A 108,198-nucleotide genomic window follows, 5' to 3' on the forward strand; every position below is an offset into this window, starting at 1 on the left:
TTGGTTGACTTTTAAATCATTGTCCTAATATATTGAATTTATAGCCCAACAATGTTAGGACACATATCACTTTAAAAGTGTGACTAGGTCTTGTTGATGATGCGAGGCTGCTTACGGTAATAACTTCCCCCTAACTTTCTGGAACAGTCTCAATATCTGGGCATTTTTTTAACGGAGACAGTTTGTTAAGTGTGTAATTAAATGTGATTGGAATGTATAGCTTTTATATACTTAAAAAAAAAAAATAATAAGGAGGGGTGGGGGTAGAATGTCCTTTCTCAGACCATGGGCCCTGATTTGGGATTCAGAAAACCTGATCCCTGTAACAGTAGAACACTACATCCTCAGGTTCAGCAGCTTTGCTGGTGGATTCAAGAGGCTGAGGCTCGGGTGGAGAGTGTGAAAATACTTTGAAAAGACCTTTCACTATCCAGATGCAAGCATTTATCATCATCATCATATCATCATTATTAGCAATAATAAGTGCATCAGGGGGAGCTTTTCAAATGCAAATCTAATCACATTGTGCCTTTCATCCAAGGCCTCCCACTGCTGTTAGGACAGAAGCCAGAGCATACCCCAGGCCTCCAGGCCCTTCATGGCATTTTTGTAGGAAGAATGGCAGGGCCTGGCTCTTGCCCACCTCATACCGGCTCCCTCTCATTCCCTGTGCCCCATGCAGGCCTTCTCTCAGCTTGAATTTGCGGCACTCCTCCCAGCCCCAGGACCTTTGCACACTCCTGATGTCTGGAATATTTGTCCCTCCCTAGCTCACTTGGTTAGCCCTCTCTTTTTGTCCCAATATCATACATCCTCAAGGAAGCTTTCTCTACCTTTCCTGACTGGGTAAATCCTTCCCTTCCACATCCTCACAGAATCATGTTCAGCCATCCATCTATTTATTAATTCATAGTTATTGAGTGTCTACTATGTGCCAGACAGTATTCTGGAGGTGAGGAATATAATGGTGAACAAAGAAGTCCCAAGGGAGCTTCCACTCTAACAGAAGAAGAGGCAATAAGCAAACAAACACATACACACCTACTAGAACATCAGGCAGTGGTAAGTGCTGTGAGGAAGAGAAGGCTGGGTAAGGATTAGTGTGGTGGCAGGAGCAGAGGTAATCACTTCAGATAAGGGCAGTGGAGAAGATGACACTTCCTGAACAGATGACACTTAAAATGAGGCTTCAGTGAAATGAGGGAACAAACCACGAAGAGGTGAATGGAAAGACGAGTTCAGACAAAAGGAACAGCAAGGACAAAAGTCCTGGGGCAGGAATGAACTTAGTAAGTCCAAAGAGCAGCAGAAAGCCAATGTGGCTAGAATTGAGAGAGCAAATTGGGAAGGTACTACATGAGGCTGGAGGACATTTAGACAAGTCTTTTGGGGAGTTTTGCTACAACAAGGAGCAGGGAAACACATGAGCATTCTGGAGGGTGTTTCTGTTTGGGTTTTTACTCTGTTTTAAGATGGGAAGCATTGCAATATAGTTGTGCGCAAAAAGGAATGTTCCAGTAGGAAGGATGGCATTGGCGATTCACAAGAGAGAGATCACTGCAACCAGTCCTCCAATAAATGAGGAAGAATGGGGTCCAGGGTCCAGGTGGAGAGCTTGGCGCTCCACATGCACGGGGACAATTTGTAATCTGCGACAGGAGAGGGCACAGCACATACATATTGATGCTGGAGGCTGGTCAGTTTAGTGGTGGATAATGAGCATTCTGATGGCCTCTGTTTTCTCAGTGAATAGGAAGATGAGATCATCAGCTGAGAACTAGGCAGGAGAAGGGCACTGAGGCTGGAGAAAAGAGGAGAAGGTACAAATAGCCATCTTGGAGGGTGGCAGACTGACTGGGGACGGTCGTAGGATCGCTGGGCAGTGCTGAGGCAGTCCACTTGTTTGAGGACTTCAATGTAAAACAAGACCTGTCTGTGCAGTTGCTACTGTTTTCTCCAGCCATGTTCCTGTGACCAGGGGCAAGTACCAAAGAGGTGCTCCACAGGGTTTAACCAGGGTTGGGGTTTGGGTAGGTGGACACAGGGAGCATGGACGTTATGGAACAATCACAATACTAGGCCATAGAGTCCAGGTTGGGTGAGGAGGAAAGGAGGACCTATGTGGTGAAGGACAGGAAAATATGGTAGAGGGCCAGGGGATTGAAGACCTCAATAGGTGGGAGAATCGTTGGAACGGTAGTCCTAGGATCACTGAGCTGGGAAGATCCATGGTGATGATCTGAATGGGATGGTTGGAATGGAAACTTTAGAGGTTCTGTACTTGCGGCAAGGTCTGTGTGCGGAGGAGGAGAGGATGATGGTATTGAAGCATCAAGAAACAAGAGGCAGGGTAACAGATGGTCATCTACATGGGTCTTAGAGTCACCACAGACAATGGCAAGAGTGGAGGTACAGAGAAAGTCAGTGAGCCCGGTGGTCAAATTACCAATGAACACATGAGCAGGAGGTAGGTAGAGAGCACAAGAGATGGTCTGATGACAGGTGCTTGCATTTTTTGTGTTTATATGATTCTTTTATTAATGTTGATTTACGCACTACCCTGTACACACCACTAAGGGTAGGGACCACGTCTGCTTGCGTTCACCACATTATCACATTGAGCTCCTAGCTCAATGCCTAGCACAGAACAGGTACTTAATAAAAACTTGTTGAACAAATGAATGAATGAACAAATACTAGTCTCTAGAATTGAAGGGGAGAGGGTGAGAGGCATTGATCCAATAATTTGCTCCTTTCTCTTCCCATTAAAGTCCTCAGCATAGTGCTTATTTTCAGAAATTTCAGTCAATGGTCACTCAACTGACATTCATGAAATACCTGTTAAGTGCCAGGTGCCGTGCTGCATGCTTCAAAGAGAATTAAGACATGGGTGCAGCTCTCAGAAATCTCAAAGTATATCCAGGTGAATTCATGAATAAATCACGTTAATACAAGGTGAATAGAGCAATGATAGAGAGAGGTATGAGCAAAATGCTCCAGGGACACAGAAGCTGACTGCCTTGGGGGGAGAAGGGAAGGCTGTGGGTACAGATAATATCTGGAGAATGAACATGGTCAGCTACCAACACAAGTGGATATTAGGTGAAGGACCAGCCTGTCCACAGGTATCAAGGATGAGAAAAGCTTAGCAAACAGAAGTCTGATGAAGACTAGCAGATAAGCTAAAATGTCATCCGGCCCTGATATTTAAGGTCAGCTGGTTGCAACCAGCATGCTAACTAATTCAGTGGAGAAAGAATAGTATTTTTTTTAATTTTTAAAAATGTACTTATTGGGGCGCCTGGGTGGCTCAGTTGGTTGAGCGGCCGACTTTGGCTCAGGTCATGATCTCGCAGTCGGGGAGTTCGGGCCCCGCGTCGGGCTCTGTGCTGACAGCTCAGAGCCTGGAGCCTGTTTTGGATTCTGTGTCTCCCTCTCTCTGACCCTTCCCCGTTCATGCTCTGTCTCTCTCTGTCTCAAAAATAAATAAATGTTAAAACAAATTAAAAAAAAATGTACTTATTTGTTTTTGAGAGAGTGAGCAAGAGCACGCATAAGCATGTGCACGCAAGAGCAAGGGAGGGGCCGAGAGAGAGAGAGAGAGAGAGAGAGAGAGAGAGAGAGAGAATCCCAAGCAGGCTCTACAGGGCTCGATCTCCCGAGAAAGAATAGTCTTTTTAACAAGTGGTGCAGGGACAACCAGACATCCACATGGAAATGAATGAAGTTAGACTCCCACCTCACACCACATACGAAAAGGAAATTCAACATGGATCAAAGACCTGAATGCAAGCATTAAAACAAAAACTCTTAGAAGAAAACCCAGGTGCAGGGCGCCTGGGTGTCTCAGTCAGTTAAGTGTCTCAGTCAGTTAAGTGTCTGACTCTTGGTTTTGGCTCAGGTCATGATCTTGTGTTTAGGGGCATTGAGCCCCGTGTTGGGCTCCGAGCTGACAGCATGGAGCCTGCTTGGGATTCTCTTTCTCTCTGCCCATCCCTTGCTCTCTCTCCACCCCCCCCACCTCAAAATAAATAAATAAACTTAAAAAAAAAAAGAAGAAAACCTAGGTGCACATCTTCATCATCTTGGATCAGGCAATGGTTTGTTTATTAGCTGTGACACCAAAAAGCACAAAAGAAAAGATAGATAGATTGAACTTCAAGTTTAAACTTTTGTGTTTTGGGGCACCTGGGTGGCTCAGCCGGGTAAGCATCCGACTTCGGCTTAGGTCATGATGTCGCAGTTTGTGAGTTTGAGCCCTGCTTTGGGCTCTATGCTGACGGGCCTGGAGCCTGCTTCAGATTCTATGTTTCCCTCTCTCTTGGTCCCCCCACTCACGCTCTCTCTCTCAAAAATAAATAAACATTAAAAAAAACTTTTAAACTTTTGTGTTTTAAAGGAGACCATCAGACGAAAAAGACAACCCACAGAATGGGAGAAAATATTTGCAAATTATGTATCTGATAAGAGACTGGAATATACAAAGATCGGTTACAACTCAACAGTGAAAAGACAAACAACCTTATATTTTAAAATGGGCAAAAGACTTAAATAGATATTTCCCCAAAGAAATGACCAATTAAAGTACACGAAAAATTTCATATCACTACTCATTACGGAAAGACAAATCAAAACCACAATGAGATGCCACTTTATGCCCACTAAAATGGCTACAATAACAAAGACAGACATTATCAAGTGTCGGTGGGGATGTGGAGAAATTGAAACCCTCATACAGTGCTGGTAGGAATGTAAAATAGGGTAGCTGCTTTGAAAACAGTCCCTCAAAAAGTTAAACATAGACCTACCACATGACCCATCAATTCCACTCCTATATATATATACCCAAGAGAACTGAAAACATAATCACACAAATACCTGTACATGAATGTTCACAGCAGCAAGAATTACAATAGCCAAAAAGTGAGAATAACTAAAATGCCCATCAATTGATAAATGAATAAACAAAATGTGGTATGTCCATACAATGGAATGTTATTTGGCAATTAAGAGGAATGAAGTATTGATAAGGGCTAAAACACAGATGAACTCTGAAGCATTATGCTAAATGAAAGAACCAGATGCAAAAGACCACATCCTGTATGCTTCTATTTGTACAAAATATCCAGAATAGGCAAATTAATAGAAACCCAAAGTAGATTAATGATGGGAAAAGGGGGGAATGGGGAGTGACTGCTAATTGGTACAGGCTTTCTTTTGGGGTTGATAAAAATGTTCTGGAATTAGGTCGTACAACTTAGTGAATATACTAAAAACCACTGAGGTGTACAAATTAAAAGGTGAATTTTATGGTATGCGAATTATAGCTCAATTTTTTTTAAATGTCATCCAGGGTCCCTGTGGCAATTAGGCCATAGTAAGGTATGTGGGTTAAATCCTGCAAGCAATGGGGTGTGTGTGTGTGTGTGTGTGTGTGTGTGTGTGTGTGTGTCTACTCTTCTTCCACTGTAGTTGGAAAAGCAGGAAGGTGAAATCAACAAAAAATTCCCTACAGTGCTATCACCACGGGGCAATCAGTATGAATGGTTTGCTGTATTTCCTTATACTCTCATTTGTGGTTGTAGTGAGATCATGTTTTATGTACAATTTGATATGCTGCTCTTTTTTTCAGTTACCATAAACTTATTCTAAGCATTATTTAAAAGTAAATGTTCTTACCTAATTATAATAGTTATTTATGGTAGAAACTTTGGAAAATATAGAAAATTATAAAAAAAGAAAATTAAAGTCATCCATAATCCCACCAGTTAGAAATAATCATTACAGACATTTTAGTGTATTTTATTTTGTCTTTTTTCTATGAGTAAATGTCATTTTTAATAGCTGTATAATAGGCCATCCAGTATCATAGATTACTTTTATTGTAATATAGTTAGGCTCTTTCCAGTTTCTCTCCATATAAATAATGATGTAATAAATATCTTTGTTCATGAAGCTTTTTCATAGATGGGGTTATTTCCTCAGCTTCTCAGAAGTAGAATTACTAGTCAAAGACTGAATATGTTTAAGCTTTTATGATGTATCCTTAAATTGCATTCTAAAATGATTCGACAAATTGCATTTCTATTAGCAATAAATGAGATTGCCGGTTTCACAGCATCCTCATCAGCATTGAGGATTATACTTTTTAAAATTCTCCTTTTTAAAAAATTTTTTCATTCTAATAGAGGTTTCATAAGAAAGACAGCAGCATGCTCAGGTTTGTATTTTAGATAATAGAGCAGTTGGGCACAAAAGAGGTGGGTGAGTGCTGGTGTGGCAGCCAATTAGGGAAATGCTGTATTAGTTGCACTAGCAAAGGAAAGAAATGACACTGTCAGGCAGTGAGGATGGACTTAAAGACATTTAAGATTAGAAGGACAGTTCTTTTTAATTTTTTTTAAACATTTATTTTTGAGAGAGAGCGAGAGAGAGAGAGAGAGAGAGAGAGAGAGAGAGAGCATGAACGGGGGAGGGGCAGAGAGAGAGGGAGACACAGAACCTGAAGCAGGCTCCAGGCTCTGAGCTGTCAGCACAGAGCCCAACGTGGGGCTCGAACTCATGGACCGTGAGATCATGACCTGAGCCGAAGTCGGACGCCCAACCGACTGAGCCACCCAGGCGCCCCAAGACATTTCTAAGAAAGGATAGGTTGGATGTGTGCCAGATCCAAAAGTGGCAGGAAGGAAGGAAGAGGTGTCAAGTTTGACTCCAAAATGTCTACCTTTGGAGGTAGAGTGGAGGGTGATAGCTGTAGCTGAGGCAGGGAAAAGGGGAAGGAGGAGCAGATTTAGAAGGAAAAGGAAGCTTTCTGACTGCAGCATGTTATTTTGGGTGACTTCCAGAGTTACAGGTGGATATCAACATACCCATTAACAACATGAGTCTGAAGCTCGGAAGAAAGGACAGCACTGGGGTTAGTAAAAGTTTGGGAACTGTCCGCATGTAAATGGTAATGAATGAGATCAATGAGGGAATGCCAGGGAATACCTACATTTCTAAGACAGAAAGAGGAATGAGTGAAGGAGGAAGGGTTACTTAGGAAGCAGAAGGGGAACCCACAGACACTGGTGCAAAATGCCAGGGGAGGGAGAGGTTCAAGGAGAGAGAACCGTCAACAGTGTCAGATGCGCCCAATCCTACAAGAGTCACAAATCACAGAGGAAGGCCAAAGAGGGGGCCTGGAGAGTGGGCAGTTGGGGGGTGGAGGTGTCAGGAAGGTGTGAGAGAGGACAGTAGACTCACTGGGAAGTCATTCTCCTTAAGTTTTTCTCTCTCCTTTCATCAGGGCAGGAGCTGGTCAGTGATTCCACTCTTTCCTGCCCACCAGAGTGGATTTGTAGTACAAATGGAAGCTGAGAAAGAGGGTGGGAGACAGGGCTCTGAGTCCTGGCTCTTAATCCCGGACATCTGATCCAGGCTTGACCCGTGATCTCTTTACCCATAACACGAAGGGATTGGTGAGTAAAAGAGTGCCTGAAGCTGGCCTTGGTTCAGTGCAGGTCTGCAGTGAAATGAGAAAAATAAAGCCAACATAGTATGTTTTCATGAAGGAAGTTAACTTCATGAAGTGTAAAAGTCTGTCCTTTATTCTAAGATTATGTCTTTCCTACCTTTTATAGTAAGCTGTCGTTTCTTTTGTGAAATGATGGTAGATGGTAGCTGGGTTTTTCTCCTGGATGTTTCTTTCCCATGTCTTCATTTAGCAAGTAAGAAGTTGGTAACTCTCTGTTGGCCCACCAAATCAGTTTGGTGATGTTACTGACTTATGAATTGGAAAAGTGTAGGAATTAGTGGCCTAGATTATTTATTTATTTATTTAATTGAGAGCAGAGAGGGGCAGAGAGAGGGAAAGAGAGAGAGAATCCCATGCAGGCTCTGCACGGTCAGCACAGAGCCAAATGTGGGGCTCAAACTCACAAACTGTGAGGTCATGACCTGAGCTAAAATCTAGAGTCAGGTACTTAACCAACTGAGCCAGCCAGGTACCCCCTAGATATTTTTTAAGGCTCTCATCTATAAAACCCTGAAATCCTAGCCCTCTGGAGATAGTCCTAAGAAGGAAAATATAATGGTACAATGTAGGGTGGAGCTAGCTACCACTAATGTAACCCCACCTTCCAGTAAAAGGGCTTTGAGTCTGGGCCTTGGCCCTGAGATGCTGTGTTTCTGGTCCCTCTTTATCCTGCAGTCTTCGTGTGCTCTGCAAGTCTGGTAACCCAGAGCCCCAGCCATAGTCACTGCTACTCCTTCCCCAGCAGCCAGGTTCTCCTGGTGTTTTATCCCAGCTCAGAGCCAGGCTCCTGCACAAAGATGTTCAGTAAGTAGTTGTTGAATAAGTGAAAAAATGAGTTCCTATTTTATCTATGAAGAAATTATTACTTTTTTTCTTTTTTTTAACATTTATTTATTTTTTGATAGAGAGAGAGTACGAGCAGGGGAGGGGCAGAGAGAGAGGGAGACACAGAATCCGAAGCAGACTGCAGGCTCTGAACTGACAGCACAGAGTCCGACACGGGGCTCAAACTCACGGACCCTGAGATCATGACCTGAGCTGAAGTTGGATGCTTAACCGACTGAGCCACCCAGGCGCCCCATATGTCTTTTTTTCTTTAAGGAGGCTCCATGCCCAGCATGGGGCTTGAATTCATGACCCACATAACTATGAGAGTCATGTGCTCTCATAGATTAATGGAACAGAATAGAGAATACAGAAATGGACCCACAAACATATGGCCAGCTAATCTTTGACAAAGCAAGAAAGAATACCCAATGGAAAAAACAGTCTCTTCAAATGGTGCTGGGAAAACTGGACAGCGACATGCAGAAGAATGAACCTGGATCACTTTCTTACACCATACACAAAAATAAACTCAAAATGTATGAAAGACCTAAATATAAGACAGGAAACAATCAAAATCCTAGAGGAGAAAACAGGCAACCACCTCTTTGACCTCAGCTGCAGCAACTTCTTACTTGACATGTCCCCAGAGGCAAGGGAACAAAAGCAAAACTGAACTATTGGGACCTCACCAAGATAAAAAGCTTCTGCACAGCAAAGGAAACAATCAACAGAACTAAAAGGCAACTGATGGAATGGGAGAAGATATTTGCAAATGACATATCAGATAATGGGTTAGTATCCAAAATCTATAAAGAACGTATCAAACTCAACACCCAAAAAACAAATAATCCAGTAAAGAAATGGGCAAAAGGCATGAACAGACACTTCTCCAAAGAAGACATCCAGATGGCTAACAGACACATGAAAAAATGCTCAACATCACTCATCATCAGGGAAATACAAATCAAAACCACAAGGAGATACCACCTCACACCTGTCAGGATGCTAAAATTAACAACTCTGGCAACAACAGATGTTGGCAAGGATGCAGAGAAAGGGGAACCCTTTTTGCACTGCTGGTGGGAATGCAAGCTGGTGCAGCCACTCTGGAAAACAGTATGGAGTTTCCTCAAAAAATTAAAAATAGAACTACCCTATGACCCAGAAATTGCACTACTAGGTATTTACTCAAAGGATACAGGAGTGCTGATTCAAAGGGGCACATGCACCCCAATGTTTATAGCAGCACTATCGACAATAGTCCAAGTATGGAAAGAGCCCATATGCCCCTCAAGTGATGAATGGATAAAAAAGATGAGGTATATATACACAGTGGAGTAGTACTCAGCAGTCAAAAAGAATGAAATCTTGCCATTTGCAACAATGTGGATGGAACTAGAGTGTATTATGCTAAGTGAAATAAGTCAATCAGAGAAAGACAAATATCATATGATTTCACTCATATGTGGAATTTAAGATGCAAAACAGATGAACATAGGGAAGGGAAGCAAAGATAATATAAAAAACAGAGAGAGAGACAAACCATAAGAGACTCTTAAATATAAAGAATAAACTGAGGGTTGCTGTTGGGGTGTTGGGTGGGGGGATGGGCTAAGAGGGAGTGATGGGCGTTAAGGAAGACACTTGTTGGAATGAGCACTGGATGTTATATATAAATGATGAATCAATAAATTCTATTCCTGAAATCACTATTACACTGTATGTTAACTAACTTGGATTGAAATTTTAAAGAGAGAGAGAGAGCGAGCGAGTCATGTGCTCTACTGATTGAGCCAGCCAGCAGCCCCTATCCATGAAGAAGCTAACTTATCCCCTTCCTTAATCTCCCCAAAGACAGGGATGTGTACCCCCAGTGTCTAACAGCTGTCTTGTGGGTGCACAGGGAATATTTGAGATGAGTTTTTTTCTAACACCAAGTGGCTAACATGCGGCAGAAACTAAATTTGAACCCAAATCTTTTAACCCCAGTCCACTGCTCTCTCTTCCCCACCATTGCCACATGGTAGACATCCATCACCAGCAGGGGTGAGGTCTGTGAGCAAGACGACCTCTCCAGACCTCCTCACATCAAACTCAGGGAGAAGGGTAAGCCTGAGCCAGGTCTTAACCTCGAGTGGAGATTTTATTCTGTTTCACACGGGCTGATGAAGGTGGGGTGCATACAAGAGTTGCAAAGCTTCAAAACTTCACTTTTATCTTTCTCAAAGTAACGACTGCTCTCAGTTTAAGGAGTTAAATTTTGCTAAATACACCTTTAATGAAAATCAGCTCCTCTTCACTCCAGAGGCCACCGTGATCACTAATTTGCGTATTTTTTCTGGTGTTTACCTTCATAACTCTAAAGGACAAACTTAGATGCTATGTCTCCATCTGTCGAGTTCCCCATCAACTATTGGCCAGCCTGATGAAGGAGGAGTTTGCTTTTCTAAAGCAGTACCTGTTCCCCTCTTATGCTCAAGGTGGTTATAATTCCTGCTTACGTGAACACTTAATGTTGACCTTATTATGATTATATCATTTTTCCTCACTTGAGCTAGTGTACCAAGATATGCTTCTCTTCTTGGACAACTTTTTGTTTACCCCAAAGTTAATAATTACCTCTTTTTTTTTTTCACTTGCTTAGTATTCTGGATACCAAGCAATTATTTTTCTCAGGCCTTCTAACAGCACTTTGACATTTCCTCAAACCAAGCAATTCAGATCATCTCTACTCATTCCGTTTTTTCTCACAGACCTCCCTAACTGCTTTTTCCTTCCACTGTACTGGTTGTTTCCATTGACCAGCACCTCGAATCCTAGAAGCTTCCTTCGCCACTCTCCTGATTTAGACCCTCTGAATCCCATGTCACCTTCTAGCTTGGTTTATTCCAAGAAAAATAATGCTGCGTTATCTAAAAATGTCTTTACCTCCCTTCAACTTTTCATTGATAATTGAACTGAATACAGAATTACAGGTTGGGATCATTTCCCCTCAGGATTTTGATAGCTTGCTCTATTTTCTTCCAGCTTCTGATGTTTTTATTGAGCATTATGAGGCCATTCTGATTGCTGATCCTTTGTAAAAACAAAAACAAAAACAAAAACAAAACAAGAAACCTACCTTGTGTCTTGAGAAGTTTTTAGGATTTTTTTTTCTTCATCTCTAGGGTTCTAAAATTTCACAGCGATATGCCTCAGTGGGGTCTTTTTCTGTCATCGTGCTTGGCACCCAATGGACCCTGTCAAACTAGAAATTCATAACCTTCAGTTCTGGGGAAAATTTTCCTATTACTTATTTTAATAATGTTCTCCCTTCCATTCTTCTGTTCTCTCTGATATTAGGCAGAGTGAAGGGTAGAGAGTAGTGGAAGGTTCTGTCCAGGGGAAGTCTCTCTGATGAAGTGACATTTGAGCAGAAATCTGAATGAGCATTGCCTCATTTACCTAAAGAAAATTCCTGACATCTTCCTTGTCAGGAAGCTTTGTTCACATGCCTGGTGATCTTTGGCTGAGGATCTACACTGAGAGGGAGGCACTACAGGCTGATGGAGGGCTCTGTGTGTGACTTGGGGCTTGTCAACTGGTGGAGTTCACTGTTAGGTGCTCTGGTGGCACACTAGCTTTTTCACGGGGCAGCTCCTTCCTCTGGGATTGCTTAGTTTTTCCAGAGAAGAATCTTCCAGTCTCCTGCCTGGAGGTGGTGAGAGAGGGAAGAGGTGGGGGTAGGGGGTGGAGCGAAGGGGATGTCACCGTTGATTCACCCATTCCTACCGAATTCAATTCATCATTAAGTTTCACCCTCACTCCTCCTTCTGTGACTCCCTGAAATGCCTGGGCCTTTCTGGGATTCTGTTAGGCCAGCTTTTTGACTTCTTATGGGCATTTTTCCCTGCAGCGTTTGAGTACCTGCTCCTACCATCCTTTCTCTTGTCCACTGATGTCTCTTTGCCCATTCTCCTTGTCCGTTTAAATGGGATTTTAGGGGCGCCTGGGTGGCGCAGTCGGTTAAGCGTCCGACTTCAGCCAGGTCACGATCTCGCGGTCCGTGAGTTCGAGCCCCGCGTCGGGCTCTGGGCTGATGGCTCAGAGCCTGGAGCCTGTTTCCGATTCTGTGTCTCCCTCTCTCTCTCTGCCCCTCCCCCGTTCATGCTCTGTCTCTCTCTGTCCCAAAAATAAATAAACATTGGAAAAAAAAATAAAGAAAAAAAAAATAAATGGGATTTTAAGAGAAATTGCAAGTAAACATGTATTCAACCCAGTGTGTTTAACCAGAGCATAAGATACCCTGTGAAACAAATTCTTGCAAACTGATAAGGCTAAGAATTCTTCTTCTTCTTCTTCTTTTTTTAAGGAAAAGAAAACCCTTGCAGAGTTTCCCTCCTGTAGTGAGAGCGCTGTACTTGACAATCATAGAATTTTATGGGTGAAGTGACCTCAGACATTATGTACTCTCACCACCTCATTTTACAGATGCAGAAAACGAAACTCAGACAGCATAAGTAACTCACCCAAAGTCACAGACTAGAGGAATCTAAGGAGTCCCTCTATTTTCCACTTGTAATCCTACGCCATTCCCACTACCGCTCAACCTTCCCAGAAAAGCCCCTCAGGCAGTAGAAAGATTTTCCTCTTGATGGGGCTTCCAAAGCAAATGCCTTTTTGCTCTCTGGGCCAATCTGACCCTGATCGGTCCCATCTGGAGAAGAACCATGACAATGAACGAGACATTGTTTCTTAGCAAGACCGGGAGTGCTCCTGGCATATTAAACTGAGATCGTTTCTTAAAGGACAGAGGCAGGATAACAAATCCACCTTAAAATAAACCTCAAGTCAAATTACCAATTAACACCTAAATGTATTTAAGCAGAAATAAGTTTAATCGTCTAATTAATTTTTCACCAATTAAGTCCATTTTTACATGTTGCATTTTACACTGCCTTGGCAATGAAAGTAATTGGATTCCTTTATAACCACTTTCCACTTCCTGGTTTGCTAAGTAGTTCAATGCTATTGTCTGTCTACAGAAAATATAAATCCCCCCAAACTGGCCACATTGCAACTTCAGGAAGTTCATAAAGTACTCCTTTTGGGAGTAGCTGCAAAGATGACAAGATATGATATCATGGAGTGGAAAAGGTGCCTGTGGTAGGCAGCCTCCAACGTGGCCCCTGGGGTTCCCTGCCTCCTGGCGCCCACACTCTTGTGCACGCCCCTGCCCTGGAGTGTAGGCTGGCCTGGTGACTCACTCTTAAGGAGTAGAACGTGGCAGAACTGATGGCATGTTACTACGGAGATGAGGTTATGACTTCCAACTTAGTTGTTGCCCCTCCCCACCCTCGCCCCTCCCCCTCCCTTGACCTTTCTTTTTCTTTCCCAGGTCTAACCCTAACTGTGTCCTGAGCAACCCCACAGAAAGGCCCACTTGCCAAGGAGCCAAAGCCACTGGCCAAAAGCCCCTTGAGTGAGCTTGGAGATGGCACCTCCTACCCTGGAGACTGCAGTCCCTGGCAGGGGCCTGAGAGCAACCTCCTGAGAAACTCTGAGCCAGACCACCGAGCTAAGCCATTCACAGACTCCCACCTCTACCAGCTTTGGGCGATAATACATATTTACTGTTCTAAGCTGCTACATGTGGGGATAATTTATTATACAGCAACAGTGGAGGAGACCTAGGTATGGGTTCTGACTTTCAACTTCTTTGCAAAGCCATCTTGTATGTGTCCCTTCACTTCTCTTGATTATGCCTGTCACCTCTTCTGTAAAATGGGGGTAAAGACCACACCTACCCCACAGAGTTGCTGAGGGGTTCGAGGAAAAGAAAACTAATTTTAATATTATTTTAAGTTTTTTTCAACGTTTATTTATTTTTGAGAGACAGAGAGAAGCAGAGAGTGAGCAGGGGTGGGGCACAGAGAGAGGGAGACACGGATTCTGAAGCAGGCTCCAGGCTCTGAGCTGTCAGCACAGAGCCTGACCCGAACCCACAATCCATGAGATCATGACCTGAGGCGAAGTCAGAAGCTTAACCAACCAGGCCACCCTGGCACCCCAAGGAAACTAATTTTAAAATGATCATGAGATAGTAGAATTTTTATCTACACTATCTCATTTAATGTCTTTCTTAAGTGTGTTTGTTTGTTTTATAAACAGCACACAAAAAATAAAATCTTCGGTCTGGTCTATCTATCTCTCTATCTATCAGGTTGAAAGACAGATGGGGCGCCTGGGTGGCGCAGTCAGTTGAGCGTCCGACTTCAGCCAGGTCACAATCTCGCGGTCCGTGAGTTCGAGCCCCGCGTCGGGCTCTGGGCTGATGGCTCAGAGCCTGGAGCCTGTTTCCGATTCTGTGTCTCCCTCTCTCTCTGCCCCTCCCCCATTCATGCTCTGTCTCTCTCTGTCCCAAAAATAAATAAATGTTGAAAAAAAAAATTAAAAAAAAAAAAGATAGAGAAGAACATTCAAAAGTATCATTTAATGTCTTTCAAATGGGAAAAAAAACACATGTGAAGCATATCCAGTAAATTGGAAAACCATACTCATATCATTAGAGCCAATTCGTTTTATGATTTATTAAAACACTGTTTAACCAAACATCGAGCTTGGATCAACCTTAAATAAACCATATGCCTTTTAGAACTGATGGGTTTTAATTAGTTTTTTAATTAGCATGTGAGAAGTTTGTAAACCTGTTAGTTTTGCTATCTAAATCAGAAGAATAAACTTTATAAGATTCTCACAAGAGGAGCTCTTCAGGGCCAAGGTTAAGGCCCATGGACCCCCTCAAATGAATATGGCCCAAGCATAACTCTCTTCCACAACCCCCCCCCCCCACCCCGGGCCAGCCCTCATTACTGACCCCAAACTCTTCCTGCTGTCCAACCTGGAAACCGAGTCACCTACCCAGAATCCTCCCCTTCCACTCCTCACCCCACATCGTATCACTTCAGAAACATTTCTTCCTCTCCACTCCTGTGCTGCCATTTTAGTTCATATTCATCTCTTCCACAGTGAATCATCAATGCAATTAATATTGTAATTCTAATAGTATACATGAAATATATTACATATAACTATAATATCATAATAAATATTAACAAATCCCATTTATTGACAGTGCACTATGTCTCACAAGTTCAACTCGAGCTGATGATGAGACTTACAGGCCCCCTGTAAGCAGAGCTAACAGGTTGCTTCATTCAGCTCCGCAACAGCTATGCGAGATGGAAGGTTAAGAATAGGCTGCCTTAGTCTAAATCTCAGCTTTTCCACTTACTCTGTGCCTTTGAACAAGTTACTTAACTTCTCTGTGCTTCAATTTTCTCACCTGGAAAACAAGGATAAATAATAGCACTTACCCCATAAGGATTAAGAATATTTTAAATGCATAGCACAGTGCCTGGCAGTCAGCAAATGTTAGCTATTATTATTTTGGGTCCATATCATGTTTTCTCCAACACCTGTATCTCTCTAGGACAAACTATCCTTTCCAGAACAGTCTGATTGTTCTTCTAAGGAGCCATTTGACCATGTCAGTCCCTTAGCATGGAACGTCAGGAACATAGGCCTTAGCATGGTCCAGCTGTCTAGCTCACCTCCTTGGCCCTCAGCTTCCACTTTTCCCCACCCCCTTCCCCTTGCTCATTCCCCACTTAATGTCTCACCATTCCTAAAACATGCCCCTCTGAACTTAACTTTGTGTCTCCCCGCCAAGATAAATGAGGTACAGTGAAGAGATAGGCTCACTCAAGGGGTGGCAAAGGACAGCACCCAAGATGGCGGCTGGATGCTCCCACCTCTCTTTCAAACTCTGTAAGGATTAGAGACCGAAGAGCACTGGGACTTAAGTCCTTCTATGTGGCAGGGATAGCGCAGGCCTTAAAATAGCTGGGATGTTTGCTACCAAGAAAAGTCACATGAAAAGAAAACGAAGTAGGCCTTTTCCTACCTTCCCTGGGAGCACAGAACTGCCTCGGCTACCATCAGGAAAAAGAGAAGAGGAAGAAAGAAAGAGCTTGGACTTTAAAGTGAGCCCACGTCTGTATCCTGGCTCTCCCTCTGGAAACAAACACGTACCCTCACTTTCTTTGGCTGGGAAATAAGAATGATAATGGTTCCTTTGCAAAGTTGATGTGAGGATTCCACGAGAAAACGTATGTAAAAGTACCCAGTACATCACGCGGGCTCTAAATTAAAGGCTACCTTCCCATTTTCTCCTGAACTGTTGTCTGTGCCTATAAAGGTCTCCCTGTTCACCCCACCCTGGTGGGTGCCTGGTGAACTCCTACCCAATCCACAAGTCCCAGGCTCAATGCCATCCTTCCAGAGAAGTCATCCTCCCTGGTCTTCTCAGGCAGAGTTCATGACTCCCGCCACCGTCTCCCCCTGAACTGGGGACTCCTCCAGAGCACGAATCACTGCTCAAACTCCTTTGGACCCTTAGCCTGGCATCATTCAAAAATAAATGTCTGTGGGGCAGTGTTCCATGATTTCCTTATGAAAATAAAGACTTCTTAGATGCTTTAAAATATTTTCTTTACAGTATTCTTTGTAATAGAGAAAATTTGGAAGCAATATACATGTCTAATAATTAGAGGTTATGTAAATTGTGGTTAATCCTCAAAATGTGGTTTGCTGCCATTAAAATCATCTTACAGAAATGTACTGTTGACATTAAAAAAAATGTTCTCAATATACATTGTGAGGGAAAGAAGCAGGTTTCAAAACAGTACTATGTACAGAATGATCCCATTTTGTGACAAAAATATAAATGTTTATGTATGCATAAAAAAGGTCTGGAAGGACCCAGTGGTTGTCTCTGGGTGGGTGGAATTTGCATGTTTCTTTTCCTTCCTTATGCTTATATGTATTTTGTGATTTTTCTATAATGAGCATAAATTACTTTTGTAGTAAGAAAAAAATTTTTTAACTACCAAAATTGTTTTTCTGATTGTAATGCATTTTCATTGTAGAAAATTTGGAAAGTCTGAAAACTATAAAAAAGAAAAGATAATTACGCATGTTGTTCTACCAAGAGAGTCTATTAACATTCTAGTATATTTCTTTCTAGTGTTTTTTTGTTAATGTACGTATGAATTTTTTAAACTACTTGAGATCAAACTGATCTATAGTTTAATGCCCTGAAATTTTTTATTATTACTATGGATATTTTCAAAAATTATTACAAATTCTAAATACTAGATGTCTGGCAAAGGGCTAGAGAAATCAGCTATCCTAGGAGGGAAACAACTAAAAAGAGGGTTAATGGCCTCCCAAGTACAGCATAAGCATTTTAAAGACTTCCCTAGGCCCTAGAGAGGCCTTACATTGTTTAAAACACTTTAACATATTCCATAAGAACAATTTTAACTACAAAATTTTTGAAGGGGCCTTTTATAACTTTTGCTATTGAATCTGGCTAAACGTACTCATTTAATTACAACTGGTGAACAACTCACTTAATTTATAATTGGCTATAATTTCTCAGTAACTATTGTACATATTTGGGAACTCTTGCAAAGTGAGAAAAATCCAACCTCCAAATTGTTTCCAAACATAAAGAAACAGTAAATTTCAACAATCAATGATGTTAACACGCTGTTACATTTAGTAGGTTTTTAATTAAACATTTCTTGATTTTACAGTTTCCTTTTCACATTTTGGAGCCAATAACTTTTTTTGGATTTCAAACTTTTTCCTAGGCCCTGAAAAAGTACCTAGGCCTTGAGTTCTGTGTCTCTCCTGCCTCGCTGAGGAAAATGCCCTGGCTGAGTCCCCTCGGCCAGTGGGCAGTCATGACAGACAGATGTTAGAAACTGTCAGCAAGGACGGGAGCCACTGCAAAGACCAGCAGCAGGAAAGGTCAATTTATCCACCAGAGTTGTTTTTTCTGTGCCAACCTCCAGATAGAAAGTAGGAAATTTTGGACAAGGGATTCCTACACAAATAGATTTTTGCTTCTCAAGTACAGAAAGTAAACTGGGGAAGGAGAAGAGAAGGAGGGTGAGGCAGAAAAGGAAGAATGAGGGAGGGAGGGAGGGAGGGAGGAAGAAAGGAAGGCTACCATTCATTAGTTGTTTATTATTACTCCGTGCTGAGCTAAGTGATTTACATATTTCATTCAATACTCATGACAATCCTATGAGATGGAGACTATTCTCACTCTCATTTTACGGTAAGGTTCCTAAGGCTGAGCCTGGCTAACTCATTGCCCCAAGGTCACACAGCTAGAAAGTGCTGGCCCAAGACTGTCCGACCCCAAAACCTGTGTATTAGCCCCTATACCATATGGCCTCTCCAAACGCACCTGCCCTATCCGGCCCTCCTACTTCCAGAAGAACAGAATTTAAAGCTGGAAAAACCCCATGAGGCCAGCTCACCCTTCTTGTCTCTACTTTTGTCATAGCACTGCTCCCAAGGAAAATCTTGCTCCCTGTCGGCATGCCGCTGAGCCAGGCACTCCCGTGGCCCAGGGGCACTGTGCCTGGCCTAGAAAATGTGCTCAGGAGATGTTGGCTGAATTAATAAATTAAATAAATCTCTCATTTTGTTGAGAAGGAAGACCAGAGAAGGAAATCTGAGGGACCACACAGTCCAGGTAAAACCCACTCACGGTGACTCAGCAAGGCAGTGGTGGCCGACTCTGGATGAGAATCCCAACCCGTGCTTTCTGCACTATTTAACTGAAATTTACACAGGACTTTCCTCTTTCTTTTATGCCACGTCCTTCTTACAACAACCATGTGTCACGTGTGTCGTATGTGATCAAATCTAAGACCATCCATAGGACACGCTATTATTTTATGTTACAATAAGAGAGAAAAAAATGGAACAACACTGTCAAGCATCTTGAGAGACACCCATCAACCAAAAGATGTATGCCTACCATGTGAAAAATGTGTGATGTTATCCACGTTTTAGAGATGTGGAACGGAGGCTCAGAGGAACAAAGTGGCAAGTCTTGGTCACAAAGCTATTAAGGGCCAGACATCCGTGATCCAAACCAGTCCAGGGCTCTCTCTACAATTGTCCCTCAAGGCACTATGATTTGATGACTGGGTTTTGGGGGGCGGGAGGGTGGAAAAGCTATTTAAATGAGCATCTTCATTCAACTGGTGACATAGCTCCTTCCCACTAGATTATAAGCATGACACCTGACAGCTGTTTTCCCAGCACCTAGCACTGTGGCTAGCACAGAGCAAGCCCTCAAAACATATTGGGGCACCAGGGTGGCCCAGTCGGTTAAACGTCTGACTCTCGACTTCCGTTCAGGTCATGATTTCATGGTTTCGTGGGTTCAAGCCCTGCGTCATGTTCTGTGCACTGACCTCGCCATGCAGAGCCTGCCTAGGTTTCTCCCTCTCTCTCTCTCTCTCTCTCTCTCTGCCCCTCCCCTACTCACGCTCTCTCTCAAAATAAATACATAAACTTGAAAATATACATATCTAAGACATGGAAAGGGTTCACACTATGAGGCACACCAGAAGTGCAGAAAACATGGGCCTAAGTTAGAAGTCCACTACCTTGGGGCAGTCCTATGCTGCTGATATCCCAGGCAAGGGGAAATGCAAGTGCAGAATGGTGGTGGGGTGGGGCAGGAGCCCAGGACTTCCGATGGGTCCTGACACAGACAGACCTGGTCAGAATCCCAGCTTTGCCAGCTACTAGCTGTGGGACCTTGGGTAAGTTACTGACTCTCACTCAGTCTCTTTTTCCTTGTTGGTAAAATAGGAAAAACGCAGTTCCGCCAATCTCTTGAGATGGTGTGAGAATTCAACAAGAAAACAAAAGTAAAAAGCTTAGCATGGTGCCTGGCACATGGCAAACAATCCATCACAGCTAAAGCCAGGTAAAGGAAGAAATATTGGTCTTATGCCATCTTGAACAGAATCACACCAGCTGGAGGGCGGGGGATTTCATAATTGGGAACCCTCAGCCTCAGACTGGCCATAGAAACAGACAGTCCTGCAGGAAAAGACCTCCCACCCACTTTTTCAAGATCAAATACACAAAATAAGAAATGAGAATTGAGAAATCACCATAGACACTAAATGAACTAAAAAAATCCTAAGCACTCACCTGGGTGAACCTAAAGGAAAAATTGTTAAACCCTGCATAGAATAGACGATTTTCTAGGAAAATAGAAAATATTACAGCTAATTCCAGAGAACTTTTAAAGATACAGGAAAGAAAGAAAGAAAGAAAGAAAGAAAGAAAGAAAGAAAGAAAGAAAACCTGAAACCTATTAAATACCGCAGAAGACATTGAGAATGTTTTCAAAGAGCTATACCCCAAAAAAGTGTCAGGTCCAGATGGTTTCATGGGTGAATTCTACCTGCTATTTAAATTGTTCCAGAGCAAAGAGAAAGCAGGAAAACTTCCAAATTCTTTTTATGAAGCCAACATAACAGTGCATGAAACCTGACAAAAAGGACACAATGAAAGAAAAGAAAGATGTTGGAAAGCTGCCTCTGCAAATCTGTAAACACGGCAAACATCTCCCTAAGAGTCAGGAGCAAAAGAAAGGTTTCCACTAACACCATCATTATTTAACATTGTTCTGGAAGTACTGGCCTGTGCAATTATACAACAGGGGAAAAAAAAAACCCAAGAAGTATAAAAACAGGAAAGAACAAAGTAAAATTATCATTATTTTTAGATGATATGGCTGTAAATCTAGAAAATGCAAGATAACTCACTCAAGAATTATCAATAAAATTATTTCATATCAATACAATAAGATAAACTGATTATATGATAAACAAAAGTGAGTAGCTTTTTTTTTAAGTTTATTTATTTTTGAGAGAGAGAGAGAGAGAAAGCGCACACAAGCTGGGGAAGGACAGAGAGAGAGAGAATTCCAAGCAGGCTGTATACGCTGCCAGCAAAGAGCCTGATGTGGGGCTTGAACTCCCTAACAGTGAGATCACAACCTGAGCAGAAATCAAGAGTCTGACACTTAACTGACTGAGCCACCCGGGCACCCTGTGAGTAGCTTTCTTATATGCAATCATCAACTAATTAAAAAATACAAAAAGAGGGGTGACTTTGGCTCAGGTCACGATATCACAGTTCCTGAGTTCAAGCCCCACATCAGGCTCTCTGCTGTGAGCAAGGATGCAATCATCAACTAATTAAAAAATAAAAAAGAGCCTGTGACTTTGGCTCAGGTCACGATATCACAGTTCCTGAGTTCAAGCCCTGCATCGGGCTCTCTGCTGTGAGCAAGGAGCCCACTTTGGATCCTCTGTCCCCCTCTTTCTCTCTGTGCCCCTCCCCAGCTTGTGCTCTCTCTCTCTGTCTCTCTCTCTAATAAATAAATATTTAATTAATTAATTAATTAATTAAATAAAACGAGATTCCATTCACATGGGCCACAACAAAAACACAACTATTACAAATGTGCTAAATCTATAAGAAAGCTTTAGAATACTAGACTTAATCGTCTGAATAAATGTAAACATATATCCTGCTTTGGAATAGGAAGATGGGCTATTGTAAAGATGTCGGTTCTCACAAGTCATTATATTTACAGTGATTCCAATGTTTAAAATACACAAAAAAGAATTGCTTTTGGAATAAGATGGGCCGATTCTAAAGTTCACGTGGAAACATAAACATGCAAGAACAGCCTGAGCAGCCTGGGGAGTGTGGGGGGGAGGGCAGTGAGGGTAGACTCTGTTACCAGATACTAAAACGTAACATAGTTTCTTAGATACGACACGGAAACCACAAAGAAAAGGAAAAAAGAGATAAATTTGACTTCATCAGAATTAAAGACATTAAAAAACCCACAAAGTTCAGAAAGTTTGTGTTTCACCGGACACCATTAAAAAAGTGAAAAACATAGGAGCACCTGGGTGGCTCAGCCGGTTAAGCATCCAACTCTTGGTTTCAGCTCAGATCATGATCTCACTGTTCGTGCGTCTGAGCACTGAGCTGGGCTCTGTACTGACAGCACAGAGCCTGCATGGATTCTCTGTCTCCCTCTTTCCCTGCCCCTCTCCTGCTCAGGCACTCTCAAAAAAATAAATAATTAAATAATTTTAAAACTTTAAAAAAGTGAAAATACAGCTCAGAGAATGGGAGACAATATTTACAAATCATATATCTCATAAGGGACTACTATCCAGGACATATAAAGAGCTCTTACGACTGCAAAAAAACAAAAAAAAAAAAAAGGATAAATAATCTAATTTTAAATGGGCAAAGAATTTGAATGGACATTTATCTAAACAAGATATACAAATGGCTAATAAGCACAGGAAAAGATGCCCTACATCATTAGTCATCAGGGAAATGAAAATCAAAACCACAATCAGATACCAGTTTATACCCACGAGGACGGCTCTAATCAAAAAGGTAAACGTTAACAAGGTGAGGATGTGCCAAAATTGGAATCCACATACACTGCTGTTAGGAAAGAATGTAAAATGCCACAGCCACTGTGGAAAACAGTCTGACAGCTCTTCAAAAAGGTCAACATAGAGCTATCATATGACCCAGGAACTCCACTGCTACGTATACGTACTCAAGAGAACTGAAAACATACGTCTACGCAAAAATCTGAACACAAATGTTTGTGCCAGCATTATTCATAATAGCCAATAATCTGAACACAAATGTTTATGCCAGCATTATTCATAATAGCCAAAAAATGGAAACAATCCAAATGTACGTCAATAGATGAATGGATAAATAAAATGTGGTATTAGACACACAATGGAATACTATACAGCAATACAAAGGAAAGAAATACTAAACAAAAAAAAAGAAAGAAAGAATGACACATGCTACAACATGGATGAACCCTGAGAATCATGCTAAGAAAGAAGCCAGCCATAAAATGCCACAAACCGTATGATTCTATTGATGTGACATGTCTAAAATAGTCAAATCCATCAAAACCAAAAGTCGATTAGCGATTGCCCGGAGCTGGGGGCAGGAAAGGGTGGAGAATGACTGCTAACAGATACAGGGTTTCTCTATGGGGTGATGAAAATGTTGTGGAATTAGATAGCAGTGATGGTTACACAACTCTGAAGCTAGCAAAAAACTGAATTCACTAAAAGGGTGAATTTTATCACATGTGAATTATGTCGCAATAAAGCTGTTGTTTTAAAAACCATGCTGTAAGGGGCACCTGGGTGGCTCAGTTGGTTAAGCATCTGACTTCGGCTCAGGTCATGATCTCACGGTTCGTGCGTTCGAGCCCCACATTGGGCTCTGTGCTGACAGCTCAGAGCCTGGAGCCTGCTTCAGATTCTGTGTCTTCCTCTCTCTCTCTGCCCCTTCCCTATCTCTGTCTCTCTCTCTCTCTCTCTCTCTCTCTCTCTCTCTCTCTCAAAAATAAACATTAAAAATTTTTTTTAATAAAATAAAAAACACAATGTAAAACTTTGGTAAGCAAAACAGCTCAAAAGACCAGAATAAACACAATTACTCACTAGAATTTAGTATATAATCAAGGTGGCACTTCCAAAAAGAGGAAAGATGGATTATCTGGAAAATGATACTGGACCAACATTCCTGGAGAGGTTAACAATGGGCGGAGAGCAGCATTTGGAACCCCACCTTGATCCTTGCACCTAAATATATCCTGATGTATCAAAGACTTAAACGTCAAAAGGAAATCCATAAAAACATAAGTAGGGGTGCCTGGGTGACTCAGTCGGTTAAGTGTCCAACTTCGGCTCAGGTTATGATCTCACTGCTCGTTAGTTCAAGCCCTGCATCGCGCTCTGTGCTGACAGCTCAGAGCCTGGAGCCTGCTTCAGCTTCTGTCTCCATCTCTCTGCCCCTCCCCTGCTCATGCGCTCTCTCTCTCTCTCTCTCTCTCAAATATAAAATAAAACATAAAAATTTTTAAAAATAAATAAACATTAGAAGTAAACTGAGGATTTCTTTTTTAATCTCAGAGTAGGAAAGGTAAGACACAAACACAAAGGCCCTTAAGAAAGAAAAGGTGTACATTGACTTAAACAAGTTCTAAATTTCTACATGGAAAAAAAAAAACCAAAAGACAAAACAATAAGCTGGACATAATATTTGTAAAAATATAACGCGTTTCCAATTTTCCTTTTTATATAAAAAATTTGTTTGTATCACTAAAAAAAAACAACCCAATAGAAAAACAAACATGAACAGACCATTTCCAGAAATAAAAGGGTAAATACGAAAAGATGTCAAATTTCACTCTTAATTAAAGGAATGTACATTAAAACAACTAGATGCCATTTTTCATCTATCAGATTAGCCAAGGTGAAAAAGGTTTCTAAAATACTGTATGTTCAAAGATGTGTAAAAAGTGGTGCAATTGAAAATTTATAACCATACAAAAATCTGCACACAGGGGAGCCTGGGTGGCTCAGACCGTTAAGCATCCGACTCTTGATTCTGGCTGAGGTCATAGTCTCATGGTCCGTGAGTTTGAGCCCTGTGTCAGGCTCTGGGCTGACAGTGTGTAGCCTGCTTAGGATTCTCTCTCTCTCCCTCTCTCTGTCCCTCCCGTCCCCCTCACAAAATAGCAAAATAAACTTAAAAAAATCTGCACATAGATGTTTACAGTTGACCCTTGGACAATACAGGTTTGAACTGCGTGGGTCCACTTAGATGTGGATTTTTTAAATATAAATATAGTACAGTACTGTAAGTGTATTTTCTCTTCCATATGATTTTCTTTTTTTCTTTTTTTTTTTAAAGACTTTAGTTTTAAGTAATTTCCACACCCAGTGTGGGGCTCTAACTCACAACCCCCAGATCAAAAGTCACATGCTCCACCGACCATGCTAGCCAGGTGCCCCCACATGATTTTCTTTTTATTTTTTCTTTATTTAAAAATCTTTTTAATTTTTTTAATTTATTTTTGAAAGAGGGAAAGAGACACAGAGACAGAGCATGAGTGTGGGAGGGTCAGAGAGAAACACAGAATCTGAAGCAGGCTCCAGGCTCCAAGCTGTCAGCACAGAGCCCGACGCAGGGCTCAAACTCACGGACCTGAGCTGAAGTCAGATGCTCAACCGACTGAGCCACCCAGGTGCCCCCATATCATTTTCTTAATAACATTTTCTTTTCTCTAGCTTACTTTACTGTAAAAATACACATATCATACATACACAAAATATGTGTTAATCTGACTATGTTATCGGTAAGATCAATGGCAGGCTATTAGTAGTTAAATTTTGAGGGAGTCAAAAGTTATACTCAGATTTTCAGCTGTGCAGGGATCTGCTCCCCTAACCCCTGCATTCTTCAAGTATAGCAACTTTATTCATAATTGCCAAATCTCAGAAGCAACCAAGATGTCTTTCAATAAGTGAATGGATAAACAACCTGTGGTATATCCATACAATGGAATATTATTTAGCAATAAAAAGAAATGAACCATCAAGTCACAAAAAAGACACGAAGGAATCTTAAACACATATTGCTAGGTGAGGGAAGCCCACCTGAAAAGGATTATGATTCCAATTATATGACATCCTAGAAAAGGCAAAACTATGGAGACAGTCAAAATATCACTGTTTGCTAGGGGTTGAGGGCAAAAGAGAGGGAAGGACGACCAGATGGAGCACAGAGGGTTTTTAGGTCAGTGAAACTACTTTGTATGATACTACAGTGTGGATACCTGTATTATACATTTATCCAAACCCATAGAATGTAGGACAGAGTGAACCCTAATGTAAAGTATGGACTTTGTGTGATAATAAGTATCAGCATTGGTTCAGCAATTATAACAAATACGCCACATTAATACAGCATGTAAATAAGAGGGGAAACTATGGGAGAGGGAGGGAGGGATGTGGGAACTCATTACTTTCCCGTCCATTTTTTCTGTAAACCTAAAACTTCTCTAAAAAAAAAAGCTACTAATTTTTTTTTTAACTTGTACAAATACATTGGTGGTAGGTATGTAAGTTGGTACAATCCCTTTGGAATGAAATTTGACAATACTTTCCAAAAAATTTTAGAACACATGTCCTTTTACACAGACAGTCCACTTCTCAGACTTTATCTCGCACACATACTCACAGGTAGGAAATGACATTTATACAAGACATTCATCTGTTCTGTTTGTACTGGCAAAAGACAGGAAATAGCCTTGTGGCAGACAGACTAACGGCCCCCCAAAATTCCATATTCCAATCCCCAGAACCTGTGAATACTCATGGCAAAGGGAATTAAAGTTACAGATGGAATTAGGATTGCTAAACAGCTGACCTTAAAATAGGGAGATTACCTGAGTTAGCTCAATATCATAATAAGGGTCCTCAGAAACAAAGGAGCGTAGCAGAAAAGGAGAGTGAGAATCGGGTGATTTGAGAAAAAAACTCAACCTACGGTTGCTAGCTTTGAACATGGAGGAAGGAGACACAAGTCAAGGGATACAAGTGGTCTCTAGAAGCTAGAAAGAGCAAGGAAACTGATGCTTCCCTAAAGTCTCCAGAGGGAAGGTAATCCTACCAACACCTTGAACTTAGCCCAGCAAGAACCATTTCAGGCTTCTGATCTACAGAACTGGAAGATAATAGAGTTCTGTTGTTTTAAGCCACCGAATTTGTGGTGATTTGTTACAGCAGCAGGAGGAAACTAATACAGACCGAAACGTCTGTCTGCAGAGAACTAGCTAAATAAATGCAGTGTAATACTGTGCAGGCTTAAAAGAAAGGGGCCTCAGGGGCACCTGGCTGGCCCAGTCGGTGGAGCATGCGACTCTTGATCTCGGGGTTGTGAGTTTGAGCCCCATGTAGGGTATAGAGATTCCTTAAAAACAAAACCTGTAAAAAAAGAAAAAAGACAGGTGCCTCTTTACATACTCATATGGAATTCATTTCAAGGAACATTGTTTAGTGGGGAATAAAATGCAAAGTACACGAAGAGTGTAGAGAGCATGTTATCTGTGTCAAAAGGAGGCACAGTTTCAAATCCACATAGATCTTCATACGTGCACAGGCTACCTCTGGAAAGATACACCAGAATCTGGTAACATTATTGAATATTTATTGCCACCACGGGAGGGGAAATGGGTGACAAGAAGTCCCAAAGGCAGAGATGCTCATTTTTTTTTAAATTTTTTTAACGTTTTATTTTTATTTTTGAGACAGAGAGAGACAGAGCATGAACGGGGGAGGGGCAGAGAGAGGGGGAGACACAGAATGGAAGCAGGCTCCAGGCTCTGAGCCATCAGCCCAGAGCCTGACACGGGGCTCGAACTCACGGACCGCGAGATCATGACCTGGCTGAAGTCGGACGCTTAACCGACTGCGCCCCCCAGGCGCCCCCCATGCTTTTTCTTTCTTGATCTTCCCACCAATTCCGACAGCTTGGTGTTTGTGGGTGCGGTCATCAGTTCCTACCCACGGGTGAGGCGCTGAGGCTCCGAGAGGTTTAGTGGCCAAGTCGCACAGCGGGTAAGTTTTGCAGCTGGATTTTAAAGCCCGGTGTTCTGGTTCCAGGGCTCTCTCTTCAAACCATTGCAACGTGTCGCTGCCGGTTCCCACAGCCGCGTAACCCCCAGATGCTACCACACGGGGTTGTCAGACAGGGATCTCAGCCCTCTCCGGGACTTCAGGTCCCTCTCCCAGACCTCAGGGTTGAGGAGAAGGTCGGGCTCCACAGGGGCCCTGCCTACACTGCCTTCTGGATTCAGCCCACCTTCTTCTGTTACAGCCCTCAGCAAAGTTCCTTTGGGGCCTTCTGGGGAGAGGCCGCCGCCAGCGGTCACTGTGGCTCTAATTGTTCTCTCTGGTGAGCTCACGTTGCAGTCGGCCCAGTGCAGACACCTGCTTTCCTCAGGCAGAGATGAAACCCTAGAGATGACGGGCCTCGGCGGAGTATGACATCTTGATCAAATAAGGCTGCCCTGAGATTTCTCGTTCCTTCAAGCTTGGGGCCGGAGATGGAGGGGGGGGTCCCCCCCACCCTCCCCATCTGTCGGCAGCTTACAACTTCAGGCACACAAATCCACCTTCCCGGGCCTCACTTTCTGGTAAAATAGAGATCATATTCCTGTGTTGCACGGGCAGATGTTGCTGGGTCATTTACCTCTTGGGAGCACTATTTAAATATAGCCAAACTGCCTTTCATGTTGAGGATCTCAAAGCATTTTTAAATGAGTAATTAATGAAGTTCAACGTCCAGAAAAAGCAAGAATTATTGTCTTCATTTTATAAATAGATCAAAGGTCACACAATCAATGGCAGATGTAGGAAACAGATGTAAGAATTCTCCTTTTGTCCCTGACTGCAGCCACTAAATCCCACCCCTGGTATCATTGACAGACCTCCTTTCTGCTCTCTGACTTCTGGCCAAAGACGTGAAATTGGCCTTTATATGTTTCCACTTAAAGGTTTGAATTCTATGTATGGTTCATATGCCTTTGATATGTCTGGAATTTATAAAAGAGAAGGAGAAGAATGATATTTGATGCTTTTCAGAGATCATGTTGGGACTGAGCCTTATATAATGGGTCAAATGCCAATAAAGGAAAAAAAAAAAACGCTCACCAGATCTTCAGGAAGTTCACTTTTATTCTCTCTCTGAAAGAATTCTGTCTGTTAAAATTAAACAGAGTGTATCTTTATTCGCCCAAATGATTGTTGTGGGAACAACGGACGTCACCACTTATTGAGCACCAACTGTATGCTAAGTGTTGTTCTTCTTACCGGCATACATTATACCATGGGATTTTCACAAACACCTGAGGAAGTTTTTATTAATCATTCATTTTATAGATAATATATAACTGGGCTTGGAGATAAAAGGTTGAAGAAAAAGGAAAGACAAAGCTCAAATCAAATTAATTAAGCAAAAATGACAGGGTATATACTCTGTGCCAGAGGTGTTGGGTTCTGATAGATACAAAGATGGAGATATGAAGATGAAGAAAATAGCGCCAGATTCCTGCTCTCAAGGAATTTATAGCCTCGTGAATGGTTGAGGGTGAGGGCTGAGCAGAAGCACATAAAAAGACAAATGATGTCAATGCAATTCAGTCCAGAAGTATTTATTGAGTTGCTGCTATGTCTTAAACACTGCACTAGTCACAGGGGATAGTCCCTCTTCTCATGGAGCTTATAGTCTAGTGGGAAAGTCAGACATTAATCAAATAATCACACAGGTTTAAACTGTACTTGAGTGGAGTAGAAGACACCAGATGGACGACAACCTGACAAAGGATTAGTATCCAGAACATATAAAGAGTTCCCACACGTAATAAGAGATAATGCAATAGAAGCATTGCCAAACCAAGGGCAATTTTTAAAAGATGAATGGCAAATGAACAATAAACAAAGGAAAGTATGCTTCGTCTCTCTTGTAAACAGGGAGTTGCAAATTAAAACACTGAAATACCATTTTATACCCATCAGCTTGGCAAAATTTTTAAAGTGTGACATTACCAAGTGTTGTTGAGGATGCCAAGCACGGGAACTCCAAGTTACATATTGCTATCAAAGTGTAAATTGGTACAACCACTTTGAAAAACCGTTCAGCCACGCTGAGTAAAGCTGCCGATTCACGTGACCCAAGTCCAGCAATTTCACACACAAGTATCTACCCAATGGCTCCCTTTCACACAAGGGGATAGGTATAACAAACATTCATTGTAGCATTGTTTCTAACAACATGAAAGCGACAATAAACTAAACGTCCTTCAGAAAAAGATGGGTGAATAAAGTGCGGTGAACTCATACTATAGGACCCTGACGAGCAGTGAAAATGTATGATCTAGAACTCCATGAATCAATGTGAATGCATTTCGAAATCATAAGCTGAGTGAAAAAAGCAAGTTGCACAATGATATGGTCAGTATAATGCCACTTCTCCAAAGTTTGCAAACATGCCAGACAATTCTATAAAGTGTTTATAGGCACAAACATATATAGTAAAAATACAAAAGCATGTATAGGAATATGACACATCCCAGTGCAGGAGAGTGGTTACCTTAGGAGAGAGACAGACATGGGTTCAGAGGGCTCTATATTGAAAGATGTTTTATGTTCTTAAAAAAAAAAAAAAAAAGATTTGAAGAAATCGTGGCAAACGTTAAGCTTTGGCAAAGGCTGGAGGGGCATGGGATGGGTGTGGAATAAATAGGTGTTCATGATATTACTCTCTGTAGTTTTTTATGTGCTTTGATCTATCAGAGAATTGAATTGGAGGTGGGGTTGGGGGAGGGGTCTCAACGGACGTGATGCTTACTTAGGATGACAGCCCAAAACTGAATAGGTGAGGAAGGGCAGAAAGGTGTACCAGGCAGAGAAAACAAGCTGTGCAAAGACCCTGGGGTGGGAGGGTGAGCACAGAGACTGGGAACTGAGACCCCCAGTTCTGTGGCCAGAGCAGAGGGGAAAGGGGGCTGGAGTTGGGGGGGGGGGGTTGTTGCACAGACCATGCAGAGCCTCATAGGATATCTTGAAGATCAGGTTTTTACCCTATGAGGAAAGCAGCAAGGATGGAAAGCACTGGGGCCCAGAGAGACTTCTCTTAGCTAGATAGCAGAACAGGGAAAGCATTCATGTCAGAGATGACTCATATCTTGAGTTGTGGAGAATGAGTAAGAGGAAGCCAATTGGAGAAAGAGGAGGAGGGAGTGAGGTGCAAATTCCCTGAAGAGGGCCCAACAGCAATAAAAAGACCCCGAGGACCTTCCACAGCATGGTCCCGCCTAGGTCATACACTCAGGACTAGCTCCAGAGGTGTTAGGAAATGGCCATGAACACAGAAGGCTTGAGGTCCCAGGCTGGGCAGCCTCAAGCCAAGAGAGGCATGGCCAGACATGGGTGTAGGTGGCTTGCTCTAACAGTGTGTGAAGGATGGATCTGAAGGAGGCTGGGGTGCAGACAAGGAGATCTTTGAGAGAAATATGCTAATAGCCTAAACCAGGATGGCTGGAACTAGAAAGCCATCCATCCTGGAAGAAGTGAGGGGTGCCCGAAGAAGTATTTAGGAGGGAAGGCGAGACATCTAGGACGATGGCTGGGTGGCCACCGCCAACATGGACAATAATAGGGGCAAGTGCGTGCAGGGCACACCAAGTGGAACTGTCCTATGAGCAGCAGAATGGGTGCGCCAAGGGCTCCCGCCAGCCGGGAGCAGGAGGCGCCTCCTGCGGGCGTTTACTGACCACTCACAGCCAATGAGTTGGTCCAGAAGGAGGGCAGAGGAAGACGAAAGTGAGCAGGTCTCGGGTGGGGGGGAGGGGGGGACGACAAGGAATAGGACTGGGGCGGGCTGGGGGAAGAGAAGAGGGGGAGGGGGGAGGACCGCGCAGACGCTGAGCGGCCGCCGGGAGACCAGCCCCGCGCGGGCTGGGCGGGCCCGGAGTTGGCCTCGCCGGCCTCCCCGCGGGGTGCAGGCGGAGCCCGAGAGCGCAAGGCGCGGGCGCGCGGGCGGGGGGGACAAGCGACCAGAGCCGCGGACTTCCCACAGCTCCTAGGGCTGCCTCGGCCGCAGCGGTCGAGGACAGCAGGGCACCGCGCGGCCCCGGACGTCTCCTGCACCCCGGCCACCCCCGGCATCCCAGGCTCCCCGCGTGCCCAGGCCGCGCCTCCCCGCGCCGCGCCTCCCCACCGCCGGGACCTGGCGACGTCACTGCGGCTCTGACGCGCGCTAATGGAGGCACGGGCGGAGGCGGCTTGGCGCGGGTGTCCCCCGGGGAGGTCCCGGTCCTTGCAGCCCGCGGTCGCGTCCTTGGCCCTCCTCCAGGGGAACCTCGATTTTCCAATCTCAGGAAGGCCGGCTGTCCTTCGGCTACTGATAAGGACGCGAGCTCATGGTAAAAGATTTTAACAATGCCCGGAAAGAAATAGCCGGACCCAAGAAAGAGACTAATAATAGCAGCCCGCTAGAGTTCTGCTCTTGTGCTCAGCGCTCTTAAGAACAGTAAAAACGACAACAACCATAAGAGCCACCATTTATTGAGCGCTTACTCTGTGCCAGGCACTGTGTTAAGCGCTTTGCAGGCAACAACCCTCGGAGGTAAGTACCGTTATTATCCCTATTTTAAGGAAACTGGGGCACAGAGAGGTTAAGTAATTTGCCCCAGGCACACAGCTAGCTGATGTCAGTGCCAAAATTCCAACCCAGGCTGTCTGATCCCATGTAATCCTCATGTCAACCCATAAGGTCGGGATCAATCTCTCCATCTTAAAGATGAGGAAATTAAGGCACATGGAAATTTAAGTACCTTGCCCAAGGTCACCTAGCTGGAAAATGGATGCGGCAGAAAGCGAACCCAGGGCTCCTCTCTGTTCGCAGAACCCGCGGTCTTGGCCATAGGCGATGCCACTTCCAAACCACCTCCGACAGCCCAGCAGGCTTTGGCCCCGGGTCCCAAGAGGCGCAGCCTCTGCGGGGTATGGGTGGGTTCCCGCGGCCTCCGATCCCCGGGTGAATCGGATGTTTCGGAGCATCGTCTCTGCTCAGCCCGCAGGCGTCAGTTAGGGACGCGTCTCCCGGAATCCGGTCGGGACCTGGCCGCGCGGTCCTCAGAAGGGATGGAGCGGGGGCGGAGGCAGCGGGAGGGATCCCTGGTCCCACCTGCAGAGCGGCGGGGCTGGCGGCTTGCTCTGTGCGGCCGGCAGAGGGCGCTGTCGCACGCGCCTCGGGTCCCACGGTCACCAGACCCCGAGGCCCGCAGCCTCCGCCTGCAGATGCCTGGACTCGGAACGCCCCAAGTGGGAACCCCTTCTTCCTGGCGTCTGGCACCCCTCTGACCCCTCATCTCAGCCCTCTTTTCCTGACTAATCCCCGTTTTCTGTGGTCCTGCCATCCCACCATGGGTTTTCAAGTCTTCCCCAGTCCCTGCGCCATTGATTTAGTTACCTCTCCCTGAAAGGCAAGAACACTGATCCCATTCCATTAAAAACCTCAGGTGTTTGCAAGTCATACTCGGCTTTGTCTCCCCTTCTCCTGGCCCCTTTGGTGAGGTAAAATGGAGATAAACCATCTCGGAATAGATAACTAATTTTCTTCTCCGGAACAGGAGGAGGGGCTTGGTTAAGGAAGGAGCAGATTGATGAAAGGATCTATATTTTTTAATAGCTACAGTGTCTTGAGAGCTTGTTTTGTGCTGAGCCCTTCCTGTGTCTTGACTCCTCAATCCTCACTACAGCCCAGAGGAGTGCATCATTATTCTTTTGATAAAAGAGGCCACAACGGCAATGCTGGGAATCCACTAGGAGGATCTAACTTTATTATTAAAAAAAAAAAAAAAAATTTTTTTTTTGTTTTACTTAAGTAGGCTCCATGCCAGTGTGGGGCTTGAACTCACAACCTTGACATCAAGAGGTACATGTTCTACCGACTGAGCCAGCCAGGCACCCCCAGGAAGACATAACTATAAAGCCATGTTCCCATCAGCTGATCCAACTGAACAGAAGAGGTAAGATGCAAACCAAGCAACAGCAAACCAAAATCTGCTCCAAGAGTGCTTAGCAATACTACACACAGGTGAATTAGGGGCTTCGATTGCTTTGTGACCCCAGTTTGGGACTCAAGTGTCTAAAAAAAGAAAAAAAACAAAAGCTAAAAGTGCAGGCAGAGGAGAACAGGAATGAGGGTTTTCACTTTTGCTTGGAAAAGCATCCTGAGAGGCCCACTCACTTTCTATGACTGGGCTCTGAGGAAATAAAGGTGGTTCTAGGAAAATCTGAAAAATATGAGAGGAAAAAAAATGCCTTCTGTGGTTTTTACTTTAACCAAGACTCATATGGCTATTTGTGTTTTATTTTTAAATTAATGTGGCTCTCCCCACCCTTTAAATTGGCACATAAATCACAAAAACAGAAGGAAGGCCAGCTACACACTTCAAACTTGGTGGGTTTCTCAGGAAGGAGGTACATGACTTGAAGGGGAAATGAGGATTAAATGAGGTGCTTTAAACATTTGAAAGACAGACTTTCCACAAGGAACTTAGATCATAAGCCCTTAGAACGGGAGCTTTGTCTGGGTTTGGGCTCGGTATAGTGCCTAGAATCGGTGAGTGCCCATGAAATGTGGAAAACGAATCACACTTTTGGCTTATGTCTGCATCATCTAACCATCTGGGCCACCACTTTGCTTATGGTTTTAGAGTGTGGCTTCTAAGGGATTTTCCTGTCCCCTGGATCTTAGTCACACACCTTCCCCCAGACTCCTTACTTTCCCAGAAGTTTGCTCTGGGAATTCAGTCAAGGTGAGGCAATTGTTATTGATGATGATGTCACTAGGCTTGGTTAAACAGAATGACTGCTCAGCTCTGGAATCACCAGCTTGGTTTCCCTGCTTTTCCAAACAGGGAAACCAAGGCAGAAGGGACCTCAGGAGACTGTCACTTCACAGTTCTGATTCTCTTGCCCTACTATCTTTGAACTAGAAGGATTCCCCCATGCCCAACACAAACAAGCCCTGGACATCCCAGGCTGCCTGTTGCAAAATTCTTGGACTTCTTTGACCTTATCTCTCTCTGCTGCTTCCCTCATTTTTTCTGTGCATTCATTCTACAAACATGCATTGAGAACCCACTATATGTAAGTGCTACTGGTACAGCAGAGAACCCAACATGAGCTCATGAGCTCACTTTCTCCACTTCCCACCTGGCTCCTGACCTCATGGCTACAACTTCCATGCCTGGAGAGGCCCCACAATAGTAAATGACTTGCTTCTCCAAGTGGGACAACTGCTCAGACATATCTGACATTCTGGTAGCTCCTGGCAGCTCCAGGAGACCACACCCTGTGACCTCAGGATACCACCTTGGTGACATCTATTTGGCAGAAGGTCTGGGTCCCGACATATACCCTCAGAGGCAGAGCCTGGAAAGGCTCCAGCTCTACCACTTGCCCATACCTCTTCCCTCATTGTCATGCCTTCAGTTCGTATGATCATTGTTGACAACCTTAATAGCTTGGGCCATATTTATGAAGCATCTATTACAATGAAAAAATCCTATAGTCCCATAATACCCCACTGTTCAAAGGAAAAGCTTGGCTTAAACAAACCACAGTGACTGTCTGGCAAGTGGTGGATATGTTGGATAATGCTACGAGTCTTTCAGGTCATTTTGTTATTGAATCTTGGGATTGAGTGATTCATAATAATGAGGGGAAAGAAGAACACTAGCCTTGTTTCAGCTTTCCAGATTATTCAAATGGAATCGATTTTCAATGTCAACATCATAGTTATGACAATGCTTAAGGTGCATTGTTGGCTTTTGTCTTTTTGGAACATCCATTAATTAATACTCAATGACTTGGTTGTCACCCATTCCAAAAAAATTTTTTTAAAGGAGAGAGAGAGTTTGAACTGTAGGATTCTGGTTATGTCCCTGGAAGTCCCTGTAGAGAGTAGATTCCAAATTATATTCATTCTTTTTGAATATCCCAGCCCTCAAGACTGTCCCATCCCTGCTAGCTACAGCATCATTTTCCCTCCCCTGGAGGAAGGCAGAGGCCCAGAGACCAGAAGAATGAAGGAGAGTAGTGAGGAAAACTTTTCCCTTACCTGAGTTGCAGAGCCACTTGAATCTAGAGAACTGTTACATTTGTGCTGTGTCTGTATGAGTTCGTGGTTGTGCATTCTCTGGCTGATTCCAAAATCTCCATAACATGGGGGCCTGAGATACTCTAAAAAGAAGGCCTGTCTGGGAAGGACGTGTGTCCACCTACCAAGAAGTTCTTGGTGGTCAGTGTCTGCATATCCAGCGGCTCGGGTGAAGAGATTTGGAACCACTGAGCATTCCTGCTGGGATCTTTCCAAGCCCTTTTGGGAACCGGCAACAGCGCCTGTCTGGGGAAATTAGTTTTGCGCTTTCACAGAGTGAGAAATTCCTCAGGGGCATTCTTGTACTTGGGAAGAGAAATCAAACCCAGCTCATTCCTTTAGGGCCCATGCCATTAATAAAGCAGACCGAGTCCAATTCACTTGGTCCAGCCTGGGGCGGTGGGGTGGGGGCAGAAGCGGCGGAGTTCAGAGAATTTCACCTGTGGCTAAGGCCCTCCCCGGACTGGCGCAAGCTTGAGGTTTCAGGGGATTGTGTTACCAGCGTGTAAACACCGTGAGTGACAGCCAACGCTCCCATTCGACCACAGAGGATCTCAAACCCTTCCTATCTTCCTAGAAACCCTGGCGGCCGGGCGGCTGCTTGCCGTCTGATGCAACAGTTTGCAACGCTCGCTTCTGGGAGCGGAGCCTGCCGCGGGGCGCTGGGCGCCCTGCCGACGCGCATGCGCGGACTGCGGCCCCGCCGGGCCGGGCTGGGGAGAAGCTTTTCACCAGATGTGCGGGGGGGGGGATTCGGCGCGGGCAGGGGCGGGGCGCGGGCGGGCTGGGAGGCCTTTGGCAGCTCGCGCCGGTGATCTGAGTTTAATTAAACTTCTCCCGAGGCATTGGCTGACTGATTGACCCAGTGATCCAAAAAAAATCAGAGAGGCCCGAATCGCCCTAAACGCGACGGGAGAGAGAAGTTGGGGAGTTGGCTTTCGGTTTCCAGAGTTGGGCCTTTGGATTGTGCCTTCCTTTCCCCAAACCCCCCAAGCCACAGTTAATCCGGGTTACAGGATCTCGTTAGGGCGTCCGGCCTCGCTTGTCTGTGCCCTCCTACCAATTTCTCAAAAAGGGAAGAACAGTGGTTACAGAGGGGGAAAGAGGTAACGTTCTTGTGATAACGTCTTGATCGATATCTTCCCTGCCTCATTTCTCCACCCAAGTGCCTTAAAAGGTTTTATTAGCAGAAGGCATCATGGATTATTTTCCCATTTTTTCAGCCATTCAGGTATTGCCTGCATGGTTTTCTTTCATACCCGCGTTCCATCTACATTATATATCTTAATTGACTTATTTTATTAACTTTCCTTATTCTCTAAATTAGCTTTAAATCGATTTCCCTTTTTCACATAGCCTTGCCCTAAGCAATAACATTAGCGAGATCACACCTTTGATGTGTTAGTCATCTATTTTAATACACTTGAAAGTAAATTCATAACTATTCAAATAAAAAGAGATATGTATGTTAGCTTAAAGTTTCTTGCCTACTGTATTTGGAGGAAAACTCCAGAGGTGATAATAATAACTAACATAGGTTGAGTGATTGCCAATGTCTCAGGCACTTTATTCTAAAGTCCTTATGACACCTTAGAAGGTGAGTTGGTTTACATTTTACAAAGGCAAAGTGTGAGGCACAGAGAGGTTAAATAACTTGCCTAATATCACAGAGCCCAGATGCAAACTCCGCTAGTCTCACTCTAGAGCCTGTACTGCTGGCCTATCCAAAAAAGCTAAGTTACTGCTGGAGATCACCCAGGTGGCTAGTATAGTCTGGATTTGAACCTAAGTCAGTCTGACTCCAGAACTGAGCTTTTAACTACTGTGTGGAACTCTTTCCTATTTTCCCAGATCTCACCTCATACAGCCTTTTAAAATCTGTCTGCCTCCTTTGGAATTCAAAAGGTGCGTCCAAGTTTTTTCTTTCCTCACCCCTTACATCTCCTCCCTTCCCCCCCACCACCCCCGCCCCACTCCCAGGGTGGGACAGAGGTTCTTTCTACCGTTTCCTTCTCTTCTCTGAATGAAAACAACCCGTAAATCTCTGATATCCATGAGAATCTCTACTTTAAAGGTCCTAGCCACTCTTCTCCACTGACCACGGAACTTAGAAATTCCACCTACCCGCATCATGAAACTACATCTCCCAGACTGCTATTCTCACGTGGAAAGAGAACAAAAATCCTATGTCAAACCATGTGGCTCCTATTTTGGGGTTGGAAAATCTGGTCACTAGCTTGGATAAAGATTGGTATGCCCATAGACTAATTCTTCTGGCCCCAGGCAGACATGAATTTCCCAGGCTTCAGTGATTGGGGGTGGGGGCAAGTTATTTCAGAAACAAAACCTTCAATTAGAGGCATAAATGAAGACTTGGCATAAGACTTCTAAAAGATGGCTGACCCCTGTCCAGGAGGTATATTTTCTTTCTGCAACAGCCCTTACCACCACCACCCCTTCCCTCTCTTCACTTCCTCTTCCTTCCCCTCCTTCCAGATTCTTCTTCTAATTGTACCACTCCCTTGTCCCCCCCGCCACTCCCACCCCTATGCCCACACCCACTCTTTAACTGTTTAGTATAAAATCCAGCCCACCAGACTGAGGTTTTCTTCGACCCAAATGTTATTTTCAGAAGGAGCCATTGAGGTTGGGGTGTAATTGTAGCGTTGGGCCTCTGCAAGCCAAGCTGAAAATAATCAGTGAGGCAGATGGGGTGGGAAGAGAGTGTGGTGGCCGCTTCCACCAAAGAGCAAGAGAAACCCAATGGAGTGAGTCAGAGAGGGGCGAGTGCCAGGCTGGTCTGCTGGGCTTATGGCCGGGAGGGAGTTCAGTTAAGGGGAAACTGCCCAAGGTTTTTGGGGCCTTTGACTGAGGCCTGATCCAAGGTGGTTCCTGGCTGTACATCACAAGTCCATATTTCTTATGACAGCCGCTAAGCTTCTCTTGCTCTCATTCAGTTGGGCCATAGCAACCAGCAGGCCAAATGGGAACTTAACCATCCAGTTGGCTCACCAGTCCCTAGAGCAGGATTTCTCAGCGTCAGCACTGTTGGCATGTTGGGCTGCATAAGTCTTAATTGTGGGGGGCTTTCTTGTAACATTGTAGAATGTTTAGTAAGATCCCTGGCCTCTACCCTCTAGATGCCAGCAATGCGCGCACGTGAGCACGCGCGCGCGCACGCACACACACACACACACACACACACACACACAGTCGTGACTACCAAAAATGTCTCTAGACATGCCAAATGTCCTTGGGAGACAAAAAAGTGCCCCTGGTTGAGAACCACTGGTCTAGAGTGATCCAGGTCTATGAAAGGATCACATCACCTATCCCCCATGGTAGCCTCATTGCCTTGCATCTGAATGGACCCTGATAAAAACTGTTGGCCAACTCCTCTTTCCAATGACAACTGTTGAATACTTCAAGCCCAGCATGAGTGTCTACCGTGTGCCAGGCACTATATGAGGTGTTGAGAATAAAGTGACAAACAAGGCAGACATGGCCCCTGTCCTCATGGAAATGACAGGCTGAGTCAGGGAAGACAGAAATTAAACAACCCTGAGTGAGAGGCACATAGAGAGAAGAAATGGGGTACTATAAGAAAATCAAAGAGGGTTTTTCACCTAGGTCAGGGGGTCAAGAAGGACTCTTGGAGGGAATGAGGAATTAGCCAGTTGGCGATGAGAGCGAGGGAATGTTTGGCGAAATAGGGACAGAGTATCCAGAAGCCCTGAGTTAAGAGAGAAATGTCGTGTATTCAAGGAACCCAAAGAAGCCTGTCATAGACCAGGCTTCGGACAGTGTGATGGACCAGTCATTCTCCCACCCCCAAACTTGCTTTTCTTATACTCCTTCTCCAGATTTCTAGCACAAGCGTATAAACTTAGGGTCAAATCTAACCCCGCCTTGTTCTCGCTCAACCCCCTCACTCACCCAGCTACCAAGTTCTGTGAGCTCTACCACCAGAATCTCTGCAAACCAGCTCCTTGTCTCCATTCCCAGCACCACAACGCTGATGCAGGCCCTCTCCATTACTCAGCTGGATTTGTGAAATAGCTTCCTAACTAGTCATCCTCAAGTCTCTACCTCGGGGAAAGAGACAAAGACCATGTTTCTGCTGGGTTAAAACACTCTGTGTGGCTTCCAGAGGCCTCTCAGACAGGCTGCTTCCTCCTCGTGACTTCCAGGTACTCCTTATGCACTGTCCCCAGTGGACCTCCCAGCCCACCCCCAATTCTCTAGCCACTCTCCAAACCACCAGCCACACCCCATGAGCCCCCACAGCTCTGTGATTCTGCTGTTCTCTTTGTCTGAAATGTCCTTCCCCAACCAAAATCATTTGGGGAATTCCCACCTATCCTTTGAGACCTAGACAAAATGAACTCATTACACTCTCCTATCCCTTCTTAGAAGCCTTCTCTTAATTCTTCCCTCTGTTTTCATTGAGATCTATATATAGCTGCTAGTTTACCATTTGTCATGTTGACCCGTAGTTATCTGTTTAAAGACGTCCCTGCCCCCCAGAGACAGAGGGCCTCAAAGGCAGGTCACGTAGTGTTCACTACTGGTTGATTACCCAACACCCATTCTCTCCCTTCCTAAAAGAGGCCAAAGAAATGCAAGGCACAGTGTATTATTTAGGGTACAGGCTATGCTGCTATAACCAACAGACCCAGAGTACAGTGGCTTAAGAAAGCCCATGTGCCTCAGTGGAAGCTGAGCCCATGCCCAGCTCCATTGGGATAGGCCTAACATCCTTTCTAAGAATTGGTTCCAAAACTTGGGTCTAAACTAATTTGTGTGCAGTAGAGGCTTTTCTGCTTTCCCCTATGTCAACAGTCCCCTTCTTTAATAACAGAACTCCTGATTCTTGGCCAAGCCGATGGCTGCCTTGTAAGAACTACATTTCCCAGCTTCCCTTGTAGTTTGATGCAGCCTTGAGTCTAAGTTCTCACTAACAGACTGTGAGCAGAAATGATCCTACCACTTCTAAACTGTGCTCTCAAAAGGATTGCGCTTGTGCTTTATTCCCTGGCCCTTCCCACCCCTTTCCCCTGACTAGGAGATGATAAAAATTGAAGCAGTGTCCTTGGACCTAGAGAGGGAAACCACATTTGGAGGATGATGGAACCCTTCTATCAGTCTTGGATGACTTTTCTCTGAACTCTTATATGATATGAAAGAGACATAAATTTCTCTTTTGCTTACACTTCTGTATTTGGAGTCTCCTTGTTACAGCAACTTTTCCTTTGCTCTACAAAATACACAGTGCCTGGCTTCCCTAGGCCTTAGGGACTGGTTCAAGACTGGGCTTGTGGTCTATTTAGGGCCAGTGAGATGTGAGATATAAGGCAAGGTTTGATTGGGGACGGGGGGGGGGGGGGTGGTTCTGGAAAGCGGTCTCTTGTTTTTATGAGGGAGCATCATGGACCAACCTCTCTCTCTCTTCCTCTGGACATTGCTGGGCCTAGAACTATGGCAGTCCTCTTGCTACCAGCCTAAAAATGGGGCTACACATGAAGGGAGAGCTGAGAGAATAGCAGGAAAATGGAGCCAGGGTTTCTGGACCAAACAACTCTGAACCCACTATCTTAGTTGGCTCGGGTTGCCATAACAAAATATCATAGACTTCCAGGCTTGAGCAACAGAAATTTATTTTCTCACAGTTCTGGAGGCTGGAAGTCCAAGGTCACAGTGCCATCAGGGGTGGTTTCTGGTGAGGCCTGTCTTTCTGGCTTGTAGACAGCCACCTTCTTGCTGTGTCCTCACATGAGCTCTCTCTGTGTTTGCAAGGAGAAAGTGAGTGCTGGTGTCTCTTCCTCTTCTTATAAGGACACCAGTCCTATTTGGATTAGGGCTCCACCCATATGACCTTATTTAGCTTTTATTACCCTCCCAAAGACCCTATCGGCAAATACAGTCACACTGAGGGTTAAGCCTTCAACGTATGGAATTTGGGGGATGGGGGCACAATTCAGTCCATAACACCCACCTTACCTCTGGGTTTCCAGTTATGTGAGCCAACAAATGTCCTTGTGTCTAAGCCAGCTTGGGTTGGCTTTCTGTCACATCTTACCTTACAGCCTTGTACTGCTCTTCCTATCTTTGCCGGGCCTCGTACGGAAGTCAATAAAGACTTGTGGAACGAATGCCCAGTCGTTATTTTTCTCTCTTACCCGTAATGACTACCTCACAGACAAGCTGTAAGCATTTCTCTTTCTCTGCCCCAGCCTAAACATCTAGAGTAGTCACATGGACTCTTCTCAGACCCCACCCCCTCCCCTTAACTAACCATCTATCCAAGGAGCTGAGGGTTCAGCTATAAAATGAGAGGGTTGAATTAGATACATCTAGCACATTTTCCAGCTCTGGCTCTGCCTGGGGCTTTCTCTGAAGGAGTCATTCTGTGCTCAGACTGAAGACCCATCTAACGCTAACCATGTACAGTCTACTTAGAGCTCCCCCTGGGCTCCTGCCTCAAATCCCTGTAGTTCCACAGGAGGCCCCTTCCAGCACTAACGGTCTAGGGTTCGGTTTGATGTCTTTTCAAGCTCTGAAGGCCCAAGATACTATATTACTATGCTAAGCACAAGACATTTTTGATTGGCTGCTAGACCTCCTGACCCAAACACAAAAGATAAAGGCCTTGGGAGGGTCTGGACTGTCACAGTGTCATCCTTCCAGATGAGACCCGAGAAACTGGCAGGCAGCAGGGAGGGGGCCTTGCAATGTTCGGACATTCAGCAGGTCCTGCAGCAAGGACACTCAAGTTCCTGTGCCCATTAGTGTAGCCATTAGTGCTGCCCAAAATGGAGTGCAGGCCAGTTCCAGGCAAAACATTTCCTCCTTCCAGCCATGAGAGCTCCATGGGACTGGGGAAAGAGCTGCCTCATTACCCAGCCCCCTGCAATGTGGGAGAATTAATCTCAAGGAAAGTGACCAGTAATGGGCCCTGGCAGCCAGGATCTTGAGGACCAAGAGGTTCTTCCTCCCCAGTCTTCAGTGACTCCAAGCTTTCCTTCCCGTGCTTTTTGAAGTTGCCTTTATAGGACACTCACTAAGAGCTGTGCGTTATGCTCAGCACTCTACTGGGATTAGGTCATTTAATCTTCACAGCAGCTCTGCGGGTAGGTATCGGGTAGGTATTGTTGCCACTCCCATGTCGTAGATAAGCACACTGAGGCTTAGACAGGTGAAATTGCTTGCTTGGAGTTAGTAAGCCACAGAGCTGGATCTGACCTCTGGTTCTTAACCAGAGAGTTTGGTGGGAGACCTTCGGGATTTGGCAGCATCTTCTCTGGTCTTCTGACTCGGGCAGGCATGGGGGAAGGGCATGGGGGAAGACCCCAGCCCTGTGAGGTCAGTGCTGATGGGGAAGAAGGACCAGAGAGAAACGCAGTCGCTGGAGTGAAGGGCAAGGCTGGCAACGACCACCAGGCAGGCCCAATCAAATATAAGGAGGGTGGCCAGCTCCACTGGACCCAACCAGTAGTGAGCAGAGGTCCTCTTCCTAACGGGGAGGATAGTCATCAGCATCAGGAGTCTGCCCACCTGCTAGCCAGCAGGAGCCCTGCAGCGGGTTGGGGTTGGCCACAGGAGCAGGACGTCACCTTAGAGAGGTCTGTATCCTGCTCACTTGTTTTTTGTTTGTTGTCACTTCTGTTGCTTATCTTTCTCTGTTCTCCCCAACATCTCAGAAGGCGAATGAGATACCCCAGACTCCCTTGCCAACTGGCTTCTGACTAGGTTTACCCAATGAAAGGTGCTGGAGGAAGATGCGGGGCGGGAAGAAGAGAGAAGCCTGTTTCTCCTGCCCCCAGCTTCAGGCAACATCTCCCACCACGGCCCCCTCCTTGGCTCCAGCTTCCGGTCGACAGCCCCAGCCCTGGGATCTCTACCAACCCCTCATCCCTGCGGTTCTCCAGCATCAGGGGCTGTGGCAGCTCCCCACTGCCGCTAATTACTTTGCATCCTCACTCCCACAGGCCCTTGCAGCATTTCCAACCATTCCTGCTACTGAACATGGACGGTTCTGTCTCCTGACGAGACCTTGCCTGGTCTGGGCCGGGAGACGGTCAGGGTCTCACCTCCTACCCCAGCTGTGGATGGGGCCGTCTCACTGGGCAGAACAGCAGTGTCTTGGCCTGTTTGGACCATTATAACAAAATACCACAGACTGTATGGCCCATAAACAGAAATTTATTTCTCACAGGTCTGGAGGCCAGATGTCCAAGATCAGGGTGCCAGTATGTCAGGTTCTGGTGAAAGCCCTCTTTTGGGTCGCAGACTGCCAACTTCTTGCCCTGTCCACACATGGTGTAAGGGCCAGGGAACTCCATGGGGTCTCTTTCATAAGGGCACTGATCCCATTCATAGGGCTCCACCCTCATGACCTAAGCTCCTCCCAAAGGCCCCGCCTCCTAACCCCATCACACGGGCATTAGGATTTCTTTTTTTCAATGTTTTTTTTTTATTTATTTTTGGGACAGAGAGAGACAGAGCATGAACGGGGGAGGGGCAGAGAGAGAGGGGGACACAGAATCGGAAACAGGCTCCAGGCTCCGAGCCATCAGCCCAGAGCCTGACGCGGGGCTCGAACTCACGGACCGCGAGATCGTGACCTGGCTGAAGTCGGACGCTTAACCGACTGCGCCACCCAGGCGCCCCTGGGATTTCAACACTGAATCTGTAGCAGGCAAGAAACTCCCGAGCATGAGGCAGAGTAGAAGTCTATCGTGCAGCCAGGCCACCAGGGTGCCCCTTGGGTGCCAGGTTAGTTGGCAGGATCCCCCATGGGTCCCAGACCAGGAGCCCTGGCGATGGGTACGTCTTCCCGCCCAGCAGGATCCATTCTGCCACTCAGGTCTTCCCAGTCTCAACACAGTCTCAGGACCACTTCCTCCCTGATGACCAAGCCACTTAATATTTCTGGATTTCAGTGTCCTCGTCTGCATTGTGGGGAAAACATAGTACCCCTTCCCACGGTTGCGGTGCCAGTGAAATAACACCCAATGCCGTGCCTGGCACAGGGCCAGTGGTCAGTAACTGGGAGCAGCACTCATCATTGTTGTTAATAACAGCCTGGGCGGCACTAGAAGATTTGGTGACCCATCTGTGAGGATCTTTGCAGAGCAGGAGCAGAAGAGATGAGGTCTTGCCCAGCGTGGGGCAGTAAAACCTGGCAGCAGCAGGATCTGGGTAGTGCATCACGGGGCCACCTGCCGTTCTCCCCACCCAAAGGACTGGCACCTATTTCTCAGGCACCTCAGATTCAACCACAATTCTTCCTCCGGCTGGTCCTGAGACATGGTAGTTGACAAGGTCCTGAGCAAGGGAATACTCAATGCTTAAGAAGGGGATGGGGGTTTGGGGCCTCCCCTGCCACTCCAGAGTGAAGACTCAATCCTTAAACCGTGCTAGGGCTGGGAGAGGCAAAGGGCCACACAAGTATCAGATGCTGTCACTGGGTGTTGGCTATATGCCAGGCTCTGTGCAAAACACATAGACACTAACTGTGCACCATGGGGCTTACTCCTCCAGCCATTAGGAGAGGAGGTATGTGTCTGTTATCAGCATCAACAGAAACATCCCCATTTGATAAAGGCCTCAGAAAAGGTGAGAAAACTGCTCAAGGTTCCACAGCCAAAATGTGGCAGAGCCAGAATTTCAAGGAACTTTATCTGCTAGAAGCCTCCAGCCTCTCCAGGATGATTCAACGTGAGTCTTGCTGCCCATGGCTCTGGCATCAAGAGGGCACTGCACTTATTTGAGTCAAGGAAATGGATTGCTTGCAGAGCCCGTCCATGACCCAGCCTGGGCCTCCAGGTCTGTTCCAAACATTGGAGACAAGGGGCAAGCCTGAAAAGGGGGTCCACTAGGAGGCTGCCTCTGCTGGCGCTTGTATGAACACCTGTGTGCGTGCATGTGTGTGTGTGTGTGTGTGTGTGTGTGTGTGTGCCTGCACCCACAGGCACGTGTAGACCCATGAGCCCCACCTCCACCTTGGCCTGGGAGAGAGTGGGGAAGGACTCTCTCCTGGCAGGTGAGGTGGGAAGGGCTGGGTGGCTCCACTGTCATCCCCACCTCAGTTCCTGGGAGAGGCTCTGATATTTCCCTGGAAAGCTGGCTACGGGGATGGAGGCCTTTGGTCTCCACAAAGTCAAAAAGGGCACCGGCAAACTTCTCCAGAATCAGTTCTGACTCTATTTGCCTCTCTGAGCGTCCAAGACAGGTGGTGGACTCGGGTCAAGTGAGGGCAGGCTCTCTCAGAACACTTCATCCCCAGATCCCACTAGCTCCTGAAAATCAACTTCCAAATGACCTTGCTCCAGAGCAAGCCTCACCCCAGACTCTGAGCCCTGCAGAATGGCTCCCGCACACTTGTCCCACGGGATGCAGCCTGGCGCGGTGTGAGGAACATGAACCTTGGGGTCATCGGAATTTCAGCCCGGACTGATAGGCGCCATGAGGCCTGCGGCAGGTGACCCAACCCTTCGGAGCCTTTGTTTCCTCCTCTGTAAAATGGGGGTAATAACCACCCATGGTAGGTGCAGTCAGTGTGAATACTTCTACCGCTTCCTTTTCTCCTTCCTCCTCCTGGCTCTCCTTAACCTCCACTGACCACTTTACCGCCTAGCTTCGGGGCCCTCATTTCTCAGAATCCTCCCAGCTGTGGCCCGGCCTCGGAGCTTCCCAGGAGACAGTGGTTTTGCCACCCTTTCCTTGTGGCCTTCCATGGGCCAGCTCCCCTGAGAGCAAAGGCCTCAGAGCCCTGCGACTGGGGCCCCACCCTCTTGGTAAACACCAGTTGGGCACCAGCTGACCTCAGGACGGAAGTGCTCGCCTGGGACCCTCCTCTTCCAGCCCTGCCCTCTGCTCTATGTTCCAGGGGAAGTGCCAGGCAAACCTGGCATCCTCGCACCCAGGCCGCCTCCATCCTGGAAATAGGCACTTGGAGCCAAACCCTTGGCTGAAGGTAGAAGGAAGTTAAAAGTCCCTGAATGCCGCTTCTCTCCTGCCCTTCCACAGCTCCACCCTGGCCTTCCCAGACAGGGCCAGTGCTCTCTAATTTAAGTTTTCTTTAGTGATCCTGATAGACATCCGTAAGGAGGACTTTACTGTTACCCGTTGTTTCTTTTTTTTTTTTTTTTCAACATTTATTTATTTTTTGGGGGGGGGGGGAGAGAGAGAGACAGAGCATGAACAGGGGAGGGGCAGAGAGAGAGGGAGACACAGAATCGGAAACAGGCTCCAGGCTCTGAGCCATCAGCCCAGAGCCTGACGCGGGGCTCGAACTCACGGACCTCGAGATCGTGACCTGGCTGAAGTCGGACGCTTAACCGACTGCGCCACCCAGGCGCCCCTACCCGTTGTTTCTTAACAACAAAGACAGAAATTAAATATAACAAAATATGAATCATTTTAATTCCGGGCAGTGGGGATGTGAGTGTTTTATTGTTGTTTTTGTAACACCTTTTTCTGTATTGCAAAAATTGCCCAAATTGCTCTAAATACAAATATTTTTTATATACTTTTTACCTTTTTTTAATGCTTATTTATTTTTGAGAGAGAGCACGAGCAGGGGAGGGGCAGAGAGAAAGGGAAACAGAATCCGAAGCAGGCTCCAGGCTCTGAGCTGTCAGCACAGAGCCTGACTTGGGACTTGAACTCATGAACCGTGAGATCATGACCTGAGCCAAAGTTGGATGCTTAACTGACTGAGCCACCCAGGCACCCCTTTTATATATTTTTTAAGTGTCTCATTTATTTTTGAGAGAGAGAGAGCGAGCACACAAGCAGGGAAGGGGCAGAGAAAGAAGGGGACTGAGGATCTGAAGCAGGCCCTGTGCTGACAGCCAACGAGCCTGATGTGGGGCTCGAATTCACCAACCATGAGCTAATGACCTGAGCCAAAGTCGGACACTCAACTGACTGAGCCACCCAGGTGCCCCCAAATAAAAACATTTTTTTAAGATTTTATTTTTACATAATCTCTACACCCAACGCGTTGCTCCAACTCACAACCTGAGATCAAGAACCACACACTCTACCCACCAAGCTAGCCAGGCACTCCTAAATAAAAATATTTTTAAGTCAATAAGATTCATATGGGCTTATTGGGGGAAAATTCAGGAAATACCAAAAAGTAGAAAGAGAAAAGTAAGAATCGCTAGAATCTCTCCTCTGGAACCAGATCATTTATCTACTGGCTTAATCTCCTTTGGGTCCTTTTTCTAGCATATATTTATGTCCTTTTATTCTTTTTTAATTGAAATATAATTGACATGTAACATCGTATTTACTTTAGGTTCATTTCATTCTTTTTACCCAAAAAAAATGGAATTATGTCATTTAATGATCTTTTATCCCCCTTCACAATGTATTTTGGACAGTTTCCCATACCCTTGGACGTTAATATTTACTTTGTTTTAATGTCTATTTATTTACTTTGAGCAAGAGAAACAGCATGGGCAGGGGAGGGGCAGAGAGAGGGGGAGAGAGAATTCCAAGCAGACTCCACCCTGTTAGTGCAGAGCCCGACATGGGGCTCAAACCCACGAACCAAGAGATTGTGACCTGAGCCAAAATCAAGTCTTCCGCTTAACTGACTGAGCCACCCAGGCCCCCCTGACATTAATATTTACTTTAGTACACTTCAGTTTTTTTCCCGTGTAATCATGAATAAGCTATATTTTTTATATTGGGATCCATATGGATCCCATTAGGGTCATACATTTATACCACTTATTATTTTTTCTTATCTGAAAAGTAGTATACTTTTGTGGTGGGAAAGTTAGAAAATACAGATGAGCAGACAAGTGACCATGGAAAAATAAAAACCCTTGCAGCCTCACCTCGCTGAAATAACCCTTGCTAACATTTTTGTTTTTAACCTTCCTGTCCATGGTTTTAGGTACATAGGCATATATATGTGTGTGTGTGTATATATATATATATATATATATATATATATATACATGAAAGCACACATTTTACTGTAAAATCGGAATCATGTGATTCGTATTATTTTTAACTTTTTTTATTTTAAATTTTTTTGTCTACTTAACAATACATCTTACATGGATGAGGATGGTTTCAGCTACCAATGACAGAAAACCCAAAGTAACACATGTTAATTTCTCTCTCTAGGAACTGATGTCCAGAGGTAAGTGGCCCAGCCTGGTAGAGCAGCCCTGTGACCATCAGGGACACAGGCCCCTTCCACCTGGGGCTCTCCATCCAAAGTGCATGCCTTCCTCTAGTGGCCCAAGGTGGCCCTTGAAAGAAGCAGCAGCAGAAAAGAGAGCTCCTTCCCCTCAAAGGACGCTTCCTGGAATCCACACGCATCACACCTGCTCATACCCCACTAGCGAGATCTAAGTCCCACAGAACCCCGGGAAATAGTAGGGGTGATTTATCTAAGTAGGGCTTTTATTTGCTATAGATGACTGACTTCTCTGCCACATTTTACAAACATCTTTCCAGTGCACATAGTTTTATATCCCTTTTTTTTTCTCTTATTTTTTGGTGAGTGTTTGACCCCATCATTAAATATTCGTCAAAAGACGAAGAGTAGGGGATGGGGGTGGGGGTAGGGAGTGTGCGAGAGGAGACCATGGACTTTCAGGAGCCAGGAGAGACCTGGTCCTGTAGAGGCTGAGGGGACTTGATGGAGCCCAACTCATTCACATTCAAGATCAACCAATGCTTTCTGTGCCCCTACTCAGGGTCATACCCTGTGCCAATGTCTGAGAAATGTCTCAGAGAAAGACCGTCCCTGCTCTCCAGGAGCCTAGTCAAGTCTAAATTCCCAAATGTTAGAGTTCAGCCTGCAGTGTTGCCTCAAACGCAGAATCCTCAGACCCACACCCGAATACCTGATGCAATCCGTGTTGGTGAGTCTAGAATCTGCTTGTCTTTCAGTCCCCTCAGGTGACAGATGAGCGTGACCAGGAACCATTTTGATGGAGAAATATAAGTCTAAGCATTTGAAGGAAGTCTCTAAACCAGGCAAACCTGGAGCCTCCATCAGCTCAGTATGTAGCTTGAATCTCGACTGAGCCTTAAGCTATAACAAAATAGGGGCAACTGGGTGGCTCAGCCAGTTGAGCGTCCAACTCTTGATTTGGGCTCAGGTCATGGTACCAGGGTTGTGGGACTGAGTCCCTTGCAGGGCTCCACACTAAGCGTGGAACCTGCTTAAGATTCTCCCTCCGCACCTCCTCCACTCTGTCTTGTGTGCGCGTGCTCTCTTTATGCATACAAAAGAAGAAGAAAGAGAAGGAGAAGGAGAAGAAGAACAACAACAAAATGAGGACACCTGCCACATACACCTGAACCCAAATCTCAGTTTCATCCTGAGTGACCTCAGGCAAATTATTTAACCTTAGACTCAGTTTTCCCATTTGTAAAATGGGAATAATCATGTGCTTCCCGTGTGAAAATAAACCTCAGTGCTTAGCAGAGTGTCTGGCACTCAACAAATGCTATATCTTATTATTAAGTTAATTTCAATGGTCTCTAGGTAAGTAATTATGGTGAGGGACAGGAGACAAGCTATATAAAGCATCTTATACACCTGGCTCATGGTGGCAGTCATTCAATAAATGGCCATTATTACTCCTACATCCTCGCATCCATTTCAATTCTAGGTAAGCATTTCATCTCCGCAAGTTGTACCCACCACACAATTTTGTCCTCTTAATAGGAATCATGAATGAAGCCATGGATTCATGGCTCTGAATTGTAGACTTAATGTCTACCCCTAGTGCCTGCCCCAGCACGAAAGAGGTTTTCTCAGGCCCTTCCAGAAGGATGTGCAAACAGGTCAGCATGAGTGGGAACCTCAAGTCCCTACTTTCAACCCCCTGCTTTTGGGGGAACCAGGCATAGCCCTGGGCCATTCACCCAGCACCGAGGGTCAGGGAGCTGTGCTCATCCAGGACTGCCGTGAGGCAAGAAGGGAGAGGCAGGGTGGTTGTTGATAACTACATTTTCAAGTGTTCTGTGGATGGCGCGGTTACCATGGTGATGCTGATGGCTCTGAGCAGAGCAGCAGCCTCTCTTGAGTTGTGAGTCAAGTTCAGCTTTATTTATTTAAAAAGCAAACCAACGCCCTGACCTGTGAAGGACAAAGCAACACACAGGTAGAGGCCGGGGCGACCGTGGCAGAGGTGAATCGGCGCACTCCTCGCAGGCCACCCGTCTTCTGACGTCAGATGACCCACCTGGCTACCAGGCCTGGAAAAGTCCACAGAGCTATGTGGCGAGGCTGGCATCTCAAACTGTGGCCCAGGAGAGGAAGCACAAAGAGAGGCCACATTGCCAGTCAGAAACCTCTTACTAGGAAGCAGATCCCATCAACTCTGGCCCGAGGGCCAGACTCTTTGAGGAGACTCAGCTCCGCCCTGGTGTGGGAGTCCACAGAGCCCAAGGAGATAGGCAAGTCCGGCTCAGAGTCTGGCCCTGAGATGACCAGGGCTGGCTGACCCACCCCCCAGTGCACACACTAGCAGTGCCCTGTGGGGCGGGGGGGGGGGGGGGGGGGGGGCAGCAGGGTCCTGGAAAGGAACACAAAAATGTTCACCATGGGGCAATGGGGCCCCTTTAACCAGAACTCCTGCAGGGAAAGAGGGAATCATACCAGCACCTACTGGCAGGGTGGCCCTGAGAATGAAGTGCGATAATATTTGCAAATGTTTAACATAGAGCCTGGCTGACACATAGTCAGCACTGGACAACTGTGGGCTATTGTTAACTTTTGTTCAGGCCCTTATCTTAACCCACCTGGATAGAACAGCCACAGCCTCCTACCTGATTAGTTGATTCTAGTCTTGCTCACTTCCAATCAATTGCCCATACCACAGCAGGGTGGTTTATTGAAAATGCATCCTGATCATGTTCTTTTTCTCCAAAAAATCTGCCAGTGGCTCCATTTACCTTCAGGATAACTCTTAGAATTCCTTGGAGGGGCCTAGGCCTTGCATGATCTGGCCCTTGGCTGCCCTCTCCAGCCCTGTATCTCACCACGCCCTGCCGGCCTTGATAAGTTTTGGCTAGTACCCTGATGTCAGCACTCTCCCCCAGGGTGCCAGGCTCTGCCGTACCTCCAGGATCTTTGGCATACTGTTCCCTTTGCCCAGAAAGCCTAGCAAACACCTACTTATCCTCCAAGACCCACATCAAGAACTCCCTGTACTGGGAAATCTTCCTGTCTTCCCCTCACACACAGAGCAGGCCACTCCCTCCTCTGAGCCACTTGGGGACCCTCCATAAAGACATTTATCACTTGACATTGCAATTATTGCAACACATGCCTGTGACACCTTTAAGCTTCCTGAGGGCAGCACTGATTCTAAATAATTTCTGTATGCCCAGAACATATCACCTAATGTTCACAAGGGAGGACTGTGAATGAATGAATGAAGACAGAAATCCTGTTTATAGAAAAGGAAACAGAGGCCCAGGTAGGAGCAGTGACTTGGCTAAAGTAGAGTCCTGAAGCCCTATAACTCCGGGCCCTTTGGATTCCAGAGACTAGGGACCATTCATTCATTCACCCATCCACCCCTTACCAAGCACCAGTCATACACCAGATACTGTGTTGCTCCCTAGAGTACAAAGAATAAGGTGCAGCCCTGACCCTCAGGAGCCCACAGACAGGTGGGATAGAATGATAGGCATACAGGCAATTCCCACACTCTTCACTGAGCTGGGACAGAAGATGTAGAAGAAGCTATGGGAATCCCAGGGACCACGATATGGATGGAAGTAGAGGGAGGCCTCTGCTTCTGTGTCTTCCACTCTCTCTCCCCCAAACTCTGGAGCCCAAGTTCCCACAGACAACCAGACCGAGGCAGCTGCCCTCCAGGAGCTATTCACACAGGTAAACGGACATATACACAGACACACACATACCCAAGACAGGTGACATGGGCATGCCTGGCCCCATGGGGCCAGACACATTTGCACCCCTCAGTGATCATGTCAAGAGCCATCGGGGTGCGAGGACAGATCAAATCAGACCACAGAGCATTTCCTGATGCTTCACACAGCTTTTGCACACCAGGTCTCACTGGATCCCCACTAGGTGGGGTCCTCCAGACAAGACAGATATACTGTTTTCTCCCCGCTTTCCAGATGGACAAACTGAGACTCAAGAGAGATTTAGATGACTTGCCCCACCCTGCTGCCTGCCTGGTCAGTGGAAATACCGGAACTGTCCTGTCATTCCCCAAGCATTTGCTAGCAATGTGTCAATGTGCTAGGCCTGTGACAGGCCTTCTGCTGGGGGCAAAGGATGCCAAGGAGAATGAGACCCAGCCCCTGCCCCTAGTGAGAGACAACAGCACGATGGCGATCCTCAAGGTGTCAATCTCAATGTCACTGCTAACTAGCCATGTGAGCTCTGCAACTTAGAGTTTTTGAGTCTCTGACTCAAAACATAAATTAGATTGAGCCCGTTTCATGCTCAAACCCTCTGGTGGCCCCCATCACCCTCAGAATAAAATCCAAACTCTTCGGCGGTGCCCCACATGCCCCAGCTCCTGCTCCCTTCCCCAGCTCTCTTCCTATCACTGTCTACCTCTCGCCCCGTTGGCCTCTTGGCCGTGCCTGCAGCAAAACACCTACCTCCAACCTCCAAACTTTGTACCTTCTCTTCACTCTCCTGGAAGGTTTCCCCAGATAGTCACACAGCTAACACACTCCTGCCGCTCAGGTCTCTGTGTCTTCCCACAGGAGGACACCCTGAGTCCAAAATGATGGCCCTATCCATTTCTTCAAGGTAGTATCTTCATATTACATGACATGATACTATGTGTATTTGACCATTTGCTTATGGCCTGTCTCTCCTACTAGTACAGAAGGGTAGGAATGTGCCCATTTTGTTTACTAGTACACCCTCAGTACCTAGAACAGTGCCTGGTACATAGTAGGAACTCAGTAAATTTTTATGACCAGGAATGAATAATCCTCAGCTTCCTCCCCTTTAAAATGATACAGGTAGCAGGGTACCTGGGTGGCTCAGTTGGTTAAGCATCTGACTTCGGCTCAGGTCATGATCTCACTGTTCGTGAGTTCTAGCCCCACATCAGGCTCTGTGCTGACAGCTCAGAGCCTGGAGACTGCTTCAGATTCTGTGTCTCCCTCTCTCTCTGCCCTTCCCCAACTCACTCACTCTCTCTCTCTCTCTCTCTCTCTCTCTCTCTCTCTCTCTCTCAACAATAAATAAGCATTAAACAAAAAATTTTTAATTAAAAAAAATAAAATGATACCTACTACAACACAGACTTATAAGGATTAATTATGTTATAAATAGAAGATGCTTAGCTTGGGGCCTGGCACATAGTTGGCATACAATAATACTGTTATTTCTGTTATTGCTGTTATTATTGGGGAGTTGGTGGGGGAGCAAGGGGCAATACAGGTGCAAAAACAAATTATATAGTGTGGTAACAAAGCTCTTACTTCTGAGCCCTCTCCTCCACTTTGGGGCCCAGGCAGCAGCCCCTCATGTTCCTAAAGATCAAGGGCCAATGCTCTTGCCCTCTTGTCCGCAAGGGTCGCCTTCAGGGTCTCAGCCTGATGGCCAGGAGACCTCTGGGCCCCTCCTGGGCTGGGGGCAGTGGGCAGAGTCCAGACCAGGCCACAGAAACCCTTGATTTCCCCCCTGGGAGCAGGCCCCACATCAAAGCCAATCTCAGAGGGGCGAGGCCTCGAGATAAATGGAAGATTAAAGAAGGCGAGGTCTCCACAGGCCACAGGGAGAGGCAGCAGGCAGGCGACCACAGAGGGGAGGCCCTGACACAGCACTGGCCACAGCCATCTTGGGGGGCAAGAGGTGAGAGGGGGGCCCAAACCTAGGCAAGTGAAGGCAGGGATGGCTAGCTTAGCCTGGGACTGGCCCCCCAGTATCACACTGGAGGAATGGTCCTCCAGTCCATTCCTCCTTCTTAACCCTTTCCCAGTGGGGCAGCAGCAGGGAGGTTCATCAGAGGAACCCCAGGGCTTTTCTTCAGGAGAGTTTGTTTGGTCATTGGGTTCGGTCATTGGGGTTTGCTCCCTCCAGCAAAGGAGCCTGTAATGAAGACCTCCTGGCCCCAGTCTTCCTCCCCAGGAAGGTCTGTAATTAGTGCAGGAGGCGAGGCTGGGGAAGCTCAGACAATGTCATTTGAACCAGGATGAGACAGGGCTCAATTGCTAGTCTGCACATTTTTTTTTTTCTGGTGCCATTTCATATACAAAACTCCAGCAAGCTTAACCCCTTCCCAGCTGGGCCCCGATGCTGGGGTTTCAGCTTGGCATATCATCTATTCCTGTGCCCAATATGTGCCAATCTTGCCTGCTCCCCCCACACACACTCCAATTCAGGTGAGCCATGATTTCCAGCTTCCCTAACATCCAACAAGTCATCTGACAGTCCATCATCCAACAAGTCTTTGCTGAGCGTCACCAGATGCTAAGTACCAAGGAGAGAGGACCCAGAGGAAAGTCTACCATCTTGCCATCAAGGAGATTACAATCCTCTGAGAAGTGGAGGAATGCACACTAGAAACAGGTGGTAAGCAATGCAAGACAGGATAGAATCAGACGGTGAGCACCAGCGAGAGGCAGGGAAGGAAGCCGCATGGAGTCAGACTGGACAAGATGGCCTCATGGAGGGTTCGCATGGGGTAAGCATTCTGTAAATACGTACTGAGAGAGCCATTTTCCTGGAGCAGAGCATTTCTGCAATCAGAGTCTGAGGGCCAAACCCACAAGGAGAAGGGAGGCAGACGAAGCCTGAGCAACTCTGAGCCAGCCTCAGGTGGAGACAGATGTCAGAGTTTCTTGGGAGGCAGAGGCTATTGCTCCCTTTCCCATGCTCCTGAAGCACTCATTCTGAACCCCTGAACTACAGTTCATCTCACACTGACACACAACCTGATTTTAGATCTGAGACCCCCATGGACTCTGAGCAACCTAAGGGCTTTGTCTATTCACCTTTGGTCTCCGGCACTTAAGCACTGAGCCTAGCACTCAAGAGGTACTACTCAATAAATGCTTGTTGAATAGATGATTGAGCTTGGGTGAGACGGTGGAGGTGTGGGGAAGAATCTACCTCTACAGTCTTTCCCAGAGGGGATGCCAATTGTGACCTCACTGCCCCTGTAAGTCATATCACAATCTCCCTAACATACAAAGAGCTTCTAAAAATCAATAAGACAAGACCAACCACTAATATTTAAAAGGTCAAAGAATATGAAGAGAGTCTACAGAAAAGGAAACGTAAAGTGTTCTAGGGCTTCTAAAAAGACTCTCAACCTCACTAATATAATGCAATCTGGAAACCATTCAAAAATTTACTGATGTCCTCTATTTGACAGACTGTAGAGAAACCAGCACTGTTATATATTGCTGGTGGGGTGTAAACTGATATGAACTAGTTGACAATATCTGTCGACATTACAAATGCACATTCTCTTTGACCCAGCAACCCCCTTCCTGAGAATTTACCCTACAGATATACAGTGCTTGAACAAGGCTATCATTACAGCATTGTTTGTTACAGTAAAAACTTGGAAACAATCCAAATGTCCATCAGTTGGGGACAGGTAAATGAATTATAGAGTCATACAATAGGTAGCTATGCAGCTATTTAAAAAAAAGAATGAGGAAGCTCTCTATGTACTAATATAGGCAGATGTCCAAAACAGATAAAATGGGGGGGAAAGATACAGATGTATATAATATGCCTCTTTTCAGTTAAAAAAAGAAAACACACACACACACACACACACACACACACACGCACACGCACGCACACACACACACAAAGAAGGATACCCAAGAAAGTAATAAAATTGATTATATGTTTGTTTAAGGGTGGGAAGGTAGTGTGAGGATATAGGATATAGGAACGGGAAGATCACCTGTCATTTTATTCCTTTTTTATTTTTATTTTTTGAGTCATGTAACATATTATCTATTCAACAAATTCAAAAAGACCAAAAAAAAAAAAAAACACCCCAAACCCCATCTACCTAGATATGGGGGTTTCTAGCCTTTTTCCCAAGTTGCTAGGTGGAGAAGATTCTGTAGCAGCTGGCACCCCCTCCCTCACTTTCCCTCCTCAGGCCCTGCCAATATTTTCCTGAGGTCACAGGTCCCAGACTGTGGTGGCTGTCATCCCAACCCATACTTTATAAGCACGGACTATGAAATCAGACCAAGTCACTGTGTGAGCCTCAGGAAAACAGGATAATCCTGGTATCTGCCTCCAAGGGCTATAATGAGGCTCAAATGAGAAAAGGCATAGGAAATGCTTAGCATAGATCCTGAGACGTGATAAATGTCATTGTATAAATGTACCAGACCCACTGTTCCTATTTTTTGCCAATATATTTATTAGGTTGTTGTCCTTTGCCTTATTGATTTATAGGAGCAATTTATAGATTCAGAAGACAGAGATACTCACTGCAAATTGGCAGAGCACTGAAGGACAACTGGACCATGATAAATGGCAGCTTGTGAGAACCATCATTTCTATGATTATGTCTCCTCTGGGCCATGCATGCTAGTATCTGCCGGCTTCCCACATTAGAGGCCCCAGGGTTCATCTGGACAGGCCCAAGGAACGGCGTCTTTATTCATTGGCTCTATGTCACTGTGTCTCTTTGCCAGCGTCCCCTGGGTTGCCAGGGACTGTCATTCTCCACTTCAGCTCTCAGAACAACAACATCCCCTTCCACTCTAGACCAGACTCATTCTTTCTGTCTTCCCCAGATGTCCCCAGGTTTGTGGAGCACATGTGTGGTGCCAGCTCCGGTAAGGAACGAATTCACTAATGGATAAGTATAAGGCCTAACCTGGGAATCCCTAAGTCTTCATCCAGGGGCTCCCAGTAGAGACAGACTCCAGATGGGCAGGCCCAAAGGGATACAGCAAGGGATCAGGGCCCAGAATACACACCATCGGAGCCCCTCACCCTGATCTGTGGACCCCTGGTGCTTGTTTGCCATAGAGCTGAGAAAAAATGTGGCTCCCCTAGGCCCATATCCATTCATCTTCTCCAGGGAATTAGTCCGCCCTTCAATTCTGGAGGTTCCAGAAATGTTCCTCAGAGCATCTGGAATATATATTTCCTTTAACTGGTGATTGCCAAGGCCAACTCTGTTGGTTTTCTATTTGTTCTGCCCAGCCACAGGAGCTGGGGCTGGTCCCTGAGGCTGGGGGATGCCCGTGGCCCTCAAAGTCCTCTCTCTGTTCATGACACAGGATGGGAGCCCTGACCTGGACCTGCTCTTCAAGGACAGGAGTCTGGATGAGGCCTCTGAGAGTTAAAGATTGAGTCTGCAGGGGTGCCTGTGTGGCTCAGTCGGTTGGGCATCCGACTTCGGCTCGGGTCATGATCTCACAGTCCGTGGGTTCGAGCCCCGCATAGGGCTCTGTGCTGACAGCTCGGAGCCTGTAGCCTGCTTCGGATTCTGTGTCTCCCTCTCTCTGACCCTCCCCCGTTCATGCTCTGTCTCTCTCTGTCTCGAGAATGAATAAACATTAAAAAAAAAATGTTCAAAAAAAAAAAAAAAGATTGAGTCTGCAAAGCCCCCAGGCTCCTCCCCAGGAAGCTCCCAATTACTGTGCAACTTGTCCAGTCCCAGAGTTTGGTGCAGTGGAAAGATCAAGTCAAACAGACCCAAGATCAAATTCTCAACTCTCTTGCTTAATAGCTGTGTGATCTTGGACAAATAACATTACCTCTCTGAGCCTTCCTCATCTATAAAAGTAAAAATATTTTTGTATTTATACCTATCACTTCAGCGTGTATTAAAGGTATTTGAGAAACCCTACAGACAAAGGAATTTGAAAGCTTTTAATAGAGGGAAAAGGATAAGGAGAAAGGGGGATAAAAACTTAAGATAGGGGCGCCTGGGTGGCTCAGTTGGTTGAGTGTCTGACTCTTGATTTAGTCTCAGGTCATGATCCCAGGCTTGTGGGATGGAGCCCTATGTCAGGCTCTGCACCGAACATAAAGCCAGCCTGCTTGAGATTCTCTCTCTCTCCCCCTTCCAACCCCACTCCTCTCCCCTACTTGCGAAGTCTCTCTCAAAAAAAAAAAAAAAAAAAAAAAAAAAAAAAAAAAAAAAAAACTAAGATAAAGCCAGAGCTGCAGTTAGTTTGTGAAATGCACCCCAATGAAATCCTGTTGCAAGAGGTATGCTCCAGCAAATTCATCTCTGAGCTTCCTGACAGCCCAAATAAAGAAGGAAATTCAATGAGACACAAAATCCAAAGTGTCCATTAGATTAAAAATAGACCCACCACTCAGAAGCAACCAGGTTTTCTGTGCCCTGAAGTCAAAGGAAATCTCTCTCCTGGACCCTCCAAAAAGGGCAAGTTGGGAAGGGGGGAATGTGTGCACAATGATGGGGATACTATCTTCCAGGGCTTTTGTGTGTTTGAAATAAAATTAAATGCCTGGCGGTAACCCTTAGAGTGGCCAGCACATGGTAGGTGCTTAATATGTGCTCACTTCCTTCCTTCCTCCTAGTCAGTCCTCTCTTTTCTCCCAGGTAAGGAGTTATCTGTGAGATCTTCCATGCATGCAGCAGTCAGCTATTCAATCATTCATCACACACTAATTGAACACCTACTGTGTGCCAAGCTCTGGCTTAGGCAAATGTGGGAATTGTTGTAAACCTAGCTAGTATCTTCCCTGCTGTCCCCAGATTCTTGGTTTCAGAAGCTCTCTGCCTTCTCCTGCCACCCACCCTTTTGGGTCTTAGGGCTCTGCCTCCTCCCAAGCACGCCTATAAACCCCAGGGAACCCTGCTCTTGTGGCTTACCCCTCATTCCCCACATAGCTTCAGGCTGCTCCCTCCTACCACCACATTCATGGAGCTCAGCCACGTGCAAAAGCACAATTAATATTCCACTCAGTCTCCCCCAGCCCTGCTGCCTATTGGAAGAAGATGGAAACCAGATTTGCGGCCGCACGCGCTGGCATGGATGTGCACAGAGGGGCGGGCCCACTCCTAGGTGTGAGCTGGCGCTTTCTCCCCAGAGACCTGCACAAGGGCACAAATGGCAGAAGCCCCACATGTGGGTCCACACCTCCACGCACAGGATCGTCCACTTGAGCAAGGTGTACATGCATGGTCACACCTCTGCAGGCTGGACACTCAGCTCCTGGCCAATCGATGCCCAGAGCACACATGAGCTCCTCACACACAAAGCCCACATTTGCTTTCTGGACAGAGGGAGACAGAATCCTGGCAGTTCAGAGCTGATAGGTTGGGAATTTGAGAGACCATCCTGTCCAAAACCCTCACTTTACAGAAAAGAATCTGAAGCCCTGGCTTAACCTTGACTGCTATCAGTCCCCACTAAACTGAACACTGCCTGGGTGCATTTTAGCAAAGATTTGGATTTAAATGCCTGATGCTGCCTCTGTACCTCCTGGTGATGAGCCATTTCAGCCTTGTCAGCCTTGGAGGTTGGGGAAACTGAAGCATGGGAGCAGGCAGGGGGTGAACTTAGCAAGTGCAATAGATAATGGGTAGGGTTCAGTCTCTGCCTTTCCATACCCCTGTCCTTCCTTTCATCCATAGTTCCAGCTCTGCCAGGCCTCAGTGGGGCAGGATTTGCGGGGGAGTGTCCCCAACAACATGAGGGCTCATTGAGGCAAGAGGAAAGCCTGGCTTTGTTGACTTTTCTCCCCTGACTTCAGACTTAGAAAGCAAAGGGGCTGGAGGTTATATGCCTGAGTGTATGTCTCTGGGGTTGGAGCCAGTGGCCTGGGTTAGAGAGGCATCCAGAAGCAGAGTTGGTGCAGGTGACTCGAGGTAGAAGAAAGAAGGGTGAGTTCAGAGCAGGACTGAGCAAAGCAGGAAGCGGGTGGAGCTGTTCCCCAGGCGGCAGGCAGACAGAGGGCCAAGGGGCGGGCCTGCCTCCAGTCCAAAGATGGGACAGTAGAACAGAAATTCAGGGAAAGCAAAGCTAAAATAATTACCAGGAAAAGGAGTGGGAAGGGAGGCAAGTGTTTTCTTAGTCCTTAAGGAACTTCAGTCTTCAGAGAATTTGGAGAGGGAAAAAATCTATCTTCAAGGTCCTTCTCCAAGGCAGGGTGGCTGGTGATTCACCAGCTGCTGAGGAAGGTCCTGGAAGGCCCTCCCCTCGGCTCCTGCCTCTCCCAAGTGAGCAAAGCCAGTTCATCTGGGGTGAGTGGAAAGGGCCCTGGGTAAGAAGACTGGAGGCCCAGATTTCAGCCCTGTCTCTGCCCCACTGAAGCTGGTGACCTAAGGCAAGCGTCCTATGGCCCTAGGCCTTTTTTCCCTGTAAAACAAAGGAGTGGTAAGTCATAAGCTCTCTGAGCCTCAGTCTTCTCATCTGAGGGTTGGTGATGATAGTAAACCATGTTTCACTGAATATGAGAATCTGTGTCATCAGTTGTATGATGCACCGCTACTTTATGGACATTGAGAAGGAAAAAACAACTATAACACGCCATTGATTACAAGACACACTCTGATTTCAGTGATGTTAAAACGTGCATCTTAGAAGCAATGAATATGATACTTATTTCACAAGCTTTTTCCAAGAATTAAATGCGATAATATAAGTAAAGTATTTAGTGCCTGGCACAAAGCAAGTACTCAATAAATGTCAGGTATTTTTATGGTTCAGGGAGGAACGGGGAAGAACCACAGGCCAAGGGGATGGGGAAGAGTGAGAGCCTGGGTCTGAAGCCCACCCCCACCCCCCTGGCAGGGTGCCACCCCAGGGACACTAGCCCCAGCAGGGGGCACAGGGAGAGCAGCCACGAAGTCCATTTTAGGGAACCACAAGAGAACAAAGGGCCCCATCTGTGCCCCGGAAGTCAGCTTAATCTCCAGGATGAATACCTTTTCATTTCTCAGAAGTTCCTGTTAGAGTATGCCAAAGTGTTTTTCCCTTTACAATCCAGGCAAACAAGGCAGGTTTACTTTGGGTGACCTTCTCACCACCACCCAGGGCCTGCCTGCTGAGTGTAAATAGCCAGCCATGCACCCTTCTGGAGGATCCGGGCAGGAGCCTGAAAAGTCTGAGTGCCAGGGTTCCTAAGGACGCAGGTCCTTTACCCCTTCCCAGTCCACCCTCTGACAACACCTGTCTCCGTATAGGCACATTTGGAAGGTCCTTGGAGAGGACAGGACCCTATGGGTCATTACATGTCTCTTATTCTATAGATGTGAAAACTGAGACCCAGAGAAAGACAGTGACCCTCCAGGGGATTCAAAAGGTGGCAGTCCCCATCCAAGATACACCCCCCCCACACACACACACACACACCATCCCTGCTCACAGCTCAGCCTGACAAGGAGCCCCTCTCTCCACCTGACCTTCCGTATCTGGGACAGGCAGGAAGCTTATCTCTGTCCTTTCTCTCCTGTGCGTCACTGCCTGGGTTGGGATATATTTATTCATTTCACTTCACATCTGAAGCAGCTGCTGAAGAGCAACAACCAGATGTTCCCGAACCCATAATAGAAGGGGCTACAGCCTGTCCTTTTCTTGACCTGGATTGGGGTGTTTACAGAATCAGTCTCAGCCTCCTTTCCCTGGCCCTTCAGATGCACAGAAGGGGCCTGAGAGGGGCTGGGTTGTGGCACCAGGTCCAGGGATTGGCAGGGAGGGAGCAGACCCTCCCTGTTGGCTTAGAACCCAACTTTAGACCCAGTAGACTGTCTAATTTCCTCTCCCAGAAAATCAGTAAGAGAGAATAGAGAAGGGATGCACTGCTTACAGAAGGCTTCAGGTGGGCCTTCTAATCTGAACTGGCACAATTCTTTTCGGTGCTGGAATAGCACACAATCTCGAGCCTCAGTGTGGTAGCACCTAGCAGGCTTGTGTAGGGCATGGGGTTTCACATTCACCTTCTCACTCCCGTGTCAATGCCTGTCCCTCCCAGTCTTTCTCTTCTACTTGCTCTTCTCTCTGTCTGGAATGCGTTTCCTTCCATCTTGCCCCATTTTACCTTTCAGTTCAGGCTTATGTTCTCAGCTCACACATCGCCTCTTCGGAGAGGACTTCCTTCCCCCCTTAATTGTATCGTACTACTTTATTTCCTTCGTGGTCCTCCCATTATCTGAAATCAGCCTCCTAAATTTCTTCTACCCATTCTTTCCTCCTTCACTCCAGAAAAGTTCTTAATCACTGCTGTATCTCCAGTGCCCGGTCTAGGGAAGGTTCATATGTGCTCAATAATATCTGCAGAATGTGTGGCCAAATCCCCTGCCATTCCCTCCATCCCAGAAAAAAAAAAAAAAATTGATCATGTTCCTACTACGAGACAGGCTCTGCACTGCCCATTCCCTCTCTCTCTCTCCCCTTCCCCCCTCCCCAGGATTTCTCCTGGGAGATTCTGCCTCTCAGACCCCACAGTGCCGGAACCAGAATGTCTCCCCAGGATTATTTTCAATGGTTTCCTGGGGTGTTCACCTGGGTAAGAATCAGGAAAGAGAGGACACTCTAATCCTATTTATCTAAAACTATATAATCTTCCCCAATCACTTAAATGGTGCCTCTGTCTCTAATTACAGAGCTGGCTGGGAGGAACACAGGCACAATTTCCAGCCAACCTCAGGCAGAGGGACACTTTTGTTCCTCCTGGGGGCTGCAGGAACTCCAGGTTGGGAACCAGGACCCCAAGCACCTGCTCACCCACCACAGACTGGCATGATGACCCAGCCAGAGACTGCGTCCCGCCCCCTCTCGAAAAGGGATCAGCCACATTCTCCGTGCTGGAATGTTCCCCAGTTGGCCAGATGCGATGCATTTGGGAAGCACACCCATGGTCTCAGCACCCTAATTCTACCTGTCACTGTTTTGAGAGTCAACCGATTGCTTTTTGGCCCACTGGGTCTGCTCTGAGTTGCATTGCTGGGTGAACCAGTCCCCAAAGCATGGGCTGTACTCTCAGTTTTTCAGGAGCAAGCTCTCCAGGAGGCCTGGGAGCTAATAGTCATGTGACAGCCCGGAGGGTCAGAACCTTATTCTCCAGAACTATGTCAACTGGGTCATGAGATGGAGGGAACGCCATGTGCCTGCCTACCCGCCCCAGGCAAGCAAACAGCTTCTATCTCAGCCTCTGTGTGTGCGCCCACCTTGGCACTGAGAGAACAATTTCGGTGACATCCTGGCTTAACTGCAGTGACATCTCTGCCTCTTTAGGGCCTTTTGGTTCCTGAGCTAATTAAAAGCCCCAGACAGAGAGAACACACTTAATCCTATTAATGACTTGTGGGCAAGAACCAGTGTGCTCAGCCCTCTCAGGGAGCGGCTTTCTGAACCACCTCCATTTGTTCAGGTGCCTGGTGATTGTTTATCAGCCCTTTCAAGAGATTAAGCTGTACTCCTGAGCAAGCCACTTAGGTAATGGATCCAGGGGACCTGGGGATGTTTGGTGATCATGGGGTTGTGCAGCCAGCCACACTTGGCAGGATCCATGCCACTGTTCTTCAACTTCTTTCTGTCCTGAGCCATTAAAGAGATGATTGAACAGAAAAGGGGTCCTCACCTCGTTCTGCTGTTCACTGGGTCCTTTCGCACACAGAAAAGCTGGGTACAGTCCTTGCCCTGAGGGATCTCAGAGTCCAATGGGGTCATAGACTTGTGAGCAATGACAGTAACACCTTAGACTTGCCACACCGGAGGTAAGCACACTGTGTCCCTTGAGTATATAGGATACCACCTGCTCCAGCCTGCAGGCCAGGGAAGTCTTCCTGGAGGAGGAGATATGTGAAAATCTCCCCATCCAGAGACCTGCTGAGGGGCCCATAGATGGAACTCCCTGACTGAATTTCTAGCATAAGGGCTGGAAGAATAGCAGTCACTCAGCAACCTCATGAACTTGAGAGTGGCTGGCAAAGCCTTAACGAGATGCCGAGGTTTCAGGAGCAGTTATTGGCTCCAGGCTAATTTTGCTTCCAGACCCTAGAGATCAGACACATTGGCAAAACATTAACTTGAAGATGTCTCTTTAAAAGAGGAGGGACCATTCCCCAGGCCTCTCCCTCTTCTCATTAATATGAAATTTATCGTGAATATTGATGTGGGGGCGTGGCGCTTCGGCCAGCTGGGCTAACCAGCCAGGGGTTCCCGGTTTCACTGAGAGGAAAGTGACAGAAGCCGTGCAGAGGGAGGCGCAGAGAGAGAGCGGAGCGCCGGGCAGCCACCCAGTCTCGGGGGAGCGCTCAGCTCCCCCACCCCCGGCTCCCACCCTGTCCGGGGGGCTTCTCAGGCCCTCAGCCCCACTCCCAGGCTCCCCATGGAAGCCAGCTGTGCCCCAGGAGGAGCTGGAGGAGGAGGAGTCGGCTAAATGCTCGCGGTGCGTCCGGGGCCCCAGAGCCCAGCCAGCTCCGCGCCTCTGCCCTAAGGCCCCCGCGCCCCCAGCGCCCCCCGCGCCCCCTACCCGGGGCTGCGCCGCCTGCGCCCGCCCCTCCCCGGGGCTTCGCCCCGGACCTGCCCCCGCCCGCTAGCCACTGCTCAGGCAGGAGCTCTGGGCCGGGTGCGCCGCCGCCCTGGAGTAAGGGAAGAGCAGGCGAAGAGGGTCTCCGGAGCCGGCCGCGATGGACGCCGTCTTGGAGCCCTTCCCGGCCGACAGGCTGTTCCCCGGATCCAGCTTCCTGGACCTGGGGGATCTGAACGAGTCGGATTTCCTCAACAATGCGGTAAGATGAAGGGTCTGCGTCCCCCTTCCACCACTCCGCACCCCTCTTCGCGGCGCGCCTGGGCCCCCCGGAAGGACGGGACTACACATCACTGGGCAGAAGCGGGGGAGGGGGTTCGGTGCAGGGTCCCAGAAGGACACGTGTATAGAGCTCTGAGATTTGGAGACTAGATACCTCGACACCTCCCTAGTCCCTGAACCTGGACCGGAGCCTCTGAGCTTGCGCCAGTGCACACCCCTCCTGGGGGCTCTGTCCGCGGGTACGTTGACCTCCGCCTTCTGGGGGAAGGAGACGTCGAGGCGTCGGGGCCAGCCGATCCTCGGATATGAGCCCGAAAGACACCAGTCCTGCCCCCCCGCCCACGTCTTCTAGCAGTCCTCTACCCACCCCCGGGTTCCGGGACCAGATTGGGTGCAAAGTGGCGGCGCCCCTTCCTGCGCCCCCTTTAGGACCTCGGTGGCTCCGCGGTTGGTTCTCCGCTGGGGGGCGCACGGGGAAGTGTTCGGAAGGCCTAGGACCCGACGCGCCTTGGGGGGCCAGAGCCGTACCCGGGTTGTGAGCCAGACCTGGAAACTTAGGGGTGCTGCTGCGGCAGCCCCAGAGAGTCAGCCTGAGATTCCCCAGGGAGGGAACTAACGCTCAGATGATCAGAGCAGCACAGGGTGATAGTTCAGGAAGAGGGAGATCTTTCCCCCCATCTCTGTGTCTCTAGGTCTGTTTCTCTGTCCCTCTTGTCTCCTTGACTTTCTCTCTCTCCCTGTGTCTTCATGACTGTCTCTGTCTCTGAGCTTGTCCTTCTCCTCTCTCTCTTCCCCTCCCTCCCTAAGGAAACGTGGCTTCTCTCTCTTCTTCCCTCCCTTCCTCCTTCTCTCAGGCTCAGCCCTAAAGCCCTGCTGAGGGGAGGGGCATGGGCTCCGCAACCCAAGAAAATATTGGGTTCAGAAGGGCCTGCTGGGTTGAATCTGGTGGGTCCCCCCCCCTCCATGCAGTGAAATGTCAATCCTACTCTCCCCCCTACCCCGCCTTGCTCTCTCTCTCTCCCTCTACAAACACACACACACACACACACACACACACACACACACACACACACACCATCTAAGGGGTGCTGGCTGGCCTCTACCTCCTGGGACTAAGATGAACTTGGCCAGACAAGAGCCAAATGCATAGAGACTTCAAGGGTTGTACATCTTGGACTTCCGTCTAAATTGTCCCAATTTGCTAGACTGACGGTGGGGAAACAAGCCAAGGGACAGGAACCTGAGTCAGGGAGGCGTGGGGTGTGAGGTCTCCCAGCCCTCCATTAAGGAGATCTGGGTCACCCTGTTCTCTGAGGACCGCCCCCGGTCCCAGTCAAAGGGAGCACACTTCTGCACACAGGCCAAGTGGAGGAGGGGAGAGGACTTGTAGTGGGAAGACCTGGGTTCTAGTCCTGCCTCTGCTTCTGCCTCCCCCCGTGAGCCTGGGCCATGCCACCAGCTTTCCTTCCTGCACCTCTGCTTCTTCATCTATAAAATGGGGAGAGGTTGGATCAAGTCTTGCTAAGGATGGTCTGGCACAGATCCTAGGAGTAAAATGGCAGGGACTTAGGGTTCCATACCCCCTTCCTGAAGTTGGTAACAGATACTGGTCAGAGGGAGAGGGGTTTGTTGGAGTTTGTACCCTTGCAGCCAGGGGGGAGTGGTAAAGCCCCCACCACCACTACCACCATGAGGTGCCCTCAGCAGCTCTGAGTAGGGCTTTCTTCTGAATGAACTCTGCCGCCTACAGCCTCTTCCTGCTGCTCCATTCAGCCTTGTGTCCCCAGCTGCTCATCTGGGCCTTGGTCCAGCGCAGGAAAGGAGGCAGGATCAGACAGTGGTATCCAGCCCTGGAACTGGGGAGGGAAAGCCCTGCTGGGGAAACTCCTGACCTTGAACCTAGGCAAGGCCAGGCCAGGCAGGGAGAAAGGAAAGGATTTCTAAGAGGAGAGACCAAGAACTCCTGGGCTGGGAATCAGGAGATTTGGTTCTATAGCTGTCCTGCCACCAGCCAGGTGGGCGGTTCAGGCAAGTGACTTTTCTTCCTCTGGGCCTCCCTCATCTTAAAAATGGAGATACAGATCCTTCCCCATAGTGTTATTATAGAGATTTAGTGAGAAAATTAATTAACAATTAATGTAGGAATGTGCCTGGCAGGTAAGTTTCTATAGTTAACTTATTCCAGAAACTAGATGGGGTTGTGGTAAGACCCACTCATCCAGGAGTTGCTGTGTGACCTTGAGCAAGTCATTTTCCTTCTCTGGTACCTCCACTTAGATGTCTAAGATCCCTTACAGTTGGGACCATGTACCAACCCTACCCCCCAACGCCTTCTTCCTTCTGCATGAGGATAGGAAAATGTTTCCAAGGTACGGATGGGAAGGGATGGAGTCTGTGTGCTTCTCAGTCTGGAAGATGGAGAATAGGGTATTCATTATCCTTCTTAAAAATCAGATAAAAGCCATAGAGTCATGTGGGAAATGTGTGTGCTCTGTTGCTCCGTGCAAAAAGAATAAAAAATTATGCTCACCCTGAACACAACTCTGTCAGAAATACACATTTGCTTGGACAGAGACAGAATGAATATGCAGTTCAAGTCCAGTGTGCTTGAAGGTGGTCAGGGGTACTTTATTTTTCCCTTTATGCTGTTCCCAGCTTATCCATGTGAGTCTCAGAGACACCCCTCCAAAGGGGCTGCCCTTCCTACCAGATGTGGGGGAGGGGGGCTTCTCCTCCCTCTACCTCTCTCACAGTTCCTGATGTGGCCACTGGAGAGCCCTCATCCCCTGTATCCTATTATCCTTCACCCCCTGGGCAGGTATGAGGGAGGGTCTGGTGCTCAGAAAGCTGAGATAAAGGGCCAGAGAGAGAACAAGTTGTGTCTCCAGATAGAGACACTAGGGCTGTGTGCATCTTGCCTTCTTCTTCTGGCTAAGGAAAAGGCATGACTCTGGTTTCTCTAGAGGGAAATGGCTCTGGATCCCAGAGATGCCCCAACTGGGAGGGTGTGGGGAGGAGGAAGAGAAGGAGGAGTGCTGTTGTCTCAGAGGGGAGCAGCAGGAAGCTGCAAGGATGTTTGCTCAGTACATTCATTTACCTCCCAGGCCAGGTGTGGGAATGACTGGGACCCAGGCACCAGCCCAGAGGAAGGGGGGTGCGGGGGCTAAGCCAGGCCCATAGCCTGGCTTCTCCTGAGCTAAATAGAGAAACAGAGAACCACTACAACCACCACCCCAGCCTTGGGGGATTAGGGAGATTAGAGAAGTATGTGCATTTGGGTGTTCCTATGTCTGTGTGTGGGCCTTTAACAGCCCCTAAAAGGGGAGGGGTGTGTGTGTGTGTGTGTGTGTGTGTGTGTGTGTGTGTGTGTGTGTTTCTCTTTAAATTCTCACCAACAGGAAAGAGGACCTAAGGGCCAAGGCACTCTGGTCTCAGAGTCTAATCCCCTAGAAAAAGGACTAATGGAGGAGCCAAAATCTTAGGGCTCCAACTCAGGAAGGGAGATCTCCCCACCTAGTCCTCTCCCAAAACACTGAGTTTGTTTGGGGTAAGGGTCTTTTGTGTTTGTGTCCCCCACTGAGATACAAGCTCCTTGAGGGCAGGGGTTTATCTGTTTTGTTCACTGCAATATCCCCAGTGCCCAGTACAGTGCTTGGCACAAAGGAGGCCTCAGTCAACCATGGCTAAATAAAGGAAAAGGGACCTCACATATTTTAAGGAGGAGGAAAAAGGGTGCTTAAGCTCACCTACTCCCAGCCATCAGGATCCTGCAGCCCATATACTGTCTCTGAAATTCAGAAGGGATTTCCACAATTTCCAATGAGTTGTCATTGCCTTGAGCCATCCCTATCCTATGGCATGGACCCCCGCAGCCCCCAGACTAGGATAGTCTATAATGATTTGACCCGCAGCAAATCTGAACTTGTGGCCTAGGCCTCGCCCTTGAACACTGGCTCTGGGGCTTCCATCTTTCCCAGTTTTCTCTTGTTCAGGTTGCTCTGGGACTCCTAGATCCACACTCAGCTTAAAACTAAGTCTCTTCTAGTCCTGCTGCAGGGCCTTTGCATATGCTGTTCCTGACATCTAGAATGCTTTCCCTCCAGTTCTCTCCATCTCATCTTCCTCAATGCAAATGTCACCTCTTTAGAGCAGCCTCCTGACCACCTCAGGTGGGACCTCCTATTTTCTACTTCAGTCCTTTGATTTCTTCACAGCCCTCATTCCAGTGTGCAGACATCTTATTGGCTTATTGTCCATTTCCTCCATTAAGAAAGCAAGCTTGCAAGTTCCATGAGAACAGAGACCCTGTCAGTTCTGTTCATTTCCATAAACCTAACCTGGTGCCGTGACAAAATAGGGGCTTAATGTAGAAAATTCCATCATAAGGCAACGAGCCAAGTCCAAACTTTAAATTGTGTAAAATGTGGAGTTATATGACTTCAGGATCAATGAAAAAGCAATCATTTTCAGTGGGTCCATACTATTACAAAAAGCACAAAAGTAAAGATTGTAAAACCTTACTACATGCAGCAGACCAACCTGAGAAAGCTCCAGAGGAACACGAGACAGTCACTTCTTTATCCACCGCCCAGAGATAAGAGCTTCGCCCACCTTTATTTGAGATGGGCTCCACACGCAGAACAGAGACAAGTTTTGCATTGTAGTGGACTTTGCTCCATTTCAAAGATTTACTTGAAATTTGTAGAGGAAATTACTTCAGACCAGGGCAGTCCCTATAAGGGAAGGAGAGAATGCTTTTTTGTTTTTTGAAGTTTATTTACTTTGAGAGAGATTGAGAGAGAATGCACGAGCCAGGGGAGGAGCAGAGAGAGAGAGAGAGAGAGAACCCCAAGCAGGCTCTGCCCTGTCAGCACAGAACCCGACTCGAGGCTCGATCTCATGAACCATAAGATCATGACTTGAGCCAAAATTAAGAGTCAGATGCTTAGCCGACTGAGCCACCCAGGCGCCCCGGGAGAATTTTTTTTTTAAAAAGACAGGCCTGAGTGTTCAAGAAATGTATTGATAATTCCAGAAGGGAACCCAGGGTTCTCAGGGTCCTGGCCGGACCAGCCCTGAGGGTGATGGGGATACTGGATCCCACAAAAATTCTGCCTGTACCCCAATCTACTATGAGGTCCCTCAGGCTTCCCTGGACCAGCTGGGACTTTGCTTGGTCCTTCTTCAATGCATACATCCAGTTCTTTAACAAATGGGCACCGAAGGAGCCCTATGCTGGTCACTGTGCATGGTGACCTCCAGCCACTGACAGCCAAATGAGAGAGAGAGAGGGAATCACAGTGGCAGCACCACAGGGCACCGTAATGGAGCTGAGCAGGGCGGGAGACTGAGGAGTATCCAGCTGGGGTGGAGGTCACAGAAGGCTTCTCAGAGGAGGTGACCTGGCACACTCCCTCCATATTGGTTCCATCCCCATTGGCAAAGGAGTTTCTGGAAGGCACTGTCTCTGAGATTGGAAAGGAGGGGACCTCTCACCTCTGTCCTCAAGGCAGGGGTCCCATGGAGTGGGTCAAATTGGGAAGAGAACCACCTCCTCCCCCTCTCATTCTCCGTCTCTCCCTCTCTCTTCCTCTCATTCTGGTTTGCACTTTGCTAGGGTGAGAAAAGTTTGGGCTCTCAGATATCAGAGGGGCCCCGCCTTCATTTGCACCCACCGCCATCCTCAGAGCACCATGGATGCCTAGAGCATTAGGGGCAGAGACAGCAGGGTGCCTGGCCTGTGAGAGGAGAGGCCCCACATCCCATCCCATGCCCTGTCCTCATACTCACTCTGGGATGCTGCTCCCCGGCCCACCTGGGAACTTGGACCTTTGCTCTCTGTAACTCCCGGGGCTCCCCAAGAGGGTCTATTTATGTCTGGCCTGGCCTGGCTGCTGTGCCAGGAGAGAAGAGATGAAGGACAACACCCATCTTGTGTCTCCCCCTCCCCATACCATGCGCCTCCTGCAAGTCCTGGTACAGAGTCCCTCCCGGAGCATCCCTCTCTGGGACCTGGCTTGCCCCTGAACCTCCCTCAAGAAACCAGCTCCAGATGCTGAAGAACAAGCTGTTCTTCTGGAAGTCTCTGCGCTCCAGGGGGCAGGATGGAGGAGGAAGATTTGGGTGGAGTTAAGTCAAGACCATGAGCATTGCTCTGGCTGGAACACTATGTAACCCCCTCGAGCAGACTAGAAGTCAGAATAAGTGGCAGGGACCCTTGACCGGGATAAGGGAGAAGGTAAGCATGGGGGGGGGGGGGGGGGGTCTGGTTCTGGAAAAGCTGGGAGGGGTAAGAAATGGCCCAGAGCTCTGACTGTTGGAGACAATATGTCAAAGGGATTGATTTCCTTGGAGTGTCAAAGGTCCTGATCCCCATGACCTGGACATAGCATATCATCACCAAGGCCAGCTTGACAGCCGGGGCAATAGTAGGCTTCCCTGGTGCCGGGTTCAGTGTGCCTCCTCTCCCAACTCTCCCAGGACAGAGCCCTGCTGTAGCTTTCTTGCCCCTTGGCTCTTGGCCCAGGAGCCATTTCACCCATCCCAGAGAGGCTGACACATCTGGGCTGGGCTGTGTGGTCCAACATAACAGCTGGACGGCAGCAGCTGTCCCCCCTTTCCCCTTCCAAAAGAAAAACAAAAATGAAAGCAGCAAAGGAATAAGGCAGGCTCTTCGGGCCCTCACGGAGAGCCAGGAGGCAGTTTTACAGCAGTGATTGAGGGGGGCCTGCTTCCAAGGCAGGCAGGCCCGAGCCTTTGCCCATGTGTGTGTCCCTCTGCCCCGACTGTCCTCACCTCTCCTCACCCTGTTTCCCTAACTCCCTGTGTGACCTTGGGCAAATCACTTCCCCTCTCTGGGCCTTGGCTTCCTCACTGCTGAACTAGACTGAGAATTCTTTGAGAGCAGAGAATGACAGACGGCCATTTTTGTCTGTTGGCTAGTTATAGCTATAGTGACCGAGTGCTGAGGAAATGCTTATTTATTGGATGGATGGATGGATGGATGGAAGGAAGGAAGGAAGGAAGGAAGGAAGGAAGGACAGGAGAGAGGGAGGGGTGATGAATGGATAGACAGGTAGATAAACAGACAGTGGAAGAAAGGACACTTCCACACATCTAGCTTGAATGGTACTTTTTTTAAAAGTGGATTTTATTTTTTATTCAGGTAGTGAACTTTAACCTAAATTCCACACCTACCTTTCACTTTACCATAATAGCCTCTTCTATCATAAAAGAATATATCACGCACGCATAAAAATTATAAAATACAATAAAATGGATACGTGTGTACTCACTACCTCATTGAAGAAATAGACCCGGCCCTGAATATCTGGAACTCTCAAAGCTGCATGAGTTTGAGGGAGAGGGGTGCTGTAGACTGTGAAACCACTCCACTCTGGGAAGATTCTGAACAGGGATGTCCTGAGACCCCGTGACTACTCCCAGATCCAACTTGTCTAGACAGCAAGTGCACAAGTCAGATAGCGATACCTCAACAAACACTGGGGAGCTGAGCCATATCTGAGGTGGGGTGTGATGGCCATTAATGGTCAGCTTTAACTGCTCAGACCTGGGAGCAAATCCTGGCTCTCACCATTTGTCATCCCTGTGACAGATGCCTTAACTTCTCCCAGCTTGCTTTCCTCATCCATAAAGTATGACCATAGAACGCAGGGTTCTTACAAGGATTCAATTAGATAAAGCCTCGCACAGTGCCTGGCACGTAGTAAATCCTCCATAAACTATAGTTGCTACTGCTGCTTTTATTCTGATTGTCATTGTCATGGCCTGAAAGGAAGTCCCCCTGCATTGGACAGCCCTTGGAGGAATGGCCCACCTTCTCCATCCCTGTGATGAGCCCTGGTTGTAGGGATTTTATTTTCTTATCTGTCTGACCTCTTTGGAGCCGGAAGGCTCTTTTGGGTAAAGCGAAAAGATGCCAGACCCCTTCTCTGGGCTCTTTCTGGGCTTCAGGAGAGAGATGGCCACGGATGAGCTACATCAGGGCCCCAGGGGAGGACCCGGTGCATGGAGCTTGGGGCTGTATATTGTACCTGGTCCTGTACTAGGTGTTGGGATGGGGCAGCAGAAAATCAGCCATTCCTTCAACAACCAGTGTTTTCATGTGTGCTTAAGAGCACAAGCTCTGCAATCAAGTCTTGGCTTCAAATCCTGATTCAGCCTTTTGTTAAATGAATGAACCTGGAGAAGCTACTTAACTCTTCCGTGCCTCAATTTCCTCAACTTTTAAATGGCGGTACTAACTTACCTTCTGAAAAATAAAATGATATACCACATGGAAGGAGTTAGAACAGGGCCTAGGACATAAATATTAGCTATTATTATTATTATTAGGCACACTATATCCCAGGCCCTGTGTGACACCCAGCAGAGGGTTCAAAGATGAACTCTATCCTGGATCCTACCCTCAAGGAGGTGAAAGTTTAGAAGGAGAGATGGGTCCCATTGTGCCTACTTAGAGTTCAAGACATGATATTAACTAGTGACCCAACAGTCTATAAGTGCTATGGTGGTTCAACAGTTGGTACAGGTAGGCAGTCAAGGAAGGCTTCCTAGTGGAAGTGACATTTTAATTGGGCCTTAAGGATGACAGTAGTTGGAATGAGGAGGGATAAAGGGCAAAGGCATTCCAGACACAAGGATTGGTATAAGCAAGGGCCCTATGGCAATGGAGTTCACAGCAGTTTCGAGGAGCTAGGAGTGCTCATCCAACTAGGATGGAGGGAAGAGAAAGATGAGGGGCTCCGTCTATAGTGGTAAGTTGAGACTCATTTATAACAGACCTTGAATACCATTCTTAGGAGCTGGGAGTTTTTTCAGCAGGTGGGAGATATTTCTGAGCTGGACACAATGGTGGTCCCAGCAACTCTGAACTGTCTCAGTGCTAGGAGGTCTAGGGTCCACTAGGAATGAGCTGTCAGCCTGTCTGGATGATAAGGGGCCCTCCCCAAAGGGAGAAAGAATTGTGAGCCCTCCCTGAGTCTGGGGCAGCCTGAAGCAGCAGCTGACCCCAGGTCCCTTCTCTCCTCTGACTTCCATCCCGCGACCCGATGTGACTTGTACACTGGGCTAGGAGTACCAGTTCCCATCAGGCTCTATCATCCCCAGCCCTCAGGGCCAGGCCCAAGGCAACTCCACCCTTGCAGAGGAACAGGCTTCTCTCTTTGGAGCTGAGAGCTCCAGTCTGTGAACCCTTCCTCCTGGCCCAACCCCAGGGCCCTAATGGGGTTCCCCCACCCCTCATATAGCTCAAGACCCTCCACTCTCAGGCAAGGCATGTCCCTGTTGCACCCAGGGGTCTCGAAGGATCTGAGCCCTCCTTCTGAGGCCAGCCTAGCCTGGCATCTCACCTCCTTGGCCCTCCCAGCCATCAACTGGGACAAGATGCCCAGAGCCCTTTTCATCATCCTCCCAGAGAGGAGGCCCAGCCCTGCCCTCTGCTGCCCCAAGGCCTTCACCCCTTCCTCTCCCAGAGCTGCAAATCAGTTCCACATTCGGGATCTGGCATGCACTATCTGCTCAGAACTTTCCCCTCCCAGTTAGCTCAGGCTCCCATCTCCCCCCACCCCACATGGTCAGCCCATGGGGTCTGCAGAAGGGGAAGGACTCCTGCCTTCCATGACCCCTTTAGAGGGCTGAGAGGGAGCTAGACTATGGCAAGGTACCAGAGGGACTATGGACAGGAGGCCCTCTCAGGGAGAGATGAAAGAGAAAGGGTAGAGGGGGGTGGGGCAGAGGCAGAGCTTGAGCGAGCATAGGAGGGGATGAAGGGTTGGGGGTGGTGAGGGAAGGAGCGAGGTAGTTCCCAGCTCAGCACATTCCTGAGACATCTGGACGCTCTGGAAGAGCCCCAGCTGGCCCGCAAGGCTGTGGCTCCAGCTTCTCTGCTCTGTGATGTCAGGACCCAGCAGTCCCCCCTCCTCTCAGAGTCCCACTGGCCTGAGGTCCACCTTGGGGCTGAGTGCTGGGGTCTCTTCCCCAGACCCCTCACTCTCAGTGAGCAAGGACGAGGCCCCTGAGGCACTGGAGGAAACCCCTAGCCTGGAGGAGGGCCTGGGCATGGCGGGTGGAGGCCAACACGGAAGACCTAGGGGTTTGCCCAAGCAACTGACTCAAGGAGATTCCTCTTTGGAGTTGATGCCAGCCCCTCCCTTCTCCTTGCAAGGGAGATAGAGACAGAGGAGAGACTCTGAAAATGGCTGCTTACCTCAAGCTGTGTGATCCTGAGCCGGTCTGTTCCTTCCCTGGCTCTCAGTTTTTCTCTCTGTAATAATAACAGCTACACTTCAGTGAGACCCTTCTCTGTGTCCTGCATTGTATCAAGCACTTTACAAATATCATCTCATGTAATCCTCACGGCAACCTAGTAGTTAGATAGAAGTACCCCTATTTTACAGCTGAGACTGAGGCTCAGAGAGGTTAAGTAACTTGCCCAAGGCTACGCAGTAGGTAGCAAAACCGAGATTAGAACCAGATCTGTCTGCCTCCCTTGCTCTTAATCATTGAACTACACTGTCTCTGTAAATAAGAGGGGGCGGACCTAATGATGCCAGAATTCTTTTCAGCTCGAAAATTGTAATGATTTTTTTTGGCTATCGTGGGGCTCTTGAAGAAGGGCAGGGGCAGGCATTAGTCACACACTGGGTGGGGGAAGGAGAACAGAGGCAATTGGCTTTGAAGCATCTGATGGCTCAGGAGTCTTTGGAGGTCCCCTCCCTTGGAGTCCCGGAGAGGTCCAAACCCCAGAGGCTGGGGCCACAGCCTGATCTCCAGCCGAACCCAGGGGTCCCACACCTTCCCTGAAGGATTGGAGTAAATAAGGAGAGAGAATGCAGCTTCTTCCAAAAATAAAACCTGAGGACAACTCAGACAGGCCAGGACAGCTGAGGAAGCCAGAGGCCGAATGCTGAGTGCACTGGAGAGAGGGAAGAGGCCAAGGGAACTCCAGCCAGAGCCGGGTGGCAGGCTCCAGCTGAGGAGGACCTTCCAGCTGGCCAGGGGCCGGGAGAACAGCTTGGCCAGGTGGCCACTAGGCTTTGTTGACACTCTTGGGCCTAACCAAACCGTGGGGCAGCTCCTCCAGCACTAAGCAGGGGACTGTGGTCCCCAGGTACCTGGTCTGTCTGGGGCTTAAGAACAAAAAGGCCTTGGGAAAAAATAACCTGGAAAATGGGTACAATAGGCCCCACTAGGGAGGAGCCGAGGGAAGGAGTCCAGGAGCATGGAAACTCTGCCTGGAGCAGGAGCAAGCTGGCACTGAAGCGGAATTCAGGGCAGTCATTCCTGGAGGCTCAGCTACAGAAAAAGGGCCTCAGTCCATTAACTCACTGGCACATTCCTTCATTCACCCACTCATTCAGTCCATCGGTCAGTCACTCAGCAAACGCCTGAGCACCTACCATGTGCTGGGACCAATGCTAGGCTTTGGAGATACACATGAGAATTGGACACAGCAAGACACAGAAGCAGTATGGCTGGATCGTTTCAAGCTATACTAAGGCACTTGGAAACTATCCTAAGGGCAGTATGGAGTCATTGATGGACACTGAGGAAGAGAGTCACACAGTCATGTTGTGTTAGAAGATCCCTCTTGATGGAGGTGGGGAATGCTTAGGAGACAGATCGGAGTGCCAGCCTTAGCTTACCTTCATAAACAGGGTAGTCACATCACTAGTCAGAAAGTCTTTTGTGAGCAGGAATTAGGCTTTGTTCATCTCTGTATCCACAGGGCTGGGCACGTAGTAGGTGCTAAGTAAATACTGGAGAAATGCAGAAGAGATGAACAAATGGATGTGATTAGACACCCTTATTCTCCAGAGGTCCCCAGTGCCAGCCCTGGCACTTAGTTGTCAGTGTCCTGAGCTGTCCCACAGGGATCCTCTGGCCACTGCCTATGGACCAACATCTCCAGCAGCCAGACCGTGGGCTGCCGTGCCCTCACTGGGGCCAGTCACAGCTAATCCCAGCCCTGGGCGGCGGCATTCACTGCCATCGCTTCCTCCTGCCCAGACAGCACCTGGCACTAGCCCCAGGGTTGGGCCATGGTACATGGGCTGCCTGGTGAGAAGATGCCAGGGGCTGGCCAGGAACCTGCAGGCCAGCTCTCCACTTTCCTGAGGCATCTGTGGCCTGGGCAGGGAAGGGTTACCAGTGTCAGGAGAGGGAACTGGAGAGCCAGACCAACGGGGCTGGGGGCTACAGAGAATACACACACCGTGCCCCCGCCCAGGCCCTGCTCTGCACGGAAGCAGCCTGTGGTGGATGCCAGCCTGCCCTTTCCTCTCTCCCTTCCTCCCTCCAGCACACTCACAGAAAAGCTCCGTTCCCATACTGCCCCTCCTCCAGTCCCAGCCCTCACTGTCCCGGCCCCAGGCGAGCCTGGGGCTCCCAGAGCTCCCTCGCTGGGGGTCATATGACTCAGGCATGTGGGTTGGCGCAGTCAGCATTTAGTTCTGTGGTGGTGTGAGATGTTGTGTGTGTTCAAGTCAGAGCGTGCATGACTACGTCTATGACCATCCCTGGGGTGGCCGTGCATATGTGTGTCTGCATGGGACACTGTGTGTCTGTCTGATCACGTCTGAGGAGTGCGTCCACTTGGGGCCTGTGTTGGTGCTTGCCAGTGTCAGCCTAGGTGAGCCCATGAGCGTGTGTATGTGCAATACAGTACCTGGCCCAGGCTGTACGTGGAATGTGCCCATGGGTATGGATCTTACATCGGGTGGTGTCAGAGAAGTGGTGTTTCCTTATGTAAGAAGGAACCCCACAGCCCACGTCTGTGTAGCACATCCACACGTATGCACACACATGGACACAGAGGGAAGCATTTCTGCTTATTTGGACTTGGGCTCTGTGGTGAATAGTTCGGTAGGGGGAAAATATGAAACCTCAGCAGCCACCGTCCCTGGGCCTGTGGGGAACGGGGGATGAGAGTGAGGTTGGAGGTTGGAACAATGTGCCCCCCCTTAACCCCCCCTGCCAGGAAAGCTCAGGGAGGGACTGGCTCCAGGGACTGGAGAACTGGCTGCATCCCTTCCCAGTCCCCAGGGAGGCCAGGGCAGAGAAAAAGAGCCCATTCTCTGAAGACTAGTTCACTTCACCCTGTCCCTGCCTGCCACCCCTGCCCCAATAGGAACACAGTCTGTAACCGATGGGGAAACTGAGGCCTGGAGGAGAGACACCACCTGCCCCTGCCCAGGTCTCAGAGCACAGCTGGATCTTGAACTGGGGGGGGGGGTGCGCATCCCGAGTCTGAGTCCAGGGCCTTTTCCCCTTCAAAGGACAGCCTTTGATTCCGGCTCTGGGAAAGGGACACCCAAATGCCTGGATGGTGATACATAAGGACAAGGAGGGCCTGACAACTGGATACCCAGGGGCCCACCTCCCCTCCCTGCTCTCTCTTGAGCCTTCCCCGTCCCCGCCCCCCCCCCCACCCCCACACACTCAGGGCACAGCACTGACTCAGACTGGTGGCCCTTCAGCTTGAAATGGGGTCGATTTTCTAGTGACCACGAGGCAAGTAACCGTCCGGGAATGTATGGGTCGGGGGCGGGCGCGTGTGAGCCCAGCCTGCGGGGGAAGGGAAGAGGGAAATGTGAGAGGACTCTCCTCCCATCTCTCTCCAGAGCTCACTCTCTCGGAAGGAATGTCCGGGCTTGGGATTCCCCCCCACTCCTTATCCCACAGCTCAGCCTGGACCCACTCCGGTCTCCTCCCTCCTTTCCCCAAGCACAGACTGAATCAGCCGGGCCAGGGGAGAGGCAGAAGTCAGGAACAGGGGGTGCAGGCACCACCGGGCTAGGGGCCAAGGGAAGTGAGTGCTCTGAGGCTGCCCCAGGTCGAGGGAGAACCTTCTCCCACACACTCTCCCAGCAGACAGCTGCACCCCCAGAGCTTTTCCGTCCCTCTGCATTGACCCCCGTGGGGGAATTACGGGAGGGGAACTGAGAGTAGCTTCAGATGGTCCTATTACCGCCCCAGGAGCGTCCCCACTCCCCACTCCCCGCGACCAGGGACCGAGACCGCGTTGTCCCATCAGTGCGCCCTGTGATAGCACTGTTCCAAGAGGGACGGAAGGAGGTGAGCCGGAAGAGCGGTGAAGGGGCTTAAGGACTGGTGCCCGGCCTTCCCTTGGAGCCAGGGACGTCGGGGGAGACCCTCCCTCTCCACTTCCCCCTACTCGCCGCGCGGGGTCAGGAGCCGTGCAACCGATAAGGGTCTTGGGACAGCGGGGCTGCCGGGCCCACCTGGAAGCTCCAAGGAGCCATCCCGGCCTCGGCCCCAAGCGCTGAAAGGGACACACAGCCGGACCTCGCGCTGCAGGCCCTTCCCACGCCCCGGCTTTCCGCGAAGCACGGGACCCTCCTCCGCCTGCGCCCTGCCGCCGCCGCCGGCTGCCCGCAGCCTTCTCCCATTGGCCAGGAGCTCCGCGGGCTCCACCAATGAACACGCCGGACTCCGGCTCGGGGCGGCCCCACAGCGCGCCGGCCTTAATCTCTGGCCCGCAGCGCGCGGCTGGGGGCACCGGGTCCTTCTTTATCTAAATTTAAAGGGCAGGCGCCCGAGACCTGGCTGCCGGACTGGGTGCTGCCAGGAGAGGTATGCGCGGGGGTGCGAGCAGGAGAGTGCGATACCAATCCTCCGAGAGGGAGGAGCAGAGAGAGGAGCCGGGGCTGACTGCGCGTGGCCTCCGAGAAGGAGCTTGTATTGGCATGACTGTAGGAAAAAGTCTTTAACGAGGAGGGAAACAAATCATAATATTTCCTTCTCTGGCTTCCCATCCCCGTTGCCTGGCAAGGCACCCCAGAACGCTCACCCTCTACCCCCAAAGAACCCTATCCCCCCTCTGAACGTTGACCCACGACCCCCTGATGTTCGTAAATGTAACCCTCCTTCCTCACCGGGGCAATAATTTCCTTCAGATAGTCTGAAACCTCAGCTTTTAGCGTGTGAATTAGGAGTAGAGCTGGGTGTGGTTGGGGGAAACATGGACATGCTGGAGCTGAGGAGGCCTGAGGTCCCCAGAGTGGGCTTGAACCCCTCCCTCAACATTGCCAACTCTGTGACTTTGGGTAGGTGGCTTTCTCTCTCTGGACCTCATTTTCTTCATTGGCAGATGGGGGTGTGAATGGGAGGTGAAGACCATGGGCTTTCTCGAGTCCCTTCTGCTTCTAATGTATTGATGATATAAACCAACCATAACTGAGCTGCTTTGACAGACCAGGCACCAGATAGAAGAAGTAAGGCTACAAAACCCTCTGAAGGGTTTTGCCAGTCCCTTCTGGCATGCTGGCATGAGCAGGAAGTTGGCCTGGAGGTGATGAGATATGCCCACCATTGCCACCAGAGGTCCGACCATCACATAAGGAAGCCCAGAGCAAAGAGGACCGGGTTTTCTGAGTGTCCTCCACCCCCACCCTGCCTGCCCCTTGGCTGCCCTCCCCTTCCACTTGGCTCTCATTTTCTGGAAGCTCCATCCTGTTAGGCCTTGGCTGCTGTTTCCAGCAGGTGGGGTGGGGGCTGCTCACAAAAGGGGGCCAGCTGTGCTCCCTGAGCAGGTTCCTGTGGGCACCCCAAAAGGGGTCTCTGAGAAGGACCTGGCTTATCCTGCCTGGAGCCAAGGCCTTCAGGGACCCCGGCCCAGACTGGAGGAAGTATTTCTCCTCTCCCAGGCCCCGGGAAAGGGCTTGGCAAACCCTTATCGCCTGAGAAGCAGCTGCTGGAGAAATACCTTAGCCACTGACTCACTGTCCTCCCTTCTTCACAACCCCCTCCCACTGGGCCCCACACCAGGCCTTTGAGAGACCCTGAAAGAGTGAGCAGGGGCAAAGCGCCCCCAGCTGGGCTGGCCCAGGCCCTGCAGAGGGTATAGCTAGCACAGTCCTGCCTGTGGCTGGCTGGCTGGTTGGCGGGAGGGGGTGGGGAAGGGATGCCCTGTAAACGGCCTTAGTGTAGGATCACAGTTATTCTTAGAGATGTGTTTAGCTGATGCTTCTGACCTCCTGATTCTGTCTCACCCCAGACATTGATAGATAAATGACCTACTGATGGCATTGCCCTCTGGGGAACAAGGACCTGTCCCTCCACCGATGGTTATCATGGGCCAGGTGCTAGGATCCAGCAGGGGAGGAAGATACAGACCGTGCCTCAGGGAGTTTTCAGTCTGGCAAACAGGCAATTCTTGAACAGAAGAATGTCTGCTACAGTTGGGAAAGGACTGGGCAATGAGGGGCTGTGGACACTTTCCTGTTGTACTTGACTCCCTGGGCCTCAGTTTCCTTATCTGTCAAATGCAAATACGCAACTTCCTTATCTCATTGGGTAATTGTGAGGATTAAATAAAATTGTGCATATGAAAGCACTTCGGAAAGTTAAAATCGCAACAAAACCATAAGGTGATGATAAGTTCTGGCAAAGTGGGAAAAGGGGAGAGTACCTGAGTCAATAGTTTTCCACACTTATTTTGTCCTTGATTCTCTGATCATTCTTCAGCTCAGCTCAGCTCAGGCCTGGAGTTAGGCTTTTAGGAACTGCAGTTTCCATACTTATAATGGCTAATAACCATTGAGTACTCACTACATACTAGGCACCATTCTGTTATATGTATTCGCTGTATATGTGTTCTATATATAAATGTTGTATGTACTTACTTTACCCTCATAATCCTATAAGGTGAATATTAAGCACCCAACAAATATTTGAACATCATGACAACACTATAAAATAGGAACTATTATTTCCCCTTTACAGATAGGGAAACTGAGGCACTGAGAAGCGAATAACTTAGCAAGTCGTGGGGCTAGAATCAAAAACAAGTCCATCTGACTGCACAGATGGTCATGTGGCTCTGAGCCTTATTCTCAGAGGACTTCTCTGTTCACCCCTTCAGGACTGGGGCAGGCTTTGAGTATTCCACGCCAGAAAGAGCCAACAGCTCCAGACCTTGAACCAATCCCCCAGAAGCCAGTCGTTAACCAGTCACCAGGTGGGATGCCAGGGCCTGAAGCAACCCCCTCCCACCATCTCTTCCAACCCACCAGCAAATTCATTCAGTCAGTAAATAATGAACAGCAGGAGCATGTCCTTACATGTTTAGAATTCTTTAGAGAGAAAAACAATAAGCACCTACTATGTGCTAGCTGCTGGGTGCTTTATTAATAATAAGAGGCAATGTTTGTTGAGTAATTATTATGTACCAGGGGCCATTATAAGTGCTTTATATGTATCAATTTAATTCTTACAACAATCCTAGGGCGCCTGGGTGGCTCAGTTGGTTGAGCATCTGACTTCAGCTCAGGTCACGATCTCACAGTTTATGAGTTCGAGTCCCGCATCGGGCTCTGTGCTAACAGCTGGGAGCCTGGACCCTGCTTCAGATTCTGTGTCTCCCTCTCTCTCTGCCCCTCCCCCGCTCATGCTCTGTCTGTCTCTGTCTCAGAAATAATTTTTAAAAATTTTTAAAAATTCTTACAACAATCCTAACAAACTATTATCAGTCTCACTGTACAAAGGAGGAAATGAAACAGAGAGAGGTTAATTAACTTTCCCAAGATCTCAGAGACAAGTATTTTTCAGACTTTTGTGTTTCTGAGAAATATATTTCACTGCATTACCAAGTACCTATACACACACACACACACACACACACACACACACACACAGACAAGATGAAAACCTCACAGGTATTTAACTTCACTGTGTGTAGTGCACTCTGATACTTTCTATTTTTTCTGTTTTATTTTTTCTTAAATCCTGGTTGTGACCTACTAAATTGATTTCACAACCCATTAATGAGTCACCACCCACAGTTTGAACAGCACTGAGTCACAGCTAGAAGTATCAAGGTCAGGATTCGAACCCAAGCAACATGGCTTCAGAGTCTAATCTCTTGGCATAAAGAAGGAATGTCTTGGAAAGGGGAGAGTCTGGTGGCGTGAGGACAGGCAGGGCTGTGCTAATGAGGGGAGTAGAAGCCTTGATAATCCCACCACCTTTCACTCTAGCAAAAAGATAGTACAAAAGTCATTAATATTGCCTTTGAGATGCAAACGTGCTGGCATAGACACGCATTCTTTACTTAGCCTTCCCATGAAGTAGGGTGGACAGAGAAACAGACTCAGGCAGTCTGAGTGATTGAGCCAAGGTCTCAGAGCCAGAACTACAGCATAGCATCCGGTCACCTGTTCAGGAATGCTTTTCCGCCCTCCACATCTCACTCTTGAGAATGACGACAGTGAGGCTGGAAGTGGCAGTGGAGACGGTGGTGGTGAAGGTAAAGTGGTGACAGCGGTGACGGTCATGATACAAACGATACTAGTTGGTCCTGAGGATGTGGGTACTGGGGAGGTTGGTGGCAATGGCGGTGGCATTAATGATGGCAGGAAGAATAACGGGCAGGTTGCACTGACAGCGGTGGTGGTAGCAGGCCTGAGGTGGGGGGCAGCACAGCAGCACCTGTGCCCCCTTCCCAGGCTAAGCTCACTGTCCCTGCTTCCCTCCTCCTTCCCTAGCATTTCCCTGAGCACCTGGACCACTTCGCGGAGAACATGGAGGACTTCTCTAATGACCTGTTCAGCAGTTTCTTTGATGACCCTGTGCTGGACGAGAAGAGCCCTCTACTGGACATGGAACTGGACTCCCCCACACCAGGCATCCAGGCTGAGCATAGCTACTCCCTGAGCGGTGACTCAGCACCTCAGAGCCCCCTTGTGCCCATCAAGATGGAGGACACCACCCAAGGTACAACAGGGTAGAAGGACCTAAGGACAGCACGGGCCCAGGAGGGGAGGAAGCTTGTGAGGGGTTGGGGGGGGGGGGGGGAGGCCTTCAGGCTAAGACTCCCAGAGGCACACAGGGGAGTCACCCACAAACACCTCTCAGAGGAGTTCGGCCTCCTGCCTTTTTGTTCTCGCTCATATCAAACCCATACGGGCACTTCTCAAAAGGCTGTTTTGCTGGCTTAGAGCAGTTGTGAGCAACGGGGTGGTTCCTGGACCAGCAGCGTCACCTGGGAACTTGTTAGAAACGCAGATTCTCAGTCCGCCCAGACTTGCTGGATCAGAAACCATGTGGGTAGGGCCCAGCCTTCCAGGTGATTCTGATGCACACTTGGGTTTGAGAACCACTGACTTAGAGGAAACAGTGGGGGGAACTAAACCATAAATGTGGACAAGTTTCTGAGACTCTGGAACCTTGCCACCCTCTCATACTGCACTGTCCTCTGAAATGCTGCCTGGGAGAGATGCCTGCGCCCTAGTTTTATTCCCGAAGGTATAGTTCCCTAAAGCTCCCCTCCAACCAACCCCCCCCACACACACACACACACATCCTGCCTGTTTAAGCAAAGGGCCCTTTGAGTCTCTCCTGTCTGGTAACCAACACTGGACAACCCCAGACTGTGCCCCACCTAGAAATGGCCCCTTTGGATGTTTCCTCAAATACAGGTGGTCCTGGCCCTGTCACATTTGGCTAGGTGATCATGGATACATCTCTTAGCCTCTATAAAGCCTCAGTTTCTTCATCTACAAATGGGAATAACTATAAATATTTCTATAGTACTGTGTGGTTTACAAAGTATCTTCATGTTAATTATCTCATTTATCTCTCACACTTTTATCTTTATCTCACACTTTTTTCTTTTCACTTTTATCATAATCCCCATTTGTCTGATCAGAAAAATGAGGCTTCAGGAAAACTAAGCTGTTTGGGTCACACACACAGTAAAATGCATAGTAGGGACTTGGGAGCAAGCAAGCTCCTTGATACTAAACCTCACACCCTCACCACCACATTTTTCTGGCTCAAGGGCCAGCAGGGGGTACTGGGTTTGAACCCAAACAGGCTTTGGTATGCATCCTGATGCCTCCACTAGCTGCTGTGTGATCTTGAGCAAGTTGCTTAATCTCTCTGGGCCTCCATTATAAAATGAAGATAACATATATGCCATAAGTATTCTGGCCTTGGGGGGGGGGGGGGCGCCTGTGTGGCTCAGTCTGTTTACTGTCAGACTCTTGATTCCAGCTCAGGTGGTGATCTCGCAGTTCATGGGATCGAGCCCCAAGTCAGGCTCTGCAGATTCTGCTTAGGATTCTCTCTCCCTCTCTCTGACCGTCCCCTACTTGCTCTCTCTTTCTCTCTCTCTCTCAAAATAAATAAACATACATTAAAAAAAGAACTCTGGCCAGAATTTTTAAACATATACATAAAGTACCCAGTTTAGTGCCCAGTACATAATATATAAAAAGAATTAGTGGCCATTTTAATTGTGCATATAAAAGTCCTATTTAATACGACTAGGCTAGAACCTAGGACTGAAACAATGAACGTTTAATTCCTCTTTCTCTTCAGAGGACAATGGTTTTGAATGAGTTTCTTAATATTCTTATCTATTAAATGGGGATGATAATAATAGTGTCTGCCCCATAGGATTATTGGGAGGGATAAATGAGTTCATATGTATAGAGGGCTAAGAGCTGCACTTAGCTGCTTCTGAGGGTCTTTGAGATTCCCCAGGGGCAGAGATGGGATGTTATACCCGACTCCACTCACCCCTGAGGGCAGGGCCACCACCTGGGCTTTAAATGGCTGCAGGGCTTGTGGCTGCAGAGGTCTTAGCTTCCCGACATGCCCTGGCCTCTCAGCCAAGCCTCTGGAAGTCATGTCAGTTAGTCCTCAGGCCCCACCCTGGAGAAAGGCAGCATGTGGGGCAGACCCCCTCTCATGGCAGGTTCTCCATCCACCCCCGCTAGGCTAGCCCAGCTCCTTGGCCTCCCCAAGTCTATTTTTAGAGCAATTTGTCTGTGGGCCTTTTGCAGGGGCAGCTTCCCGGAGGCCGGACAACTGGCCCTGTAATTTGGGAAGATTGTGGGTGTTCCTGGAGCCCTGGGGCAGCCTGTGGCCCAGAGCCAGGCCGTTCAGGCTCCCAGCTGGGTGGGGCCTCGTTTCTGAGGTGGGACCAGGCACCACTGACCCCTCTCCCTACCCACAGCAGGCCCCAAAGGCCAAAGCCCCCTCACCCTTTCCCTGCACACTGGCTCCCCAGACCTGCGCCTCACCTCACCGCTGCCTGGGGCCTGCTGGGGCCACCGTGGGCAGGGCTGACTTAGGGTGCAGGACTGTAGACACTCATCAGGAAAAGGGGTGATGCCTGCCAGCCCTGTGGCCCAGGTGAGGCCAGAGCCCCACTAAGTGGGCAGGAAAAGGACACTGCCATGGGAAACCTGAACATCACACCTCACCACCAATATGACCCCCACCCCCATCACCAGGTCCTGTGGATTCTCTCTTCCACATCTGTCCCCAATATGTCCCTTCCTCTCCATCCCCACTGTCACCTCCTTTCCTCAGGCTTCATCTTCTCTCGCTGGGCTATTTCACCAGCCTGCTGAGAGTCTCCCTGCTTCTGTCTTGCCTGCAGTCAGTCCAATCAATGCATGCACACACGCAGAATGATTTTTTTTTTTTTGATATTACAAATCTGAGTGCGCTTAAAACCCTTCAGTGCTTCCCCATTACCTTTAAGACAAAGTCACAGCTGTGAGTCTGGCCCATCTTCCCCTTTCCTTTCCATTCCAGCTGCCCTAAACTTGCTTGTGACTGTCACTAGGTCCCCAGCGCCTAGCACAGTGCTCAGCAGATGTTCCCTGGATGGCAGCCATTGTAGTGACCATAGCTAGCTTCTATTGAACATTTACTTCTTGCCGGGCACTTTTACAGATGAAGAAGCTAAGGCTCAGAGAGGTTAAGCAACTTGCCTAAGGTCCCACAGCCAGTCAGGAGGGGTCCAGATCTGTTGTCCACACCTGCTGTGTGAGCTGCTGAATGAAGAAGATGCCCCACGTCTTCTGGCCCCAGGCTATGTCACAAGCACCCCCCTCTGCCCTTGCCTGCCTGCCGCCCTCCGTTCCCTGGCATCTCAGTCCAGAGGAGCTCCCAGGGGGAGGAGGGGGGCAGAGCCCTCTGCTCAGGGAGTCCCCTGAGCCTGGTCCTGCCCCCTTCCTCAGACGTGGAACAGGAAGCATGGGTGCTGGGACACAAACTGTGCTCCGTCATGGTGAAGCAGGAGCAGAGCCCGGAGCTGCCCGTGGACCCTCTGGCCGCCTCCTCAGCCATGGCTGCTGCTGCTGCCATGGCCACCACCCCGCTGCTGGGCCTCAGCCCCCTGTCCAGGCTGCCTGTCCCCCACCAGGTGAGCCTGGGGACGGTTCCCAGGGGCTGAGGGAGGGAGGCAGGGTGGTGGGTCTCTGTGGGAAGAGGCCTTCAAAGCCCTGTGTACCCCAGGGCTACGTGAACTGGGAGCCATGTGACCCTTGGGACTGAGGGTCAGAACTCCCATGGACCCCCTCACCTTCCTAGAATGGGCACAAACCGTAGCACCCTCGGAGTAAGCTGGGGGCCTCACTGTGTGCAGAAGGAAGTTTGCAAGGACCCAGGCAGGGCTGAGCATCAGCGGCCTGGTCCACGGTCTCAGAGACAGACATGGCACAGGCCGTGTTATTTTCTCAGAGCATCAGGACTTTAAAAAGGAAAGACCAAATATGAGAATTCGAAAGTTTTGCTGTACTTCAGTTGTATATGCTCATGAGATCAACGTTTTTTATCTCATACACTCATGCCATCACCCCACCCCCCCACCTCCCACCACCACCACCTTCCATGATACATGGATAACAGCATTCAGCTATAGATCCAACATCTGAAGAGCCTCCTGGGCCAAGTCTCTGGGCCCTGCCTGTGTCCTGGCTCTGGGCACGTTGCCTTCTTTTTATTCCTTCAGCTTCCTTGTCTGTAAAATGGGAGCATGAACTGGCTCTAAAAGGCTTCTTGGCCCGGAGTCTACAATCTAAGGGCCATCTTAAAATCCCTAGTTACAGGTTTGACTAGCTCTGCCCCCTGCTGGCCACGCATCTCACCCGATCAAAATGTATGTGGCCAAAGGCAAGCTCAGCCCCTCCCTACCCCACCATCAACCCGTTGGACCAAGGGTCTGCTGCAAAGGTGGAGGATCTGTTGCGACCACCTCCAAGGCTGGCTCAGCGACTCCTCAGGCCTTGGCAAAGCAGGAAGGGAAGGCGCAGCAGCAGCCGCCAGAGTCTTGGAGGTTGGGCACGGGCCTCAGAGAAGGAAACTGAGGCTCAAGGAGCTAAGCCACTTGCCCAGAATCACACAGTCAGAAATAATGAACGGCATTCCAAACTCTGCAAGACCCAGAAGCCCACACTTCCCACTCTAGTGAGGTCACAACACCCTGTGGAAGGCACAGGAACCAGAAGTTGGCATTGTCAGTCACAGGCTGTGGGACCCACCCTTTCCATCACAATGCCTTCTCTGTCACTTGAGGGCTGAGCTAGGACGCAGACCAGGGAGTCTCCAAGGTCTCTGCCAATTTGAACCTTCTGCAATTCTTACTCATCTGCCTAAATTGGGGATTCTGTGTCCCACCCAGAATATCATGACCTCTCCCTGCTGGCTGCAGAACCAGAGGGGAGCCTTGGTCCTGAAATCCAGCACCCAACAACACAGTGCCTTCCTCAAAGAGAACACCACTTAGGTGCATGTTGATCATCGTGTGTAGGCAGCCATGTGTGTTCTTGATGTCCTTTCTGTAGCAGCAAGTGGGAATATAAAGAAATAGGGATGCGTGTTTGTTTAAAACATAGATCTAGGGGCGCCTGGGTGACTCCGTCGGTTAAGTGGCTGACTTCGGTGCAGGTCATGATCTCGCAGACCGTGAGTTCGAGCCCCGCGTCGGGCTCTGTGCTGACAGCTCAGAGCCTGGAGCCTGTTTCAGATTCTGTGTCTCCCTCTTTCTGACCCTCCCTCGTTCATGCTCTGTCTCTCTCTGTCTCAAAAATAAATAAACGTTAAAAAAAATTTAAAAAAAAACATAAATCTAGTTCTGTTAGTCCCTTGCAATCCAACCCTTTAGGGGCTCCTTATTGTTGCAAACTTCCTTGTCTGGTCCCTTTCTACCTTCTGTGAATCCTCCCACCACCCCCACGCCACCCCCTCGCCAAGCCATCTGATCTTGTTTCCTACCCCTCCACCCCTGGCACACACCCCTACCCTCTGGACACCCTGAATACTGAGTTTCCGGATCCAGCCATGCTCTCTGGCCTCTGTGCCTTTGCAGATACTTTTCCCTGCACTTGGAATGCCTTTCCCCTCACCACTGGCCCCATCCTTTGTTTGGAACATTCCTGTTTATACTTCAGGACTCATTTCAAACTTCAGTGGCTGAGGGAGCTTACCCTGAGCCCCCAGCCAGTCCATGCCTTCTTAGTCTGTGGTATTGTTACCGCTCACTGAACAGCTTCAATGTGCCAGACGTTACCTCTCATCCTCTCCGCAAACTCTCTGCAAACCACATAGCAAACCACATAACACCATGCCACGGCCTACCGCCTACGTGGCCTTCACAGTCCGTGCAGGACAGCCTCCACTAAAAAAATGGCCTTGGCCTTGGAGGTCACAAGAAGCTCTCCTTCTCTGAGCATAAGGTCTAAACTACAGTGGGGCACTTGGGTGGCTGAGTCAGTTGAGCGTCCGCCTTCGGCTCAGGTCATGATCACACAGTCCGTGAGTTCGAGCCCCGCATCGGGCTCCGTGCTGACAGCTCAGAGCCTGGGGCCTGCTTTGGATTCTGTGTCTCCCTCTCTCTCTGCCCCTCCCTTGCTCATGCTCTGTCTCTCTCCGTCTCAAAAATAAATAAAAACATTTTAAAAACTTAAAAAAATAAATAAATAAACTACACTAACCACTTGACAATCATTCTCTTCTCTTAGGTCTGACTTGGCTTCTCCAAGCCTGAAAACCTGCCTCTGCTCCCTCTGGGCTGTGCTCGGAACACTGAGCCCCGCCACCTCCTTATATGCAGAGCAGACTGCCAGACTCAGGGGAGGGTGGGAGGTTGAGTGGCTTGGTGGGGACAGCCCCAAGGACAGCTGATGGAGATGGACCTATGTCTTCCTCAGGCCCCAGGAGAGATGACTCAGCTGCCAGTGATCAAAGCGGAGCCCCAGGAGGTGAATCAGTTCCTCAAAGTGACACCAGGTAAGTATGTCCAGAAAGGGACTCTGCCTCTCTCCAGTCTTGGGCAGACAGCATCCCTACTCCCTTGGCCCAGCCCACCCATCTCCCTTGACAACTCCCATCTCTCTTGAGAATATCCTTTCCTCCCTGCCCTTCACACTTTCCCTTCCTCAAGCCCCCTTCTTACCCAATCTACAACTGTCATCTCTGTTACTGACACTCTCTCACCCTGTTTGCTAATCCCCCTCCCATCATTCACTGATGATGCCCACTCTGTAGCCATCCATCCTTCCATCCATTTATCCATCCATCCATCCATCCATCCATCCACCCAGTGAGTTCATTGTGCATGTCCCAGTACCAGGAGCTGGGGAAGCAGAGAGAGAAGACAGTTCCTGTGCCCAAGGAGATCAGAGTAATGAGGGCCAATATCATAGCAGCCAAATGGATTAAAGTTGGCAGATCCCAGGAGGCCTTGGAAGCCTCCCAGATCTGACAAGGAGGAAGGGAACAGAGGAAGCTTCTTGGATTGGCCAGAAGGAGAAAAGGCTAACTGAATCTTTCCAGTCCCACCCCATTAATCCATCAAACATTCATGAAGCATCTACTATGTATCAGGCCCTGGGCTCAGTAGCACATGCTTTAGAAGGATGAATAAGGCCCCAGTTTCACCCTCAGGTTGCTCACTTCCTTGGAGAGAAGACTCACAGAAGGCAGAAAGGGGCCACTGTGAAAACACATCGCCTTGTAGAGCGCCCTTCTATCCGTAAAGCATTTTTACAAACATTAGCTCATTCCATCCTCGTGGCTCCCTTCCAACAGGAAAGTGAGGCTGGGAGAGGCTAATAAACATGACTGTAGGCCACACACTTGGGGCAGGTGATAGCAGAACTTGAACTCGGGCTCTCTGGCTCCAAGTTCAGGGCTCTTTAAGAGGCAAATCAAAGTCTGGGAAAGGAGAGAGGACTCCTGCAGGGGGCAGTTTGGGGCAGAGCCTAGAAGGATGCAGCTGTTCCTCCTAAGCCTCAGCCCAGAGCCTTCAGGTCTCCACACCTGCTATTAGCTGGACTTTCTGTGCTGACCTGGGAGCTCTCCCTGCAGCTACGCTCTCGGTCCTCATGGCTCTACCCAGGCTTCTTCCTGACCACCTCAAGTGTCAGTCTTCCTGATGCTGTGGCCACAGAGAAGCAACAGGGGCGGGGAGGCTGGGGAGAGCAGTGCCCCTGGCTGGTCTGCCGAAAGCCCAATGCTGTCCTGTTACCCTGAAGTTGAAAGAGGAACCCCTGGGGTTGATGTGGCTAAAAGTTTTGCAGTGGAAAAAAAGAAGTGACAGAGGCTGTTGCTTGCCCAGCCTGATCCCCATGGGTCTGACTGCGGGCAGATTCCAGTCACCTCTGGGGTTACCAAGCTGGAGGCTCAAAGGGTCTGGACCCTGTGAAGTCAGGGATGGGGGAGGGACTTCAAGAATCTGGCCTCCATGATATCCATACCAAGGACCAGGCTTAAGGGAGCCAGACCTCTGTGGCGTCAGAGATGGGATGGCACTCAGGAATCAACTTTGGGGATGTCAGCTCATCTATGTGACATGGCAGAGGGGCTTGTGATGTTACAGCTGGTCAAGGCCCCAGTGTTCCGTTCCCCAGTGTCAGGGCTGGCTGACCTCTGATGTCCAAGCAGAGCTGGGATGCAACCCTGCTAACCTGGATTCCCCCGCTCTCCCCAGAGGACCTGGTGCAGATGCCTCTGACGCCCCCCAGCAGCCACGGCAGCGACAGTGACGGCTCCCAGAGTCCCCGCTCTCTGCCCCCCTCCAGCCCTGTCCGGCCCATGGCCCGCTCCTCCACGGCCATCTCCACCTCCCCCCTTCTCACCGCCCCTCACGTAAGCAGCTGGGGGTGGGCTGACCCTAGAGGCAAGGAACTGAGTAAGTCCACCCTGTACATGACCAGCAGGGAAGGGTCTGGGGAGCCCCAAGCCTGATCCTCATCCCTATCAGAATTCAGAGAGGTGCCTGCCTGGCAGATGGGAGTGAGAATCTTTCAATCCTGCTTTGGGGTGAAGAGGAACCAGGTAGAGAGGTCCAAGAGGCCTGCCAAACCCACACTGTTGCTGAGCCAGGACTAGAACTTGACATTCCTGACCTCTAGGGGGGTGGCCCAGGCTCTAGGAGGCCCAAAAGCCCCCAGGAAACATGGAGCTAGGCCCTGAGTCCTGGGATGAGTGTGGAGCCTCCCAAGTGGAGACTGTAGGGACATGAGGGGGCTGCTGCTTAGGGGCTCTGGGCAAGCAAGCTTTGAGGCTGTGGATTCCAGAATGGGATCTAGGGACACCCCCGCCCCCCCACCACAATAATAGGCTGAGTGCCTAACATGCTGGGCTCCCAGCACTGTTGATTCATGTTATCGGATTTAATTCAGATCCACCCTTTTTCAGATTGGGAAACTGAGGCTAAGAGAGTCGAGTACCTTCCCCAAGTCACACAAAGAGTAAAGGGCAGAGCTTGAACTGGAATCCAGGGCTGTCTGGTTCCTAACCATCATGTCGTACTTCCCACAGAAATTACAGGGGACATCAGGGCCGCTGCTCCTGACAGAGGAGGAGAAACGCACCCTGATTGCTGAGGGCTACCCCATCCCCACGAAGCTCCCCCTCACCAAAGCCGAAGAAAAGGCCTTAAAGAGGGTCCGGAGAAAAATCAAGAATAAGGTAAAGCATGAGCTGGACCCAGCCCCTTCCCTAGGACTTCCTTGGTGGGTGGGAGCCTCTGCTCCCCAGGTGATGCCAGCCCTAAAATTGAGGATCCCCAGGAAGTGGTTACGTGGCTATGGTAACCCCTGTTCGGGGGCTTGCCCCTCTAGATCTCGGCCCAGGAGAGCCGCCGCAAGAAGAAGGAGTACGTGGAATGTCTAGAAAAGAAGTAAGCATCCTGGGCAGGGTGGCAGGCCTGGGACCCACTCCCCAGCCTGCCCCGCTCTCCCTGGTCCTCTCTCAAAGGGCACCAGAGCAGAGGGCGTGGGGAGCGGGATGCCACAGGGAATGGTGGGGCAGGGGTGGGGGGCGGGCAGCAGTGGGTCTGGAGGCTGCCTCTGAGCCTTTGCCTACTTGGCCCCCTCAGGGTGGAGACATTTACATCAGAGAACAACGAACTGTGGAAGAAGGTAGAGACCCTGGAGAATGCCAACAGGTGAGTTGTCCCACCTGTCTCCTCCCTGGCCCCCCACGCTTCTGCAGCCAGTGCCTGGCTCTGGCATAGCTCTGGGAGGCAGGAGAGAGACGGGGTAACTGAGTTCAGGATGACAGGAACCCTGCAGAGCCTGGGACCCCTGGCCTCCCATCCTTCTTCATCCGCATATAGCTCTATATGCTATGACAGGGCAGGGGCGACGCTTAAATGAGCTGATGTAGAGCAGTGGCTTTCCAAGTGTGACCCCAGACCAGCAGCAGCAGCCCCTGGGAACTTTCAGAAATGCTTATTTTCAGGCCTCAAGCCAGACCTAGTGAACCAGGAACTCCCCGGGGAGGGCTCAGCAACCTGTGTTTTAGTAAGCCCTCCAGGTGATTTTGGTGCACCCTAAAGTTAGAACCGCTGGTGTAGGTGTTGCTGCTCAGGGTTCTTCTTACCAACAAACAGCATCGGCACCACCTGCAGAATCAGGATCTGCGTTTCCACAAGATCCTTCAGTGATTCACAGGCACAATTAAGTTTGAGCAACATCAGCGTGGAGCCGGCACAGGGCCTGGTGGCCACATAAAATCACAGCCTGGGTTTTTTGTTTTGTTTTGTTTTTTTATTCCATTCTGCCATGTTTGCGATTCTGGGAAAACCATTAAACCTCTCTGGGCCCCAGTTGCTTTGTCTAAATGGGGATTATAGAAGCTCTGTCTCACAGGATTTGTGCGAAGGTTTGATGAGACAGTGCAAGTAAAGGGCCCAGAGCTGTGCTTGGCATTTGAGAATGCTGAATTCATGTCAGCTCTTCTTCTTTTTTTAATGGTTATTCTGAATTCTTGATGGTGCCTAGCCATGAGCCCACAGTAGGTCTTTAATAATTATTTGCTGGGGTAAATTAAAATGACGTAGATGACAGCTGGTAATTCGCAGGTGCTCAACAGAAGGCTTTTTCCTTCTTTCCTCCCTTCTCCCCCAGCTTCTCCAGCAGGATCCAGCCACTCCCCTGATTGACCTGGAGAATGCCCCCCACTCAGGGAAGGGAGGCGGGAGTCCGCACCCCTCACCCCTCTACCTCTGGCCCAGATTCCTCTCTGGCCCAAAATAGGGCCAGGCCCTTGGAGCTATTTCGCCACCTGCTGTACATTCTGGTAACTGCAACCCCACTGCCCGGCTAGGTGGAGGAAAGCGATGGTTAAACTGTTACTCACCAGGCATGGGCTGAGTCCCCCCTGTGTGTGCCCGGAGGATTCCACGTTGGGTGGGACCCGGTCCTCGCCCTCAGGGAGCCCACAGTTAGTGAAGGAGACTGACATGGCAATCCGTAAATAAACGAAGTGCTGCAGGTGCTGTGATAAAAGCAACAAAACAAAATCAACGAAAATGGGAGTTACCATTTACTGGACCCTCACTACACACCAGACAGCTGCCACACGTGGCCGTCTTATCAGCTCAGGGAGTTGTGGGGTTCAAAGACAGGAAGGTCAATTTAGCTGTGGCTGGTGTAGGTGAAGAAAAAGGTGACCTCAGCCCAGGTGGGGTAGACCCTCCTCCCACCCCCACTTTGGTGAGGAGCAACCCTGAACTCCCATAGGGTGACCCAGCTGTTCACTATGAGACAGGCCCCAGGTCCCCCCAAGCCACACCGCAGAGGAGCCAAGCGGGAGGTGACCTTTTCTGTCGTGACTGAAATGGACACCTGGTGTGGAGGCTAAGGCTGGAGCCAGCCCAGGTGCACCCTGGGAGAGCTCCAGGAGGCAGAGATGCCTGCGGGGTCAGAGCGTGCCAGGTGACCACTGTGCCCTCCTCAGGACCCTGCTGCAGCAGCTGCAGAAACTCCAGACTCTGGTCACCAACAAGATCTCAAGACCTTACAAGATGGCTGCCACCCAGACTGGGACCTGCCTCATGGTAGGTGCTGTTCCCTCACCCCAGGGCCACACAAGGACAAGACTTCCCCAGGCTGGCTTTCTAGGAAAGCAGGCAGAGCTTGGAGGGATTGGCCACATCACCAAGGTACACGATCCTAGTGCCTGGTGAGCTGGCTCCTGCAGACCCCAGCCTCTTTCACCAAGCCCATGGAGCCTTCTAGAACATGACCTTCCGTGATGAATTCTAACACCGTGTGGATGTGTAGTGGCTCACGTGAACCCAGCTAGGGGATAGCAGGGCAAGTCCCTTGAGGAGGCCACTTCTACAAGGCCGCTGGGGAGGAAAGGGCTTAAGGAAACACAAGGAAGTTTGGACTTGGTTCTTTCTTTCTGGAACCAATAGCGAGGAGAAGGTTGAGCAAATCTCTAGAAAGCCAAAAGAATATGCAGGGTGTGGCTCAGGCCTCTGCAAGACCCTCTTCCACTCTGTCCTGGAAATGTGCGGCCTGCTGCCCCCTGGCTGATCACTCCCCAGGCCCTCTGAGAGCCTCACACTGTCAGGTGGCAGTCACCCTGTGGGCAGGGCTCAGTTCCTGGTGCGTGACTCTCAGCTCCTCTTGTGAGAACCTGGTATGATGCTCTGTCCCCCTCCCTTAACCCCCCAAACCCCCACCTACTCCTTTCTCCCTGTCCTGATTCCTCCACCTTATAGGTTATAACCATGTTGACCACTTTCCTCTTTTGCTAATGCTGCCTATGGCAGTTCCCTACAATGAGCTGCGATGGCCTGAGCAGCCTCCCCAACCTTCTCCAGAAAGGGTAGAAGAGCCCACATCTAGGGGGTAGTTGGCTCTGGGTGCTGCTTTTTTGGAAAAACAGAGAGCCTTTTATACCTATTGGTTTGGGGGCAGAAGGATTGAGAGTGGCTCTGACCACCGCTCTCTCTCCACTACCAGGTGGCGGCCTTGTGCTTCGTTCTGGTGCTGGGCTCCCTTGTGCCCTGCCTCCCTGAGTTCTCCTCCAGCTCCCAGACTGTGAAGGAAGACCCCGTGGCCGCTGACAGCGTCTACACAGCCAGTCAGAGTGAGTGGGCCAGGCTATGTTAACCTGAGCCAGGCCATCTTCCCTCAGCCCCAACTTCCAGACAGAAGCCAGACACGAGAATGGAGCCAGGTTCTGGGTGGGCGTTATCTTCTTCTGTGCCCTCATTTTGCAAATGGGGAAACTGAGGCTCCGAAAGGGCATATGATTTATTCAATGTTGGTTGTAGAATTGGGACTGCGGGGCAGACCCCCTAATCCCAGCCCACCCAAGAGTGGCTCAGAGGGGCTAACAGGAATGTTCCCACCCTAGCCCCGACGAATTATGGTACCGGTGGTCATGGGGCATCTGCTAGACACCATTAGTATTTCACGAATGGGATGGCAAATGAGTTTCAGTTCAAGGGCCCTTTCCAATAAGATGGTGGTGGCTGTCTGAAGCACTATGTGAAGGACCCTGACATAGCACTCAGGAGCAGCAGGAAGGAGTGCCAAGACCCACTGGTAATGTCTACCTTGGGCAGAAGAGGGGCCATGGTGGTGTGAGCTCAGATATTTACCGTCCCATAGGGGGTTGTCAGGTACAGTGGTTAAGAGCGGGGGGGCCTCAGAGTCGGTCGTACCTGCCGTGGCCGTTTGCTAACTGCGTGGCCTTGGGCATGTGCCTTAAGCTCTCTAAGCATTAATTTCTTCATCTGAAACGCGGGAGTCACAGCTCTACTCTTACCAAGCACGGTTGTTGTGACAACTAGATGGCAAGGTGCACAAACACTCTTAGCACAGTGTCTGGTGTAGAGCAAGCACTTACTAAATGAGCACACTGCCACCTTTTCGAAGACCACACGAGAGGGGAGAAAAGGTATAATACGTGGGTGGCAAGGGGGAGAACTGGTAGAGGGTGCAGCAAAGAACAGTATGGATTTCCAGAGGCGGAAGATACTTCAGGTAGACCCACAGAGGAACTTTCTGGCTGTTCATCATTTACCAGGAACGAATTTATCTAGCAGGGCAGGAGGAAGAGGAAACAGATGGGAGGTCAGAGAGGGAGGGGACAGGGAGGAGTGAGATTCGAGAAGGAGAGATATGCAGGGAGAATGAGCTAGACCAGCAGGGCCTTGAGGGGAGGAAGGGGAGGGGAGGGTTAGGGGAAGAGGAAGTGGAGGTGGTGAGTGAAAACCACTCCCTGGACAAGGGTGGCCTGAGAAGACAGGACAGTTGCTAAGGGAGGTGGGCCACAGGGGTGTAAGGGCTTGCGAGTCACGTATCCATTTTCCAAGAGCAGAGGGGCTCTTGTATATTTGGAGGTAGAGGAAACCCCAGGAGAGGAAGGGATGGAAGTTGGGGGTGGGGGCAGCATTAATGAACAAAGCCAGAGTCAGAGGAGGCGAGGGAATGAAGGAGCCCCTTGCAGTGAATGCAGTGCATGGCAGGCCCTGTGTGCATCTGTGGTAGGAAGTGGCTTCTGGAACGGGCTTTTCAGAGCTGGTGTATTGCTCAATTGCAGGGAGTGCCTTTCACACAGACCCTTAGGTCAGGGCCTGAGGGCTGGAGCCAGGCAGACCTGGGTTTGCCTCTCACCTCTAGCGTCCCCGATAAGTAGAACCTCGGTTACCTGTTCTGTGAAACTGGGCTAAAAATATCTCGTTCCCAGGAGTTTCTGTGATGTTAGTGATTGGATACAGGTCAAAGGGCTTTGCACCATGCCTGGCACAAAGTAGATATCCAGGGGCGTGTGCGTGGCTCAGTCGGTTAAGCGTCTAACTCTTGATCTCAACTTGGGTCTTGATCTCAGGATTGTGAACTCCAGCCCCGCACTGGGCTCCACACTGGGCATGAAGCCTGCATAAAACAAAACAAAACAAAACAAAACAAGGTCAATATCCAACAAATTTGTTTTCTTTTCCTTCATTTCCCTGAAGGGCATACTAGGGCCTAGAATGGAGAAGAGATTGATTCAAGATCTCACAGAAAGTGAATAGTGGAGGTGGGACTAGAATTCAGCTCACAGATGCCCCGCCCCGGTAGCCTCTGCTTAGGAAGAACTACTTTCTCAGAGTGCTTACTATGAACAGTTCCAATCACTTTCCCTATATTGTCTCATTAAACCACATCTACTTGAGGTTGGCCCTAGTATCCCTATTTTACAGATGAGCAAACTGAGGCTCAGAAAGGCTAAAGCAAAGGCTTGATTTTCCTGAGGTCATGCAAATTGGAAATGTTAGAGCTAGGATTCAAACTCAGGTCTGCAAGATTCCAGGACCCTCATCGTTAACTAGTGGGCCAGGAACGTGGCTGGGAGGAGGGGGCCTCGACAACTGAGGCTCACCCTGTGCTCTCTGTCTAGTGCCCTCCCGGAGCCTCCTGTTCTACGATGAGGGGGCAGGCTCGTGGGAGGATGGCCGCAGTGCCCTGCTGCCTGTGGAGCCCCCAGATGGCTGGGAGATCAAGCCGGGGGGCCCGGCAGAGCAGCGGCCCCAGGACCACCTACAGCTTGACCACCTGGACAGCACCCACGAGACCACCAAGTACCTGAGTGAGGCCTGGCCAAAAGACGTCGGTGGAAATGGCACCAGCCCCGACTTCTCTCATCCCAAGGAGTGGTTCCGTGAGAGGTGAGTGGGTGGCCCCTTCCCTTCCTGGCGTCCCAGTCTCCACCCACACTGTGCCCTGGTCCCCGTGTCAGCCACACATCCCCAAGGCCCCATCCGTCCCGCATCCTGATCCAGCATGCAGAGGGGTGAGAGGGTCCTTCACTGGACAGATTCACTCTGATTTCTGTTCTCTCTCCAGGGATCTGGGCCCCAATACCACCATCAAACTCTCCTAGGCCGTGCCAAGACCCAGGACACAGGACGTACCCCCTGGCGCCCAGAAGAGGGGTGGTCTTGCTCTCTAACCCGGATCCAGCTTGTACCCCTGCCCCCTGGGCTCCCAGCCCAGGAGAAGGGGTTCCACTTTTCCCCAGACCTTCTTTGCCCCAATCTTTACCAGGGCCTTTCCTTTCCCCACCACAATCGGACTGTTCCCTTGGGCTGACCACTCTGTTCTCACCCCACCCTCCCACAACCATCCGTCCTTCTCAGATAAACCACTCACTGGGCTAACCCCTTCCTTTCTCATAATGACCAACACGACCACTGCCTCCCTGCCCGCCCCCCACAAACATACACATCAACATACCGACATACACACACACACACACCCCTCACCCCTGCCCCACTGTACAGAGACCAAGAACAGAAATTGTTTGTAAATAATGAACCTTATTTTTTATTATTGCCAATCCCCTAAGATATTGTATTTTACAAGTCTCCATCCGCCCTTCACCCCTCCCTTGTTTTATATTTTATGAAGTTAGTGCGGGCTTTGCTGTTCCCTGGCCCTCTCCTGGCCTCCCCTGCTGCTGCCCAAGCCGCTGGGCCTTTTTAATTGCCAAACTGCTTCGTCCATCAGCTCAGCACATGCTTTAAGAAGGCAAAAGTAAAAAAAAAAAAAAAGATGCAGCATCAATTCCCGACTTTGTGCCTTTCTTCATGGGGGGGGAGGCGACAAAGACTGAGGGATGGGGGAATGAGAAGGGGACGTTTATGTTCCGACAGGGTCTGATTGGGAGCATGGGGATATGAGGAGGCATTTCTTCTGGGCTCCCTCTTCCAGCCGGGCGCAGGATTCAAACTAGATGGTCAAAAGCTTCTGCTATAATCCCCCCACCCCACGGCTCCTCCTCCTACTGCTGACTGTGGAGGCAGAAGAGCAGATGAGCCACCGTCTTGGCCTTTGGGGATGCGAACTGCAAGTGTCAAGCATCTCCTTGGACCAGACGCTGTGCCACACACTTTGCATGCAGGACCCAGTTTGGTCCTCCTAAGACCTGCCAGCATTTCAGCTCTCGTATCCTTTGCCTCAGCTGGGTTGAAGGTACAGACTCCAGAGGAGGAAGAGCTGTGTTTGACTGACTCCCGGAGCTGCCACTCACCAGCTGTGTGTGACATGGCCTAAGGTGGCCTCCAAGCTTCCCGACCCCACACTCCCCCCACCCCGGTACACACCTGTTTAATCCCTTCCCCTAGGGTATGTAGAGGACCTGTAAATATAAGGGGATGTCACTCCCGTAATTAGGTGACCTTTTATAGCAATAGTAAAGAGATTTTGCAGTTGTAATTAAGATCCCAAATCAATTGATTTTGAGTGCATCAAAGGGGAGATTATCCTTAGTGGGTGTGACTTAGGTGAATGCCATTTAAAAAGGGACTGGGCGGGGCGCCTGGGTGGCTCAGTCGGTTGAGCGTCCGACTTCGGCTCAGGTCATGATCTCACAGTCCGTGAGTTCGAGCCCCACGTCGGGCTCTGTGCTGACAGCTCAGAGCCTGGAGCCTGTTTCTGATTCTGTGTCTCCCTCTCTCTCTGCCCCTCCCCTGTTCATGCTCTGTCTCTCTCTCTCTGTCAAAAATAAACATTAAAAAAAATAAAAAATAAAATAAAATAAAATAAAAAGGGACTGGGCAGGGGCGCCTGGGTGGCTCAGTCGGTTAAGCGTCCGACTTCGGCTCAGGTCATGACCTCACAGTCCATGAGTTCGAGCCCCGCATCGGGCTCTGTGCTGACAGCTCAGAGCCTGGAGCCTGCTTCGGATTTTGTGTCTCCCTCTCTCTGACCCTCCCCCGTTCATGCTCTGTGTCTCTCTGTCTCAAAAATAAATAAACATTAAAAAATAAAAATAAAAATAAAATAAATAAATGAATAAAAAGGGACTGGGCAGGGGCGCCCGGGGGACTCAGTTGGTTAAGTGTCCAACTCAGGTCATGATTTCACGGTTCGTGGGTTCGAGCCCCACATCGGACTCTGCACTGATGGTGGGGAGCCAGCTTGGGATTCTCTCTCTCCCTCTCTCTCTGCCCCTCCCCCACTTTCACTATCTCTGTCTCTCTCCAAATTAAATAAACTTAAAAAAACAAAAAAACCTTTAAAAAAAATAAAAAGGGACTGGGCAGGGTGCCAGGGTGACTCAGTCAGAAGCATCCAACTCTTAATTTAAGTCCAGGTCATGACTTCACGGTTCGTGGGTTCAAGCCCTGCATCCGGGCTCCGTGCTGACAGCGTGGAGACTGCTTGGGATTCTCTCTCGCTCTCTCTCTCTCTCTCTCTCTCTCTCAAAAATAAATAAAGGGGCGACTGGGTGACTCAGTCAGTTAAGCGTCTGACTCTTGGTTCCAGCTAGGGTCATGATTGTGGTTCATGGGTTCAAGCCCCAGGTAGGGCTCTGCACTGACAGTGTGGGGCCCACTTGGGATCCTATCTCTCCCTTTCTGTCTCTCTCTCAAAAGAAATAAATAACGTTAACAAATAAATAAATAAATAAACTTAAAAAACAAAAAAGGGACTGAGCACCTCCTGAAAAGAAATAGTACGGTGCTGGGGCCTTGAAGCACACAGCCGTGTTGTGAACTACACAGAGGAGGTGGCCTCGAGGAGCTGAGGGCCTCAGAGCTATAGTGGCAAGGCATTGAATTCTGCCAACCACTTCAACAAGCTTGGAAGCAGACCACGGCTCCAGATGAGACCCCAGGGCAGCCAACACCCGGACTGCAGCCTGCGAGAGCCAGAGCTCAAGACGCGGCTAGGCTGTGCTCTGAGTCATGGAAACTGAGGTCATACATATGTTGTTTTAAACTGCCATCTTTGTGGTGATTTGTTACACAGCACAGGAAAGTAAGATACTATGTAACCGGAATCTCTCTGAGCTTCCATTTCTCCATTTGAATTTTTTTTTCTTCGTTTATTTATTTTTGAGAGAAAGAGACGGAGTGCGAGCAGGGGAGGGGCAGAGAGAGAGAGACATACACACAGAATCCCAAGCAGGCTCCAGGCTCCAAGCTGTCGGCACAGAGCCCGACCCGGGGCTCGAGCCCACAGACTGTGAGATCGTGACCTGAGCTGAAGTCGGATGCTTAACCGACGGAGCCACCCAGGTGCCCCACATCTCTCCATTTGTGAAAGGAGGATATAAATAACATCAAGGCATGAGGTGGTTGTGGGAACTTAGGTAAATTATATAAGGTGCTTAGAACAGGGCCTGGCCCATGGTGACTCCAAGAGAGATTAGCTGTGCATTTAGAGGCAGTATCAATCAGAGGGCTAAGGGTCAAGCTAGGGGTGCTATCATAGCACAAAGGAGGGTACCTCACCCAGACTTGAGCAGGAAGGGCTTCCTGGAAGAGGCAACATAGACTGTTGGAAGTGGGCAAGAGAGAGGAAAGGGGCTTTCCAGATAAAGGGGGCAGCCTGAGCAAAGGCCCCCAAGATGGGAGAGAGCAGGAAAACTTCAAGAAAATTCAAGGGGCGCCTGGATGGCACAGTTAAGTGTCTGAGTCTTGATATAATGCCTCAGGTCACGATCTTGTGGTTTGTGGGACCGAGCCCTCCATCAGGGTCTGCACTGACAGTGAAGGGCCTGCTTGGGATTCTCTCTGTCTCTCTGTCTCTCTCTCAAAATAAATAAATAAACTTTTTTTTTTTTAAGTCAAATAGTTTAGAACAGCTGGATGGTAGAGAGCAAGGAAGCAGAGACCTGAGGCCTGATTGGTGATCCGGGGCCAGACCCCAAGGGGCCTCGAATGCCTTGCTAAGAGGCATTTGCACTTTATTATACAGGCATGACTCTTTCATACTCAGAAGCAGGGCATGGTGGTGGAGTGATGCCTACACTGGCTGCCCCTGGAAAAGCTGGACAAGACTGGACAGGACTATGGAACCTCAGAACTGGCCATCAGACCCCATCCTCTCATCCTCTTCCTCCGCAGCCGCTTCTTGCCCACTTGATGGGGACTTCGCTGCCTGCTGCTGGGCATCAGTTATAACTGTTAGAGCTTTCAGTTCTCTACAGCAAGTCCATGAAAGGCTGGGCTCTCGGCCCCAAGCTGCTGCTGTTGTTGTTATTATTATTATTATTTTAAGTTTATTTATTTATTTTGAGAGAGTGAGCATGAGCAGGGGAGTGGAAGAGAGGGGGGGGGGGAGAGAGAGAATCCCAAGTAGGCTCCGTGCTGTCAGCACGGAGCCCAGCGCAGGGCTCAAACTCACGAACCATGAGATCATGACCTGAGACAAAACCAAGAGCCAGGCACTTAATCAACTGAGCCACCCAGGCACCCCTCTTCTTGTTATTAACAGTAACTTTCAGCAGACCTCTTTCCTGAGATTGATCCATTCCCTCTAGCAGTCTCCAACAAAGTGTCCTCAAAGGCGCTAGGCTGGTAGTCAAGGCTGGAAAGTAAACCGGACTCGCGGCCAATGTGATGGAAGGGTGAACAGAAGAGAATCATGTATTTCAGATTGGGTGGGTCAAGGAAGGCAACTCAGAGGAGGTGGCCCTTGACTGGAGCGTTAAAGCATGGGTAGGAGTTGGTAAGGTAGAGAGGGGTCAGGGTTTTGGGGTGGAGAGAATGGCCAAGTGCAATGGCATGGAGCCATGAGAAACAGGGCCAGGACTGAAGGGAGGCAAGGGGGCCATTAGGTTGCAAAATGCATAGAGGTGTTTGTACCAACAAGCCTGAGAATGAGCCCTCCTTAAATGGTGCACCCAGGCACCCAACCTGCCTCACCTTACTTAGTTCTGGCCCTGATGAAAAGGATGGCCCTTTCAAGGATCTAAACAAACACCATTTTATCCTGAAGGTGATGGGGAGCTACTACATATTTTTAAGCCAGAGAGTGAGATCATCAGATCTGCCTGTCCCAGGGCTCTGCAGGGGGTAGAGCAAGGGTGAGACAGAGTCCAGAGATAATTAGAAAGAATTGTCGACGGCTTTGACATCAAATTGGCTATGGGGTGTGAGAACGAGGGCAGAGCCTGGGATGACATTGAGGTGTCCGACGTGGAGGCCATGGTGGATGATGAGATCGTTGGCCAAGACTGGGAATAAAGGGGGAGGAGCAGGTTTGGAGAGAAAAAGAATTCACTTCAGCACATCTCGAATTTGAGGTGCTTAGAGAATATTCACGTTAACATGGAAGTCTAGGGCTTGGGAGAAAGGGATGCCAGGTGGAGATTAGGACTTTGTTAGCACCCAGGGGGTATGTTAGAGTCTTGCGTGTACATAAAGGAAAGGGAGATAAGGGCAGAACTCCAGGAAGATGGACCATAAGAAACAGTGGAAGAAGAGGAGTGAACCAGGAGGCTAAGAAGAAACGATTGGCGAGGGGAGGAAAACCAGGAGAGGAGAGCGTCCCAGAAGCTGACAGAGGAGAGCCTCCGGGAGTGGAGCCCAGGGGTGTCCAATGGCCTCTGAGAGGTTGGGAAAGATGAGAAGAAGACAAGGCGTCTGCTCATTTTGACAAGAGGAGGTCACCAGTGACCGTGATCAGAGCTGTGTTGGGGAGAGCTGAGGCGGAAGTGAGAACAGGAGGGCTGGATGGGATGGGGGTGAGGAGACCCGGGGGATGCAGGGGATTGTTTCAAGGAGCTCCACTATGAAGGAACAGAGGGTGGCACCTGGAGGGTGGACGTAAGTGAGATCAAGAGCAATTTGGGGCTATTCTTTTTTTGTTGTTGTTAAGTTTTTATTTAAAGATTTCCTTTTTGGGGCGCCTGGGTGGCGCAGTCGGTTAAGCGTCCGACTTCGGCCAGGTCACGATCTCGCGGTCCGTGAGTTCGAGCCCCGCGTCAGGCTCTGGGCTGATGGCTCAGAGCCTGGAACCTGTTTCCGATTCTGTGTCTCCCTCTCTCTCTGCCCCTCGCCCGTTCATGCTCTGTCTCTCTCTGTCCCAAAAATAAATAAACGTTGAAAAAAAAAAAAATTTATAAAGATTTCCTTTTTTTTTTTAAGAGAGAGAGCATGAGTGGGAGAGGGGCAGAGAGAGAGAGAGAGAGAGAGAGAGAATCCCAAGCAGGTTCCATGCTCAGTGCCTCAGCACAGAGCCCAACACAGGGCTCGATCCCATGACCCTGGGATCATGACCTGAGTCAAAATCAAGAGTCTGATGCTCAACCAACTTAGCCACCCAGTTGCGCCCTTTTTAAGTGTTTATTTAAATTCCAGTTAATTAATGTACAGTATGATTTTAGTTTCAGGTGTGTAATATAATGATTCTTTTAGATGGGAGATAGTTGACCATGGTTATTTCTAGAAGACAAAGAACCAGCAGAGAGGGAAGAGGATAGATGAGAGGCATGGGGCAAGGATCCATAGAAGAGATGGAGAGGTCCACTCTGGACCAGAGAGGCCCGGACAAAGGGAAAGCATTTCTGCAGATGCAGAATGTGTGGAGACAGGAAACTGAGGCAGCCCCCCGCCCTGTGGCTGTGAACCTGGGGAACAATGGTGAGGGTTGGCATGGGAGTTGAATTGGGGGGAAAGGGGAAAGTTTGAAATAGCAGCTCAGAGGAATGGGAAACCAGGCTGACTTTGGGGGGGACCCTTCATCATTTATTCATTCATTCATTTAACAACTATTTACAGGGTATCCCTTATATGCAAGGCACCACGCTAACATTGGAGCACAGACAAGAGTCGGCTCCTGATACCCAAGGGGTTGAAATCTAGCATTCTCCTGTTGTTGACCAGCGACCATCTGCCAAGCATTGAACTGATCATTTTACGTGTCCCCATTAGGAATCAAAATAACCCCAAAGGTTGGGTATGTTTACAGTCTAAGAAAGTGGGGTTCAGGGAGGTAAAATGACTTGACCAAGGTCATGCAGCTAGTAAGTGGCCAAGATGGTATTTGAATGCAGGCCTGTTTGGTTTTCATGCTGCCCCTCCAGCTCTCCAGCTCTCTCTCCAGGGCCCCTTCCTCTCTCCTCTAGATGCCCTTCCTCTCAGCCCAGCTTTTTATTCTTACAGTAGTTCCAAGGATATTGCGGCTTCCTGGACGACTAACCCAGAGAGCCCAGGGTTTGGCGAACTGGTCTAAGTGAGGTCATCTGTGATCACCACCTCTGCCTGTGCATCCCATGCAAGGCAGTCTTTCCTGCCTATGTAAGGACGCAGGGTTAATCCCCTTGCACAAGCCACTTGTTGACTAACCACCTCTTCAGGGCCATGTGTCACTGTCCCTAAGGCGGGGGGGGGGGGGGGGGGCACATCCCCCATGTGTCCCTGGTGATGGATCTGCAAACTTCACACTCTATTGTCAGCTGTCTTTGCCCCCTACCCACATGTGATGGCTTTCAGGGTGCCAGTCATCCTGTGCAGATTGCCACAACAAACCCTTTGTTACACATGGAAACCAAACCTCTAGAAGCAGGGAGAACAACTGTGGGCAATGCCTGGAGCTGGAATAGGCCAGGGCAAGGTTCCCATTCCAGAAGGCTGGATGGCCCCAGAAGCCATCCGGCCAAATTGGGGTATAACTGGTGCTCCTGGGTCACTGGGGGAGAGAGGCTGAGAACTCACCTCCAAAGGAGGCATAGTTTCTCTGTCATCAGAGTGGCAGTTAAGAGCAGAGGTGCTGATGTCTGTGCTGCACTTCAGTGTGTGACCTTGGCGAGTTACCTAACCTCTCAAAGCTTCAATGTCCTCATCTATCAAATAGTTCCCACCCTCATAAAGTTGCTGTGAGGGCTAAGTGAAAGCTTGCACACGAAGCTCTTAGCACAAGGTCAGCTATACAGTAAACATTGTAAAAGGCATTAGCTATTATTTTCTGAGCGCAGAGGCAGTGGGCTGGAGATGATCAAAACAGCTAGCGGCAGCTGGGAGAGGCCGCAGAAGGTGGCCAGACTGGTCAGGGGAGAGGCCTTCATTTTTCCCTTGGATTCTCAGGAAGTGAGAGCCACGGCTCAATGATAATACAGTCAGCAGCTGGTCCTAAGTAGGGGAGGTGTGAGGACGGAGGAGAGATGCTTCAGTTTAAAAAGGATTGAGTGGGGAGAGCTCGGCAGGAAAGAGTTGCACAAAAAAACCAACGTGGAAACCCAGCAGCTAGGCAGCTGGTGAGGGAATGTCAAATCCAGATAGAACTACCATAATTCATGGTATAGGAGGTTACCCTGGGCCAAGCTGCTTGGAAAATTAGCAATCTCAAGGGCACACTGGGGGGGGGGGGGGGGGGGGAGACAGGTAGAGGGGCTCCCTCCCAATTACCCTGCCCCCTCCCCCAACAAGTGGGCTTCTTTAGAACTTGGATTTAAGGAGGAAGTTCCCCTATGGCCAAGAAGTTTGATGCAGGGACACCCGGGGGGCTCAGGTCATCATGAGCTCACAGGCTGGTGAGAGGGAGCCCCATGTCGTGGGGCTCTGCCCTAACAGGGCAGTGTCTGCTTGGGATTCTCTCTCCTTCTCTCTGCCCCTTCCCTGCTTACTCTCTCTCTCTCTCTCTCTCTCTCTCTCTCTCACAATAAATAAATAAACTTTTTTTAAAAAGGAAGTTTAATGCAATTCCATTTATTTCAACATGGAATTAATCCAACATGGAAGGGCCAGGCCAGGAGAGGGGTGGGAGGCGGTGATGAGGCAAGCCTGTTCCTGCCCTTTGGGAGTTTAAGATGATAAAAA

General features: G+C 48.8%; 1 protein-coding gene and 1 long non-coding RNA gene across 4 annotated transcripts; one reads left to right on the plus strand and one right to left on the minus strand.

Annotated features, from left to right (window-relative positions):
• Positions 1 to 11,476: 11,476 nt before the first annotated feature.
• Positions 11,477 to 79,965, minus strand: LOC125146742 (uncharacterized). 3 transcript variants are annotated; one of them, XR_007144866.1, is made up of 5 exons: positions 79,056 to 79,092; positions 77,243 to 77,356; positions 75,805 to 75,861; positions 70,116 to 70,309; positions 11,477 to 11,591 (listed from the first exon to the last, which is right to left on the minus strand). It is a non-coding gene; the product is annotated as an uncharacterized LOC125146742 (long non-coding RNA). The 3 variants fall into 3 exon arrangements; XR_007144865.1 differs by lacking the exons at positions 11,477 to 11,591; positions 79,056 to 79,092 and adding exons at positions 66,669 to 67,432; positions 79,841 to 79,965; XR_007144864.1 differs by lacking the exon at positions 11,477 to 11,591 and adding an exon at positions 66,669 to 67,432.
• CREB3L1 (cAMP responsive element binding protein 3 like 1) lies at positions 64,967 to 100,203 on the plus strand. The gene is made up of 12 exons (XM_047823515.1): positions 64,967 to 65,556; positions 84,104 to 84,332; positions 87,596 to 87,780; positions 90,566 to 90,644; positions 92,347 to 92,504; positions 93,180 to 93,329; positions 93,482 to 93,540; positions 93,739 to 93,807; positions 95,604 to 95,703; positions 96,620 to 96,746; positions 99,048 to 99,315; positions 99,494 to 100,203. Exons 1-12 carry the CDS (start codon positions 65,455 to 65,457, stop codon positions 99,528 to 99,530), a joined length of 1,563 nt encoding a protein of 520 aa, XP_047679471.1. The 5' UTR covers positions 64,967 to 65,454; the 3' UTR covers positions 99,531 to 100,203.
• The last annotated feature ends 7,995 nt before the right edge of the window (positions 100,204 to 108,198 follow it).

Source organism: Prionailurus viverrinus, chromosome D1 (genome assembly GCF_022837055.1).
Source record: "Prionailurus viverrinus isolate Anna chromosome D1, UM_Priviv_1.0, whole genome shotgun sequence".
NCBI lineage: Eukaryota > Metazoa > Chordata > Mammalia > Carnivora > Felidae > Prionailurus > Prionailurus viverrinus.

Coding starts and splice junctions, on each gene's coding strand:
- CREB3L1 (XM_047823515.1), top strand. CDS start 65,455: ATGGACGCCGTCTTGGAGCCCTTCCCGGCCGACAGGCTGTTCCCCGGA. Junction 65,557..84,103: donor CGGATTTCCTCAACAATGCG/GTAAGATGAAGG, acceptor CTCCTTCCCTAG/CATTTCCCTGAGCACCTGGA. Junction 93,541..93,738: donor GTGGAATGTCTAGAAAAGAA/GTAAGCATCCTG, acceptor TGGCCCCCTCAG/GGTGGAGACATTTACATCAG.